This window comes from Lutjanus erythropterus, chromosome 22 (assembly GCF_056507025.1).
Source record: "Lutjanus erythropterus isolate fLutEry1 chromosome 22, fLutEry1.hap2, whole genome shotgun sequence".
NCBI lineage: Eukaryota > Metazoa > Chordata > Actinopteri > Lutjaniformes > Lutjanidae > Lutjanus > Lutjanus erythropterus.
Genome location: NC_139338.1, coordinates 16419501 through 16552647, shown reverse-complemented (window position 1 = coordinate 16552647; position 133147 = coordinate 16419501). Strand labels below are relative to the sequence as shown.

At 37.9% G+C, this 133147-nt stretch overlaps 3 protein-coding genes across 4 annotated transcripts; 1 reads left to right on the top strand and 2 right to left on the bottom strand.

The window, feature by feature from the left end:
- Positions 1-22483: 22483 nt before the first annotated feature.
- On the bottom strand, positions 22484-53313 carry LOC146306790 (protein PHTF2). 2 transcript variants are annotated; one of them, XM_084711124.1, is made up of 19 exons: positions 53185-53313; positions 40926-40982; positions 35394-35463; positions 34650-34808; positions 33174-33339; positions 30809-30970; positions 29356-29584; positions 29064-29210; positions 28531-28687; positions 28291-28361; positions 27300-27428; positions 27115-27200; positions 26827-27019; positions 26575-26706; positions 26220-26306; positions 25687-25842; positions 25509-25604; positions 25257-25382; positions 22484-23081 (listed from the first exon to the last, which is right to left on the bottom strand). In XM_084711124.1, exons 1-19 carry the CDS (start codon positions 53227-53229, stop codon positions 23061-23063), a joined length of 2289 nt encoding a protein of 762 aa, XP_084567250.1. In that variant the 5' UTR covers positions 53230-53313; the 3' UTR covers positions 22484-23060. The 2 variants fall into 2 exon arrangements, with proteins under 2 accessions (XP_084567250.1, XP_084567252.1); XM_084711126.1 differs by lacking the exon at positions 30809-30970.
- A 19599-nt stretch (positions 53314-72912) lies between these two features.
- LOC146306789 (transmembrane protein 60-like) lies at positions 72913-75679 on the top strand. Its single transcript, XM_084710872.1, has 3 exons — positions 72913-73076; positions 73393-73522; positions 73946-75679. The coding sequence occupies exons 2-3, from the start codon at positions 73439-73441 to the stop codon at positions 74261-74263; spliced, it is 402 nt and encodes a 133-aa protein (XP_084566998.1). The 5' UTR covers positions 72913-73076; positions 73393-73438; the 3' UTR covers positions 74264-75679.
- A 6440-nt stretch (positions 75680-82119) lies between these two features.
- Positions 82120-125796, bottom strand: LOC146306788 (uncharacterized). Its single transcript, XM_084710755.1, has 9 exons — positions 125055-125796; positions 115778-115930; positions 107813-108357; positions 107424-107582; positions 94443-94580; positions 91507-91649; positions 85244-85414; positions 85031-85139; positions 82120-83880 (listed from the first exon to the last, which is right to left on the bottom strand). The coding sequence occupies exons 1-9, from the start codon at positions 125716-125718 to the stop codon at positions 82282-82284; spliced, it is 3681 nt and encodes a 1226-aa protein (XP_084566881.1). The 5' UTR covers positions 125719-125796; the 3' UTR covers positions 82120-82281.
- Positions 125797-133147: the final 7351 nt, after the last annotated feature.

Sequence of the window (133147 nt, the reverse complement as noted above, 5' to 3'; positions counted from 1 at the left end):
TGCATGTATGTATGTCTGGTCATATGTATGTATGTATGTATGTATGCATGGTCATATGTATGTATGCTCATATGTATGTATGCTCATATGTATGTATGCTCATATGTATGTATGCATGGTCATATGTATGTATGTATGTATGTATGTATGCATGGTCATATGTATGTATGCTCATATGTATACTCATATGTATGTATGCATGGTCATATGTATGTATGTATGTATGTATGTATGCATGGTCATATGTATGTATGTATGTATGTATGCATGGTCATATGTATGTATGTATGTATGCATGCCTGGTCATATGTATGTATGCATGGTTGTATGTATGTATGCATGGTCGTATGTATGTATGCATGGTCATATGTATGTATGTATGCATGGTCATATGTATGTATGTATGCATGGTCGTATGTATGTATGCATGCTCATATGTATGTATGTATGGTCATATGTATGTATGTATGGTCATATGTATGTATGCATGGTCATATGTATGTATGGTCATATGTATGTATGTATGCATGGTCATATTTATGTATGGTCATATGTATATATGTATGTATGGTCATATGTATGTATGTATGTATGCATGGTCATATGTATGCATGGTCATATGTATGTATGCATGGTCATATATATGGTCATATGTATGTATGTATGTATGTATGCATGCCTGGTCAGATGGATGTATGTACATATGTATGCTCATATGTATGTATGTTCATATGTATGTATGTATGTATGTATGTATGTATGTATGGTCATATGTATGTATGTATGGTCGTATGTATGTATGCATGGTCATATGTATGTATGTATGTATGTATGCTCATATGTATGTATGTATGTATGTATGTATGTATGGTCAAATGTATGCATGTATGTATGTCTGGTCATATGTATGTATGTATGTATGTATGCATGGTCATATGTATGTATGCTCATATGTATGTATGCTCATATGTATGTATGCTCATATGTATGTATGCATGGTCATATGTATGTATGTATGTATGTATGTATGCATGGTCATATGTATGTATGCTCATATGTATACTCATATGTATGTATGCATGGTCATATGTATGTATGTATGTATGTATGTATGCATGGTCATATGTATGTATGTATGTATGTATGCATGGTCATATGTATGTATGTATGTATGCATGCCTGGTCATATGTATGTATGCATGGTTGTATGTATGTATGTATGGTCAAATGTATGCATATATGTATGTATGGTCATATGTATGTATGTATGCATGGTCATATGTATGTATGTATGCATGGTCATATGTATGTATGCTCATATGTATGTATGCATGGTCATATGTATGTATGTATGGTCATATGTATGTATGTATGGTCTTATGTATGTATGGTCATATGTATGTATGTATGTATGTATGTATGGTCATATGTATGTATGTATGTATGCATGGTCATATGTATGTATAGTCACATGTATGTATGTATGTATGTATGTATGTATGTATGTATGCCTGGTCAGATGTATGTATGTATGTATATATGTATGCTCATATGTATGTATGTATGTATGTATGCCTGGTCAGATGTATGTATGTATATATGTATGCTCATATGTATGTATGTTCATATGTATGTATGTATGGTCATATGTATGTATGGTCGTATGTATGTATGTATGCATGGTCATATGTATGCATGGTCATATGTATGTATGTATGTATGTTCATATGTATGTATGTATGTATGCTCATATGTATGTATGTATGCATGGTCGTATGTATGTATGTATGTATGCATGGTCATATATATGTATGTATGTATAAATGGTCATATGTATGTATGCATTGTAATATGTATGTATGTATGTATGTATGTATGCATGGTTGTTTGTATGTATGCATGGTCATATGTATGTATGTATGCATGGTCATATGTATGTATGTATGTTTATATGTATGCATGGTCAGATGTATGTATGCTCGTATGTATGCATGGTCAGATGTATGTATGTATGCATGGTCATATGTATGTATGCTCATATGTTTGCTCATATGTATGTATGCATGGTCATATGTATGTATGTATGTATGTATGCATGGTCATATGTATGTATGTAGTGTAATATGTATGTATGTATGCATGGTTGTATGTATGTATGCATGGTCATATGTATGTATGTATGTATGTATGTTTTTATGTATGCATGGTCATATGTATGTATGCTCGTATGTATGTATGCATGGTCATATGTATGTATGTATGCATGGTCATATGTATGTATGTATGCATGGTCATATGTATGTATGTATGTATGCATGGTCATATGTATGTATGTATGCATGGTCATATGTATGTATGTATTGTCATATGTATGTATGTATGTATGCATGGCCGTATATATGTATGTATGTATGTATATATGTATGCTCATATGTATGTATGTATGTATGTATGTATGGTCAAATGTATGCATGTATGTATGTCTGGTCATATGTATGTATGTATGTATGTATGCATGGTCATATGTATGTATGGTCATATGTATGTATGCTCATATGTATGTATGTATGGTCATATGTATGTATGTATGGTCATATGTATGTATGGTCATATGTATGTATGTATGTATGTATGGTCATATGTATGTATGTATGCATGGTCATATGTATGTATAGTCACATGTATGTATGTATGTATGCTCATATGTATGTATGTATGTATGTATGCCTGGTCAGATGTATGTATGTATATATGTATGCTCATATGTATGTATGTTCATATGTATGTATGTATGGTCATATGTATGTATGGTCGTATGTATGTATGTATGCATGGTCATATGTATGCATGGTCATATGTATGTATGTATGTATGTATGTTCATATGTATGTATGTATGCTCATATGTATGTATGTATGCATGGTCGTATGTATGTATGTATGTATGCATGGTCATATATATGTATGTATGTATAAATGGTCATATGTATGTATGTATTGTAATATGTATGTATGTATGTATGCATGGTTGTTTGTATGTATGCATGGTCATATGTATGTATGTATGTATGCATGGTCATATGTATGTATGTATGTATGTTTATATGTATGCATGGTCAGATGTATGTATGCTCGTATGTATGCATGGTCAGATGTATGTATGTATGCATGGTCATATGTATGTATGCTCATATGTATGCTCATATGTATGTATGCATGGTTATATGTATGTATGTATGTATGCATGGTCATATGTATGTATGTAGTGTAATATGTATGTATGTATGCATGGTTGTATGTATGTATGCATGGTCATATGTATGTATGTATGTATGTATGTTTTCATGTATGCATGGTCATATGTATGTATGCTCGTATGTATGTATGCATGGTCATATGTATGTATGTATGCATGGTCATATGTATGTATGTATGTATGCATGGTCATATGTATGTATGTATGTATGCATGGTCATATGTATGTATGTATGCATGGTCATATGTATGTATGTATGCATGGTCATATGTATGTATGTATTGTCATATGTATGTATGTATGTATGCATGGCCGTATATATGTATGTATGTATGTATGTATGCTCATATGTATGTATGTATGTATGTATGTATGTATGGTCAAATGTATGCATGTATGTATGTCTGGTCATATGTATGTATGTATGTATGTATGCATGGTCATATGTATGTATGCTCATATGTATGTATGCTCATATGTATGTATGCATGGTCATATGTATGTATGTATGTATGTATGCATGATCATATGTATGTATGTATGTATGTATGCATGGTCATATGTATGTATGTATGTATGTATGCATGCCTGGTCATATGTATGTATGCATGGTCGTATGTATGTATGGTCAAATGTATGCATGTATGTATGTATGGTCATATGTATGTATGTATGCATGGTCATATGTATGAATGTATGCATGGTCATATGTATGTATGCTCATATGTATGTATGCATGGTCATATGTATGTATGTATGGTCATATGTATGTATGTATGGTCATATGTATGTATGTATGTATGCATGGCCATATGTATGTATGTATGTATGGTCATATGTATGTATGTATGTATGCATGGTCATATGTATGTATAGTCACATGTATGTATGTATGTATGTATGTATGTATGTATGTATGCCTGGTCAGATGTATGTATGTATGTATATATGTATGCTTATATGTATGTATGTATGTATGTATGCCTGGTCAGATGTATGTATGTATATATGTATGCTCATATGTATGTATGTTCATATGTATGTATGTATGGTCATATGTATGTATGGTCGTATGTATGTATGTATGCATGGTCATATGTATGTATGTATGTATGTATGTTCATATGTATGTATGCTCATATGTATGTATGCATGGTCATATGTATGTGTGGTCATATGTATGTATGTATGCATGGTCATATGTATGCATGGTCATATGTATGTATGTATGTATGCTCATATGTATGTATGCATGGTCATATGTATGTATGGTCATATGTATGTATGTATGTATGTATGTATGTATGGTCATATGTATGTATGGTCATATGTATGCATGGTCATATGTATGTATGGTCATATGTATGTATGTATGTATGTTCATATGTATGTATGTATGTATGCATGGTCATATGTATGTATGGTCATATGTATGTATGTATGCATGGTCATATGTATGTATGGTCATATGTATATATGTATGTATGTATGCATGGTCAGATGTCTGTATGTACATATGTATGGTTATATGTATGCTCATATGTATGCTCATATGTACATATGCTCATATGTATGTATGTATGTATGGTCAAATGTATGTATGTATGCTCATATGTATGCTCATATGTATGTATGTATGTATGGTCATATGTATGTATGTATGTATGGTCATATGTATGTATGTATGTATGGTCATATGTATGTATGCTGATATATATGTATGCTCATATTTATGCTCATATATATGTATGCTCATATGTATGCTCATATGTACATATACTTATATGTATGTATGTATGAATGGTCATATGTATGTATGTATGTATGTATGAATGGTCATATGTATGTATGTATGCATGGTCATATGTATGTATGGTCATATGTATGCACGGTCATATGTATGTATGGTCATATGTATGTATGTATGGTCATATATATGTATGTATGGTCATATGTATGTATGTATTTATGGTCATATGTATGTATGTATATATGGTCATATGTATGTATGTATATATGGTCATATGTATGTATGGTCGTATGTATGTATGCATGGTCATATGTATGTATGGTCATATGTATGTATGTATGTATGTATGTACGCATGGTCATATGTATGTATGTATTGTCATATGTATGTATGTATGTATGTATGTATGCATGGTCATATGTATGGTCATATGTATGTATGTATGTATGTATGCATGGTCATATATATGTATGCTCATATGTATGTATGTATGTATGTATGCATGGTCATATGTATGGTCATATGTATGTATGTATGTATTCATGGTCATATATATGTATGCTCATATGTATGTATGTATGTATGTATGGCCATATGTACGTATGTATGCATGGTCATATGTATGTATGGTCATATGTATGTATGGTCATATGTATGTATGTATGCATGGTCATGTATGTATGGTCATATGTATATATGTATGTATGAATGGTCAGATGTATGTATGTATATATGTCTGCTCATATGTATGCTCATATATATGTATGCTCATATGTATGCTCATATGTACATATGCTCATATGTATGTATGTATGCATGGTCATATGTATGTATGGTCATATGTATGTATGCATGGTCATATGTATGGTCATATGTATGTATGTATGCATGGTCATATGTATGCATGCTCATATGTATGTATGTATGTATGTATGTATGCTCATATGTATGGTCATATGTATGTATATATGGTCATATGTATGTATGTATGTATGTATGTATGTATGTATGCATGGTCATATGTATGTATGTATGTATGTAAGTAAGTATGCATGGTCATATGTATGTATGTATGTATGTAAGTAAGTATGCATGGTCATATGTATGTATGTATGCATGGTCATATGTATGTATGTATGTATGTAAGTATGCATGGTCATATGTATGTATGTATGCATGGTCATATGTATGTATGTATGTATGAATGGTCATATGTATGTATGTATGCATGGTCATATGTATCTATGGTCATATGTATGTATGCATGGTCATATGTATGGTCATATGTATGTATGTATGCATAGTCATATGTATGTATGCTCATATGTATGTATCTATGTATGTATGCTCATATGTATGTATGTATGTATGGTCATATGTATGTATGTAAGTAAGTAAGTAAATATGCATGGTCATATGTATGTATGTATGTAAGTAAGTATGCATGGTAATATGTATGTATGTATGCATGGTCATATGTATGCATGTATGTAAGTAAGTATGCATGGTCATATGTATGTATGTATGCATGGTCATATGTATGTATGCATGGTCAGATGTAGGCTCATATATATGTATGGTCATATGTATGCTCATATATATGTATGGTCATATGTATGCTCATATGTACATATTCTCATATGTATGTATGTATGTATGTATGAATGGTCATATGTATGTATGTATGCATGGTCATATATATGTATGTATGTATGTATGTATGTATGTAAGTAAGTATGCATGGTCATATGTATGTATGTATGCATGGTCATATGTATGCTCATATATATGTATGGTCATATGTATGCTCATATATATGTATGGTCATATGTATGCTCATATGTACATATGCTCATATGTATGTATGTATGTATGTATGAATGGTCATATGTATGTATGTATGCATGGTCATATGTATGTATGTATGTATGTATGTGAGTAAGTATGCATGGTCATATGTATGTATGTATGCATGGTCATATGTATGCTCATATATATGTATGGTCATATGTATGCTCATATGTACATATGCTCATATGTATGTATGTATGTATGAATGGTCGTATGTATTTATGTATGTATGCATGGTCAGATGTATATATGTATATATGTATGTATGCATGGTCAGATGTATATATGTATATATGTATGCTCATATGTATGCTCATATATATGTATGCTCATATGTATGCTCATATGTACATATGCTCATATGTATGTATGTATGTATTAATGGTCATATGTATGTATGTATGCATGGTGAGATGTATGTATGTATATATGTATGCTCATATGTATGTATGTATGTATGTATGCATGGTTGTATGTATGTATGTATGGTCGTATGTATGTATGTATGCATGGTCATATGTATGTATGTATGCATGGTCATATGTATGTATGTATGTATGTATGGTCATATGTATGTATGTATGCATGGTCATATGTATGTATGTATTGTCATATGTATGTATGGTCATATATATGTATGTATGTATGTATGTATGTATGCATGGTCATATGTTTGTATGTATGTATGTATGTATGTGTGTATGTATGCATGGTCATATGTATGTATGCTCATATGTATGTATGTATGTATGTATGCTCATATGTATGTATGTATGTATGTATGCTCATATGTATGTATGTAAGTAAGTAAGTATGCATGGTCATATGTATGTATGTATGCATGGTCATATGTATGTATGCATGGTCATATGTATGCTCATATATATGTATGGTCATATGTATGCTCATATATATCTATGGTCATATGTATGCTCATATGTACATATGCTCATATGTATGTATGTATGTATGAATGGTCATATGTATGTATGTATGCATGGTCATATGTATGTATGTATGTAAGTAAGTATGCATGGTCATATGTATGTATGTATGCATGGTCACATGTATGTATGCATGGTCATATGTATGCTCATATATATGTATGGTCATATGTATGCTCATATGTACATATGCTCATATGTATGTATGTATGAATGGTCATATGTATGTATGTATGTATGTATGTATGTATGCATGGTCAGATGTATATATGTATATATGTATGCTCATATGTATGCTCATATATATGTATGCTCATATGTATGCTCATATGTACATATGCTCATATGTATGTATGTATGAATGGTCATATGTATGTATGTATGTATGTATGTATGCATGGTCATATGTATGTATGTATGTATGTATGTATGTATGCATGGTCAGATGTATGTATGTATATATGTATGCTCATATGTATGTATGCTCATATGTATGTATGTATGTATGTATGTATGTATATATGCATGGTTGTATGTATGTATGTATGGTCATATGTATGTATGTATGTATGGTCGTATGTATGTATGTAAGCATGGTCATATGTATGTATGCATGGTCATATGTATGTATGTATGCATGGTCATATGTATGTATGTATGTATGGTCATATGTATGTATGTATGCATGGTCATATGTATGTATGTATTGTCATATGTATGTATGGTCATATATATGTATGTATGTATGTATGTATGCATGGTCATATGTATGTATGTATGTATGTATGCATGGTCATATGTATGTATGTATTGTCATATGTATGTATGGTCGTATGTATGTATGTATGTATGGTCATATGTATGTATGCATGGTCATATGTATGGTTATATGTATGTATGTATGTATGCATGGTCATATGTATGTATGCTCATATGTATGCATGTATGTATGCTCATATGTATGTATGTATGTATGTATGTATGTATGTATGTATGTATGTATGTATGTATGTATGTATGTATGTAAGTAAGTATGCATGGTCATATGTATGTATGTATATAAGTAAATATGCATGGACATATGTATGTATGTATGCATGGTCATATGTATGTATGTATGTATGGTCATATGTATGTATGTATTGTCATATGTATGTATCGTCATATATATGTATGTATGTATGTATGTATGCATGGTCATATGTATGTATGGTCATATGTATGCTCATATATATGTATGGTCATATGTATGCTCATATATATGTATGGTCATATGTATGCTCATATGTACATATGCTCATATGTATGTATGTATGTATGCATGGTCATATGTATGTATGCTCATATGTATGTATGTATGGTCATATGTATGTATGTATGTATGCTCATATGTATGTATGTATATAAGTAAATAAGTATGCATGGTCATATGTATGTATGTATGTAAGTAAGTATGCATGGTCATATGTATGTATGTATGTATGTATGTATGTAAGTAAGTATGCATGGTCATATGTATGTATGTATGCATGGTCATATGTATGTATGCATGGTCATATGTATGCTCATATATGTGTATGGTCATATGTATGCTCATATATATGTATGGTCATATGTATGCTCATATGTACATATGCTCATATGTATGTATGTATGAATGGTCATATGTATGTATGTAAGCATGGTCATATGTATGTATGTATGTATGTAAGTAAGTATGCATGGTCATATGTATGTATGAATGCATGGTCATATGTATGTATGCATGGTCATATGTATGCTCATATATATGTATGGTCATATGTATGCTCATATGTACATATGCTCATATGTATGTATGTATGTATGAATGGTCATATGTATGTATGTATGGATGTATGTATGTATGCATGGTCATATGTATGTATGTATGTATGCATGGTCAGATGTATGTATGTATATATGTATGCTCATATGTATGCTCATATGTATGTATGTATGTATGTATGTATGTATGCATGGTTCTATGTATGTATGTATGGTCGTATGTATGTATGTATGCATGGTCATATGTATGTATTTATGGTCATATGTATGTATATATGCATGGTCATATGTATGTATGTATTGTCATATGTATGTATGGTCATATATATGTATGTATGTATGTATGCATGTATATATGTATGTATGTATGTATGCATGGTCATATGTATGTATGTATTGTCATATGTATGTATGGTCGTATGTATGTATGTATGGTCATATGTATGTATGCATGGTCATATGTATGGTTATATGTATGTATGTATGTATGCATGGTCATATGTATGTATGCTCATATGTATGTATGTATGTTCATATGTATGTATGTATGTATGCTCATATGTATGTATGTATGTATGTAAGTATGGTCATATGTATGTATGTAAGTAAGTATGCATGGTCATATGTATGTATGTATGCATGGTCATATGTATGCTCATATATATGTATGGTCATATGTATGCTCATATATATGTATGGTCATATGTATGCTCATATGTACATATGCTCATATGTATGTATGTATGTATGTATGTATGAATGGTCTTATGTATGTATGTATGCATGGTCATATGTATGTATGTATGTATGTATGTATGTATGTAAGTAAGTATGCATGGTCATATGTATGTATGTATGCATGGTCATATGTATGCTCATATATATGTATGGTCATATGTATGCTCATATGTACATATGCTCATATGTATGTATGTATGTATGTATGTATGTATGTATGAATGGTCGTATGTATGTATGTATGTATGTATGTATGCATGGTCAGATGTATATATGTATATATGTATGTATGCATGGTCAGATGTATATATGTATATATGTATGCTCATATGTATGCTCATATATATGTATGCTCATATGTATGCTCATATATATGTATGCTCATATGTATGCTCATATGTACATATGCTCATATGTATGTATGTATGTATGTATTAATGGTCATATGTATGTATGTATGCATGGTGAGATGTATGTATGTATATATGTATGCTCATATGTATGTATGTATGTATGTATGCATGGTTGTATGTATGTATGTATGGTCGTATGTATGTATGTATGCATGGTCATATGTATGTATGTATGCATGGTCATATGTATGTATGTATGTATGTATGTATGTATGCATGGTCATATGTATGTATGTATGTATGTATGTATGTATGTGTGTATGTATGCATGGTCATATGTATGTATGCTCATATGTATGTATGTATGTATGCTCATATGTATGTATGTATGTATGTATGTATGCTCATATGTATGTATGTAAGTAAGTAAGTATGCATGGTCATATGTATGTATGTATGTAAGTAAGTATGCATGGTCATATGTATGTATGTATGCATGGTCATATGTATGTATGTCTGTATGTAAGTAAGTATGCATGGTCATATGTATGTATGTATGCATGGTCATATGTATGCTCATATATATCTATGGTCATATGTATGCTCATATATATCTATGGTCATATGTATGCTCATATGTATGTATGTATGTATGCATGGTCATATGTATGTATGTATGTAAGTAAGTATGCATGGTCATATGTATGTATGTATGCATGGTCACATGTATGTATGCATGGTCATATGTATGCTCATATATATGTATGGTCATATGTATGCTCATATGTACATATGCTCATATGTATGTATGTATGAATGGTCATATGTATGTATGTATGTATGTATGCATGGTCAGATGTATATATGTATATATGTATGCTCATATGTATGCTCATATATATGTATGCTCATATGTATGCTCATATGTACATATGCTCATATGTATGTATGTATGTATGAATGGTCATATGTATGTATGTATGTATGTATGTATGCATGGTCATATGTATGTATGTATGTATGTATGTATGTATGTATGCATGGTCAGATGTATGTATGTATATATGTATGCTCATATGTATGTATGCTCATATGTATGTATGTATGTATGTATATATGCATGGTTGTATGTATGTATGTATGGTCATATGTATGTATGTATGTATGTATGGTCGTATGTATGTATGTATGCATGGTCATATGTATGTATGTATGTATGCATGGTCATATGTATGTATGTATGTATGTATGGTCATATGTATGTATGTATGCATGGTCATATGTATGTATGTATTGTCATATGTATGTATGGTCATATATATGTATGTATGTATGTATGTATGTATGCATGGTCATATGTATGTATGTATGTATGCATGGTCATATGTATGTATGTATTGTCATATGTATGTATGGTCGTATGTATGTATGTATGTATGGTCATATGTATGTATGCATGGTCATATGTATGGTTATATGTATGTATGTATGTATGTATGCATGGTCATATGTATGTATGCTCATATGTATGCATGTATGTATGCTCATACGTATGTATGTATGTATGTATGTAAGTAAGTATGCATGGTCATATGTATGTATGTATGTAAGTAAGTATGGATGGACATATGTATGTATGTATGCATGGTCATATGTATGTATGTATGTATGGTCATATGTATGTATGTATTGTCATATGTATGTATGGTCATATATATGTATGTATGTATGTATGTATGCATGGTCATATGTATGTATGGTCATATGTATGCTCATATATATGTATGGTCATATGTATGCTCATATATATGTATGGTCATATGTATGCTCATATGTACATATGCTCATATGTATGTATGTATGTATGTATGCATGGTCATATGTATGTATGCTCATATGTATGTATGTATGGTCATATGTATGTATGTATGTATGCTCATATGTATGTATGTATGTAAGTAAATAAGTATGCATGGTCATATGTATGTATGTATGTAAGTAAGTATGCATGGTCATATGTATGTATGTATGCATGGTCATATGTATGTATGTATGTATGTATGTATGTAAGTATGCATGGTCATATGTATGTATGTATGTACGTATGTATGCAAGTAAGTATGCATGGTCATATGTATGTATGTATGCATGGTCATATGTATGTATGCATGGTCATATGTATGCTCATATATATGTATGGTCATATGTATGCTCATATATATGTATGGTCATATGTATGCTCATATGTACATATGCTCATATGTATGTATGTATGAATGGTCATATGTATGTATGTAAGCATGGTCATATGTACGTATGTATGTAAGTAAGTATGCATGGTCATATGTTTGTATGAATGCATGGTCATATGTATGTATGCATGGTCATATGTATGCTCATATATATGTATGGTCATATGTATGCTCATATGTACATATGCTCATATGTATGTATGTATGTATGAATGGTCATATGTATGTATGTATGTATGTATGCATGGTCATATGTATGTATGTATGTATGTATGCATGGTCAGATGTATGTATGTATATATGTATGCTCATATGTATGCTCATATGTATGTATGTATGTATGTATGTATGCATGGTTGTATGTATGTATGTATGGTCGTATGTATGTATGTATGCATGGTCATATGTATGTATTTATGGTCATATGTATGTATATATGCATGGTCATATGTATGTATGTATATATGCATGGTCATATGTATGTATGTATTGTCATATGTATGTATGGTCATATATATGCATGTATGTATGTATGCATGTATATATGTATGTATGTATGTATGCATGGTCATATGTATGTATGTATTGTCATATGTATGTATGGTCCTATGTATGTATGTATGGTCATATGTATGTATGCATGGTCATATGTATGGTTATATGTATGTATGTATGTATGCATGGTCATATGTACGTATGTATGTAAGTAAGTATGCATGGTCATATGTATGTATGTATGTATGCATTGTCATATGTATGTATGTATGTATGGTCATATGTATGTATGTATGTATGTATGTATGTATGGTCATATGTATGTATGTATGCATGGTCATATGTATGTATGTATGTATGTATGTATGGTCATATGTATGTATGTATGTATGTATGTTCATATGTATGTATGTATGTATGTATGTATGCTCATATGTACGTATGTATGTAAGTAAGTATGCATGGTCATATGTATGTATGTATGTATGCATTGTCATATGTATGTATGTATGTATGGTCATATGTATGTATGTATGTATGTATGTATGGTCATATGTATGTATGTATGCATGGTCATATGTATGTATGTATGTATGTATGGTCATATGTATGTATGTATGCATGGTCATATGTATGTATGTATGCATGGTCATATATATGCTCATATGTATGTTCATATATATGTATGCTCATATGTACATATGCTCATATGTATGTATGTATGAATGGTCATATGTATGTATGTATGCATGGTCATATGTATCTATGGTCATATGTATGTATGCATGGTCATATGTATGGTCATATGTATGTATGTATGCATGGTCATATGTATGTATGCTCATATGTATGTATCTATGTATGTATGCTCATATGTATGTATGTGTGTATGTATGGTCATATGTATGTATGTAAGTAAGTAAGTAAATATGCATGGTCATATGTATGTATGTATGTAAGTAAGTATGCATGGTAATATGTATGTATGTATGCATGGTCATATGTATGCATGTATGTAAGTAAGTATGCATGGTCATATGTATGTATGTATGCATGGTCATATGTAGGCTCATATATATGTATGGTCATATGTATGCTCATATATATGTATGGTCATATGTATGCTCATATGTACATATGCTCATATGTATGTATGTATGTATGTATGAATGGTCATATGTATGTATGTATGCATGGTCATATGTATGTATGTATGTATGTAAGTAAGTATGCATGGTCATATGTATGTATGTATGCATGTTCATATGTATGCTCTTATATATGTATGGTCATATGTATGCTCATATATATGTATGGTCATATGTATGCTCATATGTACATATGCTCATATGTATGTATGTATGTATGTATGAATGGTCATATGTATGTATGTATGCATGGTCATATGTATGTATGTATGTAATGTATGTATGTAAGTAAGTATGCATGGTCATATGTATGTATGTATGCATGGTCATATGTATGCTCATATATATGTATGGTCATATGTATGCTCATATGTACATATGCTCATATGTATGTATGTATGTATGTATGTATGTATGAATGGTCGTATGTATGTATGTATGTATGTATGTATGTATGCATGGTCAGATGTATATATGTATATATGTATGCTCATATGTATGGTCATATATATGTATGCTCATATGTATGCTCATATGTACATATTCTCATATGTATGTATGTATGTATGAATGGTCAGATGTATATATGTATATATTTATGTATGCATGGTCAGATGTATATATGTATATATGTATGCTCATATGTATGCTCATATATATGTATGCTCATATGTATGCTCATATGTACATATGCTCATATGTATGTATGTATGTATGCATGGTCATATGTATGTATGGACATATGTATGTATGTATGCATGCATGGTCATATGTATGTATGCATGGTCATATGTATGTATGGTCATATGTATGTATGTATTGTCATATGTATGTATGTATGTATATATGTATGTATGTATGCATGGTCAGATGTATATATGTATATATGTATGCTCATATGTATGCATGTATGCATGGTCATATGTATGTATGTATGTATGCATGGTCATATGTATGTATGTATGTATGTATGTATGTATGTATGCATGGTCATATGTATGTATGCATGGTCATATGTATGCTCATATATATGTATGGTCATATGTATGCTCATATATATCTATGGTCATATGTATGCTCATATGTACATATGCTCATATGTATGTATGTATGTATGTATGAATGGTCATATGTATGTATGTATGCATGGTCATATGTATGTATGTATGTAAGTAAGTATGCATGGTCATATGTATGTATGTATGCATGGTCATATGTATGTATGCATGGTCATATGTATGCTCATATATATGTATGGTCATATGTATGCTCATATGTACATATGCTCATATGTATGTATGTATGAATGGTCATATGTATGTATGTATGTATGTATGTATGCATGGTCAGATGTATATATGTATATATGTATGCTCATATGTATGCTCATATATATGTATGCTCATATGTATGCTCATATGTACATATGCTCATATGTATATATGTATGTATGAATGGTCATATGTATGTATGTATGTATGTATGTATGTATGCATGGTCATATGTATGTATGTATGTATGTATGCATGGTCAGATGTATGTATGTATATATGTATGCTCATATGTATGTATGCTCATATGTATGTATGTATGTATGTATATATGCATGGTTGTATGTATGTATGCATGGTCATATGTATGTATGTATGGTCGTATGTATGTATGTATGCATGGTCATATGTATGTATGTATGTATGCATGGTCATATGTATGTATGTATGCATGGTCATATGTATGTATGTATGTATGGTCATATGTATGTATGTATGCATGGTCATATGTATGTATGTATTGTCATATGTATGTATGGTCATATATATGTATGTATGTATGTATGTATGTATGCATGGTCATATGTATGTATGTATGTATGCATGGTCATATGTATGCATGTATGTATGCTCATATGTATGTATGTATGTATGTATGTATGTAAGTAAGTATGCATGGTCATATGTATGTATGTATGTAAGTAAGTATGCATGGACATATGTATGTATGTATGCATGGTCATATGTATGTATGTATGTATGGTCATATGTATGTATGTATTGTCATATGTATGTATGGTCATATATATGTATGTATGTATGTATGTATGTATGCATGGTCATATGTATGTATGGTCATATGTATGCTCATATATATGTATGGTCATGTGTATGCTCATATGTACATATGCTCATATGTATGTATGTATGTATGTATGTATGCATGGTCATATGTATGTATGCTCATATGTATGTATGTATGTATGGTCATATGTATGTATGTATGTATGCTCATATGTATGTATGTATGTAGGAAATAAGTATGCATGGTCATATGTATGTATGTATGTAAGTAAGTATGCATGGTCATATGTATGTATGTATGCATGGTCATATGTATGTATGTATGTATGTATGCATGGTCAGATGTATATATGTATATATGTATGCTCATATGTATGGTCATATATATGTATGCTCATATGTATGCTCATATGTACATATGCTCATATGTATGTATGTATGTATGAATGGTCAGATGTATATATGTATATATTTATGTATGCATGGTCAGATGTATATATGTATATATGTATGCTCATATGTATGCTCATATATATGTATGCTCATATGTATGCTCATATGTACATATGCTCATATGTATGTATGTATGTATGCATGGTCATATGTATGTATGTATGTATGCATGGTCATATGTATGTATGTATGTATGTATGTATGTATGCATGGTCATATGTATGTATGCATGGTCATATGTATGCTCATATATATGTATGGTCATATGTATGCTCATATATATGTATGATCATATGTATGCTCATATGTACATATGCTCATGTGTATGTATGTATGTATGAATGGTCATATGTATGTATGTAAGCATGGTCATATGTATGTATGTATATATGTAAGTAAGTATGCATGGTCATATGTATGTATGAATGCATGGTCATATGTATGTATGCATGGTCATATGTATGCTCATATATATGTATGGTCATATGTATGCTCATATGTACATATGCTCATATGTATGTATGTATGTATGAATGGTCATATGTATGTATGTATGTATGCATGGTCATATGTATGTATGTATGTATGCATGGTCAGATGTATGTATGTATATATGTATGCTCATATGTATGCTCATATGTATGTATGTATGTATGTATGAATGGTCAGATGTATGTATGTATATATGTATGCTCATATGTATGTATGCTCATATATATGTATGTATGGTCGTATGTATGTATGTATGGTCGTATGTATGTATGCATGGTCATATGTATGTATGTATTGTCATATGTATGTATGTATGTATGCATGGTCATATGTATGTATGTATTGTCATATGTATGTATGTATGTATGCATGGTCATATGTATGGTCATATGTATGTATGTATGCATGGTCATATGTATGTATGCTCATATGTATATATGTATGAATGTATGTATGGTCATATGTATGTATGTATGTATGTATGTATGTATGTATGCATGGTTGTATGTATGTATGTATGGTCGTATGTATGTATGTATGTATGGTCATATGTATGTATTTATGGTCATATGTATGTATATATGCATGGTCATATGTATGTATGGTCATATATATGTATGTATGTATGTATGCATGTATATATGTATGTATGTATGTATGCATGGTCATATGTATGTATGTATGTATTGTCATATGTATGTATGGTCGTATGTATGTATGTATGGACATATGTATGTATGCATGGTCATATGTATGGTTATATGTATGTATGTATGTATGTATGCATGGTCATATGTATGTATGCTCATATGTATGTATGTATGTTCATATGTATGTATGTATGTATGCTCATATGTATGTATGTATGTATGTATGTATGTATGGTCATATGTATGTATGTATGTATGTAAGTAAGTATGCATGGTCATATGTATGTATGTATGTATGTATGCATTGTCATATGTATGTATGTATGTATGTATGTATGGTCATATGTATGTATGTATGCATGGTCATATGTATGTATGGACATATGTATGTATGTATGCATGCATGGTCATATGTATGTATGCATGGTCATATGTATGTATGCTCATATGTATGTATGTATGTATGTATGCTCATATGTATGTATGTATGTATGTATGTAAGTAAGTAAGTATGCATGGTCATATGTATGTATGTATGTATGTATGTATGTATGGTCGTATGTATGTATGTATGTATGTATGGTTGTATGCATGGTCATATGTATGTATGTATGTATGGTCATATGTATGTATGTATGCTCATATGTATGTATGTATGTATGCATGGTCATATGTATGTATGTATGTATGGTCATATGTATGTATGTATGTATGTATGTATGTATGGTCATATGTATGTATGTATGCATGGTCATATGTATGTATGTATGTACGTGTGGATGCATGGTCATATGTATGCTCATATGTATGTTCATATTTATGTATGCTCATATGTACATATGTATATATGTATGCTCATATGTATGCTCATATATATGTATGTATGTATGTATGTATGGTCGTATGTATGTATGTATGCATGGTCATATGTATGGTCATATGTATGTATGTATGTATGTATATATGTATGTATGTATGCATGGTCATATGTATGTATGGTCATATGTATGTATGTATTGTCATATGTATGTATGTATGTATATATGTATGTATGTATGCACGGTCATATGTATGTATGTATGTATGTATGTATGTATGTATGGTCAGATGTATGTATGTATGTATGTATGCATGGTCATATGTATGTATGTATGTATGGTCGTATGTATGTATGTATGTATGTATGCATGGTCATATGTATGTATGTAAATATGTATCGATGGTTCGACCTGCTCTGTGCCAATTGATGCGCCATCCGTCAAAAATAGAATCGCTGTGTATTCTCTGCAGAGCGCCGAGCCGCTTCTGGGACGCTGCTGAGATGTGCCGCAGCGCTTCTGGTGTAAATTACAGCATTGACACGCCTGGTGTGAAAGTATAGTGTTACAATACTCAGTTATGAGTAAAAGTCCTGCATTGATGTTGAAGTATGTTTAGCAAAGTGAAAATACCTCAAATGCACTCTCCACCACTGCTGATGACAATAACAAATATATAAAATATCAGCCAATTATGACAAACTAATTGACACTGCAGTAGTCAGTATGTAGGACCATGCGTATGGGTTATGTGTTTGGACAAAAAGGTCAGTGTATCTTGTAGTGATTGGATTTTCCTTTCAAACAAGTGGTCACTTTTTGTGAAGATATCTTTTAGTTAAAATATTCACCTGTAGCGTCTTGCCTTAAATTGTTACCCGTCCGTATATTGAGTTTTCTCTAATACTGAAAGACAACAAAAAGAATCAGTGAGTCAACATCCATTTCTTTTTATTTTCTTATAAAAATGTAGACCTTGTGGACAGACCAGTTCACAAAAAAATTCTAAATCTAAATTTTCAGACTCTTTGAAAACAGAACCACAACATACAGTAGAGTCCTTTTACCTAGATTCATTTTCATACATACATTATTTCAAACTTCTTTGTTCCTTAAAAACAGTAAAACGTGGCTCGCTTTTCGAACGAGCGTGAGAAAAAAAACTTTACAAATGAACGATGAAAGAGCAAAAAAAAAAAACAAAAACAAAAATATTAAGTATTTCCAAAGGGAAACAAATAGATCTTAAAGCATAATGCTGTAAATACATTCTTTTTCCAGCAGAGACAAACAAAAACAAACAGTAAAATAAGCACTTTGGTCTTCCTCCTCAAACACACTGACGATGATTATGCTAGCAGTTTCATAAATGAAATTAGTTTCAAATGCTAACTCATGAACTGAGACAACGTGTAAGATGTTTTCTGTGGCCAAGATGAAATCACGTACCATGTAGGATTTACTTCAGAGAGTGATCTGAATTGTCGATGCACTTATTTGAAATATTCGCTTGAACAGCAAACACACACTGTCGAGCAGGTGAGGTACAAAAGAAAAGAAACAAGATGTAACTTATTTTCTTCAATTTCAAATCTGTCTAAAGTGCAACTCTTCATTCACATTCAGACACTGCGTGTGTTTAGAAACCAATGACAGGCTGAGGTCAAAGGTCTTAGTAGCTCTGGAAGTCTGATATCAATTTTTAATTAAAACACAAACTGTGGCAACGTATTGCTGCCATGCCAAAAAATAAAAAGAATCGTTATCTTGTTATAACGTGAAGGATTTCTTATAACTCTGTGTTTTAAGAAGATATCACATTATAACATGACAGCTTGTATTATTATCATGTGATAATTGGTTTGTCATGGTATTACAATTTGCGTTATCACGTCATGACAGGAAACATTTTGTTACAAGATAAATTCAAAAAAATGTTATGACGTGATAAGTTTGTATGTCGTAAGAACATGAAAATGTTTTAATGTAACAATATCTTCAAATATTTTGGTATGACCAGAAAAACATCTTGCAAGAGCATGAAAATTTAATTAGAACGAGAAATTTCTTGCTATAATTTGTAAAGTATCTTGTTAAAACATTTTTCACATTATAAAGTAATACGGATCTGTTTTTCTTCCTCTGGCGTGGCAGTAACACACTGCTGTAACAAACTGACCAATCAGACTCTCCAAAACATTTTCAGGAGGTAAACTCTTCATGCTGTTATGTTGTGCAGGATATAGACCCTGTTTTAAGTGCGACAATTTACATTTGAAGAACTAAACTGCCACAATGTGAAAATTCCTCCTAAATTTCTTTTGTTCTTTTTGTCAGAACAACTCCGAAAAGCGATATAGTGAGTGGAACAATTTAACAGAGGCCACCTCTAGATTCAATCAGTGTCTGAAAGCACTATTTTCCGTATATTAGACACTCAATGATCATATATAGTGAGCTGTAAATTTATTTTCCATCACTTATGAAACGTGATGAAATATGATGTTGCATTGTGGGATTGTAAACAGGAAATAGTGGACAACTTTCTGTAGAAACGGATCTTCTGTTGTTGAATTTAGGAAGTATTTTCACATGCAGGGAGTCGGACAATGTCCTAATCTGCACTTAACAAAAAAAAAGTCTTGAAGTAACATTGCTGATGTCTGAACAGAAGTGATTTAAACCAAATTTCTTTCATTTCCTGCACATTTTAACGGATATTGTATGAAGACATCCTGAACCAGTGAGAAAATGTTACTACCTACACATATTGCTGAAAATACTGTCAAACCCACTGCTGTGGGTAAAAAAACAAAAGAATAAGAAAATGCTGGCTGGCCTAATAAGACTGCACTTGTATTTTTACATACAAGTTCATGTCCGTATCGATTATGATCCACATTGAGCTTTTTACGCACCTGTTCTGTTATTTTTAGTAATTGTGTGATTGTTTCTTTGCAGTGCTGATGTCATGTGACAGTTCACCGCTCCCTGCCCTGTGAGGACAATTTTCTCAGGATAGTCGGCAAACCTGACCTACAGAAAGTTACTGTTAACATCCATTAACAGGTATGTAAATGTAATTATTATATCTAGGAGCTGGTATGAAGAGGGACGATCTTTACATTCTTATTTGTCAAACACCAGGAATTACATGTCTTTAATTTTAGTGGAATATTTTATGAACCAAACCAGCCAGATTTGTATAGAAGCCCATTTCTGCCCATGTGATGATGAAAAAATGGTTTAGTTTTTCAGTATTTTGATGAAATTGGTCATTTTCAAACACTCGTTATTTTAAGAAGGTTTGTCATTATAATGCAGGATCTTTTTGTCATCACATTGACAGAGACGGGCTTTCACAGATTTGAGAATACCGTATCTTTAACTGTGTTTGAAGTTTTAACATATATTACAACTTCAAGCTAGAAGTCGAGACAATTTCTTTGTTCTCTGAAGAAAACCACCAGACTGACTCATTTTTAAAAATGGGTTTTAAGGTCGTAAGAGTTTGAAGTTTACTCAACATATAAATAATAATAGCTTTCAGTTTTAAGCAAAAAAAAAACAAAACACAAAAATGACAACAGAATGGTTTTTGCTGCATCAGCATCTCAATACTTTGCCTTCAAATTTGTGATTGAAAACTGAACTGTTGCAAATGCAGCTGAGAACCTAAAACCGTCACGTTAAACATAATTTATGCTTATAATAATAATAATACTAACACTTGTTGTAGACAGGTCAAATATAGCATTGCTTTGTGTCGTAGAACACAAAAATGAAACAAACTACAATTCAAATAAACGCTAAGTAAAAACACTGAGTGGGTAAATAAATAGTTGTGTGAATTGCACAAAGTGGGAACGTTGAAGGTCAAAGCACTCCGATATGTCAAGACCGACGTTCAGTCTTTTCAGTTCGTCGACCGTTAAAACGATCAGTCAGTCGGTGAGAGCAAAGGTCGATGCCGTTCACTGTCACGATTTGATCTTCCACAGCTGTGAACAGCAAGAAAGAGATGGCAGAATTAACACAAACCTCCTGCACTGATCGTGAATCTTTTCACTTACGCAGCGTTAAAGTTTTATGTGTAGTAATAAATTATATACTTTATAATTATATATATAATACGTGAAATTGGTCAAGTGTTGAGCACGAATGCTGCAGCTCATTCGCCACAAAATGGGCTACAACGTAAATTTTGTTCTGTCAAAGTGCGTCCTCTTAAAGTTTTTGCCCCTGCCAGTCTCAGATTGCTATTCTGACAACATTATGGAAAGGATCACTACAGAGAAAGATTTTTTATTTATGTAAAAACAGCTGTTTTGTGACCACTAGAGTCAATTTACAGAAACACTAATTTTATCATTGTAAAACACACTTCATTCAAACACATTTTCTTGAATAAAGTCTGTTACAGATGATAAAATTACTCTTTCTGTAAATGGTCTGGTGGATTTCTTGATTAATAGATTAATTATTTGGTCCAGAAAATGTTGATCAGGGTTTCAGAAATCCCAAGGTGACGTCCTCAAACATTGTGTTCTGAGCCTGTCACTGGCAAAAAACAAGCACTTCTAGTGGACTTAACTGGATGGTTCACATTACAGACTGTTCCATTGCTGCTGGCTGCAGATGTCGTGCTCAATACTGGACCAATTCCAAAAGTTGCACAGCAAAGTTCATTTAGTCTGTGTGAAATATACTGGGCTAGAAGCTTGGTGATGTTGCTCTCACTGATGAGACACCAATGTTGAACTTAAAGTGTAACTTGCAGGTTAAATGTCCTAATGAGATTCATGCATAATCTTGTGTAAAATGACATTTTTAAAACTTTATGTAAAAAAAAAAATCTTAAATTAAGACCAACAATTATAGGAAATTTTGGTCTGTTGGAGCAAGGCTCTTAAAAAATGCTTTTTTTTCCCAATGTCACGTCTGACGTAAGAAGAGGTACTCGCTGTGCCAGAGTCTGCCTCTGACCTACGGGCAGAAGTAGTTTGTCTTGAATCTGAGCGGTTATCTTTCACTGGGTTGGTGTTTTTTAGCTAGTTTTATGGTGTATTTCACTTCCGGTGACCATGCTGAATCATTATGTAGCTACAGGGACACAAACTCCTGCCTCTCGCTCCTCAGTGTGTATCGTGCAGCTGAAGAGGCGGGACTTCACTGCTGCCTCCATAACTAAAACGGTGGTCTGACTGCCTGCTGACCACACAAACAGAAAAAAAGTTTATCAGGGAACTGTTTTTCGTCTCTCCTCTTCTTCAGTAGGTGTTTGTGTGGTCAGCAGGCACCATTTTAGTTATGGAGGCAGCAGTGAAGTCCCGCCTCTTCAGCTGCACGATACACACTGAGGAGCGAGAGGCAGCACCCGCTCCTCTCCTGTCAGGAAAACCGTGGACTCGATTTCCTGACAGGCAGGAGTTTGTGTCCCTGTAGCTACATAATGATTCAGCATGGTCACCGGAAGTGAAATACACCGTAAAACTAGCTAAAAAACACCAACCCATTGAAAGATAACCGCTCGGACTCAAGACAAACTACTTCTGCCTGTAGGTCAGAGGCAGACTCTGGCACACCATGTACCTCTTCTTATGTCATCGACGTGACATTGAAAAAAAGAAAAAGCATTTTTTTTAAGAGCCTTGCTCCAACAGACCAATTTTTCCTATAATTGTTGGTCTTTATGTAAAAAAAATCTTAAGTTTTAAAGTTTTAAAAATGTAATTTTACACAAGATTATGCATAAATCTAATTAGGACATTTAACCTGCAAGTTACACTTTAATGCAAAGGATTCATGCAGTTTACTTCTCCAGCTACGAGCTCATCTTCCTGTGATAAGATTTATTTTTCCTGCAACATTTAGCTGTTTGAAGCAGCATTTATTACAACAAAACTTTCACAAAAAAGAAAGAAGAAGGTATCATACATAAAATTGGTGTGATATATTTTCTGAGTCCCCTTTGCTGCAGACGATCGTAATACAGAAGTGGATGGAAAATATCTTATCACTGCAGTTCATCACCAAGCTTCTTGTACCAGCCATTTATGCAGACAAGCACAGGCATCTTTGCTGTGCCACTTTCTGGGTCTGACCTCGCTTAAACTATTTTGTGGAAGAGCAGCAAAATAAACCCTCATAAATGTCTCTGTCACACACAAACGTACCTTCAGGTTAAATCCTAATAGGTCAGATATGACTCCGGATACAGCGGACAGGATGACCACCTGGGTGATGTTGTAGAGCAGAGGGTTCATCGTCAAACCATACAACCTGAAAGGAGTGTCCAACTCCTGCAGACAGAGAGGAGGGGAGACACAGTACTTTAGATTATGAGCCATATTTAAAAGTTCACCATTGATGCTGGTATTAGAATAAAAAAGGAGCGTAAGGAATCCTGGGAACTGAGTTGAAAGTACCTTGAGTAGTTTGGTAGCCAGTTTTAAGACATTGTTGACCAGTGTCAGCTCCTCTTTCTTGTTTGGCTTCTTCTCCATCTTCAGATACAAGTTGATCTGTGAAACAGTAATCAGTGTCAGTGTTTCAGGACATGTGTGCACTTATGCATATATTTTCTGTTTCTGTTTGTGTGTGCACCTGTTCAGTGAGCAGTATGGAGGTGTTGCTGTACTTCTTGCTCGTCTCTGAGCCCAGAGTGACGAACCTGAGCAGGAACAGAGACAGACTGGAGCACCAGATCACCAGCTCCCAGTTATAGTGACACTCCAGGAACGTTTCATGGACGTGCAGCAACTGTAAGTACATCAATCAATGAATTTGTAATGTTTATCTCAGTATGAGGTGTTTTTATTCAATAGTCAGCATCAAGTGTTTACTTTCAACATAAAGCCCTGATGTGTAGAATTTGAAAATGTTTGATTCTGTCACCTCCATGTGGTCGAATCAGAAAAAGACACTGAAGCACTGCAGCAGTTCTCCAGTTTTATTAGATTCCACCAAACATCAAGAGGCTTAATGTTTACCTAGAAACACTTTTTACTGGTTTTTATTTTGGTAACTGAAGGATATTAATTATTATGTCGTCATTACCAAACTACAGAATTGCTCAAGTATTACAATGTTATTCCTGAGATGTAATAACCCCCTTTTTTTATTCATGACGTAGTTACCTGGGCACAGCAGATGAAGACCACAGACAGCGTGAGCAGGAAGGCAGACGACACAATCACATCCACTGAACGCTGAGGACCCCGTCTCTGCACATGCAACACAATTTTAATGAGTTTGTATCTTTACATTTCATTTATTACAGTTGTGATTGTGTCCAACTCCGAAATTAACACATAAATTGATAAATATAATTAATGAAAGTATTTAACATGAATGGTAATTTTTCCAGTTAACTGCCATTCATGTTACTTACAATTTATTACAAAATTAAAAGTCAAAATATACTGTAGCTGTAGCTTTAAGTACAGCTACAGTATATTTTTGTAAAGAGTGTGAACATCATCAGTGAGGTACCTTGAGGTAGGAGCGTAGCGACAGCCACATCTTGATGTTCTGAACTTTCTTCAGTCTAAAATGAGGAACTTCAGACTTCCTGGCTCTGCGGGCTGAAGTCAGGTGACCAAACAGTTTGGCAAACAGTAGCCTCTGAAACACACATATGAACTTAAGTTAAATACTGCAGAGATGCAGACTGTTAATAAATTTAAAAAAACCTCTGCTGCAGATTCACCATTAAAAATAATAATTTAGATTTCACTGTCTCACCTGTTTGTAGGTCCTCTCTGCTACACTGAGCAGGAAGAAGAAGAGCCATATAAGGCAAACGCGCACCAGAAAGCTGAGTGTCACCATGGTGATGACCAAGGCATCTGATCCAGATCCGCCTCCCAACGCCACAGACAGCAGCTCATTGGCTGAAAGTGTGGTCAGCTGATCCAGGTCACAGTACTGAGCCAGCCTGCAGAGGGTAAAACAGCCAACATTTTTGTACCCCACTTAAAAAAAAAGCCTTGAATTATCCCTTTAAGTGGAGTTATGTTATGCCAGCAGTACCTGTACGCAAAAGGTGTGAGGCCGAGCGTCACTGAAACTAAGTTCCCGAAGACCTGGTAACCAATACCAGGAGTGTAGAGATTCACCTGTACAGGGAGGCACAGAAAAACATCATTAGTTTTTTAATCATTTTCTGACATGTTTCCAGGTAAAAACAGAAAATAAATATTCCTTTAGTAACTCACTCTGTTCATGATCATGCCACTGATCTCCAGGACGGACATGTCAGCCTTCTTGCACTCGTTTCCTTCCCACACAATGGCGCTCACTCTCTCCAGACCGGGGTTGGAGCTGTGCAGCCAGGGAACGTGACCCTGAGAGGATAAAATATACACAACATCCACATTATTACTGCCTGTCTATTTACTGCAGATACTTCTAGGTTGCATATAACTATTGTTTGTACCATTTAAATGACTATTCAGTTTGTAGTTATGACCAGTTTTGGGCAACTTAGTCAATTCTGTAAAAAGTTATTTAATTACTATACCAAATGCTGCATATAGCTTTATCATTTTAGTTTCAAATTTTCTATCTAACATTGTACTCCTCATCACTGAAAGGAGTTATTAATACACCTGACCACCAGAGGGGAGCAATGATTAGTGTTCCTGTAAACTACAAGAAAAACTCCAATAAGAAATCAAAAGTTTAGTGATTTACAGGTCAGGAGATGTCTGGGTTGAAATTTCTTTATAGAGGTTTCAACAGCATCTCTCTTTCAGTAACATGTAATTAATTACTTTTCCAATTAAGTAACAATTACTGAAATTTCAACGTGCTCATTAGTTTTGACTTGTGTGAAAATAGCAGACAAACGCAGCCTATTCTAGGCTATGAAAGTGTAGTTTACAGGAACACAATCATTGCTCCCCTCTGGTGTATTAATAATTCCTTTCAGTGATGAGGAGTACAATGTTAGATAAAAATTTGAAACTAAAATGATAAAGCTATATGCACCATTTGGTATAGTAATTAAATTACTTTTTACGGAATTGACTGTAACTAATTGACTGTAGTCATTTAAATGCTACAAACAATAGTTATATGTAACCTAGATGACTAGTTTTTTAATCAAATTCCCAGTTTTCATTTAGACTCCTATAAATATTTGCAAGAGCAAAAACTTAACCTGAGAGGATCACTGCAAATTGTTATGTAAGAGGGTTTACAGACCTGATGAAAAGGGTCGTCTCTGTATTCCTTTTTAGCAGGAGGACAGACAGGTGTCCCTCCTCCTTCTCCCTCTGAGAGGAAAAAGAGTCACAGTATTAGTTTCAGTACAAACACCTAGCTAGAACAGATCATCTATAAACATTACAGCACATCAGAACTACAAAGGCATTTAAACTAGTTAAGTATTTTTTTTTTAGCTGTAAACATTCGTATGTCTGTGTTCTAATCCTTTCCTCTGACCTGTTTCAGAGGTGCAGGATGATCTGCACTCGGCACAGTGCAGGAAGTCTTCCCACATCAGGTCCTCTGTCTCGGACTCGTGTCGAGTGCTTTCTGAGTCCTGAGTTCTCAGACTGGAACATCTGGAGCTGCAGCTGGTGCCAGACTTGGGGACATCCTGACAGACAGAGGGCAGGATTGTTAGGTTTGTTAGGTTATTTAAAACAACAACAACAGAAAAAAACTGTCCTGTTTGCATTTTTTTCTGAAATAAATCGACAAAACTGCTTTGAAAAGTTCCCGTGTCACCTGTGTGTATTTCAGAGCCAATTTCAATGACTAAAATTACAGTTTGGAAATTTTACATACATTTTTAAATAATACATTACACTTAAACTTAACTTTAAACCTGATTTTAGTGAACTAAATCTATCAGATTTTTAGCCAATTAATGGCTGAAAATCAACTACAACAACTCCATGGCATGGATTTTAGTACAGACTGACAAAAACAGAATCAAAATTTGCAGTAAATATTAATACTGAGGTGTTTACCTCTACAGCATAGTGTTTCTTGTAGTGATGTGTATTCTTGCGGTTTCTGAGGGTACAGTCACTATTCATTCTTTCTACTCCCCTGCGGAGGGCGCTGTAGGACGCTTCAGGGTCCTCTTCGCTGGACGCTTCATCTGAAGCTGGCTCCTAAAAGATACAAAACACCAGTCAGACAAATCCTGGAGTGACAAACATTTTGTGGGCCCATCTACTGCTGAAATGATTCATCAGTTAATCTGGCAGCGGAGAAATAATCAACAATCACTGTGGCGTCTGTCTGTGGTTTGATCACCTTATTGCCACCTGCCAGCATCAGTCCTGTGCTGCGGGGTGTGTGCGTGTGTGTCGGCTTGACGTGAGAGTTCCAGCACACCTCGTCAGCCCTGTTCAGCGAATCACACCGCTGCTCATGGAGCTGGAGCCCCTCCTCGCTGCTGCGATTGGTCACACGGCCGTCCAGTGACACGTAGCCGTTGTCTGTCTCTGTCGACTTGTCGATGGACAGTTTGGACTTCTTAGACCTGAAGAAGGAAGAAAAGGAGGGAAGGAACAGCGAGAAGGGAGAACAGGAGAGATCGACAGAAAGAGATGGACATGTACAGATAGAGACAAACAGATATTTAGATAAAAACAAAGCAGTGCGGTAAATTCACCAGTGATGAAGGTCAGTCTCAAAAGCAGAAGACATGCGGTGAGATGAATTACAATAACAGGATGCATTCAGCACAACACTGTGGAACATTCATCAAAAAGAACACTGAATTAAGTTGATAAATTAATTGATTAGGGATAAAAGCATCAGCATAGTATAATTCATACTCTAATCCATTTTTAGCATGAAAAGAAATTTCCTCATAAAGAATTCTAAATACAGTTAAAAAGGCAAACAGTAAATCAGAGCATTAATGAATGAATCCCCAAGAAAAATGATCTGACAGTGGTGGAGGTGTCTTGCACCGAGTGTGGCAGATAATCAATAGATGAAGTAACCAAATCAAGTGTTAATGAGTGCTCAGAACTGTTCCACACTGTTGCAGTCTGCTGAAAGCTGCTCAAAGTAGAAGCTTGGGGAGAAGCAGCGGTCTGAGTTATGATAGAATTCAAATTACAGGCATTTAATAGTTTTGGGTTGATTTATCTTTCTCTAGACGAGAACTTTACCCCATGCTTCTATGGAACACAGCTTGGTCACTAAGTCATGTGCATCAAAATCAGCTGCAAAATCCCTCCGATCCACATTAAAAACAGCAGCAGACCAAAGACTGCTTTTGTTGCTACATGCCAACTGAACTAAATGCTAATAATAAAAGCTTTAGAAATTAACTAACAGGTCAGAACAGTGTTTTTCCAATTAGAACCATTCTTGTATAACAACAACAAATGTTAGAAATCAAAATATGAGAAACTGATTTCCTGAACCATTTTCTGAGAAGATTAAAGTTAACAGGAGAGGAAGTGATGTTGCAGCTGAAGAAGCCCAGGTTAGCTCAGAGGCGAGACTGGGATTCAGTTCAAAATTTAATTTCATGACAACCAGTCTGTTTATTTACTGATTAGACACACAATTTCTTAATGTGATTAAATTCAAGACTGGGAATTTATTGTTTTCACCATAAAAAATAATTTAATCCAATTTAAATTGGCAACAAACTCTAACTTTAACCAGGATCATTTTGAGAACTGAAGCCCAGCGCTGTCTCTGCACATCATCTTGTTTTAGGAAGACGGGAAACGAAAATACACACCCAGCTTTACAGATATCATGCCAGAAATCTTGGAAGAGAGCGCCCAGGCTGTATGTGGTGCTGGTTGAGTGGGAGTGTGGCGCCCCCTCCTGTGTGTTATCGGTAGTGCTAGACCCGTCGCCTTCCCTATGCACCTCCATCTGAGATGCCTTCCTCAACTTCCTTCAGTTTGGAAAGAATAAAGGGGTGGAGAGAGACTTAGAGTGGACCTGGAGACTAAAAAAGACCTGGAACTACTGCAGTGTGTCCACCGGGAACCTGGAGATATTTTATCATCAAAATACTGGCACCCACTGGACACAGAGACTGATACAGTAAAAAGACAAATTCTACAAAAATCCTCTTTTAGGTTGTTATTCTGCAAAAGTATATATTTTCATAAAACAAATTAAAAACTTTTAGTTATATGCAATAGCTTTCCAATAGAGAAAATTTATTCTGAGAACGTAATCAGAGGTAACTAAAAGAGAACATTGTCCTGTATACTGTGGATTGTAGAAAAAAAAAATAACTAAGCCCATTTTTATAAAGGACTTTTAAAACAAAATCTGAAAGAAAAAAATGTGCCAGATTTTTAACATACCGCCTTTTTTGTGAATTTTATTTCAATGACTGCTTTTGCAGGATATTAACATAAAAGTTAGATTTTGCAGAAATGTTCCTAAAAGATTTTGTTATTAATAAAGGACACTGAGGAGAGGTGAAGGACAGGACTCTTGTCTTTTAGTTTTCAAATTAAAAGTCAAGAAAAAAAAGGATGTTCATAAAAGTTTTATCTATCACTGGTAAAAAATAAAACCACAATATTTGCAGATTACGCATCATGAAATTGAAATATTGCATGTAATTTACTGCTACACTTACAACTAAATTTGGTTTATGACCTTAACAACAACATTTTCCTTCAAAATAAACAAAGAAGCACTGCTGACACATGGAAAATGTCCTGTGACAAGACTGATTTCTCTTTTTGTCTACAGCCCTCTTTGCACAGGACTAGTATAACCTGGGGATCTCTGGTAATTTGTCGAGGTTGTCTGCGATCTTAATCCCGTGTGAATCTACTGCAATTTACAAAATAAAAATTCCATCGCAAATTACCAACCGCATTTCATCAAACACCAACTGTGATAATATTAATCCCTGTGTGAATCTGCATCTCATTGATTTGGGGTCGTAATTTTTGTTTTCTATTGTCAGACTAAACAAGTATAAAACTTTGTGCTGTGAGACTGGCTTTTTGATTAAATGAGTGATGACAGGGAAGGTTAAGAACAAATGTATGTTTATGCTTGCAATGACTGTATTTTACTGAATTTACTGACATTATCAGACTTTGCTTATCCCATGGGAATGCACTACACAAAACACACTTGTGGCAGGTAATTTTTGTATCGCACGAGGTGCCCTGGTAATACTAGTCCCATGCAAATAGCGTTTTAAAGATAAAATATCTATAAAAGAAACATAGAAAGCCAGATAGAGAGATATGTACAGAGAAACAGAATCAATTTTGTCTAAAAATGGTCGCACCCTTTTCATGTTTTTCTCCTTGAATGACCTTGAAGTGAAAACCCTGGTTGATTCAGTGAAGGAAATACCCTGATCTTGCTGCTCTGATCATAAAACCTCCCCAAATCCCTTTCCAAAACTGTGGCATGTTCCAATTTTCTTCCCAAGAGTCTGAAAATTGTCTTTTACATCATTCTGAACCAGAAACAGCAGCCACACACTGACAAGCTCGAGAGAAAATCACAAACTGCAAGTCTAAAAACTACAAAAACACACCAAGTAAAGCAAACTACTTTCTACTTTCACACACAGTGATTTGTCTTTAACCAGTGACATTAGATTTATCATGGAGAGAGTTTCTTAAAACACGCCCATATAGGGAACTCTATCTGTACCTGTCAAAAATGACACACAATTAGAAAGATTAACATACTAACTGAAGTCTGAGAGGTTTCTGCTGTGTGTGATGCTGACAGAGACTTGTGGAAACTCCATGATAAACATGCTTCTGTTCAGTTTGACTTTTAGTGAAAGAAGCTGAAACTTGGCAGAGAGCAAACAGTGAGGACAAATGCAATCCAGCAACAAAAGACTTATTCATTCATTTGTTTCCACAACTTTATTCCTTCCCTCCTTCTGTGTCTTGTGCTTGTTATCTCTATTTTCCCTCTTCTTATCTCTTCCTGAGGGACTTTCTGGGTGCAGCATCCTGATATTTGAATGGTTTCTTTCATCTACTCCTGCTTCTCTTCTTCTGTCCTTTGCTTGATCTCTCCTCCCTTCTTTACGTCTCTCCCTGAACATGTTTCACATTTTCAGACATACATTCCTCTTTTCTTTCCCCTGTCCTTACCTGCGTCTCTTCCCCCCGCTGCTGGAGGCAGGTTTCGGCGTCCTGGTGGACACAATCTGACAGTGGACGGTACCCAGCAGCAACATGAGCCAGATGGCTCCGAACACCTCGGTGGCCGGTATCCCATGAGGCTGAGGGATGGTCACGTACAGGACTGCTGCTGCCACTGCAGGAGGCAGAGAATTAAGGATTCAGTACAAGATTATAAACAGAGAAATTAACTGGCTGTGTAAAGGTTATTGTTTCAGCCTGCATGGAGAATTAACATCAAACTCTGCAGCTTCATTAAGTCAAAATGACCTCTTCTTTTTCATACGACAAAAATCAAGACAAACAAATACGCAGTTTGGAGTCTGTGTGGAGGCCTGACTCTTTCATTAGCTTTTAAAGTATTTCATTAGAAATCTGATGTAACCGCCCTCACATTAATATATAAAACAAATGGAAATTTTACATTTTCTACATTGTTTTTCACCATGTGAGGTTCACCACTCTTTTTTTTCCTCCAGTCAGAATACCATTATACCATTGCAAAACTTCATGCTCAAAAGAACTTGTGCTTCTTATTGTGTAATCTTGTTGTGCCCTCCTCTTCTGCAGTAGTATACTGGATTTCAGCAGTAGAATTTGCACAACTTACTGTTTATCTTGATAAACCAACTCCTAATAATTGCATAAGGGTAGTGGATAGGGACAAAGATTCATTTGCACCTACATGTGATATGCATTTAAGTATGATCCTTTTATGACGAAGAAAGTCAAATTTCTGGCTGCTAAAACTGGCTAAAAGTTGAGTGAATATTGGACTTAAAGGTGTATGTGTGAGTGTGTTGATGCGGTATGTGAAGGAAGTGAACAGGAAGGGTGGAGGGTTGGAGAAAGAGAGATGAAAATAGTCTGTTTTTGTCAGGGCTGAAAAGGGCATCGTGATGCAGGTGGTGGAAAACAGTGTTCAGTGGTCTTGAAAGTGTTTGTGCAGCTCTGTGTGTGTAACCTGGGAGTATTCCAGACGCACAGGAGCAGCTGTTGAACATGTGGATTTAAACACCTACTGAGGATCAGTTTAGCTCAGGTACCAGATCAATCAGTAAATGTTTAGATTATGCTATAACGACAAAGGCCAAAATGTGGGCAATGTGCAACAGACTTGGTAAGCCTTGTTTGTAGCCTAACAGCTGTTGATGGCTTCAGCCTCAATCGGCCAGACAGGAGGAGTCAGCACTTGGTATAAAACAGTGCAGTCAGTAAAGTATGTTTTTCAAAAATTATGAATTGCTGGAACCATCAGAAGTCATTGTGCATACATTCATAAATGTGCACAAAAATTATTGAATTAAAATCATTGTTACATTATGCCTATACTGCATTACACCTGGCAGAGATAATGGAGCACAATTTTGCAACTGCATGACTTATCTGTCTTTGGTGCACAGTTCCGAAGAAATTTGATATTTCCTCTACAACACTCACACGTACCTTGCAGCAGATAGAGAGCCAGCAGCAGGAGGAAGATGGCTCTGGAGGTGACCTGGATCCACCATCGATAAAAGAAGGGGAAGAAGACGACTCTGACAATACCCTTCCTGGTCAGTGACGTCCATGGACTCTCTGGTTTGGCCTTGGCAAACGCCGAACCTGCAGAGGGGACGGAGAGTAAACACACTCTCACACACTCAGTTTAACGAGGGGAGCACCTCATTAAGCCAAATGACTTTGCGGCGAGCAGAAAGGCTCATCACTTGATACATTCTAGAGTCACATTAGAGCAGCGTGTTTATCTTTTATCTTCCTTCTTCCTCCCCCTTCTGACTCTTTTAGTCTTTCATCACTGCAGAGCTTTCTCTATGTCCCTCCATCTGTCCTCCTCCTCCATTTCTTTCTTGAGTATCCCTCCGTCTTCCTGTGCGGTGACATTAACAGTAAGGATAGATTTGACTGATCTGATGAATAATTGAAAATGTGATGAATATGAGACAGATACGATGAGATGAGAATGCAGATAAGAGAGATGGAGGCAGAAGGAGCGAGGATTAACGGTGACAGGAGGTTGGCGCGGTGACTCTGGCATCTCAGGTTCATGTGTGTGTGTTTTATGTCGATGCCACTAAGGAGACTGTGTGTATCTGATGGTTTAAGCTTTAGCAGGGAGCCTACCTGTCTGCTATCTAATCTAATTATCTTGATGGAAGGGAAGTTTGCACACACACACTTTCTTCTCACCTCTAACCAAGTCCACGTCGATAAGGTCTGGTTTGACATGTCCTGTCTTCTTTGGCTTGTTCCTCAAGCCCTGCAGGGGGAGACAGGGAGACAAAGAGTCAGTGTTGGACAAAGACACAGAGAGAAATTAATAATGTAAACATGTTCACACACAAGTCTACAGCAACTGAACTACGAGGCTTTATCGTGCACTCTATGCCTGCATAAACACACACACATCCAGTGTTTGAGGAGGCACACCGTGCATTCAGGCTCACACAGCTGCTGGATCAATTCTACTCACATCGACATTTTCAGCCCAATATGGAAAATGAATTCTGCACTCTGATGCAACAAAAGTTGGTCAAAATATCAGATAAAGAATTCCAAAAAATCCCTAAAGACCGTTCAGTCCTTTAAAGCAGCTGCGTCATTAGATAATACTGTGTTACATCCGTAATTTGTCCCTGTGAGGGTTACTGTTAGAGCTTTGCAGTTGGTGACTTGTGCAGTTTATGAGCCTGGGAATAACACTCCCCTGTGGCATGCTTGCTTCCTGTACCGTCCAGTCACTTCCTCCTGTGATGCATGCATCTGTGTGTGTGCGTGAGCTCTGTCAGCTGTGATGACTGACTGTAGTGAAACTATGAGTGACTGTAAGTCATGAAATTCAGATGAAAGTCTTGCATGACTGCCCTTCTGTGAGTGTCAAATACAGTAAATACAAATTAAAATGTATAGAGGTGTGTATGTGTTTGTGGTTAAGTACAGGACAACGATGTCTATAGTGAGCAGCCTGACAATAGTACATTAGTTTGTTATTAATGACGTTTCACATTAATGACTTTGGGAAAAGAAACATGACCACAATGCTGTGTGCACGTGTGAGCAGCTACACACACACACACACACGAACACACATCTTCCATACCACGAGCCTTGCTACTGCTACATTTCTCCCTTAATACTTGGGTGATTGTGTAGTTTTTGTCACGTCAAGCTGTACTTCGAAAGTATTCAAATGTTTCATTTGTATAATCTATCTAAACTATTTTGATCTGGGATGGCAAATCTAGCTCTGCAGGCCACAAGTTTCTAATCCAGCCCATTGCATGACTTTGCAAAATGTAAGACGTTGCAGAGAAGTCATTAATTCAAGACCAGAATACAGATCTCTGAGAAAACAATGAAGATTTATTGTGGTCATATTTGAAGCTACTGAACAAAACATTGTCAATTAGCAGCTTCAGTACAAAATAACCTGCATCAGACATTTCTTAAAAGAACACTGGTGGAACCCTGTTGCTAAGGGACTGCCAAAACTTTCGACTGGTAAATGGTTTTTAAGGCAGCGGATAACTTCAAATGTCTGGAAGATTAAAGGAATTTCTGGATCTCAACAAGTTGTTAGAATCCTAAAAAAGTAAACTACTGTATTGTAAGTAATTTTCAGAAAAATAAATGTTTTGTGCATTTGTAGATCTACTATAATCTGTAAATTGTAATGCACATGTTATGACAGTAGATTCACTGAAATGTGGAAAAACTAAGACATTATTGAATTTACACTTATTTTCTTATGACATCTCAGGCTGTTCATCATCTGTACTGTAAATGCATGATTTATTCATTATGAACCTTTTCAAAATGTGTTTGTACTTCTTCTTATCACCAAAATACTTAGAGGTGCTAACATTTATAAATTATTATGCAATGGTTTTACTAGTCCAGCCCACAAAATTGGGCTGTATGTGGCCCAGGAATGGGAATGAGTTTGACACCCCTGATTTAGTGATTTAGATTTTTTATCATATATCCAACAGGTCATATATTGTAAGTGTTGCTGTATATTATAGTTCAATGTCTTTACTTTGATGTCAAGTGACTTTTTTATTTCCACCCCCAAACTGTTTTGGGAGCTTTAATTCATTCCATTGTGCAGATATCCATTTGTTCTGTCTTTTGTCAAGCTCTTACTGATGCCAAATTAACTGTGGACAATCCTCAGTGTCCTTGAATAAATGTAAGGGGAACAGGTTTGTCTGCTGTTTTTAGTTATTATTGTGAGACTGTGTATTGTGGCAGAATTTGACATTTTTAGATTACATTATTTAGGCAAAATTTCTCAACCAAGGCTTGTCTTGTGTTTAAACATTTAACATTTGAGATCTCTGGCTTCTTTAGTTGAATAAAAAAGACATTTAAACATAAAATGTTTATATTTTTCAAAGTATCTAAAAAGTATGATTTTTGTATCAGCACACAAAATTATGTATTGTATCATGCACTCTTATCAAAACATTTCAAACAATACTCTGCCATACTTGAAGGATTTTTTTCTTATCAGTACACGAGAGAAGAGTAAATAAGTCCCTTCAAGTCTTTACAATACTTGCTGCACATTTTAAGCATGCGAGTCATATTCAACACAACAGTGCTGTCTACTTGAATCTGATTGGCTCATGCTAATATTTACATACAGACCAATCAAGTTCTGTGTTATCTATCACAGGTCTGATAGAGAGACTTGATGCAGGCCCTTATCTTTGAATAGCACAATAACGACCTAACCTAATACACTGTGTGTGTGTGTGTGTGTGTGTGTGTGTGTGTGTGTGTGTGTGTGTGTGTGTGTGTGTGTGTGTGTGTGTGCATGTGACAGAGGGAGGGAGGGCAGGGAAAATGTAAGTGAGTAGACGGTACTGTGTGTATGTGTGTGTGTGTCTATGCAGGGCTAAAAGGAGCCGATCAATAGCTTCCTCTTGGCAGTAGATTCACCGCAGCAGTAAAGTCCTTCACTAACTTCTCGCCTGGTCACGGCCCTCTTATCTCTGAGCTATTTATAGTCCCTTATCTTTATAAACTAGTTTCTCCTCCACTTACAAGTTATGATGTTGCCTTAGTGACTCATGAAAAACAACTATGTATAAATTCCAGACATTCATTTGACTGATAGGTAAAATTCTGAAGGGAAAACATTACATTGCTTATTAAAGGTGTTGTGTTGCTTTTCATTTATGCTTATTCTTCTGTTGCAATATTTGCTATATATAACCTCTTATAAATATAAAAGAAGCCAGAAAAATCAAGATTTTGTCAATTTGGGTTCCTTATTACACTTAGAAAACAACAGAATTTATAATACAAGTGCTAGAATTAAAATAAAACTGTTAAGATATAACATTTCTTGTCTTTTTTGTTTTTGCAAAGTCAAAGAGATCAGATGGGAAACAAAAGAAAAAAATAGGCAAGATCTATTTCAGGTCCGGATCCTGCCGATCTCCTACTGGGCTGACTGGTCCTCAAACTATTCAATATTCAACTATGCTTTCGGAAATTAGCATTCTGCGTCTATTGTTAGAAATTAAAGACCTCAATCTACAGAGTATATAAAGGAGCAGCTGTATCTTCTCTTAATGACTATTTTAGCATCTGTGCTTTGTTTTATAGAAGTAGTTGCTGCTACATTTAACTGCTAAATACAGGACATTTTCTGTACATTTTACAGACATCAGGGTTTCTCTAGATTTATGAGAACAATTTAGCATTTTTTTTATGAGGCCATAAACAGTATAATTAACACTTTGCAGGGTTGATGGGGTCTTGGGCTCGTACCATGCCAACATAAACTCTGCTGCACTGTCTGCAGCAGCTACAAACTCTGGGAAAGCAATTACTTGACAGACAACGAGCCAAGGTCGCAGCACTGTGTTTGTGTGTGAGTGTGAGTGGACTTTGAGCTCATTAAAGAGAGTGAGTCTCACCCACCTCTCTGTTTACAGGACAAGAGGTACAGTAGGAGGGAAGAGGGGAGGTATCATTGACTTAAAACAAATAAGGTAAATTAAAACTAAATATAATCCTGTATTAAAAACACTTCAGGTCCCTCAGCTGCACCATGGGAACGCTGGATATCAGAAAATCTCTCATTAAATCTGAGAAGAGTGGGATGAAGTTGTCCTCTTTAAGGGTCAAAGGTGAGAGGTCAGAGCAGACAGGTGAAGAGGCTCTTATTACCACAGCTCTGGACTAAGAGGGAGTAGCCTGAAGGCATGCACTCACACACAAATATTGTTCCATTAACCTCTACTTTGAACCCACAAAGTGATCTTGTGAAGCAGTGCAAAAGAGGTCTATAACTATAATGTATTCTGCTCAACAATCTGCATACTAAAGAGCCAAACAATTATCACCCCATACTTTGGTGTAAGGAGGAACCGTGCTGATTTCACACATCAAAGTCTATTTACTGGCCTTGAAAAAAAGTTGTTAAAAGCCATTTGTGGCTCCAGAGACAACAGATACCGCGAATGGTGTCACTTCAGTCAGCATCAGTTGAGGCTGAAGACCTCAGGTTTAAAAATAAAAAAATGAAGTAACCAGACCTCTTTCGCCCACTCCTCTTCTCTGCTTGCAGCTACATCAGCTGCTACTATAATGGCACGCCTGAATCTCTGACTGACCCATCGATTTTCAGATTGCATTGTGGGTTAGGTAGGTGTCAGAGGTTGACAAGAAGGAAAGCGTAAAACAAAAAAACAAAAACAAACTATATCTTATTTTTTTCAGTCTGTCAGTGTTATAGTCAGGGCACACAATTAGCACCAGCTACCAGGCAAAAGCTCATAATAAATGGAAGAAAAGGCTGTTGGTTTGGAGCTGAATAAGTGTTATAGCAGGAAGGACTGAGGAACATGTACATATTTTTGCTGTTAACTAAAGACTGGGAATGTACTTACTGGTCACATAAATGCAGCTATGACACATTTTTCACTTTAAAGAGTGTTCTTTTTTTTCTGTGTCTTTGATCTAAACCGAACAATAAGTGTGCATCACTTAAAAAAATTATTCAATCATTAACAGTTAAAGAAGACTAAAGTTTCAGCCACATGCTGCCTGGTGTCACCCTGATCACACGACTCATGCTAATCCAGCTGTGCGCTCGGGTCACAGCTGCTCAGTTCCCTCGTTTGTCTATGAGGAAATGTTAGGAAACAACTTCTTCCTGCAGCCAATCATGAAGCAGTGTTGCTACAATGTAAACGCAGAGTGGGGTTAATAAACACTCCGGGAATTCAACATGGCAACTGAGCTGAACGATCAAACCAATCAATCCTAGTCTAGCAGTCTACAGCGTGGGTGAGCGGACGTGCACTGTGGGACAACAAGAGGGACATCCTCCCCGCTGAGTACTCACCAGAGAAATAAACTGAAAAAGACGAATGGAGACGAAAGGATGGAGATGGAGATGAAGAGAGGAGAGACAGGCAGGTGACACCCAGCCAGGAGGGCAGAGAGGAAAGAGTTAAAAGAAAAAAAACACTGGAAAAGAACTGGTAGCATGGTGAGAGAAAACCCAATAAAATGAAGAAGAGAGGAAGATGCAGGAGTCAAAGTCAGAAAGAGGACAAAGAAATACTTGACAAAAGGGAAACAAAATAAAGGATAAGGAGAGACATTTAGAACAAGCAGAGCACAGAAAGAAAACACAAACAAGTGGGAAAAAACAGAAACATGGAGGTATGCAGCAAACAAACAATGAACCAAACACACCTTTATTTCTCGCTGTTCCACTGATTTCTCCCATATCTGTTGGTCATAGGCGCCAATCTGGAAAAACAAAGACAGACAGGATTAATGAAACAGAGCAGATATAAGGTTTTCGTGTCAGGACAGGCTGCACGTATCATCTTCTTAAGAAGGAAGAGGAAAAATTATTCAAACCACAATAAAGTTTTTCTTAGATGCACAAAGAAGCTTCAGTTCCTCTTACTAACATTCATAAGGCTAAGCAACAGCTGTATTGTACAGAGTAATGTTTTTCTCTGGATGGATCTTTCATATCTTCTAAAAATGTAAAAATAAAGATAATTTCACAGTTTTCTCTCTTTGAAATCAAAGTGAACTGCCAACACGCCTTAATTTTCTTAGCTGCATCATTATTATTTACAGCCAGATTATATCCTCATAACAAGCAATTTAAAGATTGTGAAGAGTCTGCAAAAACAGATCATTATGGTTAGTAAGTGTTTTGTTTTCTGTGGGCGTTCAGGATTTTAAAGCTCTTGCTTCACAATTGGAGCTGTCAGGGTGTCATAAAATAAGATTTTACAACTGCGATCTGGGTTAAATCTGAACGTGGGTCGTTAAATGCGTGGTGATAAAGTTGTCGCAGTAAATTAGGATTTTAAAAGTCTAAAGCTGAAAGTTTTTAGCCCCATTTCTAAAACAAAACAAAATGGAGAGAGATTCAACAATCAACTATCTTCTCTATCTCAACCTATAATTGGCCAAAGTCTCTCTCTCAAAGTTTCTTAAGACTGAAAATAGAGCCAAGAGGAGGAGCAGAAGTCTAGTTTCTCTGACACCACTAGAATTACATTTTGCTTTTAGGTTATTATGGAACTATTGCCAAATGACACCAAAATAAACCACTTAACCCAGCTCTAAAGCCAGTTTTCCACTTGAATATACACTACCGGTCAAAAGTTTTAGAACACCCCAATTTTTCCAGTTTTCAAGTCCAATGAATAGCTTGAAATGGTACAAACGTAAGTGGTGAACTGCCAGAGGTTAAAAAAAGGAAAGGCTACCCAAAACCTGAAAAAATAAAAAGTACATTTCAGAATTATACAAAAAAACCTTTTTCAGGGAACAAGAAATGGGTTAACAACTAAAGGTGTTCAGGAGGCTGATCAAGCCTTGAAAGTTGGTGCTACCAATTCCTACAGGTGTCCCAACCTTTCTTGATTCTTTACAACCAGAAGAAAATCAAGGTGTCAGTGAGTACAGTTTCATTCACCATCAAAAGGCACTCAGAAACAGAAACTGGGGGAAACTCTGACAGGAAGAGGTCTGGCAGACCCAAACCCACAACAGAATCAGAAGACAAGTTTCTGAGAGTCAACAGCTTGCGTGATGGGCGGCTCACAGGACAACAGCTTCAAGCACAGCTTAATAGTGGTAGTAGTAAGCAAGTCTCAGTTTCAACTGAAGAGAAGACTTCGAGTTGCAGGTTTGACAGGTTGAGTTGCAGCAAGAAAGCCATTGTTAAGATGTCAGAATAAGAAAAAGAGGCTGCCTGGGCCATGAAACACTGCCAACTACTGAAGACTGGAAGAAGGTGTTATGAATCAAATGAAATGTTCTTACTGTGTGTTAAGCATTACTATATCATAAACATTTTACATTTTTGGCATTTTGAACACTTTGGGTTCTTGTCTAGATTTCACAATAAATTGATTTAAACAATAAGGATGCACCAGTTGTGCAATTCTGGGCCAATGCTCATGCTTTTGTGGTTGTTTGTTTTGTTTTTGTTGTTATTTATTCTGCTCTTGTGCCAGGGAAACAAAGAAATTGTTACAAAAAACAAGGCATCCGTTGCCATTTGCCACTAGCTAAACACGACTTGGTATGACAACAAACAGCAGCAAATAACCAGCACAAACTTAAGTGAGGGCAATATTGATACGACACAGCAGATATTGGCCATCTGTGAACGTCATCTTATTTTAACAGAATGAATATTGGCTGTTAGTGTTGTTCAGCCAAATAATCTGTATATCCCTGTTAAACAAAGCTTGACTGCACAGCATGAGTTTGTGAAATAGAAAAGGTTTACATCCTTTAGCACCAAACCAAACATGCTGAGCAGAACACAAACAAGAAACACAGCATGGCATCTATAATTTGTGCCTTGCTTTTCTCTCCAATTTATTTTCAACCTCTCTGTCTTTACCTTTCCTTTCTTGTCTTTAAAGGGTAGTTAAGAACCTGTGAAACTGGTCAAAAAAGGCCAAGTTCAACTGGAGTGCACTTTACAAGAGACCTCTCAGACAGTATGATCTTGTACTACAGCCAGTATTTATCAATGTCACACTCACGCACACACACGATGAAGGGGGGAGGGTTTGACTCTGGGGAAATGCACGCAGCACAACCGGTCACTGTCACAGAGATCAATAGGGCTGCAGACTGTGAAGAAAGCGTATGTATGAGTGTGTGCATGAGGCCAGTGGAGGGATTAATGCACGCTTATGTAGATCTGTGACAGATGCTCACATCTGCAGTGTGTCAGTACTGGCATAGCATGACAGAGAGATGTTAGAGAGACAGAAAGAAAAACACACAAACAGTGATCTGTGGGAACGAGATAGATTTGTACCCTGTTTATACATCTGAACTGAGAACACATGTACAAAAGCACGAAACAAACACCCCCCAAGGTCAAACTGTACTGTCACCCTGCCAGAGCTGCCAGCTTCTTATTTCCCCTCCTTTTATATCCACAGAGTCACAACTAGCAGATAATACTCAGCTTTGACTGTTAAAAGCGAAGGAGAAACAAAGGACGCTGGGAGGCTAAAATCCTATAATTTGGCTGCTTTTCATATAGTGTGTGTGCGTTTCAGAGACTTAAAGAAGATCAGCTGATTATCTGACCTCAGCAGATCAGTGTGTTCATGTGAGTGTGTGAGACTGGGTCACCCCGCGAGCTCGCCAGTGGAAACTCTGCATCTTTAATGAGACTTCATTAAACATGGATAGAAAGATGGGAGGAGAGAGGTCAAAGACAAGGAAAGAACAACATGAAGAGAGACCAAAACGGCAAATTGGTTAGAGTTACTCTATAGATCTCCGTCTTTCTCTCAATCCATGTTTTTCCTCGCAACAGCAAATATGGATACTTGGCATGTCTCAATGTTTTCTTTCTAAATGTCTGTAAAAGTGAATAAAAATGCATCTCTATAATAATAAATACTGAATAAAGACTTCTAGATAGTTAAAACCAAAAACCCTACAACTCTCAGAGGAAAACTGAGGATTTGTGCTTTTATCATGGTGTACAATCCAGCTCGGATGACTTGTGATAGCCTCGTGTTAACCACCAGATACCAGCACGAGATGTGGGTCAGCCAGTGCGTCACATTGTGCTCGGCCCAGATTTTATACCCATGTCTGACCCTGATACCAAGATGGGACGCCCTCCTGTCCAACTTTTAGCTTTTTGACTTCAACCTGTCTGAGAGAGTGAAAGCATTAACAGTTAAAGGGGGATACTTTTAAAACTGAACTCAGATTCAATTTCAAAGGCAACACTGACAATAAGGAGAAGTCCTTAAAGTGCTCAGAAACACCTTTTTCCACCCTCTTTTTCTTTTCCACCCTGCCCCATTTTCCACATCATGGAGACAACATTAGCAAAATCACCACTTTTTAAAAATCAACTATACACAGGCTTATTTAATTTTGCTTTTGTGTTTGTTTTTAGCCATTTTGTATCACATTGCGACTCTTAGTTATCAAAGATGAAAAAAAAAGTTCTATTGTCTCAGTGATTTTTGTTGAAATTTTATACTTTAGATTATGCCTATGTTCATTTAGCAAAATAAACTATAACCCTTAAAACAAGACATAATGATAGGGCTCTGACTTATTGACAAATGTGGCTCCTGAGGCTCCACCAGTTGAGAACAAATGGCCTATTCTCAACACCAGATAGCACTTAATCTGATGTCTGACTGACTGATTTAACTGTGTGACATTTGGGCTGACAGCTAATTTTCCACATCACTCAACCTATTAAAAATACACACACAGATTGGAGAGGATGTTGGTGTGTATATGGAGGACAGCCAGAGGGCAAACATGACCAGACTACACAGCAGCACAAAGATAAAGAAGGAGAGAGGGTGTAGATAAGCAGTGGGGGCAGATATGGAAAGAGGAGTAAATTTCACTCACTCACTCACTCACTCACTCACTCACACACAAACAAACACACACACACACGTACACACACCCCTCGTTACATCATGGAGTAATGAGGTAACTGAGATCTGACAGAGTGGGATTAACTGCATTGGAAATCCTCTTATCCGTACACACACACACACACACACACACACACACACACACACACACACACACACACACACACTCATCTTTACATCACTATCTGTATACCTGATCACTGCCTCTCAAAACAAATTAATTCTTACATTCAGTGTTATACAGTCTCTCTGTCACCTCGCCTCTTAATTGACATTTTTATTCTCTCTCTAAACGCCAAAAATTCAAAATCAAACTAAAGATTGCTCTAGTAATTGCCAGGGGTGAAAATATTCTTGGTCTTGGTCAAATGGCACACGAATCTACGCTGCTCTCAGTGAGAGAAATCACAGACTCCATCGATTTGACAAGCAAATCAAGTGCTGCTGAGAGAGCACCAGAAGGGAAGATGACAAGGCCAAGTGTGCCGCTGTGGCAGTGCTGGGGTCACCATGGCGACGGATGGAGGGACGATCCAGGAGAGGAAGAGAGGGGGATTATGTCGGCGAAGCAACAGAGTTATATAACAACTGCCTCTGCAATTGAGGGGGTGTTACACAGACACACACACAGAGATGCTGGTGTGACGAGGTATGGGGTGGCAGGTTTGTCCTTAAGTGTGTCTACAGCAGACAGACATTCAAAAGGTTTAACACATGAACACCCGGATCAGGTTCATTGTTCAGCAGTGCTAATTACTACCGTTCAGCTGCTATCTGTTATTATAGACTAGCTGGGGTTCAAATTTGTGGCGCTAGGTCACGACAAATCTGATTATCAGATACAGGACAAGCATTTTGTCTGGACAGAGAAATATTATCCAGCTCTGCATGTCAGCATCTTTCAGCTGACTGTTTTGCTCTTACAGCTCATAAGATTACTGTTTTGGTTCACTCTGACCGCTCTCTACAAACCTATTATACACAGTCTGCACAGCACCTTGGCTCACAAGTCAGTCTCTAAAAGCTTCACTCAACAGAGACTGAGTGCAGTCTCCCAGCTTTCATTGCTAAAAGTGGGTATAATCAATTAGTAAAATTTAAGAAAAAAAAAGTCTGTAGGGTGGCCCTTTATATTAGGGCAGTGACATCATATGCTTACCACTAAGGAGAACGGTCTCCATTGTCTGGTATCACAAGATTACTCAGCCCCAAACAGCTGACAGACAAAATTAGCAACTAGCTGGAACATAAAGGAGCATTTAGCCGCTGTGTTTCCCTCAGGGATCAGTGGTGACAAAAATGGAACTGAAAGTAGACTGAATGTTGGACTTGCATTCATCAGGTGGACAGAAACATGACTCCTGATATTGCTAATGTTGCTCCCTGGCAGGTGCATATGTAAATAAACTAAACTAACTAAAAGGTTTGCCACATAAACCTTATAAGGCGATAATATGTTAGTGTTGTGTTTACAGCTAGTTTCTACAGCTGTAAAGTAGCCAACACAGGTTTAAATAGACACTTTTAGGATTTGTTCAGATTGTAGAAAGTCTGGACAGTAAAAAAAAAAACAGCTCACATGAAAAGCAATTTTTGCAAATCAGAGCCAAGACAATTTTGAAAGTGATTTGAAATGCGATTCCAATCAGATTTCTACAGATGAATCTCAGTCTGGATGCTCTGGATGCCCTGGATGCCAAAATCGGATTTTAAAGTGTCTTTTGCATCACACACAACAGGGATGGACAATGTTAAAAAAAATATATATTATCATTATTACTTGTTTTGACTGATTCTGTGTTTGCAATGAGTCTCCTTCAAGTGAAAGTGCATCAGAGTGGCTGGACAACAACGCAGAGAACAACAGTGACTTAGAAGCACCGTGACTTGACAGTGCGATTGTTCTGAGGGCAAGATTGATTGATCTCCATTTCTCATTCTTCCGTGTTGGAAAACTGCTTGATCAGGATACATAGTTACTGACGCCTATGTCACCACAGCAACCCATGTAGTCAGGTTGGTGATGTCTGGATACACAAATCCAATCTCAAGACTTGCAAATAACTGTGGACACTCTGTCTTGAAGATCTGATTGGAGAAACAAATTTGTTTGTCTGAAGTCTGAACAAAACTTTAGTGCTGAAATTATTAATTCATTGGTCAGTTTTGACAAACTTTTTTCATCTTCTGATCAAGCAAAATGCCAAGAATTTGCTGGTCTGAGCTTCACATAATTCATTAGGATTTGCTTCTTTTTTCTCTGTGTTGCATCTTTGAAAACCGACTATCTTTTCATTTAGACTTCAAAAGCATCACCTCGAGCTCTGGGAACTTAAAATGGGCATTTTGGTCCTGCATCTTATGCACTAGAAGTGTTTATTGTTTAACAGAAATAATAAACAGATTGAAACATAATGAAAATATTCTTACAGCCCTATAGTCTTATGATCTTTAGAGATTAAATTTGTATTTGTACATTAAAATTATATGAAGCTACTGGTTATATAACACTGTCAAGTCCTTCCCTTCTGAATGACTGAGGCCAAGTTCAACAAATAAGATTGCAGCTAAACAAATACTGAACATTCTGGTAAATCTAATTTATGCCTCTATAAACTATTTGTCGAGCATTACCCACTTCCTTCCAGAAACCCTCAGTGCTCTTCACTGTGAACCAGGCTGTGATGGAAAATTGCTCACCTATTTGTGGGAATCACCTATTTACATAAGTCTGTCTGTCTAGGTGTGGTCAGCTTTTACACACTGATTAACCGCAAATGGAAACTCAAAGAGACGCTGCTGCTGCTGTGTACAATGATGCTTTCACTTTAGAAAGGTATGTGCTGTGCGTGTTAAGCAACGAATGAAAAAACAAATCAAGTGTTACATTACACAATCCAAAACAGGTCATAATCCAATGCTTTATCTAAATTAGGGCTGCAACTAATGATTATTTTCATTATGCATCCATTTAACTGATAATTGTGCCCTAAAAAAAACAACTGTGCTAACTTCAATTTAATATGATCATTTGTCATTTTTTAAAATCAAATCAAATTTTAATCAAAAATTGAGTCATTAAATAAGTGATTTACAGCACGAACAGCAGAAAAAAGAACCAGTAACAATGTGAATGAACACAAACGCCTAAAAAAGACTCAATGACTGAATGATCAAGTGACAGAACAATTAAATGAATTCGGGTCAGACTGCTGGTTGTGGCAGCGGATTAACCCCTCGGCTGTGTTTTCTGGTGTGACCATGGCAACACACACACTGAGGTGTAGCTGGAGAGCGAGTGCAAGGTCTATTTTCAGTTGTGTGTGTGTGTGTGTGTGTGTGACAGATGGGATACAGGACATTTACCAAGTGAGTGGAGTGATTTACTTCATCTGACAGCTAAAGGAAAGTTTTCTGTGAGTTAACAGTGTGGGTTCAGAAATGAAAGAGATGATAAGTTTAGGGCTGCAAGTAATCATCATTTTCACTAATAAATAATCTGCAAATTATTTTCTCAATTAAAATAAATTTGTTGTTTAGTCTATGAGAAATGTCAGAAAACAGCAACAATCCTAATTTCTGAGAACCCAGCGCGACATATCTAAATGTATTTGGTTTGATATTCAGTTTACTATCACATAAAACAAAGAAACAGACAGAACCATTATGCCTTCTTGCAGTACTTGAAGGCTGAAGTGGCGATCCTATTTGATGACAATACCACCAGTGGGTCAAGATGACAATGTTTTTTCCATTTTAAGTTAATTATCAAATAAACAAAAGCAGTAAATTGTCATATTTAAGAAGGTTGAATAAGAACATATGTTTTCACTTGAAAAGTGATGATTACCTTATTAGTGTATCAAACTACTTACAATTGTTCTAATATTAGCAGTAATATTATGATCATTTATAACTGGAAGGCTAGAGTTAAAGAATGTGAATAACCGTCAATGTTATATACCTGTCATTTTATGGACATCTGTCAGAAAGAAAACTCTAGAAGCAGAAAATACTAAATGGTGAGTGGTCATTATCCAGATTGACAAACATATTTTCGAGTGAAAAAAGGGACACTGCTTCGAGAGAGGAGGAAGAGACCGATGGGATTTTTTTGTTGTTGAGGGGAAGTGTTTGTTTTTGCCTGGTGCGATTTCTCATGCTGATAGAAAGGAAAATGCACATAAAACAAACAAATGCACCACTTGTGTGTGTCCTTAAACTTTAACCCAAGGCCAAAAAAACATGTACAACTAATAACATCAATATGATATATAAAAACATATAAAGCTACATGATGATTTCTGTCCCTACTAGTCTAAATATAGCCATGTTCCTCATATAGAAACATACTGATCCTGTAAAGTCATTAAGATCCACAGATCCCATCCACATACTAAGGTCTTTGCCACTCATGTCTTAAAATAGGCGTTTAAGCCACAACACAAATAAGCTATAAGCTGATTTATTACTGTGCAACTTTTTAAGCTCAAATATATCACCAACATGCCACAGGAGGCTGGCAACTGGCTTCCTACTTGGCAATTGCAAGCTTGATGTGTCAGACGTTCAAAAAAGAAAACAAGGAAGTCTGTCTGGCGCTGTAACAGATATAGACCACACACGGCTGCACGCGTCTTCACGGTGATATGGGCTCAACATGGCACAGAGCTGAGAAAAAAGGGCAGTTTTCAAACAAACATAACACTCAGTCTATTTGCAGCCAGACACAGCACAGTCAGAAATAAACTATGTGTCATGCTGGCTGCTGCCTGAGACCTGGCGAAGCTGGAGAGTCGTGGGTGTGACAAGTCTGGACCCTGCCCTCAAACCACACACCTGTCATTTATACTAGTTAACAGGACCTTATGTCTATGCACTTGTTGTCTTGTTATGGCTCTTTGACTTTCTGACCGACAACACAAATAAATCTTTCCGAGATTTCAGAGCTGACCCTTCATTTTCCATCATTCTTTTAGTTTCGTACATTTCAATTAGGACTGTCATGATAATTATGTTATCGACTTATCGAGGTCGGCTAAATTTATCGTGGTCATATTCTCCAACAAAAATAGCTGGGACATTGTTTCTGAAAAGCACCACAGCTGTTGACTTTTTTTTGAATGTGCCATTTACTGTGAACACTCCAGGGGAAATGACATCACAACCATTATAATGAGCTGGATATCTAAAACCCTAGAGCAGTAAAACCAAAACTAATTGCATAGCTAGATACCACTGAATGTGTTTGATGAAAACTGTGCCCAAAATTTCTAATTTTCAGACAAGCATAAGGATCGAGTGTCTCTCAGAGAGTATCAACAATATAACCTGAGCTGTGTCCTGATCAGAAATACTTGACCACTGATAAAAACCAAGGCTACAAACACAACAGATTTTTTCCACCATGTGAGACTTGTCAGGAGTCACTGCGATTTAAAAATACGCACTCTTAAATACTCTCTTGAGGGCAGCATTTGTTTGTTTGGCAGCATTTCAGGTGTTTGTTTAATGCCAAACCACAGACCATGTCTTGTTCTGTCTTGTATTTTTAGCAAAGCCAGTGCTAACATTGACAGAAATGCGATAAATAGGTACAATGAACCCATCTTTGCCCTTCAAGACTCCTCTATCTGCTGTGTTACTGATCAGTTTGTGAATCATAGGACCAATTGATGATGATATGATGCCTGAGAATCACAATGTTTGTTTAATCTGCTCGACTTCCAGGTCAGAGGAAGCAAAAAACACTTAACTTGTCTAGAAAGGAACGTCAGAAATAAACAAGCCCTGAGGAGAGTCAGACAGGTGTGATCTGCTACTTAAAAAGGGCTTTATCCATTCATGACTCAGCGGTTGTCGTCACTGGTGTGCCTCTGCCCAGACAAGCTCAGCTTGTCACACACACACACACAACACACGGATGTATGGCGACTGTATACTCTTGAGACAGCTATCAAGCTAATATTAAAGAAAACACTGATTTTCTGTTTTTACTCCAGTCTCATAGCCAAATCTCTTGGATCTGTAGATTTGAAAAGGGCTAATTCAAGACTTCAAGACCGTAATGTTATGTGCAATTTAATTTAAACCAATTTAATGACCAAAATAAATCAACAAGCCTGGAAAAACCTGCTATTTTCAATTGACAATAGCTGTTTGTCTCATGCAGACAGTAGTGTTTAAAGCTGTGACCTCTCATTAAAGTTAGTGACTTCTCATATGAGTCATCTTCAGTGTGATCTGTTTCCAGTGAAAGCTGATGTTGACGTCTTCATCTGCCAGGTGCAGGTAGAAGATCAGAGACAGGCAGAAAAACTGATAGATGAAAGACAAAAAAATGAAAGCAGACAAACAGATATGGAGACAGAGAGGTCGTGGAAAAATAATAGTAGACGGAAGCGGCCTAAGAAGACACAGACAGAGTCAGAATGACAGACAGACAGGTTTGCGAGGACAGACAGCCCCGAGAGGCAGATGGGTGTGTAAGCTGAGAGCTGCAGGGGGAGCGGCACTGGAGTCCAGCAGAGGATCTGATATCTGAGACCATGGAACAAGAAGATACACAACACCGGGCTGGTTTCACACTGTGCCGAACGAACGGACCGACTCTATGGAGGTCACTGCCAACATACTGTGCATCAAAAACAGTTTGCACATTTTAATATCTGAACTGTGAGGTTTCAGAGCTAGACCAATAAATCAATATCAAAAAAATCAGTTAATTACAGGTAGATCAATATCTGTATATACATGCCAAGCCATAAGTAACATGAAGGTGCTGCATTTAAATGGCAAAAATATCTTTGGGGCAATTTGGAAGTTTTAACACAGTCCTGACAACTGTGTTTGCAGTGGGGATGACAATGGTCAAATTAGATCAACCACATAAAATTTAATCAATCTACTATCAAATAAAGATTTTAAATATATAGGATATTATGTATGATTAATACTACTATTAATCTATTAAGCTAAGTGCTTACAATTTGCAAGTTGCAATCTTAATTTTCAATATTAAATGGTCTGCTTAGTAAAAATTGTGGTTGCACGCACACACTCATGTCAGCAATCCTTATCAAAAAATCTGTGTGTATGTTATGTGTTTATGTAACATACTGGTGTGTGCAATAACAGGAACTGGAGAAACTGAATAAAATTCATCCTGATTGTGCAAACTCTTTTGAAACTTGTTGCATCATTTATACATATCCAGCTTTCTTTTTTCTTTAATGAGTGAGGTTTTTGTCGTCTGCTTCGAAATATTACCTGAGCCTTAATTTATTCAGTTAGTAGCTCCAAAACAGACTCTGTCAGCATCAGTATAAAATGTCATATAATGGTGAAAATGTCAATCTGTGTTTTTCAAAGCCCAGGACGACATCCTTAAATATCTTGGTTTGTCCGCAACCCACAGACATATTTAGTTCACCGGCTTACAGTAGTAAAGAAGCCATCCAAATATTCACATACATTCACATACTGGAATCAGAGAATTTTGACTTCTCTACTTAAAAATGTGTGCATACTTATTCATTGATTATCAAAGTAGTTGCCTATTACTTACTAATACTAGTTGACAATTAATCGAGTAATCAAAAAATAATTTCTATGTATTTTAGCTCCATTCTTGAGCTATGTGTGCTACATTATTATGTCATTTAAAGGAATCTTTGGTGAACCTAGAGACAGTTTGTTTTGTCTTAGGAGTCCCTCGTCATTAGGTATTTTGTATATCAATGCACAGCCATATATGTGTAGACACACTAGTACACAACAAAGTTCAACAATATTTACGGGCCTTAACAATTTTTCAGCTGGCACAGACTACTTATTGCATTTAAAAATAACAAAATGCACCATCCAACTTCATGTAAGGCTCTCTAGAGTGACTCCCTATTTCTCTTGAGTTTGATTTTCTTTAGAGAAAATGTGATCCAAAAATACAAATCAACAGCTGTTTTAATTTTTTTTTTTCTTATTCTGTGACATGCAAAACCCAAGCCAGCAAATACATGAAATGTATAGCATCTTACCTTTTTCTGGTACCACACCACAGCATCTTTTACTTTGGAAGCCATTTACATTTCCCTTCTCCCGGCCTAGGGCATCTTAGACTGAAAACACACACCAACAGAGACAGAGAGAGCTGTGTGAGTGACGGAGTAATGAGGAGAGAGAGAGGACAACTGAGGTCTATATACCAGGTAGGAAGGTGTGTCATAACCATTGACGAAGAAGAGAGGGAGGAGAAGACATGCACAGACACACAAACACACACACACACACACACACACACACACACACACACACACACACACACACACACACACACGTGTGATTATGCAGATTTGAGTGAAGGCGTTCACTCCTACATAAAAACACAGACAAAAACACATGATTTGTGTCTCCTCTTCTGATCTTTAGTTACTGAATCACACACACATGCACACACACACACAAGTAATAAGATCAGTTACTTTTGCAGGTCGTCTCCCTTGACACTGATCTAACAACATAAACAAACACTATCTTTCCATAAGCCGGACTGGGAACCATCATTACTCTATTAGTGGTGGTTTAGAGCTGAATCACTGAATCACGCTCTGACACACACTCAAGCATAGACACACAAACACACACACATGCCTTTTCCAGGAAAAGTTTGGGATAGGCTGTTGGATCCCCTGCACTGATTTGGGCGTGTGTGGCTTAGAAAGAAAGACTCAAACACACATGCACCAAGACACACAGTTCAAATTAACAAGTGCAATGACAAGACATGGCGGTGCTTAACAAACACATACTGATCCACAACAACAAAGTGACAGAGTGCATTAAGGTGAATGTATGTGACCTCAATGCAGTACCAAGCTAGCAGCTGGTTAGCTTAGCATAAAGACTGGAAACAGGGGGAAACAGCTAGCCTACCTCTGACCAATGATAACAAAATCCTCCTACAAGCACATCTAAAAACCTCAGATTAATATAGTTAAAAGTTTCAGTTATAGTTATCTCTTCTTTAATCTGTACACAAACAAACAGTAAAAACAACAGGCTGCAGTTTTACAGAGATTTTTTTCCAAAATGTCAAACTTTGCAAAGACTACAAACTGGATGTCTGTGGTTGTCAATGATGATTCACAACTATTTACTAAGACATACTGATTAAAATGCTGTGTGCAAATGGAAGTGGGAAGAAATCATTAATTTATACCCTGGTATCACCAAAATTTAGTTGGTCCGTTTTCAAGCAGAAATTAAATTACAGATGCAGCGTGCTTCTGAAAACTTTTGAGGTGAGAAATACACAATGTAGTAACAGTATTTGGTCAGTACTGCCTATTTTGTCAGCTTGATCTGAGTTTAGTGAGCCTGTTGTGCTTCACTCGAAATGTGTCAGTCATCATATCAAAACTACCCCATACTAATGTGAATTGTCTGGTTGCTAGGCTAACAATAAAATTGCTAAAATAAACTACAAACTTTTACACTGCACTACCTTTTCCCTCCACATCCACTGAAGAAAACAGGGAAATGCGGTTGAAAGATGCCAAAAAAAAAAAAAAAAAAAAAAAAAATTAAATTAAATTAAATTAAAAAAAAGCAAGCAAGTCCACCTTGAGTAGGGGTGGGAATCTTTGGGCACCTGCCGATTCGACTGCGATTACGATTCAGGGGCTATGATTCGATTATAAAACGATTATTGATGCATCTTTAATTTATGTATATTGATGCACTTTTTCACAACACACATTTCTTTTTGTCTCACTGAATAAGCATTCATCACTTGCAATTTTTTAAAAACAGTGCATTTACATGGCTTCTCATGTTTGTTGTGTTGCCAAAGTATTTTATTTTAACACGACACAGCTTACATGTAACGTGGCTCTTGTCCAGTTCGCTTCCGCCGTCGACGTTGTAGAAGCCGAAGTGTTTCCACACGTCTGCTTTTAAATTAGAAGGAGCTGTTCGGATCTGACGGCGAGGCGGCTGGCGGTCAGCCATGTTTGTTTTTGTCTGTGCGCGTGTCGGCGTGTCCGCTCCAGGTGCGCGTCCCAAAGTGTCCCGGAGATTACGCCTACCGCGCTTCTTAGTTCCGCATTATTTAGAACCTTATTTATTACTTTAATTAACAGATTTAAATAATCGAAATTTGTACGTTTGTGAATCGATTCAGATTCGTCCATGTCCGAATCGCCATGCATCTAAGAATCTGAAATTTCCCCCACCCCTTCTTTTGTCCAACCAACAGTCCAAAACCCACAAAGTGTTTGCTTACGTTCATAAATTACAACGAAAAGGGGCAAAGCCTTGCATTTAAAAAGCTGGAACCAGCAAATGTTTGACAATTTTGGTTGAAAATGAATTGCCAATTAATGTTGTTTTGATCAACTAATTGATTAATCGTTACAGCTCTAAAATGAACAACAACACAGCAATACCTGTAAATCCATTTTTAATAACAGACCATAGGTTATTTTAATGTCATGTCAATATATGACTGTTAATGACATCCGTAACCAAAATAAACCTTGTGTTGTATTACTGATTACCAATATCTGGGTCACTGATGGGAAGTTCACTCTGACTGTATCCAAAGTGTGTATTAGACCCTGCAGTGTGTCAGTGTTACAGCCAGTGTGTTATTACAGTAAAGTTGTGTTTGAAACAGGATCTCCTGGTGATGGAGGTGATGTGAGCTTCTTTTTTGTGGTTAAAAAAACTGATGAGAGCAGAGCAGTTTTACTGGACACACTTCAATAACCCTGAGCTTCAAAGTTGACACAGACCATCAATAAAGGAGTTCTTCCCTCATTTAAATCAGCTAAATGTGAAGGTCTGAAAAGAAATGTTTTAAAAACATGTTAATATGAAGGCTATTAACTACTCTGATTGCTGATGTAGGTTAATACATTAAAAGCTGAAGCCTCTTTCAAAGAAGATGCGGTTTATAAGAAGCTGAAAAACTGGAAAACATGGACGCCTCATGGTTAGCCACTCTCCCTCTTCTCTCTCAGTCTATCTCTGCCTCTCTTTTTTTCCCCTATGTCTTTCAGTTTCTTTGCGTTTCTTTTCTATTTTTTGTGTTACGTAAGTGCAGCGTTGTCCTGCTGTGTGAGTAGGACGGATGGGGGAGCAGAAAGTGATGGAGGGCAGCGGCTGCAGGCCAGGCTGACTAAGGGGGAAGCAGGAGCTTTCTCTTTGACTTCATTGGGTGTCAGGAAATATTACTAAATCCAATTAAATATTTTTTGAGGGGGAGTACTAATGGAGTTTGTCATTTCCCCTTAGCTCTTCAAATATTTGACATTTTTTCTCCATTTTCTGCTTCTACTTGCAAGCATTCCACTCAAGTTTGAACCTTTAATTTGACGCAGCAGATTTAAGACACCCTGCTTCGCATGTGAAGGCTTGTCTGCTGCCAGCCTCTGCAGGAGTTCTGTATCATCTTTTCCAGTCAAATTCTGAATAAACATTTTTGTACGTAGACACTTGAAGCACTCTTACTTTTTGAGAAAGCCATATGATGAGTCAACTGATGGCAGTTTGCCTTGAAAGAAATGCGCAGAGGATCATACTGCATGACTGTTCGTTTCACAGCTAATCTGCCAGCAACCAAGCCACAACACTTTATATGTGCGATAAGTCACCACCTCAAACACACAGAGGAGTGAGTGAGTGAGTGAGTGAGTGAGTGAGTGAGTGAGTGAGTGAGTGAGTGAGTGAGTGTGTGAGTGTGTGAGTGTGTGTGTCTGTGTGCGTGCGTCTGTGTCAAAGTCCTCATGTTCAGAGCTGTGGTGGAGCGAGTCCAAGCTCAGTGTGAAGCTCAAGAATGTGAGAAGTTCAAAAGCAGGAAGGGGAAAATTTTCTACTCTGAGCCAAGTGTGAACAGCTTCTGCATCAGGCACGGACGTCTGCTAGTAGTATTAACTGAACAAACACATACACTCTCTCAGAGACATGGCAAACCACCAGCTGACTCATGCACAAAACTGCAAACCTACTTCCCATAACCATAAATACTGCATGCATGGGGTTGGGCTGTGAAATGATCTCAATACAGTATTATAATAAAAGTCATGTTGATAATTATGATAAACTGTGGATATTTTTTACTTGATATGAATAAATCCTACAGCCAGTCACACAGCAGGAATAAAAACAGCAACAGCTGGTCAGGCACACGCCCACTTCCTACTGCAAAGCAATGTTTGAGCAACCAGTAATGAGAGTGGTGGATCTGAAAGTGGACAGGGTTGGACAGTTGTAGCATCCATCATTAATGGCTGACAATCATCGACCACTGAGCCCTCTTTAATTGAACATCATGATTTAAACAGCCTGTCTATTTGAGGTAGTGTGTCCCCTCAGAGATGCCATAAGGCAGGGGATGCTGGCAAAGGTTTGCACAGACATACGGACTGAAAATAAAAATTGCACTAATGTTGCATCTCTGTGTCCTGTTAATTATTTTCATATTGAACCCACCTAGTTAAGTGAACCCAAGATGTGTGTGCCAGTATGTTTCTTTCAACTGTAACCCTATTATGTGTGCTTTTGTTTTCTTAGCTTAGCTTCCTCAGTGTGGGTAGCTGGCCAACTTTGACACCACCCAACCCTAAAAGTGGATGTCTTGGAGAAGTGGAGTGGAAGAGTGGAGCTGAGGGGCACCGAAGCAACCATGAAGTTAACTCCCATCATCTTTCAAGCTGAGCAAATCCCTGACAAAAAAGCTAAAAAGATGTCAGTTATTTGGAAGTGGCTGGACAGATTAGCATCGGTCAGTGCTAACCAAGATGGGAAACACAACAACTCTTTTCCATCATGTGAAAATAGGTACCATCCCAGTGACCACAGAGAGTATAACCCCTTTGTTAGGGCAGATGTTAATGGACTATATTCTAAAGTTTAACTAATGAATTTATATGCTGTGACGATACAGAACAATGTATGAAAAATTAGATTGATCACATTTTTTGCTGTATTGTCCAGCCCTATGCATGCATGCTGCTCATGAAGTTTCAGAAGTGTGGTGTGCACATTTGGTGTCTTTGTTGTGTGAATGTGTGTGCGTATGTACTTTTGCCCCAGAAGGCCAACGACATTTTTAGCAACAGGAAGAAAGTCTCTTGCTTGCTGTTGTCTACAATTACAATCACTCCTCCCTCCATCTTTCACATCTGAACCTCACAATTCCTGTCATATAAACCACATAATACAATTGCATTTTGCTATTAAGCATATGTGCAAATAAAGCATGTCTGAACTTGAAAGACAGATATAAGGAGACAGAAAGACTTATCATGGACTATGCTGGTTTGTCCTTTTTGTGCAGTGGTAACAAGTTAATGAGTTTACAGTGTCAATAAACGCCTTCATATTCTAACTTAAGTGGAGAGACAAAGATAGAGGCGGTGAAAGAATGGAGTAACAACTGGGTGTATGTAAAGAGCAAACACCATGGAGCCTCAGAAAGCAAGAAAAGTATACTCTGCCCTTTTTCCTCTGTTAACATAAACACAGAGACAGAGGAAGAGTTTATACATTTCAGTCACACATGAGTTTAACACACCCATCCTAACTCACATTCACACACGTTTCTTGTGCTAGAACAGAGACTCAAACTAGTTCACTCTGCAATGAGAAGAATAAGGAGTTCTGATAATTGAGAACACTCTCCTCACCAACGCTTTCCAGCTCCCCCACCTCAGCTGGCTCCTTTCGACCCAAAGGAGGAGCGGTTCTACTATAAGCTTCCTCTGGATGTCCAAGGCCCAACACTTCCCGATAGTCTTTAGACTTAAAAACAACAAAAAGCTGCCATACCTGCAAGCTGACTTACATACCGGTGAAAAGATTGGCTGTTTGGTGTCACATGCAGCACCTCCGGATATGATAGGCTGTTTGTGAGCTGGGGCAGGAGCACACAGGGTTTGTCTGTTCAATGAATCACTTGTAGTTTGCTCCATTATCAAGGGCAGGCTATTTATTAGTTATGTGCTTTGATGACATTCTGCATTTAAGTGAAACTACTGAACATTTACTAAACTACTTTCTTAAATCTACTGATGAAGTGTCTGTCACCAATAGATATTGGTATCTTTTTATCACCCAGGTCTAGCATCTAGTGGTGAACTTGCAGACCGCAAACATGTCATCTCAATCTCTCTTTCCAAGCATGCATGAGAATCTATAGTGGCTGTGAAACTTGTGCAAAATGTAAAAGGCTGTGTTTACAGCCAGTGCTTGGTTTATCTGTTCTGGACCACTGTAGAACACATAGTAGTTCAACTGGGGTTGTGCCATTACTGCCTAAAATGCAGCATTGCACGTCAGCTAGTACGTACATCTATGCACTGATCCAATACCACATAAGGTATTCTGTCTGAAATAGGTCCCTGCTACTTCCCTGCATCGTCCCATATGCCAAATTTTACATAGTCAGTGGGAGAGAGAAACACCAGCTTTACATCACCTCACAGTGCAAAGTCTAATTTTTTTGTGGGGAAGACCAAGTGGACTCCTTACTGAGTGGATTCAGCTCCGTATTAGGAGGAAAACAAAAATGGTATTGGAACATCTCTAGGTTCAACATAGCAGACTACGTGGAAGAGGGCACACTGCCCATGCACATGTGAATGGCTCTCTCATAAGTAATGAAAACATAAAGTGATTATACATTAATAAAAACATATATAGGAATATTATTTCCAGGGCTTTATTAGCAGAATATGGCAATAATGAATATCTTAAACTCTAGACATTTAAAAAAATATATCTGTATATGACCATGAGCAGCCAAAGAGCTGATCAGGCACACAAAAACTAGAATAACACATTTTATTCATGAGGGGTTTCAGCAATTTGGACCTGACGTTACGTAATATAAAATATTTTGAGACCAGGGCAACATCATTGTTAAGAGCACAACAAAAATGGTTTGGTGTGCAAATACTGCAGAGCAACAACTGCAAACAACTCCTGCTGTGAACAAATTGTCAGATTGCGCAACCACTGAACAACAATGGTAAGCATGACGCAGAGAAAATAAAAACAGACATTCATTGAGACAGACAAAGCTATGGCAACGACACCCCATCATTAGCAGGGCTGAATCATAAACAGCAGTGTTTTCTGTTTTTAACTCTCAGACTCTCTGACACTGTTAAGACTTCAAATCCTCCCCATCCAGTAACGGAGATAAGAAAAACAGGCAGATCCTCCCTGTTTTAAGCCTCAAAAATCCCTCCATCATAGCTCAGTGTTGCCAGCACTGATTCACGCACATTATCAGACAAAAACACACAGAGACATACTATTGCCTAATTCGGCTTCATAGACAGGATTAGCTGTAAACAGCTGGGTTATTATATATGCTGGAAAACATAACAAGAGAGAGAGAGATGGGAGTTATTTCCTAACATACTTTTTCCAAAACCACACACTCACAGTGTTCCCAAAATACACTGTGGTTTTCTAAAGGTTATTTAGGGAACAGAGCCTAGACAACACACACACACACACACACACACACACACACACACACACACACACACACACACACACACACACACACACACACACACACAGAGGAAATGTATATTCTGGTCACAGAATTCACAGACACTGAAGAGAAAACAGCTGAGGCAGAGTGTTTTCCAATGAACCTCCAAGATTTGAGACTACATTTCTAGCAGAACATCATATATTTTAAAAGTTGTAATGTGTTTGTCCCCAGTTGTTTTCAGTAATGTTTCTCCATTTTCATATTCATACCAGTAACTCTGGTTACAACAAACTCATGCCAACAAGAAAGCTCCATTCACAAACGCGCCCCATTACAAAGCTCTCAAAGAATTTAACAACTTCGATAACAACCACACACACACTTGCCAAGTCTGTCTGACCACTGGTCTGTCTGAACTGACCCATTTACAAAAAGAGAGGGAGAGTGGTCAAGTAAGACAGTGTGTATTATGTAGGCCACAGTTTATAAGAGGGCTCTTTTGTGTGTGTGTGTGTGTGTGTGTGTGTGTGTGTGTGTGTGTGTGTGTGTGTGTGTGTGTGAGAGCAGGAAATGGTTGAATGTAATTGGCGATATGTCTCCTGCAGCTACTGTATGATTGTTAATGTGAATTAAGAAGGTAGACTTTTGACGGCAGTATTTGGGTATGTGTGTTTGTGTACTCCACTACAAGTAAAAGTATTCATGTAGAAAAATGGTTAGTATTTTACTATTATATCTTACATTTTTGAATTAATATTACCACTGCATACATGTGCAGGTTGCATTTTACTGCTGAAGATGTTTGAATTTGTGCTCATTTTAACTATAGTCCTTCATATTATATAAGATCACCAAATAATAATTATCATGGTGCCCAAATGAGTTTTACAACCATGGGTAGAGAGCGAATTTTACCTTGTCCTGTGTCAGTGTGACTGATCCAGTACTGGGTGCTACGACTGACAACAGTAGCACTGACTATCACACAGTCTAGTGAAGGAATCCGTCAAGACATTTGGAAATTGAAAGAAAAGTCATTGAAGAATCCAGTGTTGTTTGACATTTTACCGTGAATGTGTGTCTGTGTTCTTGTATACAAGACGAAAAAAATAACCATCATAAACTCTTGGTCCATTTGCACTTTACAGTGGAGGGTGTGAGGCGGGTGTTGTTAATAATGGTTCTCATAACTTTTAATGTAATTGGTTATGCAACCTGCCACCCCTCTGACTTTTTAATCTGACACTTTATAGCGCTTCTCTTTGCTCTCTCTCTCTTTCCAGTCTTAATGTCTCACATTATGGCAAATGACGAGGGTTGGTTTCCAATAACGGGGTACATTCTGCTCCCACTTCCAAGTTGTTAAAGTATCTCATTTGTGAAGCTCTGACTCTAATGAATCTCTTGTGAAATCTTTTATGCCCTCTCTTCTTTATTAGAAAAGGGCAATTTACTAAATTTTCAGGCGGTCACTGAGCTAATCTAACTAATAATCTAACTGACAAAGCCTGAAGTAAGTAAGTATGTAAGTTCTTAAAAATCCCGTTTTCTATACAGAGTTTGGCACATGGAAAAAGCTCCCATTTGAAGGATGTTTTTTATCTGCTGTTTGACGTTTGCAGTGTTCCTCAGACTGCTTCAGTCCTTCGTCCTTCAAACAGGGGGTATTTAGTGTGCAGATCGCTCTCTCTCTCAACTCTGACAGGTACTTCAGGGATCCAGCACCCATCCAGTTTCCCACAGTACTTTAAAGTGGAAACAGTCTGTATCAACTGAAATAATTCTCATAAGGTATTACATTTTTATGAAATACAATATTATGCTTATTCATCTTCAGGAAAAACAAACGGTGGTTCTACAGCATACAGCAAAAGGCCACATATTTAGAAGGGACAGTTCACTCCAAAAAATTAAAAATCACCAAAGGATGCATGTGTTTACTCATGGTTACTGCTCAGCCAAGGAGGATGCCATCAATCTTTAAATCCCATTCTATAATGAACATGAGCCTCTCGCCAATGGTGCTCAGTAGAAAGAAAACAGTTCCTACATGAATCTTTTCACAACAGGATCTGTGGATTATCTTCAGTAACCAGGTCATGATTTCTGGAAAGAGACACTGGTGTTGAGGTCCGTTATAAGAAAGCAAAGGCAGACAACTCTATGGCCGACATTTCCAAAACTCATACCAAAACAATCTCGACAGGTAAATGGCACTACAGGCCAGAGGAAAGAGGGGTAAACTGTTCCTTTCATGACTGAAGTGACTGTTTAGATGCGCCTTATTCAGCTCAGAAGGCGACTGATTGATCACACTATACACTGACTTCACGATGATTAATCTGAGCAGGACATGGCAACGTTGTGAAAAAAATAAGGGGTGTCGAGATTAACCAACACCAGGGATGTTAATGAATAATCATTCATCAATTAATTGTGGGTAAGAATTTAACAGATTGTAAATGTATTAACCCGTTATGTATGTTTTGTGTACCATTTCTCCAGAGCTCAAAGGTTTTCTTACAGTTTGGTTTGGTCTGCCTTGTTAATATAGAAATGGCAGTAACTGTGCCCCATTCGACATTGATTTCTTTGGCGGCGCCATTTGTTGAATTAAGTCACGCAGACAAATGTTATTAATATGCACTGTCCCTGTCAAAAGAAGTAATAAACTAAACTAAACAAGAGCAGCTGTCTCGCCTGATTGTTTCGTTATTCTGTTTGTTTAAAGCATTTGTGCTGCAAGAATTAATGTTTAATATGACTAAACATGCTGCTATAATTGTTCAAATATAACATACTGTGAAAAAAAACATGTTTGTATTTTATTAACTTAATCTGTGTTAATATTAACTATCAGTTTAGAAAACTGCACAACGTTTGTAAACCCTGTATGACACCCTTTCTAAAGAAGTAACTTAAGTTTAGCATTAAAGTCAGTCGGAGCAGTGTATGTTTCCTAAACCTTGTGATGTGCAACTGTATATGCAGTATTAGAGGTTTTACAAGATGGATAAACTTTGAAATGAATCATGTCAAGTTTAAATTTAGGGCAGTGGGAGGCCTCGTGTGACAGGCTTCATTTGCTCTCAATTTGGAAACCACGATCAGCTGAAAGCCTCCACGCAAAGTTCACAGGTGGGCGACTTTAGAAAAGCCACAACTAACAGAAAATCATCACTGACAGCCACAACAAAGCAGAAAGATAGAAGGCTTTTTAAACAAATCCAATTCATCCATGGAATGTGAAAACCAAGATGGTAATTATGGCCTGAAAAGACAGAAAGCAGCAGTCAGACAAGTTTAGACTGAAGCAATACTGCAGCAAACTCCTCTAGCACTGATCTCTATCAGAGCTGACCACAAGCTGTTTTTTTAGATAGACAAACTACAGAATAGAAGAGGAACAGAGGAGAATAGATGGCAGAACAGAAGGGATTTAATTGAGGGAGGACTGCTTGTTTTTTCTCAGTGTAATGTTTCTCTGGGCATAAGCAGAGACCTCCTTCATGAGTCTGGTAACTCGTGATGTGTAACACTAGCTGCTCCCGCGCTCTCTGGGTGCTCTATATTTCATGATGGGCGCAGGTTACATCTCTGAGCTGGACTGAGGGGGGCACGTGTGTGTGTGTGTGTGTTTAAGTAAGTGTGTGTGTGCGTTTGCATGCATGCATACGGGAAACATGACACCCCGGAATCAACGATGAAGGGTCGAAGGTGTCAGGGAGATTCTGAGAGTGAGTGAGTGACACAGAGGGGTGGTGGGAGACGGGGATCATGTTTTCTCTCATGTAGGGTGAATCCCTGACGATCTCAAGTAACGCCAAATGACATGAGACTTGACCTATACAAGGCTTGATCATATAGTGACACACACACTACAGTTAGTTCATTATTTATTTACTAGGTCATGCACATGTAAGCGCCCAGCCCCCATGGACTCATTAGACAACAAAAATTCTGTTGTAATGGTAATTGTTGGACGAGAACATAACTTTATTAACACTGTAAGGATCAATTGATCAGCTACGAAAATGAACACTGATCCTCCAATTGCTTTTGTCAACAACAAGTCCATTACAGTGTATTCAAACAAGCTGACTAGGTCCTTAAACCAACAAACAGAGAAAGGCAGTGATACTTTGGGCAAGAAAAGAAATAAGAAGATAAGAAGAAAAAAAAAAGAATATGGAGTTGCAGATGGCTGGAAGATTCAGACAGTATGGTGTCTGTTCTGCAGACACAGCACAATCTCAGTCAAGGCCAACATGTAAAATACTACTTCAATATTAAAACAAACTCAATACAGTTTATAACAAATCTTTTAACAGTGGTTATGTGGGAAAACGTACTGTGGACCTCCTCAAACAACAAGACATTTCTGACATGCCAAAAATCCATCCAATCAGCCAGATTGTTCAGGCAATTAATTAGGTGTTGTGGAGACGCAGGGGATGAGAACATACTCAAACGCTAAGCCAAATGCTAATTTAACATGCCTGAATAAAATAACAACACTCCTTCCAGTTCTGTGGACAGCACTATTTGGACAGACGGGTCAATTAATGTCATTCTTGCAAGTCACTGTTTAATTCAGCTCCATGCTTGGTATGCAGCAAGCTTCAATACTGAATAGAAAAGAATGAGTGATTATATAACAATTAGCAGTATGTAATTAACATTTAATTGTGAAAATTGGTCAGAATTGGCACACGATCAGGGGACCCACAAGTTGAGTATCACTGACTTAGAGAAATGAAATGAAGGCATTTTACTAAAAACTATAGACCTATGATCATCAGATGATAAAGAATAAAACATGAAATGGACTTTGACTTAAATCTCATGGCAATAAAATTACTACAACATCTTCTACGTTCCTTCTATAGTTAACACAGAGGCCTCTGAGTTTTGGTTAAACTCCATCTTTCCTTATACATGAGAAACAATACATGCTGAGCATCACACTCAGACTGTTACCTGTTTTTAAAAAACCTAAGCCAGCCTGTTCAGGCTTAGTCACAAGTCTGTTTCAAAGTTGAATCATCTTATATGTGTGTCTAACTTTAGGTGGTTTTGTCAAATGTGTGAAACTACATTACAATATATTTCTGGGCAAAATGGCAACATGTAGTAGAACATGGAGCACCTCTGCATGTGTGTTTTTGTTGTATAGGAAACCAGTAACCACAGATAACACAAACACTCGCACGGTCCTGCTGATTGTAGGCTGGCTTCACTTCAGTACACACACACACACACACACACACACACACACACACACACACACACACACACACACACACACACACACACACACACACACACACACACACACACACACACACACACACACACACACTCTAACTAAAAAAGCCCTGCATGGTCGCCTCAGAAGGGAAGTATGTTTTTTCACATTCTCCTATTTTTCCATCTGTCTTTCTCATTCAGACATAATGACCACTACTCATAAACCACTGCTGCTGTCTGAGCATGGTCACTGGTGTGTGTGTGCATGTGTGTGTGTACAGACAGCTGACACCCTCACAGCAACAGAACAGTGGTTGTTGAAGCATGCAGTGTTCAAACAAAAACACACTATGTGGACAGTTGGGGAAGAGGGGGGTGGGAAAATAGTAAACACACAATGACCGCACACGCGCACACACACACACTAGACTCACCTCTGTTCAGGCCGTGTAGCTGACTGGTGTTTCGTCCTCACAGCCAAATTAGGACAGGAGCTGTACATTTGTAAAACAAAGAGAGAGACAGCGAGACGGTCAAGAATTTCTGTCCTGGTACAATCACATTTGAGATTCAAAGTAACAACAAGAGTGTGTTAGTGTGTGTGTCTTACACGCACAGGTCCCCTCTAGACACAGTATGAACTCTCAGAGACAATAATGACTAACATCAGGCAGCAAAGGATCTGAACAGTCAGCTTTCTCTAACAATGCAGTTTTTGTGGAAAGTCAGAAGACAGATTGCCGACTGATGCTGGTGATCATCACTCTTCTCATCTTCATCTATCATCATCATAGTCATCCCCCAACATGTCTCCTTTATCACCAATAATTATCCTTCAGAATTCCTGAAAATGACAGGCTGAGGCAGCTAACCAGTAAGTCAAACTGTAGGTCTTCTGAAGATAATCAGCTCAGCATGACCCTCAATCACATCAATGATTAACATGTGGAGGACTTCACAGAGTTAACAAAAGAAAAGGACATCTTCATATAAATGTATCTTTGCACAGGTGTAAAATCATCCTTTAGTGAGAGATGCAGGAGTAAATTACACTTCTGAATGATAAAATTTGCAGCAAACAAAGCACAAGCACATGAAGCATGTGCATTTCTTTACAGTTGGAAACTCTTCATCGAATGAAAGAGACGGTTGGCAGATAAACCTGTCAAACAGACTGAATCCAATGCCATTAGTCAAGTTTGAGGATGACAAGTATTGCAACCACAAGGATTCATGCTATGACCTCCTTCAGTGAATGGAACAGGGCGTATGCTGATCAAAACAAAACTGAGGCCAAGGGCTTGTGATTCCAGATGTGAGTTTTACAAAGATTGTTTGTTGTCACTCAGCTTCAGTGAATTCGACATTGCCCCTGACAAAAGCTACACTAACAGAGATAAGGGGTCAAACAATATGTTAAATAGATATGTAAAAATGAAAATCTAATGCCTTTAAGCATATGTTCAATCAAAATAAAGCTTTTTAACATTCAACCAATCAGATCGTGATGTGGGCAGGACATTGAATGAGACTGCATCGGCGCAGGGAAAGTATGATGAGTATTTTTTGACATTGTATAGACTAAATGATTAACTGTGAAAATAATAATGAAAATAATAGTTGCAGCCTGATCGGCTCCAAGGTCAAAATGCACCTGGTGTAGATTTCCCATCCTGTGTCTAACACTTGCTTTCATAGACTTAACCTGGGCAGCAATGGCTGATCCTTTCATAACACCCTCCATGTTATCATTAACACAACCTGTCATTCTACTGCAGTACAGCTGAGCTTGTAATTTGGCACTTTTCCAAAGCCACTTAACCTTTTCTCTGTGACCTTTCTGCTTGCGCTCAATGCTGCAGTGGCAATATTGCTATGAATTATATGAGTGCCCTGCAGGCCACTTTGCAGCTCTAACATAAAGATGATATGGCAGTCTAGTGTGTGATGTAACTGTATTGCAGCTGATGATGTAACCAGCTCTGCAGGCAGATTCAAGCTGCACAATACACACAGCAGCATCATCTGAGAGCTCCTCAATGAGACGGACAGAGAGAGCCAGCAAAAAAAAAAAAAAGAAAAACAGAGAGAACAATGATACAAAGATGTACAAAGGAATACACTGGTTAGACAATAGACAGCAGTCTGGGTGTGTGGATGCTACAATTACAAACATTTGAGACACTAAATCAGGCAGTCACTCAACCACTGCAATTCACTTTGTGGAAATACATGTATGTGCAAATAAAAATACCCACTGCGTGCACACACACACACACACACACATGCAGGCATGCACACATACACACTCAGAGCACTGATTGACCTCTGGTTCAAGTACACTGCGGAAGTGCTGCACAGCTACCTTGACTGGCAAGTACTACTGGCCTAACTGACAATCAATCAATCAATGTCTCAAATGGCATGCACACTGTGTGGTCGCATCTACACTACTTCCCAAGGGAAGCCAGCTAAATGTAACACAACGCTGATTTTGTCAACACACAGGACGCAGCAACAGTTATTTAATCACTCATCTTCCATCTGTCAACAAGCAAACACAATACCTGTTTGCAAACCTTTGCTGAATGCTCTTGCAACCTCAGCTTCCTGCCATTTGCTGCTGCACTACATTAAAGTGCCTTGCTCAAGGTCACCAAATGCTTCTCATACCTGACTGAAAATCATGTCTACTCTCACTGACAACATTTCTTTTTTGTAAGTGATACAGATGTACACTACTGTGGTGCCACGTGTTATAAGTCTTTGTGAATTAAAGCATCACAAAGGTGTGAAACTGTGAACATGACGTGAATGGATTCTTGAAGAGATCAAACAAATCAAATGAGAGGTTTACTTCATTGTTATGCAACAGCAATATTCTACTGGGGCTGCAACTAGCAATCTTTTCATTATCGATTAATCTGCTAATAATTTTCGAGATCGGAGTCAGCAACCTTTACTATCAAAGGGGAAAAAAAATCTGCCTGGGGCTTCTACTATTACATTTTCTACTTTTCACAGAAACTTTAATTGTTTTAGATTTTGCATCCACAGCTAGCATAGACAGACCCAAGACTAGCCACCAGATTTTGTTTTTTTTAGGAAATGGCATATTGTAGGCTTTGATGCACATTTTAGTTGTCAAAATGTTTTTTTTATTCTGTGTACAGGCTACAGATTTTTACTGGACAATGTAAAAATCAGGCCAGAACAATGATAAATAAAATTTAAATGTTGAAAAAATTTCATTGGAATATTAATTTCCATACACTATTTTTCTCAAAGCCACAAGGTGCCACTGGAGAGAGGCAAAAAAAAGCCGCAGATTGCCAATCCCAATTCTAGATTAATCCTTTGATCATTTGGTCTCTAAAATGTAGAACATTGGGAATAACGTTGATCCCAGTTTATAAAATATTTTGATATTCTTGCATTAAAAACTGCTTTGATGATTAATCAACAATGAACATAGCTGGCAAGTTTTCTTTTCTGTCAATAAATTAAAAGATTAGTTGACTAACTGTTGCAGCTGTACATTCTACATGTTGGATTTTTAGAAATACGAAAGTACCTCTTGAAATAGTCAAATCTAGAATCCCACATTATGCAGTGCTGCCACACATGTCTGACTGCATACCTGACTGCCTGCATGTGAAACACACGGTAAATTACTGGCTGCAGTCCAAACACAGTCACGTCTAACAGCAGATGATACTGCAGTGGGTCGTTTCTGCTGGTGTGTCATGGTTTTATATAACAAGATTTATTGGGCAACACAAATATAATCTAGTCTGTTCCGCTTCCTCAGCCATATATTTTGATTTACAATAAAATTATATTTAAATGAAAGGTTGACAAAAAAAAAAGTCTAACAATGTTACGCTCTACAGGTTTATTTAACTGGCCTGGCTGTATATTAACATTATGGATTTGCACAGGCTACAGTGAGGAGGAAGGTTAATTTAGGGGTCACATTATGATTGCAATGGAAAATCTGGTTAAGTGATGACAGCGCTGATCAGACACTGGGACAGACAGACTGTCTGGACGGCAAACCATGTTGAATAATCAAGACGGCCTGCCAAATTGTGAGCCTGACCGCCTGCTGAAGCCTTTGACAGTTTCTACTCCAGGGATATACGAGATAGGTGGAGAAAACCAACACTGGTTATACAACAGAATACAATAGAATGAGAGACAATGTATACTCAGAGAGTGTAGTGAAGACTACAGTAAGAGTGACGAGTGCAACATGAAAAATTTAATACAATAGAGTTGAGTAGAGGAGAATTTTGACCTGAAACTATTAGTTGATTTTATTTAAAAAATAACCACTAACTACTTCAATAACAGGTATGTTTATGCCAAAAAAAACAAAACATAATTTCACTGCTTCCAGACTCTCAAATGTCAAGATTTGTTGGTTTTCTAAGTCTTACATGATTCTAGACTTTAGACTTAGGAGTGTGGATGCACAAAACAAGCAATTTAAAGACATTACTTTCAGCTTTCTGACATTTTACAAATTAAACAAATAATCAACAGGCAGATTAATCAGAACTGCAGGCTCTCTGAGGGAAGACAAGCAAACACACTGGCAAAAGAATTCTTCCAGTAAGGTTGTTACAAATATCTAAGCACCAGTAACTTTTTCACTTCTTCATTCATGTACACGTTCAAGACCTCAGTTCAGTTCAGTCTTTACTGTCCTGCCTGAAATTTGCCTTGCAGCACAGCCAAACCAGGCAGCTATCAGCAACTTCTTCGCTATCTGCACTGTGTACAGGTTGTTAAAAAAACAAAAAATAATTGTCCTAGTTTGTGTGCCCAGGAATTGTTTTCTTTTTTGGTAGCAAAAGAGACATCAAGTATTGTTACTTTATAAACTACTAGTGTTGTATTGAAGTTTAAAATTCTGGCAAATTCTGTATCGACAACTCCAAGTGGTGGTGTAAGAAAATATCGATACACTTGGGTGTCACGATAATGTTTTGTGATACTGTACCATTCTCATAAATCAATCATTTTATTGTGATACATGCAAAGATTTGCGGCACCCTGCTTACAGGATCACACTATATTGCACGAATTGTATCACCAGATTCTTGGCAATCCACAGCCCTATTTTCCAGACATGCAATGCTTTCCATGATTTGTGGATAGCCTCTAGATGAAATCTAGGAAATAGTTTTAGCCTACATCTTGTTCCATGATCAGTTTAGGTAGTATGTGACAGGCTGAAAAAAAAAAAACTGAAACAACACCTCAACCACCTCACCTCTCTTTTACATTAAGATTTATGTTCTAAATTGCAGGGTTGCAACAAACTATTTTTTATTGTCAGTGACTCTGTTGATTATTTTCTCTATTAACTGATTAGTTGTTTGCTCTATAAAATGTTGAAAAATGTTGATCACTGTTTCCCAAAGTGAAACACTCAAAGATCTTTTGTCCACAACCCAAAGCTATTCAGTGTACTGTCACAAAGGATTAAAGAAACCAGAAAATATTAATTTAAGAAACTGAAATGAGAAAAATTTAACTTTTTAGCGCAATCGTTTTCCATACAATTGGTGATTATTTGCAGCTCTAGCTTACATCTTGCTTTTTTTTTTTTTGCTTCCTTCATTCTTATTGATGATTCTCCCTATTTTGCCATCCACATTTCTATTGCAATGCTGCAAATCTCTCTATTGTGAGAATAATTAAGGATTATTTTATCTCATAATGTTTGGATCAAAATGAGAGAGTAAAATTAAAAAATATAGAGTATGCTAAAACAGGGTGAAATACAGTGGTTACAAGTAAATTAGTGTTAAGGGAGTCGATCAGTAACGGTTACTTTACAGTCGCTAAGTAACGTATATAACTGTTAGTAGCTAAACGTTACTGTATGTGTTTTCGCTCCATAAAAGGACAAGACCTGTGCAGCCCTACAAATCAACTTAAAGGCAGCTAATCTTGTAGCTAGCCTCCATATAGATGCAGCCACGGTGTTTTCAGACAGTGTTCATGGTTCAGTTCACACAGCAGTCCGTCCTCCTCCTGCTCCTGCTAGCTCCTATCATGCTACATAGTTAGCTAAGCTACCGGCGGCAGGCACAAAGAGCCTACACAGCTGACCCTAATAACACAAATCATGATAACCGCTGTCCAAACATGCCATTCAGCCACTCACTCTTACCTCCTTCACAGTGACGGCTACTCCGAGTCCCCGCACAGACCCAAACCGTGCTCTAAAAACGTGATTTGCGCTGCACTAAGCTAGCCAATCTTGTCCACTGTCTAGAAGAGATGCTGAGTGTCTGCTCACCGATATTTGAAGCAGTGGCTGCCTTTTCCCTTTCTGTCTCTCTCACTGTAAAAATACAACTTCAGCCCCTACCCGTAAACCACCGGGTACATGCGCCATCACATTTTAAGCCAATAAACCTCGCCGACGGTGGGTGAATGAATTGAGAAAAATTAGCGCGGGTCCACACGAACACACGATGAACAGATGAGCCGAAAGCTAAAAAATAAGCCAACACAATGTCGCTGTTTTATTTAATGGTGCGGTAAATTACTTATGAACACGATCATCGGGAGACATAGAAAGAGCTTTACTTACCTCTAGTGGACGTTAAAACTCAGTACAGGAAAGGCTGACAGTGGGTTTGCGCTTTTGCAAAAACTTTACGGTTAAACCCGAGCGTGCTGTGTCGTGTCTAGAAAGGAATCTTTGATTTGCAAAACTCTCGCGAGATTTGTTTCCGTTATTTCTTCTTTGCACGGTATAAATGTCGTATAAACTAATTATATTTTATAATGTGACAGACAGTGTTTAGGAACAGAAATAACTCAGCTAAAATTGCGAAACTGTCATGGTTTTGGTTAAAATAAGCACACTCGCGAGATCTTTCGCGGGTCTGGCGTTCCCTTCTAGGCACGACCAGCGTGGGAGTTAAATAAACGTGACGTAGAAACAATTTGACCCAATTGGCTTCCAGGAAGGGCGGGGCAAACAGAGATAACGGACCTGAAATCCTTCCGTCTGGTGTGTTATCGTTAACGGATACGTCTGTTGGTAATTATGTGAAGTATTATTAAAACACGCGTTAGAGTCTCAGTGTACGCCACAAGGGGAGACGAATATGCTTGCCATTGACGTAGAGATACCGTAAAGTAAGTCGGACTGTCTACAGTAAAGCAGTAACCGGTTAGCTAAATGCTACTGGGCTGTGAAAGCTAACTGTCATTGTAACGTGAGCAAAGCTAAATAACGATGAAAGAAAACAAATAATTTTAAGGTAGACCCAAGTAGTATAGTTTCAGTGAAATGTTGTTTGATGTGGTTAACAGCACCACGTGTTAAATAGCGAGTAGTGGCTATTACAACGTTGCTGTTGGTTCTTTTGTAGGTTTTCTTGCTAAATTTTTCCATAAATCATACATTCACAATAATTATGCATGTCTGACTGTTTCTGTCTCTTCTGTCCAGCTTCTGTGTGTCTGTCTCCTCCTGTGATCGGTCTCCAGTCAGTAAGATGTCTCTGGCTCAGAGGGTTTTGTTGACCTGGGTCTTCACCCTAGTCTTCCTCATCATGCTGGTACTCAAACTGGACGGGAAGGTAGTTTGTTTTTTTCTCTCTTATTATTTTTCAGTCTGATCCTGTAAATCTCCCCTTTCTTTCAGCTCTTGTGTGTGCAGAATCTTATCAGTTACACTGTCAGCCAAATGTATTTTCTAACCCTATATATTATTATATTTTAGTAGTTTCAAGTCAGCCAAGATAACCCAATAGTCAGTTTTTTATTACGCAAAATAAAAATCAGAAATAATTCCCCTCAGATATATTAAAAGTAAAGTAATGAGGAGAAATGTGAGTAGTAGAAAGCACAGGTATGTGTCTAAAAATGTAGGGAATAACAGTTGAAAGTTGCCAAAATACAACTTTATTACTTCCCATCTCTGGAAAATGACCCATCACACTGACAGAAAGTGTTGATAAAAGCATTCAGCATATAACTGATCTAATCTTTTCCCTTTGCAGGTGCAGTGGAACTGGTTCCTCATCTTCCTACCGGTCTGGGTCTTTGACGGCATCCTCATCCTCATGCTTGCCATCAAGATGGCGGGCCGTTGCAAGCCTGGCTACGACCCGCGCAACGGCTCCCCAGACCTGCGTCTGCGTGCCTGGTACCTGACGGCCATGCTGCTCAAGCTGGGCTTCTGCCTGACTCTGTGTGCCAAGCTGGAGAAACTGGCGGACGTAAAGCTGACATTTGTGTGCATCCCACTGTGGACCATGTTGCTGGGAGCGCTGGTGGAGCTGGGGCTGAATATCTTCCCTGAGAGGAGAGAGGCCTAAAACCTTAACATGAATCATTCCACCATAATTGTTGAGGACAGATTTGTGTTTGTATGACCGTGACTTTGTGAAATTGGAGCTTTTGATTATGTTTCCAGAGAGGATCAAATCATCCTCTCAGACAGTGGTATTCATCTTAAGAAAAAGAGACTGTGTAAAAATGAAAATCATAGTGTGGTCAGACCTCAGTGGAGTACGCTGTAAGGGCTTCAACCGAAGAGCTGCTATTAAATCTGTCACAATCCATTCATTTAAAATGATCAATATAGCTCAGAAATGGCAGTATTTTCTTAACAAAGACAAAAAAAACTACCATATGGGTCAACTGTACGTATGAATGAGACTACTGTGAAGCCGACACTGGAAGAAATGTTAACATCCTCAGATGTTTGTTTTTGTTTTGAACTCCAGACGTTCAGTATTGTTTCTGGTGTTTGTTTTCCACTGTATATAAGCTAGCACATATGCTCTTGTAAATAACTGGAGAAACTAGGGCTGCAACTACTGATTATTTTCATTATTCATTAATTTGTCAATAATTGTCTTGATTAATCGATTAGTTGTTTGGTTGGAAAATGTTGATCATTGTTTCCAAAAGCCCAAGGTGATGTACTCAAATGTCTTGTTTTGTCATAATAGACAAAAAAAAACCCAGATAATATTCACATTTGAGAAACCGAAATCACTGAATTTGATTTGATTTGATCCGATTCTAAACTGTGGGTGTTAGGGTGTGATTGCACAAAACAAGCAATTTAAAGATGTCACCTTCTGCATTTTTCACAATTTCATAACATTTTACGGATCAAACAAATAATGGAGAAAATAATTGTCCAGTGGATTGATTACTTTCAAGAAGCAAATGTACGACAAATAATTGATTAGCAAAATATCTGGCAACTAATTTTCTTTTGCTCAACTATTCAATTAATTGACTAGTTGTTGCAGCTCTAGGAGAAACCAAATGATATTTGGTGAATTTTGACTCGACCTTCTTTATTTAAGCTGCGTAGCATTAATGGTCACTCTCGGTACCAGAATCATGGAGTGTAAATTCTCTTACATATGCTTTAGACATCGCTTGACACTTTTTCTTTTCATTCCTGAGCTGTGGAGGAGAGTAGCTGGCCAAATATTATTTCACAAGTTACAAATTAATTTTAGAGGTGTTCATGACAGTAGCTCGGTTTGGGCTGCAAGCACAGAAGAAGTCGACAATTTAAGAAATTGTTAAGGACATGAAAGCATTTTGGAACAACTTGTGATTTCCCCACAGGCTTCCTCCGCTCCTCTGTACAAGGTCTCTTTTGTACCATTTAAATCATCATGTGCCCCATGAAAATCAGTACACAGTCATCAGGTTCAACTAAAGGTTCGACTAAAGTTACTAAAAACACTTTACATGTATCAAACTTGGTGACAGAAATGGAAAATCTAAATGAAGTTTTAATATTAGGATGTAAACTTGAGACGGAGCTCATCAGAATACTTTATACTTCATGGTACAGCTGACTGACACTGACATTCGTTTTGTGCCATTTGATTGTTTTCTCATTCTTTGCGTTATTTTGCACCATGTAGAAATGAGGAGTACGTGTTTTGACATCACAAGTATTTGATAATTAATGCATGTCTTGTAAAAAAAAAAAAGAAATAAATGGTTTCAGTACATTAAACTGTGGGTGTTTGTCTGAAACAGTCTTGCTGAAGTGTTTCCATGCTCAGACGGATCACATTGGTTACAGATTATGCAAAACAAAGGAGGGAGGGTGGTGGTCAGGGAGGGAAATCATGCCGGGATGTGACCTGAAATGAACTGTGAAGCAACCACAGAGCCAACAGCAGTGTGTGTGTCGTGTGTGTGTGTGTGTGTGCGCGCTCACGTGCCCTTTTAGGGATGTACAGACATTGAGGTCTTTGTCGTCTCCAGTCTGTTTAGTCTTGAAATATTGTATTTGTTTTATGATTTTGCATAATTCTAATATCCAAAAATTTCCAGGGTGTCTACGTGTATCAGTAAGTTAAATGCAAGACTTTTTATTGACACTTTTTAATTAAATTTAAGGACAAGTTTGCTATAAAACTGAACATGAAAATTTAGGCATACTCTTCTGAATAAATGGTTGAGTTCAACTTTTGCACTTGGAGTTAATTTTAGACTACCACCGGAACATTTGATTAATAAATATTTACAAACAGAATTGATTACTTTTTAAGGTGTCGTGACAGTAAATGTGAGTGACTTTTTAAGGCCCTGTAGCCGCCCTGTATGAGATCAATGTTTCCAGTTTGCAAAATTTATGTCCACAGAGCCCCAGTTGTCCAGACTCTGTCCTCATTAAAGGAACTGAAAGAAAAAAAGGAAATGATTTACAAAAGCGCAGTAGTGGACACACTTCCAGGAGGTTTCAAGTTTAGGCCGAAGCCAGTTTTTTCCACCGTGGAAACAGTTTTGAGTCAGACTCCACACCTTTAACACCGGCCATGATCAGAGAGACAGAATGATGACTGCAAGTGCAGAGTTGGATATGTTGGTTGCGCTGCACAAAAAGTCGAAAGAAATGAAAAAAAAAGCATGTCTGTGTTTAAAGAACAATGTGGAGTAACAGCATGTTTAACATACAACGGCTAGTTGAGCTTGTAATCATTACAAGCATGTAATTCTTTAACACCTGCTAGCTGCTATTGCTGTAAAGTTAGCCTGCACTCTATGAAAGACAAAAAATGACAAAAGCATAAATAAATGAATGAATAAATGAAGAAAGGATCGGAATACTGCCTCTGCACCCAGTAATATGACATAAAATATAATATGAAGTCACTGGTGCGCGCTGCTCAGTCTCACGCAGTTTAAATGAGGTTTTTCCGAGTATTCCCTCCAAAAAACTCTGTCTTTGTCTCCGCTCCAACTTCCTGCCTCGCGCCCACTCACTGCAAAGGTCAGCCGAGCTCCTCTGGGATTCCTGCCGTGTGTGAGAGTGCATGAAAGGATGGAAACAAGAGGCCAAAAGGCTGCTGTGAGGTGTATTTGACCTGACAAACACCAGCCGTGAATTACGCGGCTGCTGCATTGTGGTGTGTATGAGTTGTCTGCTCAAATCTGGCCTGCTAAAAAAACTGCTGAGCTCATTGCTGCAGACTGCAGTGAGTGGGAGGCTTGCATAAGAGCGATACACAGCGAGAAAACAAAGGCAGGTACAGTATCTACATGACAGCTGGAGGTACAGCTTCTTTGACCTTTAACCAAACACATTTACAAACACGAAGGGTCAGTTTTGAAGTATTCTGAGGTGCTTCTGAGGTTCTACTTCTAGTGTTGACATGCCATAAATCTTATACCTTAAAGCAGCTATAATAAATACTTTACATTATCAACAGATAAAATGACTGCTTATATGTCAAAGGGCTTCCTTGAGGTCATGAACCCACAGAGAATTGTCACTTACTCTGAGGGCTGCATCATACTACATCTCATTTTTGATATTTATAAGCAATTACCTCATTTCAAAAATGTAGAATTTATAAGCTGTTATAATACATTAGAACAGTTCTCTATGTGTCTTTATAATTGGCTAAAGTCATGGTAGTAATAATGTGCTGTCTAAATCTAAGTCTAAGTCTAAAACACTTCGAGGTATAAAACATTATGAACGCTTAACTTATAACACATTATGTCCACCACTTACACTTATAAGTTATCACACATGATTATAAACATTTATTAAGAGTTTTATAAAGCCTTATAGATGCATTATAATATTTAGTCATGCATGATTATTAACATTTATAGAGGTTTATAGTCCTTATAGATACATCATGCTTTTTAATGCACGATTATAAATGAGTATTTATAAAGACTTATAGATGCTTTATAATGTCTTATGAGTGTGCTTATAATGCATTATGGACAAGACTTTCATAGAAATGGTTACCCAAATTTTTAACTACCACATCAGGAAACACGAAGTCTTACTCCAACATTTTTCATACATTGAACCTTTTATTAGCTAGGCTCATATTTAAAGTAGAAACCACACTACAAGTTTTTTTCCTCTTTACAAAACTTCTTATGTACACTACAGTGCTGACAGTTAAAAATCACAGAAAAACAAAATAGAAAAAAAAACCCAAAACAAAACAAAACCAAAAACTTGAGATAAATAAACTCTGTGAAAACAATGCTAGCCCCTGAAGACTTGTTTTGCTTTCAACCATAATTTTGTCACATTTGTACAAAAAATATATAAGTTCCTGTCAGTTTTCTTTTTGTAACATCTGAAACCCAAAAGCATAAAAAGAGCTGCAGAGCGCCTTACAACTGGCATCAAGTGCTTAATTATCACCTCACTCCTTCCCAAAGCCACAAAGAGAAGAGTTCTGTCACTGAAATGAAGTCCTGAAGAGAGCTGAAAGTTGAATTTTCAAGGATTTTCCACAAATGTCCTTTTAGGGAAATCATCCCAGATTACACCACAAATATTTGGAGGGTTTTCAGATACCAATTTGAGGCTTTGCTCTCATTTTCCAGTAAAAATCTAAAACCAGGGCTCAAAAAATTCCCATGAAAGGACGCAACTCCTTCTCTGTGTGGCTCTGGACCATTTAGTAGTTCACAGTTAAGGACAGGCACTGGGGAAACGTGGTGGGCTACATTAGCAAGTGGGCTGTCACTCCAATATCGATATTAAAATGAAGACATCATCAATTTTCTCAACATCAAAGTTCCACAAACTGTGGGACGAGCACTGAGACAGAGGAGTTTGACTCTAACAATCAGATATTCACCGTCTGGAGAAACATATACTCTTCATAGTTAATAATTTATTGTACTTTTAAAACACAAGAAGTCACTCCAGTCCCTGGTTGATAAATAAAACATTTGAATAAAACACGCTGCAGAGAAACTGGACTTCAGGTAAATAGATAAATAGTGCTTTGGGAATGAACTCTCGACAGTGTACCTTCTGTTTGTCAATAAAGAATAAAAAACACTGTATCATAGAAGTGCTGAGGCCTGAATGACTAATGGAATAGTCTTGGAAGAACCTGAAATTGTTGACGATCTGGGATTCATGAAATATTTTCAATCATGGTTGATATATCCATGTCACAAAGTGCTGTGATGAGTCACGTTTGGGAAGTTTTGACCTACTGCATCTGTATGATATTGCTCTGCTCACTGTTATTCTCATCCAGATGCTGTGAGATCTAAAGTTAATTCGTGGCGAGCTCTTAATGTAGCTGCCAGACCGAAGAATATTGAAAACCCCGAACAAGTCTAAAAGTTGACTAAGATTCTTTTTTTTTTTGTTTAGGAGACCAATCATGGATGTGTCCTGAATGTTTTTTTTTTTTCCTGAGACTCTGAAGGCCCGTCTGTGTAGCAGCCTTGTCTCGGTCAAATTCCTCCTTGACCGACCAGCAGGTGCTCGGTTTCCAAAATTAGGAGACCCTGGTACACATCCAACAGACGCTGAGAAACAGCTAAATGACACTAAGAGCTCTGCCACTGGTGCTGAGGGCGACAGATACAAGATAATAGCAAAGCTCAAGAGGAACAGTTTGACATTTTGCAAAAATATGCTTGTTAAGGCTGCAGCTTTTCCTCAATCGATCGTTTTAAAATGCTAACATCTGATTCACTGATAATCAATAGTAATTACTAAGATATAAAACACACATTTTTGCTCATTTTTTCCTCTTTTTTCAATTGTGAGTTACCATTCTGAGTCTGTGAAGTAAATATGAAGCCATAAGCAGCAGCAGGTTAGTTTAATTCAACACAAAGACTGGAAACAGGAAACAGCCAGCCTGGAAAGAAATGCCTACCAGGTTACAGGTTTGAATTTTCAATTAGTTTTTCTTGTGTATTTGCTAGTTTTAGTTTTTATATATTTAGTTTTACAGTAGTTTTAGTTAAATTTGCTAAATACGTGTTTATGTGGCTAAATATATGTACAAAATACTTCTACAAAATGCAATCTAAATGTTTCTAATTGAAATATTTGAATACATGTGAAGCATGAAGGGGCTAATTAATTTGTTGTTTCTGAAAGGGTGTTGTTTTTATTTAGTTTCTGTTTGCTAGTATTTTTTTTGCACAAAAACTAGTTTGCACCAGGCTGTGCTGGACTATTTCTTGGCCAGCAGCAGCATTCTTGGAGTCTACTCCAGTTTCTTGGCTGCTCACACAGAGAACTCCCCAGTGTTTCCACTCTTTCCGCTAAGCTAAGATAACCATCAGCTGGCTGTAGCTTTATATTTACTGAACGGACATGACAGGGGTATTGATCCTCTCGTCTAACTCTTGGCAAGGCCACAAATAGACCTTATTTCCGAAAATGTCAAACTATTCCTTTAAATTGTGACTGTCTTTACTTTTATTTTACTGTATAGTGTAGCTTACAATACAGATTTATAACTGACACAGGGTTTCCTTTTTATTAGTGGCACATTAAAAACTGGACTAATGTTCTTCCTGGACAATAAAAAACTGGAACAAAAATAAAAATCAGTTAAGATACCTGTTAATTATACTGAAGCACTCCTCAGTGAAAATGATTCAACAGGACGTTACTTTTTATCCATAGCTTTGAAATCAGAGTAAAAATACTGATACTTGTTGCCACCATATCAATAATGGAGAAATTAATTTAAATTCAGCAGATTATTGCAGAGCATTATTGCTCATAATACAATATTAGGGAAAAGTACTGCGATATACTGTATTGATTAAGAAGTATCGATACAATATAGTAGAGGAAATGTAACAATATTACGCCAATACAGTAGTGTGTATTGTATAATATCACGATTTGACCCATCATTATTCCAGAAACAGTCTTGGGCACAAAGAATACACTAGAAAAAGCCACAAAAATGGAAGCATTAGCTGCAAGTTTCACAAAAAGGTCGTCATCAAGACCTTTTCTATATAAATATGTGACACAAAGTCTGCAGAAACCGTTTCATTTCCTTCCTACCTCTGATGGCTCACGGATACTCTGATATTTGAGGGTTATGCTCACTTCAAAAAAACAGAACCAGACAGCAGTTTTCTCAGACCAGGGAACCTAGAGCCTGAATAAAATCTTCTTTAAAGGGAGACTTTCGAAAAATTTGAAGAGGGGCTGTGTGAGGTACTTACTGACACCTAATTTTAAAAATCTATATCAGTTTATTTGCACACTATATTTAGAATATTTGCACAGCTTTACCTTGCTGTCAGACATTTTTTCTGATGAGAAACCACTGTCATATAAGCAAAATATTGCTCTCTTAAAAGCAAACAAATGCTACTGACAAAGAGTCACTTTACCTCACAGGACACAGGAGTTGCTGGTCTACTGCTGCCTTGTTCAGTTAGTTTGTCTGTGTTCTTCAGTGAATCCAAACTAGCCTATTAAAACACACAATAACACAAACAAACTAACGGATCGAGGCAGCAGTAGACCTGCAAGTCCTGTGTTCTGTGAGGTAAAATGATTAAGATTTCACCTACGGAGATTGGTTATGTAAGAGAGGATAATACTTGCTGTATGCTGTATACTTAAACTGATACTGTTTTGACCTTTTTTGGACCTTTTTTTAGTGGCTAAAATACGTTTTGTTGCAGACCCTGTCCACAACACGTCATTGCTTAGTTTCTGTGCTGGCACTCTTCTCTACCATCTACTGTAGCTGATACACTGACTATGGATAGGTACCTCATGCAACCCCACTTCAAATAATCCCAACTCTCCCTTTAAAGTCAAAATTACCAATAAATGCAATCAATTCTCAATATTTTCGAACCCAAGCACAACCAAAAGCATCAGTACAATCTAAACCACTCGGTCAAGAGGTCTGGGGGTAAATAAAGTCCAACTTTAGCTTTATAAACTACTGTGTTCAAACCGACACACTCCATCTTCCTCATCTTCCTCCTTATTTCCAATTTTACATCGTTTTACAACAACACAGCCAAAATAAAACCTATACAGTCGTTTAAAAACAGCATCCTGTATGTACAAAAACTACTATAAAATCTGTTTCTGCTCCTCTTCATGCTTTGGGGGAGGAGGAGGTGGTAAGGAAGGAGGAGGAGGAGGCGGCGAGGAGGAAGGAGGAGGCGGGGGATGAGGGAAAGGCGGTGGCGCCGAGGTTTGGTATTGCGGTTGTAGCGGGTAAGAGCCGGGGGGTGGCTGAGAGAGGAAAGACTGAGGCGGGAGGAAGGGGTGAGAGGGGAAGTGTGAGTGCTGAGGGGGGAAGAAGGGTTTGTATTGGTGATGGTGGGACAGGTGAGGAGGAGGAGGAGGAGGGAGGGACTGGGAGCTGGTGAGGGGAGCGTTTAGTGGAGGCTGGTAGTACGGTTGGGACTGCGTGGTGATGTTTGGATGCAGGTGGAGCGAATTCTGACCAAGGAAGGAGTTCAGAGTTTGAGGCTGCGCGGGCAGCGAAGGATTCGGGGGGAGGAGCGGAGGCCTGTGAGGAAGGTGGGAGTGCGGCAGGAGAGGTGGGAAAGACGGGGGGAGCATGTGAGGGAGGTGAGGAGGAGGTGGGAGGTGCTGGGGTGTGTATTGCTGCATGTATCCCATCCCTTGCCTCCCGACGTCTGGTGGCAGATGTTTCTGATCAGAAGACGTCCCGCGAGTCCATTTTTCTTCAAGTGTCCGTGAGTCTGACGGCGTTCGAGCAACCGTGTGAGTCCGTGTGTCGGCTTGTGAGCTCGCAGAGGTTTGTACGTCTGATGCCCGAACATCCGATTGCGCCAGTGATTGAGCATCTGAGGGGACGTCTGGCTTGAGGCGAGGTGAGTCTTTGTCCTTTGAGGGAGAAGGCAGCTGGGACGTCGAAGACACGGCGGGAGGATGCTTGGGACTAGTCAGGGAGGTTGAGACAGACGAAGATGTAGATGGAGACGAGGTAGAGGATGGATGAAGCGACAAAGGCGACAAAGAGGAGGAAGACTTCGAGATGGGTGATTTAGGAGCTGAAGAAGAGGACAAACTGGAAGACGTCGTTCTGCTGTCCGAGTGATGGTGATGGTGGTGGTGGTGATGAAGGTGCTTCGATGACGCCGCTTTGGGTTTTGTGTCCTGATGAGGAGGATGAGAGGGTGGAGGGAGAGGTGAAGGTGATTTATTCTTGCAGAGAGGAGATGCTGGATGTTCTGCTTTCACCTTCGCAGGAGGTGAAACCTGCTGTCTTGGTTTGACCCTCTCTGTCTCCTCCTCTTTGTCCGCTGAGGGAGCAGGCGGAGATGAGAGAGGGGGGCGTTCTTCCTCCTTTTTGACAGCCGGTAACGTCCTGTCTCCCTCCTCCTTTATCCTCTCCTTCACTTCTTTCTTTTCCTCTTTTTCCTCCACTGTTTCCTCCTTCTTCAACTCCACCTCCTCCTTCTCTTCCTTCACCTCCTCCTTCTCCGCCTCTTCCTCCTCTTCTTCTCCTTCTCCTTGATGGTACTGTGTTAAGCGGACGTGCCACGCCAGACTGCAGACACACGACACCGTCTTGAACTGGTGGACCACATTGCGAGGAATGAAGTATACGTCGTCGTGGCAGAGGCGGATGCGAGCATAGCGGATGCCCTCGCGGCGCAGCTGGTTTAGTTTGGCGTCGTCCACCCACTGCACACACTGTAATGAGGGAGGAGGGGAGGAGGATTTAGACAGAGGACTGAGGAGGTGCACTTAAAAATTAAACCACCTGACATCAATTATGAAAACTAGAAAAAAATTGTTTCACTACCATTACTCTTATAAATTACTTGTCATCCTTTATTGTAATGTTATTATAAAGTGGTACCAAGTTTTCTCCCTCTTTGCTAGGGATGAAACAAGTAATGGTTTTGTGATAAAACAACATAAAATTCCAGATGATTAGTATTATCATTACAAATTTTAATTATTATTAAAACCATGTTTGATTACCACAATATAAAAACTTAGTCAATACTGTACTATACTAATACTATATAAACAAGAGAACAGTTTACTGTGCTACTTTTGGTCCCTATAATCATGATATTAAATGATCTTACAGTTTCATCTCAATTTTTTGCTGATAACAACTTTTAGAGAGAGAAGTTGGAATGCTAGACAGAACTTTTTACATTTTTTTTTATAAAAGATAATGTTTTGTAATCTGAAGGTCCCCGGAAATTCCTTTTGATCTTTTCCAGGGCAGGCAGAGCTGCTCTGTGGCTATTTTTGTGCTGGTACAGTCTTCACATAAAAAGAGTTTCTTTATCTTTATCAGCTTAAACACATCACATCAAGATGATTTAAAGAATGAGATCTGTATATCTGTATTACCTAATAAGAGTTACCATTTCTTTTTGCCACCAATAAAAAGATATAAGCAAGTAAGCCTCTCTCTCCATCAGCACAATGGGTCTAGTGGTAAATATCAGTAATCAGTATTTGCCAATTTCATGTTTAAATTGTTGTATTGTCCTTATTGAGGTTAAATTAAGTAAACTAAACAAAAACATATTTATTTTATATGTAATACATTCAAAGTCTTTGCTCCAGAGAATTTCTATAAGATGGTGCAGTTCAGCTTTTCTGCACCAGGTGGCACCATCCAACATCACATGATCTTAACTCAACACGTCACCCAGTGTAAACTAGTAGGAGTTATATTGAGGTATAGCTCAGGAATAAGTAATGTCTAATTTGGGACATAATGAGGATGACCTCACTGAGATGAATAATGCTTGAGCCATGCCCTCTGTGTTTGTGTGTGTGTGTCTGTGTGTGTGTGTGTGTGTGTGTAATGTAAAACCTGAGAGAGCGGAGGTTCATGTAGATCCAGCTGCAGCCTCTGAACTACGTGAGGGAAATCACCGGCGTGGAAACACACGACGTCTTTGGTTACGCGAGGAGGCTCTGAGCTGAAAACGAGGGAGGACAGAGTGAGGAGGATTGCTGCTGATATCTGTTAGTACACGTGTGTTGCTTCTGGACACATCATATCACATGCTGCTTCGCTGCCTACCTGTCTCCGGCCTGTACAGCCTTCAGCACCCCTACTGCTGCTGTGGTCTGACGTTCAAAGCCCTGGCCAATGTGATCAGCATGGGCCCGGGTCCTATCCTCAAACAGCATCTCTCTGGGCTCGCTGGTCCTGGGCAGCGACTGCAGCAGGTTCTTCACCTCATTAGTGGAGCTATGATAGGACACAAATAAAGATGAGATCAAATAAACAGTACAGTGACACAAAATATGTTCACACAGCTCTACAAAGAGATTCCTCCCCGCTCTCTGCTTCCCTGCTGTCTAAATTAAGCAGAAAATGACTAAAGGTGAGTGAACATCTTTGTATACTGCTTTGTTTCCTGTCTACTGTGGCAAAATAAAAGCAACAGACAGGCTTTATCAGCTGGTGTTGTTATCCCCATTGACACTGATGTAATCCAGACGCCACAGCGCAACATGAGTAGAAAGGATGTAAGAGCTGCTGATGAATATAAATAAATATCAATAAAAAAATGAGGCCTAAGATGGCATTTGCTAAAGTCTTCTTTTGTCCAATTAACACCCAAAATCTCAAAGATATTCACATCAGTAATTATAAGCAGGAACAACAGATTTTTAGAACTATTTTACCTAAAAATGGATTATAAACAATTAACAAACTATCAAGTAGTAGCTTCACAGCGTACTATGGCTGAAATGATTAATTAACTGACTAGTCCACTGTTAAGAAATTGACGACTATTTTGACAGTTTTAATTAATTAAATGTAATTTAACAGGCTGAAATGTCATTTGTTGTTTCCACTTCCTTAAATGTGAGAATTTGCTACTTTTCTTTGATTGGTATTATTAAAGTGAACAAAACACGTAAAACAAAATGCAAGTAACTTAATATCTTTGGGTGGTGGACAAAACAAGACATTTGAGAACACCACCTTGGGCTTCGGGAGGCACTGATCAACATTTTTTCACAATTTTGTGACATTTTATGGACCAAACAACTGATCAATTAATTGAAAATAATTGTTAGTTGCCGCCCTAGTATTCATATGTACACACTTGGCTCATTTTTATGCATTTAGTCCTCAGCCTCTCAGTCTGTGTGCATGAAGCTCTGTTGCCAAACAATGGAAGTACTGCAGTCAGCTCACCACTGGATCAGTGACTCACACACTGGAGCTGCAGTCAGATTCAAACAAGAGTATAAACACACACGCACTGAGTCTGTGAGCGATTCCTTCGAGAGCGTAGCACACACACACAGACACGCAGAAGAGCAGCGAGCCTAGCTGTGCTCAACACTTAATTGTGCATTCATTCATTCAGAGATAAGAACAGAGAGGCAGGAGCTGGTGGAAGAGGAAGAAAGAAGCAGAGGAAAATAGTACAGAGAGTAGGGGGGAAATAACCACACACACATACACACACACATACACTGACACACACACAGCTCAGTGTGTGTGAGCTGACTGCAGGCTGACAGTAATGAATGTAAAACCAGGAAAGCTGGTAAGTGAAACACTGAAAAGAAGAAAGTGTAAAGGGAGGAGTGCTGAACGTGCACATCCACATTGATATCTGAAGTCTTTAACTATATGTGAGGTCCTGTTGTATGTCAGTGTGCATTGTGTTAGTGTGTGAGTGCTGCACCAAGTCATCAGGATGGATTCCTGTGCATTTATGGGCAAATGAAGTGGGAGGGAAAGGACGAGAGGAAAGGGAGAGGAGGAGAGGAGGGGGAGAGGAGAGAGGAGAGATAAAGGAGGGAAACAGGAGAGGAGGGAAGCAGAGGGATAAGGCAGTAATAAAAAGAAGTGTAAAGACGAGGGAGAAAAACGAAACAGAGGGAAACACGATTTATGACGACAAACTCTGTCAATATACATCTTAAAGCTGCAGCACACACTCCATCACATTTACCTTTCAAACACTGAGATAATGCATGATTATTATTGATTAATCTTCCAGTTTTCTCTGTTAATTGGTTATTTATTCAGTCTACAAGATGTCAGGAAAAAAAATCCATCAGTTTCCCACTGCTCAAGGTGACATCTTTAAACATCCCCTCCAGACATGTTTTAACACAAACAGAAGACTTTGACTTTAAGAATAATTTGTGTCTTAAATCATTTTTTCACAACTAGAGTTACCGCCTCGCAGTTACCAGTTTACATCCATGTCTGTTGAGACTCATATAACAGGCTATATATAGTGAAGACTTTGAGGGAATTTAATAAAAGTGCATTTTTGGCAAAACGGAAGTTAGAGTACTGAGGAATTAGAAAGAGCTTTGTCTGATGATGCAACGACAATCACCTGAAGCTCGATGCTTCATATATGGTTGTTGCTGCAAATATGCTACAAATTGCAAAATGTGGATTCTTCACACACATCCTCAAACCGGCAGCACTGAAAATTTTCACAGTCACCACAGTCACAAACCACAGGTGGGCAGTGCACCCAGGATTAATCGCAATTCATTGAAACTGAAATATGGTCACAATCTCCCCTTCTATTCCTGACTTACGGCGTTGAATAATGGCCGGAAAAGTGTTTCTGCAGAACATTACAATGTCATAATATATATAAAACGTCATCATTTTATCCTATGTGTCTTTTGTTTGAAATAGTCATAATTAGCGTATGAATTCTTGTGTTGTGGCAAAATATGTGTTTTGTGAAGTCACAGTGTCCTTTGACCACCAAAGTCTAAGCAGTTCACCCTTAAGTCCAAGTGGTCATTCATGCAAATTTAAAGAAATTCCTCCAAGGAATTCCTGAGATATTCTGTTCACGAGGACGGGATGGACAGACAACCCAAAGACAGGCCTTGGGCCACGGCAGTCGCCGACACGGCATAAAAATTCCATCACCATTTCTCACAGCCCAAGGATGACATCTTTAAACACCCCCCTCCAGATATATAAAATACTCTGCTTTGAATAATAATTTGTGTATGGTGTGTGTTTTTCTTCAAAAAAAGTTCCATTACCTCGTTGAAAATTCTCAGTGCATGTTCACTGGAGTTCAAGTTTCAACATCACACTTGTGAAAGTTGCAAACTAGACAACAAGTGGCTTCCAAACTAGTTGTGATTAAAGTGATCACAAAATCATACTCACACTATTTTAAACACAGATTTAAAGTGACCACAGAGAATCTTTCCCTCTTCGGGACAGGTGGCTATCAAATTCTGCACATGTACAATGAGAACAACACATCTTTGAATGAAGGGGGAATTCGAATGTCTTTTTTTGTCCAACCAACAATCCAAAACCCAAAGATGCTTAATTTACAACTGCATAAAACAGAGAAAAGCAGCATATTCTAACAATGGAGAACCAGGTACTAAAAATGTTTGGACTTTTTGCTCAAGAAGCAAATTGAGTATTGAAACAGTTGGTCATTAAGTTGTTAATTGACTAATCAACTCATTATTTCAATTCTACTTGAAACTAAGCAGGCTAACAGCCATGTGGTTCCCAATGGACATGGCTGTCATCCGTCATGCAATTTGTCTCTAAACAGGAACAGCATAATCTGTGTCAGGCTTGTGTCCTGTTTGCGGCCAAAGCTGCTGCTGTTACTATGCAATTATTGTAAATCTCTGGGAGCTGAAAGCTGAAATATTTTGGTTTATTTTCATCGTCTGACCACTATAATCAAGCTGAATTCTCAGACTGAGAGTCTCAGTGCTGTCAGAAATGCATAACAGTTTGACCTTTTTCCCTGAAACCACAGAGAAAAAGAAGCTGACCGCTGTGAAGAGATGTTCCCCGCTCTTCCTTCAACACAACACAGGGTCAAGCTGCAGACATGCAAGGTCTCACTGCAAATAAGATCACGTCCTTCTCTCTTTCTCTCACACTGTTTTTATGCCTTTTTCTTTATACACAGAGACAGACATAAACAAAAACCCTCGCACTGCTGTGGCATATTTAATATATGTGCTTTCTCTAAACACTTTCAGAGTTCCTGAAAATAACAGCACAGTAACACTGCAATAAATCAAGTTAAAGCGGAAAGGGAGGTCAAGAGGAGGAAACACATGACAGATTGTAAGAGAAATTGAGAAAGAAAGACAGGGCAGATATTATGAGGTAGCGGGAGGACAAGGACAGAGAAATGAGGCAGAAGTGGGAGGAGAGGAAAAAAGAAAAGGAAGTCTGAAGAAGGAGGAGGGGAATGAGAGATGGAGAGGAGAGATGTGGGAGGCAAAAGAGGGGGAGGTATGAGTAGAGTACACCTTGATTTGTAGACGTCACTTTGTTTCGCATGGTAATTTATGATCAAGTGATGGGATGAGACTGGACACGAATGAAAGACGAGAAGAGAACAGTTTAACCAGCTCTCTCTGTCTCAATCTACCCATCCATCTGTGTCTCTATAAGAACAGATTCTTTCAGCCCCAGCTGTTACACGAGTGTTTCTGACAGCACGCACACACACACACAAATGTTCACACACTTTCCTGAGAGCTATTCTCTTCAATATACTGCCTCAACATCCTCCACCAGCTGATGCGTAACATGTTTATGCAACAAAACATATGTATTTACAGGTTGAATTTGAGTGTAGACACTAATGATAAAGGGATTATACTTCCTCTATTACTTCTCCTCTTATTCAGCTACTAAAGTCTGACTAAATAAATCTAGGGCTCGAACAGCTTTTTAAGAGTAAAACTCAAGCACTTTTCAAGCACTGTTAAGTTATTTGAACTGAGAAAACTGAGCGATGAAGCAAAACACTTCAGCCAGTTCTCAAGTGAGCTGGTGTCATTGTTGCATGCTAACTAACCCAAATGAGGACACCAACTGCAAAAGGATTTGTACTGTGTAACCGTGTAATAAGCAGGATATGTACAGTGAGCAGGTCATTCATGTGAAATAAACCCCTGAAGGATAATTAAAGACCGCTCTGCATCCTGCATCGCCCTGTTTAGGTTTATTTCACATTAACGACCTGATCATTGTTCATCATCCCTTAAGTCTTACTTGAATTCCTTAAGATTTTTTTCCTTGCATGCCAATGCCTCCATGAGAATGTAGCATGAATCCTAAACACACTATTCAGACTTGTTGAAGGTGATAGCACTCTATTTTTTAAATAACAAAACTATATGAAAATTTCAGTTTAAAAATGTAATCACTTCTGGCAGAAAGCACTGAAGACAAACTAGTACAACAAACCTGTGGTTAAAAACTCATACGCACGGCTCAAACTATACAATCACACAAGCTTTTATATAGTCTAGACTACGTTGTCACCTGGTGGAGATCATAATACACTACAATGCAGTCAAACTGACTGATAATGTGATAATGAAATCATCTGATATGACTCATAAATGCTCGACAGCTGGCGCTGTTGGCACAACAGTGTGACTGGGGCATCTCTAATTTAGAGGAAAAAAACAAACCTTAAGTGCAAGTAATATTTTTCCATTAATTATTTAGTTTATAAAATCTGAGAAAATATTTTTAAAAAAATCCCTCATTTCAATTTGCTAACACCAACAGTCCAAACTCCCAAGATATTTAGTTATAATAATATAAAAGAGCAGCAAGTCCTGATAATTTAGAAGTGGGAACCAGCCAGTGGTTGGTATTTTTACTTTAAAAATTACTTCACTTGATTAACAAAACAGCTGTAGATGATTTTATGTAGATCCAAAAGCCAGTTTTTTGTTTTTTTTTTTAAATCTTACTATTGAGACAAGAGAGAATAAATATCTGCTGCATGGTGGGAATGTGTGTTTGGCTGGCTGCCATGTGAAGTAGCGTCTGATGTCGACTCTATTAACATAACGATGATCTCATCTGAGTGGTGAGCCACATACCACTCACAAACACACACACACATTCTCTCTCATGGTTTCCCTCGCAGAAATCATGTGTGTGTGTGTGTGTGTGTGAGACAGAGCTTATGTGTAAGCAACAATGACACTGTGACAGAGACAAACAGAGAGGGTGTAATTGCCTCATCCAGTGCTGCTCGCCTACAACAAAGCTGTGTGCTGCTACCATGGCTGCTGCTTCAAATGTGTGAGTGTGTTTTGGTGCTGTTGAGCCATAATCGGTCCTCCTGGGCCGTACAGCTGGCTCGATAAGGTTGGTGCACACACTAACACACACACACCACCGAGACTGGTAGCCAGTGCAAACAACATTCATAGAGACCAAAATCCCTGCTAATTCTGTCTCTGTCTCATTGCGGGATCCATAATATCGTCTGGCGTCATTTGTGTGTGAATTTTTGTCCTGTTTGCAGCTAGACTCACCGTTTTCTTTTAAAAGGGGACTTTGGTATATCAGCTACAGGTATCATCTGTTCTCCTGGTCTGACCCACATTATAGGACCGTCGTCGCTCTCTGTGGGATTCATCAGCCTCAGACTGGAGAACGTTCCCCATGGAAGTGTCCGCTGCAGCCAGACATACAGACAGGAGTCAGAACATGAGGGAAAATAATCAAAGCTGTTAACCAATTCATCACGTATTTCATTTATTCCCCAAAAAGAAATCTCATGTGCAAGAAATTGCCCCCCGTCGCAAAACTTGTCATTGGCTCCCCGAGATGCTTCATTCGGAGGCTGCAGAATCAGAGCCAAAGCCCTCGACAGATAGGAAGCACCAGAGGATGTGCGTCTTTTGATATTCAGTGTACGACGCCGTCACTCCTCCACACTGGCGTGCAGGAGATTTGAAGTGTCAACACAGAATAGCAAATAGAAGAAAAGCTTGTCACTCCTGCATTTCAGGGACAGCAGTAAACACAGTGTTTTGGTGGTCTGTTCCCATGCAGACATTTTAAAAAGAGAGAACCAGCATGAACTGAACTGAAGCTGGAAGCTGCAACTAATCCCTCCGACACGCCACTTAGCGCCTTTTCTTTGCCAGCAGCCGCCACTGTGGATATTAGGTGTGTTGTTAATGTTTGTGTCTCGTACTGTCTCTCCATCTGTTCAGATTGTGACATTTCCAAACAATCAGTGGTGTAAATGCATCAAAGTATTTGGGGAAATGTAGTTTATAGCTCAGTTACCAGACATTTAGAATAAATACATCATTTATGAGGTACAAGCAAGTAAATTAAAGCCTACTTTATATTTCAGTTAGAATGTGTTGTGTGACACAATGTCAGCTAACTGAATACTGTCATGTAACATCTAGTTTATGTTGCGACAGAGTACGATGTTACTTTAACAATCAGAGAGTGAGCCCAACTGAGCTTTCATTAGAGTCCTTGAATCAAGTGTTTGGAGGACACAATGAAACTGAATGTTTTGGAATAAGTAGACATGCATGTTCAACTTTGCTGGGAGACCAAAGCAAGGAGCAGGTGGTCAGTATATCTTCCTCAAACTGAATTTCCAGACAGATGAGGAACACTGGCAAGATAATAAATAAATGCAGGGCTCCATACTGTTACCATTTTGTTGCATTTTGCTTGAAGCGACTAATGTTATAACTAACTTTTATAGCTTCGCGACTTGCAAATATGCTCCCAATTCTTTTCTTTTGTTTGTAAAAATAATGGGACATTATGCACTCACTGAGTAATATTTGTGTTGGTCATCAATGGTATTTTAGTATGGTTAAATCATTTTAGTGATTGTATTTATGTGGTCTGTCAAAAAAACAAAAAAGGCTCTCTGTGTTGATGTAATTATTAAGAGAAGAGCAGGTAATATAAGATTTACCTTCCTCCTGCTCCTTTTTCAATCATGGAAAGTGTACCATCTGTTCTGTGAAATTGGATGGACTTATTACCAGGCAGCAGAGCCAAAGCTCAGTGTTTTACCATTTTCTACATTTTATATTTTCAACAGTTTCTTGTTAATGATAATTTTCACAATTATCTGTTTGTACCTCATTCTGCTCCATACAGGTCTGTATAGGACAGATGGAGTAAACTGTTTTAAAGGAGGATGGACTGCAGTGGGAGTACTACAACCAGAGTGTCTGTGGGGCAGTAGCAAATGGTTTACAAGGTTTGCTCCGCAGGTAGGAGAGCCACTTTGAAGAATTTTGCATGTCAGTTTTAGTGGTGCTCCTCAATTTTGTGCTGCTTTGCCAAAAAATTTTCAGTAGGGAGCATTAGTGCTACTAGTGGCAACATAATCCCCAAATTACAATTACAGCTGTCTAACAAACATGAAAGCGTCAAATTTACAAAGAAAGTAAAGATTAATAAAACCAAGACAATCAAATGATGCCAAACTTACCGGGGTTCACACAAATTTTCATGGCTAAAATTTCAAAACTTTTCCATGACTAAAATTTTGTCATTCTCTTGTTCTTGTGTCAATCATTAGAGAGTCATGAAATATTAAATGAACACTTGCACTGAATCATTCAAGCATATTAGCCATCATTTCAACGTTTACTAATTCCACGCCTTTTCAAAGGCCTGGAAAACAAAATTCTGAGATTCTATGATTGTATAAATTTAGGTGGCAAGTCCTGCAATGTTCTATATTTTTATTATCGTAAACAAATATCATCAAAAGATCAAAACAACAGTGACATTCCCCATTAAAAAGTATTGTCTGTGTATCCAAAGCCTGATGTAGCGTATTTCTCTGCACCTTAGAGCTCCATTGTTGTCCAAAAGCACAACAATAAGCCACACCGTTGAACTTGCTGACTTGTTTCTCCATTACCATGAACATGATTACTGTAATTTATTTTGAGTCAATCCCACAGAAACCTTCCTGCTGTCTATGATATTCACTATACCACAATGGGTACAAACCTCATGCTGAAAAAGTATAACAAATGCAGCAGTTACTCCTGTTTGATAAACATTTGAAAAAAAAAAAGTGCAGAACAAGTCTTGTGTTTTCAGTAGAAACAAATGGGCTTGAGGCTGAGGGCCACATAAATCAAAATATCAATCTTGGCCTTTTCACAGGATCTGTTGACAATAACAGAAAATGTCCTTTAAGTTCAAATGCAACAACTTTCAAGTTCTGCTGTTGCACATTTAAGTCCACCACAAAATGACTTAAGCTTTGACCTCACAGCACAGTAGAATGTTATAAATCGCAGCCTCCTGATTTATTCCCATTGTAGATTATCTTGTTCTTCCATCCGCTGCGAGGATGTGATCTGAGCCTATCTGAATACCCCCGTCATTTTCCAATTCACCATCCATCCACCCATTCTGTTGCTGATTAGCATTACTGCCATTCACGCGGCCCTGACTCACTAACCTTCAGGAAGGGTGACTCTTCCAGCATGCCGAGGAATTCTGGGAAATAATTCCCGACCTCCTCATCCACGGCTCCCACCAGGCTGATCTGTCTCATGGCCCCGGCCCTGTACGTACCGTTGCTGTACGTCTTCTTCACCTGCAGGGACCACAGAGAAACACAACATTAGACGATGATGTTATGATCCTATTTTAACCCCACAACAGGTAGGTGAAATTGGCTGCTCTGCTTATTTATTAACAAAAATCTAATTCTATTCAGTTCCCTCAGTGTTTTGTTGATAGCAGTACAGTACTGAACTCCCTCTGCCTAAATTATTGTTACACTACGGCTTAGATATTGTGAGAAACACAACAACCACAGGAGAAATCATAACATTGAACAATGTTTATGTGAAAGCTGTGGGAAATATGTGATGCTCAGGTGAAATTTCATAGTTGTCGATTCTCTTTACCCAAGAAATGTGCCCTGAGTCTTCAAAACATTAGGGATATTATCCTGTAATTGAGTTGCAGCGCTTTCATCAGGCTCATTATGGAGCCAAATGCACTCATTGTTGTTAGAGGGGGAGCACATCCCTGTTTAATTGCCCTCCTATGGTCCTGAATTCCTCTAGGACATCCAGTTGGTCACACTTCATATTTTTGTCAGTGGTCTTTCAGGGCAGTGGGTTTCAAGCTAGAGTCTGGGGACCAACAGGGGTCCTTGAGTGGGTTGTAGAGAGTCCCCATCAAAAGGAAGAACAGAATATTTGACCTTTTATCACATATATTGTAAGATAGAAAAACAGAAATAAGCTTGGCAGTTTTGCATGATTGTAATTTTAAATTATCCTAGTTGGATCCTAAATTGACTCTGACAACTGTATTATCTTCAAACCTAAAAAGTTTAAAAAAATAAAATAAAATATTCAGAGGAGATTCCCCAAAACAAAATCCAATTTTCCCAGTCTAGTTTTTCCTCAAAAAATAATCCCACATCCAATTGTATAAAATGTTCATTATAGGACATCTAATACTTGCAAAGTGTGAGATGTTTTCTTTCTAATGAAATTTACTTTAGTCAGAGGCAAGGTTGTCCTTTTTACTCTCTTTAAATTTCTCTCAGGAGGCATTTTTTAATCTTTAGTAGGACTACTGGTTATTACTATTGGACTTTTCTTCTTTGATTCACATGCACCTGTATTTTAGCAGGAAATTTATAAGTATTGCTAACATTTTGTACTAAAACGTTTATCAAAAAATTTGGTTACATTAGGATTTTAGATATGTTACCTTTACAGGCTTGACCAACAGGTTGCACTGTAAATGTTTACGATAAACTATAGATGCATTTCATATTGTTTGATTGCAAAACAATAGAGAAGACAGGGGAACACTAAACTAGACACTGACATGGAAGCTATTAATCACTACAGGGTGTCAAAACACACACGTTCGTCTGTGTTGGTGGTTTCACTTGATGTTTCTGCTCCACCGGTGTGACTCAACAGACTGTTTACTGCTCCTCACTTGGCTGACAGAGCATAGTGTGTGTGTCTAACCCGTCTCCCGTACCCTTGGCCCTCAACAGCGTCTTTGTGTGCGAGTGTGTGTGTGCAGTACGTGCAGCATGTGGCCTGCATGCTGTACTCTTGGCTGATCAGGGTGTGTGAGTGAGTGCATGTATGTGTGTGTGTGTGTGTGTGTGTGTGTGTGTGTGTGTGTGTGTGTGTGTGTGTGTGTGTTGGCCAGATCCTTGGCTGCTCGCCTCCAGTGAGTCACCACTTGACAACAAGGCAGAGATAAAGAGAGAGGGGAGCAGAGGGAGGAGAGAGCAACGATTCACAGGAGAGAAAGAACGAGAGGAAGAAAGACAGATGGAGAGAAGTGGTGAGAGGAAGACGAGAGAGAGAAAGTTTAGGAAGACAAGCTGTGAAGGAGAAAAAATAAATGTAGGAGGACAGAGAAGACAGAAAGAGAGAAAGATGAAGAGGAGGATGGAAGTAACTCAAAGGGGAGGAGGGTGAGCAGGTGAAAATGAAGATAACGTGATTTTTTGGGGAAGGTAAAGGACAGAAAAAGAGGCGGAGAGAAGAGGACTATAGACTAAGAGACAGCAGATAAGATTAAGTTAAAGGCAAAGATGTTAAAAGACAAAAAAGGAGGGAGGCGCAGTGTGACAAAGAGAGGTTAGTGAGGATAAGAGGACGGAAGTGAAGTAATGAGGATGGAAACAATGAAGTGGAAAAAGACTGAATGTGCTCTGCAGCTCCCAGGGTGTCCTTGAGCAAGGCACTAAATCCTCAAAACAGCGGCCAATCACAAAAGACAGTAGATAACAGTAACCCTCACGTATGTGTGTGTGTTGGTGTGTGGCAGACATTTCCGGCAGTGTGAACCTTTGCATAAGTTGTTGGTCCGGTTGGTCATTTATGCAGGCTGGATAATTAGTGGAGACCGCCCACGAGAACTGGATTATGGGGGTCAGCAACAGTGACAAACTGATATCAAAATAACAACTCATTACAACAGACAGGATGAAGTGACACAGCTAATTACAGGTCTTCATATTCAACTTCGGTCACTGTAATGTTTAGCAAACATTAAAAAAATTTAACATCTGTTGAGACAATAACTTGACTATGACTGGAATTGTAACTTTTAATTTTTAGATACTGGGCGAGACATTTTAAAGCAGGCTTATTTAGCTGGCAAATCCTGGCCTTTAACAATCCCTAAATAACCCGCTAACATCCTAAATTATCGGGTGTTCACATTGTTTATTCAACAATCATAATTTTATTAGAAGGCTAAGCATCCTATGTATTCATTTATGTCAAACTGAATGAAAAAGGTGCTTATTTTAACAACAAGCTACTTCTAATCTAGGATTACATTGTTTTTTGTGCACGTTTGAACGTTTCTTTTCCTGTTGTGAAAACTAATAAAGTGGATTTTTTTTTTAAAAAAAAGTTAATGTTTTGCACATTTAAATTCCTAATTTCACAGGTCCAATAAAAGACATGTCCCCAAAGAAAAACTTTGGTGACCTCACCTAATGAGTTCTAAATCTATACATCTCACTTGAATCATTATTTTTGCAGCAAAACAGGAATGTCAAGCAGATAGACTGAACAGCACTGTGGTAAAAACCAACCAATCCCGCTGACTGTGACCTCAGCTGACCTCACCAGAAAAAAACTCAGCAGCATGACTGAAAAAAAAAGCCACTTTTTATTATATTAGTACAAAGAAGTTTAATGAAGATGTGTTTTTTTGAGTCTGTAGAATCTGATGTGGAGGACAGGACATCTCTGCCTCACAACATCCATTAATGCAAGGTTTTTGACACATTTTGCCTGTAACAAATATTGCACCTCTTGTGATTGAATTTAGATTCATTTTGCAGCCTAAGATAATGCCACACAAAACTATGCTGTATCTTTTGTCCCCTCACCTCTAATCAACAGATCAGCTGTCCTGTCCAAACAACAGTCTAAAACCCAAAGATATTAAATCTACAGTGATATGAAACAAATAAAAGCGGCAAATCCACACATCTGAAAAGCTTGACATGGCAATTGTTGAGTATTTTTGTTTGATAAAAGACTTTAAAGATGGATATATTATCACTTGCTGATTAATTTCATGTCACTCAGCGTGTTGTCGTCATCAGTCGTGTTCTGTTTAAAAAAAAAAACCCTTGAGCAAGCTCCTGAGCCATTACACGTTCAACTGCAAATTGGTCTAATTACACACATCAAATAACTATTGGAGTTTACTTAATCTATGATAAATTAACTAAATAAATCAGTTAATCATGCATGGACGAGCCAAGCCACGTGGCTGTGTTTGTTTGCTCGATTCATTTCACTGCATCTGTGCCCTGACACTGTGTGATATCCTCCTAAGACGATGATGACTAAAAGCTTGAAATACTCACTCACTCACACACACGTAAACACTTCACAACTTTAAATAGTCTCACTGAGTCAATGACCTAGATACTGAGAGGAAAGTACACAAATGCTTGTAAGCATGAAGCCATTTGAATCCATGTGTGCACAGAACATTCCTAAGCCAGTGTGTGTGTGTGTGTGTGCATTCATCTACATACTTGTGATTGTGTATCTATTTTCTCTTCTTGTGTGTGTGTGTGTGTGTGATTGTGTGTTTACCCAACGCATAATTTAACAGCAGAATAACCCCCATGTTGTCAACAAAGAGAACAGTCTCTCACTATCACAGGAGGAGTATTATGAAGCACTTCCTCTGGCTCAAATAAACGGATAAATTTAACAGTCAGTGATTCACACACGCACTCAAAAACACAGATGCACACACACACTGCTCGTCTATAATAAGTGAAGGCAAACAGAAGGAAGCAGGAAATGTGACAGACTTCCTCTGAGCAGTACTGTTCAAGATGCTACAGTCCTTGCTTGCCTCAGTGTACGTGCATGTTAACTCACTCAATGGATAAAAATGACCAGCAACATATTTAGGGTACTTGTTCCTTATTTCAGAGGCTGTAGCAGGCTCAGTTTTAGATGTAGAGTGAAGATAGAGGTATCATATGAAATTTCAAGATCTAGGAATTCCATTGGTGTCATTAATAACACTCTAAAGTAAGGCTGAATTTTAGCGAGGGAAAAACTGGCATGGCTACTTTTTAAGGTGTCCATTAACCTCAAACACAATTGCTTTTTGATTTATTACGGCAGCTGGTACAGTATTCAGAATTCAGCTTGATATTACATATAAAACTGGGCTGGTAATACCAGATTTTACCACTAGGTGTCACAGGCTTCTTGGATGAATTAAAGTGGAGTTGAAAGTCAGTGAGTTTTCACGACACGTTCCTGCAAATGTTTCACAATTAAAGCTTTGCCAAGAAATGAAGGGTTTCTGTCCAGTGAAATGCCAGAGAGCTTTTAATTTGAAATTGATACAGGAAGTGTTGAGTTTGTATTAATAGTGCGGTAACTTTAACAAGGCAAACGGTAGCTCTGCAACTGACAAACTAAGGGGCTAACTACCTCGCTAACAGACCGAACATTAAAGAATGACTGAAATTACATAACTATTTGTATTTTATAGGGATTTCTGACTATTCTCAAATGGTCACAACTGGTTAAATTTGACACCAGATGTGTCCAATGAATGGTATCAACCCAAGAAAATGCTGCAACAGCTTATTAGACATGCTAGAGAATGGGCCATCATATATGGCCATCATACACTTCAATCATAATGCTCTAAGCCAGGGACACTCAACTTGCTTTGCCCAGGGGCCACTTTTGCAAAATGACAGGAGGCCAGGGGCCAGTTAATAAACAAACATTAATAATATTAATAAGGCAAAATGAAAAAAAAATCATTTTCATGTGAAGAAGAAAATCAATGGAGGGCTCAGCACCTTATTGGGTGCCAGATTTGGCCCACAGGCCACAAGTTGAGTACTACTGTTCTAAGCCTTTATACACTCTAATCATTCAAAATCTAAATAGATGCCTAAAGATAAAAAAATGCTTATTACAGATTTATGTCTAGAAAATCTTAACATAGAGTTCTGAGCTGTATTTCAAATTAATCTTCAGTTCCCCAGCTTTCAGATGATGTATATCACTTCTATGTGGCATGTACTGTTGACCTGCTATCTCCTCCAAAACATCTCCTACACCCCCTGAAAATGACAGAAGTGGGTCTATGGTAGGGAGGCTAAAAATGTAGATACTGCTGCACAAAAGCACAAGGTTATAAATAAATACAAACAAGCCAAACAATAAAAATTCTGGACACAAAAGAATAAACCAGACAAATAATTTGTCTCTCCTCCCCAGAACATTATCTACATTTACTGCATCTCATTTGGTATTCCAGGTCCACAAATTCACCAGATTAAAAAGTCGACATTATTACATATAATTATCATCACTGTCATCTCTCCACTGCCATCACTTTCTTTGGCTAAAAGCTGCAGAGTATCTTTAAGTCTAACAGATCATCTCTACTTTCCTCTTGCTGTTTTACTCAGATGATCTATTTTGCTCTCATCTCCGTCAGCCTCTCCGTCTCCTCCTCTGCCTCTTCCTCACATTAATACCCATGTCCCCTGTGGGAAGTCTATTAGATCAAGCCTCTTGCTCTTTCCTGGTGTCTTTTCTGTCTCTGCCTCAACCGCTGTAACCACTTGTTAATTCTATAACAACTTTCCCTCCTCTCCTCAGCACATCCTTCACTCTGTCTGGCTGGAGTTCATGACATGACATCATCTCGCTACTTCATCTGACCTCTCCCCAGCCTCTGTAAGCCCGTCCTCCCCTCTTTCCACAGCTCTCTGTGTCACTCTTTCTAAATCATTATGTCCAGCCAGTCTACAGAGGACTAAGTCTATTAGTCTATTACTGTGCCTGCGTCACAACAGAGCTTCTGGCTGCTGACTGGTGCCTCACACACAATCGCTTTTCAAAACTTTTCTTACATAACCTCTCTCTCGGCACACAAAACAGGCAAGTGAATGAACAATCACACTTTGAATTAATATAATCCAAGTCCAAGTTTAAGTTAAATTTATTTATTTATTGCCATATGCACAGTTTAAAACAAGCTTCCCTGAACAATTTCTGACTTTTTCTGAATGATAAATGTTGAACATATATAAAAAGTGAAGAAAACAAAAACACAAGAAACATGGGAAGATATCAGGAGAGATAATGAGAAAAGAGCATAAATAAAGTAACTGAGGAACAATGTGCAGCCTACAATTATATACAATATTAAATATACAATCTAAAGTATCAAATATCTGTGCAAAAGTTGACACCAGGACTTTGTCAAAGCTTAAACATGGTTTTAAACACTGCAGTGTGAGATGCCAAGGTGCAACAGCAAAGTCTTGGCTTGTTTTGTAAACACTGTGTTTAGAGGCTACAGATCTGCCTCCAGGATAAAGTGTATGAAAAGTGTAGGAGGAGAATACCAACAATGGTAGAAGCTGGAGTCAGCTAAGCTGAAGGTGGCTGTGTAATGTTAAAACCCGAAACTGCGAAGTTTCAAACTGCTGTACAAATGAAACTTGTGTTTTAGACAAATGCGGAGCACCAGAAATGCAAGAGGGGGTTTCCCACAGACACAAAGAGCTAGCTTTAGTCTTGCTTCTTTCTTATCACAGCCTGACACGGCCATGCTTAATGAAATGAGCATGCTACATGGTATTTTGCAAGTAGATTTGTTCATCTGAGGCTTTACCCATTAAAATCCACATTTTTTTCCTTCATGTATACTCCAGCTTTAACATATGCTCATATGCTTTAATGTTCTGTCATTCACACAGGTGTTATTATGCAAGATTACATGGATGAATGTTTTCCAGTGTTTTAAAGCTTACTTCTTTGTCTGTAGGCGGAACTGGATAAGATAAATATTGCTTTCCTACTTTAAATATATTTTCCTTTCAGCTGTCTAGGATAATACACTGTGGATAATTCATTTATCAGTGAACTGTTTGATACCCACTCAAAGTTCTGATACAGTACAAAAATACATTAAAACCTTATTGAATCTAAAGCTGCAACAATTAGTAGATTACTTGATTAGTCGATCAAAACAAAATTATTTAATTATTTTACTATTTTGATAATTAGTCAAACATTTACTTATGTAATTTAATTCTTGATTTAAAGGGAATGGGAATTACCTCTTTAACTAACGGAACAGTCGAGATTAAATTTACCACAGAACTCTCCATATTGTGATAACTTTTCGAATTTGTCCATCGAATGAGTTGCAGACCAAATTCCTTTGTCCAGTCATGCTCCTAAACAGGCTAGCTAGTTTAAACGTGGGGCTTTGTTGTGAATGCTCTTACACAGCTTTAAGCATGAGAACAATGTGAGCTCAGACTAATATATCATTAAAAAGCAGCACTCTGTTCTTTTGCTTTGTATTAATCTTCTGATATTATTGCACTCAGTGGCTCGACAGGAAGGACCAAATTACCTCACCGTCGAAGCACCTCGCGTATTGACTGTCGGGCTGTACTTGCCCTGAGAAAATGGAGTGCTGTAATCTTCTATAATCCTTAGCACCACTGAAAATGCCTTCAGTCAGGTACTGAATACAAAATACTCACACACACAGCCAGCCTGAGCAGCAGCAAAGCAACTTTGATACCTGCAGTCAAATTCTGAACATCACGCCACACACACACGCACCATATACACACACACACACACACACAGAGCTCATTTTCAATTATAATATATGTAAGTTAGTTATAGAAAAGTGCGTGGGTGATTGTCTGTCACACTCCAAAGAGAATCTACACACACGTCAAACACAAACACCAAAAAAACATCGCAAGCTGTTGCAAATTTCTAAATTCTTGCCGTCTTTTTTTCCTCAAACACACACTACAAAAAGCAGCCATCCAGTCATTTGCAACTGGAACCAAACCACAGAGCAGAAACATAAAGAGTGGACAGATGAAAGAGGGAGAAAGACAGACTCGCACAGAGGGAGGGAAGCGCAAAAAAAGCGGATAGCGAGCTGAACAGAAAGAAAGGCAGAGGAAAAAAACGTGTAAAGAGAATCATTAATCTGTGTTTGTGTGTGCGTGTACACCTGTGCTGTTTATATATCAGTGTGCATGCTCACATCTGTGTGTGTGGACTGTATGTCTACTTCCCAAGGTCACTGCTGAAAGCTAGGGAGGGAGGGAAAAAAATTAACAAGACCAGTGGACAATGACGTTAGCCCTGCAAGGAACACTACTCTTAAAGGGACAGCTCAAATTGGGACACAGGTTTTTGCGGGGAAAACTCAATTTAGACAATAGACAATTTAGATGTTTAATTAATTCATAATCTGGATTGAATTTATTCATAAAAATGCAGAGATGAAGGATGTGTTTGTTGAAGTAGAACTGACCAAAAGTGAAACTAACACACTGAATAACACTATGAATATTTCATAAGAAGAAAAAATAGCCAGGAGGAGAGCAATAGAGAGTATAAACTGTTCTACCCCCTGTAGTACCACACACGCACACTCAGAGAGTGTGGTAGCTGGTGCTGCCTGCACTCACATTGAAAAAGAGCAGGCAGTATCTCTATACAAAGCCACTCAGGAGGTTTGAGGCAACAAAAGGCTTTTCATTAGTGAACTATAGACATGGGACAACTGTAAATGAAGAGGTCTGGCTGTGTCGCTGTGCTCAGAGGATCCAGACAGACACCACCAGAAATACACACACGTGCACGCACACACGCACACGCACACACACGCACAGAGTTGTTCTCAAAAGGTTGTGTCCAACTACAGCTGCAACCATACTTTTGCTTTTGAGCAGAAAAGAAGATAAACACATTTTTCAAGCCTTCCTGACAGCACCAATCATCTATCAGTCTATAATTTTACTCCCTGCTTCATTCTCTGTCACATTCCTATTCCTAAATTAATCTCTTCTTCTGATCTTTTTGATTTTTTTTTCTTATTTAGCCCTTTTGATTTCTCACCCAGGGTTTTCCACAAGGATGTGGACTAGTAAGCCCCTGGACCAATATATTTTGTCCATAAAAGGTCAAATTTGCTGGTCTCTAGCACATTCTAATGCCACTACACTGATCTATATTATTTCATATTTTAATGAGTTTGCCTACTAATTTGTAAACATGTAGTGAAATATTGTAATTGGGCTTCTTGTGCATTTTAGCCCAAACCTGTTTAAGATAGAACATTCACTTTGTTACACACAAAGCAGGAGAAAATTACTTATTGACTGGATAACCAAAGATATAAATCATGGATAAAATGTATTAGTAGTAATAGCAGGAGGTGCTATTACGTCACATTTTATTTTCAAAACTGATTTGGGGCATCTGATGTTAGTTTGCATAATTGGTCAATGGCAAAAACTACAAAAGCATTCTGCAATATTTTAAACTGTAAAACTACGGACATGACATAGGTCTTTTACTAGGACAAGATGGGCTGGACGTTGTCTACCAAATTGGCATACAGCGACGTCCACAGAGAAACACTGTGATGGAAACTTTCTTTTATACTTTTTATATCTATGCATGCTGGATATTAATTACAAATTGGCCAGTACTTCGTGCTGTTCTCCCTTCGGTAAATCAGGTGCAAGCTGCTATTATAATACATCCATCCTTCATTTTTGCACTCTCTGGCTGACTCTCCTTAAAATACACATTTATCAGTTTTAAGGCACGTTTAAATCACAATGTTACAATGGTAGAGGGCTCAATGGACAATGACTGTCAAGCATTGTGATGGATGATGGCAACATTTAGTGAGTTTGCACTAGGGCTTAAAAATTAATTAAAATATTATCAAAATCCCAATATGGCCCAAGACAACATCCAAATCTCAAGAACTGCAATTTTTTGATGACACATGTCACAACATATATTATAAATCAGAGGTCTTCAAAAGTGGGTCCTGGACCCCTAAAAAGGTCTTCAGAGTTACAACAGCAGACCCTCAAATTAGTGTTTGAAAGTTATTGGGTTTTTTCAGAAAGAAAAAGAGTGACAGCGCTGAATATGTGAAAATGAGGTGGATTAGATCATTTTGTCTCTGATCTAAGTTGAGGCTCCAGAACGGCACACAGGTCTTGAAGAATTTGTCACGGCAACCTAATCATCTTTAAATGTAAACATTTAATATATTAAATTAATAACCAGTTGTATAACATTTTTCTTCTGTATTTTCATAAGGTAAATGATGTTTTCTTCATAATTATTACTATGTCACAGCACAAAACACAGATTGAATTTTGTGCATATTGGCTTCTGTGTGGTCTGGAGCGCTCGTAAATTTAGATTACCTAAAAACAAACAGGAAGTATTAAAGTACTGATGATTGCCACAAATATTCTTAAATTGTTTGCACACGCAATTTAAGATCAAATCTGTTTGTACGAACAATTCATGCAAGAGGCCCAATGTTTTGACCCAGAAGATCATGGTTGTCAGATGCACAGCACAGTGAATCAAAACTTTTTAATCAAACCTATTAGAACCAAAAGTTATTTTATTAGCCCAATAAAGTCAATGGCTGGTCTTAAATGAATTGTCGCCTGTTAAGCCGGCAACCGACACTTATGGAAAACTCTGCCCACCACCTTTAACGTTTTGTTGTCACACATTGTACTATCTCGCTGCTAACTTTCCTCTTCTTGTCATTCTTTAAATATGCCATACCCACTTTTGCATCACACACAACTCTGCCATCATTGTTAATGTTGTCATTTAGTCAGAGAAATCAGACATTGGTATAAATGCCAAAAGCTGTTTAATGCTTTTAACCAACAGATGGAGGCAGATGCTTCAACCAGATGGTGAATACTTCAACAATACAACTTCTTCACCTGCACACACAGTAGTCATCCAGTCTTCTTCTTGAATCGATCTCTCTCCTTCCCCCAGCATCCCTTCATCCCCTCCCTAAACTTGTGCTATATCTAAATCTTATCTTCCCTCCATCCACCCATCTCTCCATTCATCTCCTGTGTTTCTTATCTTCTCCTTTCCCTTTCTTATCAGCCTTCCCTTTTCATCAGTCTTTGTTTTCAAGGATAAAAAGTGCTGTTTACTAGGGTGGAATATGAGAATATATATGCACAAATGATAACCGACAAGCCTCTCTTTACATTAGATCTGCAAGGTTTAATTGATACATCATTATTAATCCATAATTAAATTAATAGCCAACTATTCTGACTAATCGGTTTGAGTAATTTTTAAAGAAAAAAATAAAAAAGTCCTCTGCTTGCAGCTTTTTAAATGTTAATATTTTGTAGATTCTTTACTCCTTCATGACAGTAAACTAAATATCTGGGTTGTGGGCAAAACAAGACATTTGAGGAAGTCATCCTGACCTTCAGGAAACGCTGTTTGACATTTTTCACCATTTTGTGATATTTTATAGACCAGACAACTAGTTGATTAATCCAGAAAATAATCAACACATCAATCGACAATGAAAATAATCATTAGTCCATCTGAGGCCTATTTTACATATATATTCTCACCCTGTTATGTATGTATATAAATGCAGTGTACATGTGCCATAAAAAAGATACAACTATGTGACATTCACTGTAGTCATCTAATATTTTTCTTGAATGTTCCTCATGTCATGGCATTCATAAACATAATGCTATTTCTGTTCACATACTGTATAACAACAGAAAATCACAAACCAGCAAAACATCTTTTCCGCAAATCTTTGTGAAAACACAGTATTTACACAAAAGTCACCCACGCAGGTGCACCATTACTAAGCTGAATTTGTAAAAACCACCAAAGCACACACAGATGCAGAGCGACAGAGTCCGGAGCCAAACTGCACCACACTGGAGCCAGCAACATGACTCATTTTAAACAGAAACTCTATGTGTCTGCACAACAGAAAATGACATAAGATTTAGTGGCTTTTGGTCAACGGCCATCTTTTCCCGTGTGTGTGTGCCTGTATGTGTGAGAAAGTTTGAAAAGTGCTGCGTTTTCATCGTCTTTTCCTGTTGCACTCCACCTACAATGCGTGCCCTCCATCATATCACCTCAGATAACGCTCACTGCATCACATGACTTCATTGAAACAAGACAAAGTTTTAGAACTTTCTCATCGACTGCCTCCTGAATCACATTACAGGTCAACAAATCCTGTGTTCATGGACAGTTGTGATTCTCAGCCTGATATTCAGCCAAATAGATTATACACAGAGGACAGAAAATAAGAGGCTTGGAAGCTCTTGGCCCTTTCTATTTTGGACTTCAGACTTTTCATGTCTGAACGCTCACCATCTGCTCTGTACTGTCTGTGTCTACAGCTCCAGAGCTGAATAGACAAAACTGTGTAAATCTGTTTTTCAGACGAGTGATGTGCCAGTTCAGTTGCAGCACAACCAATAATCTCCTTTGAATTGATGTTTCCATATGTGTGTGTGTGTGTGTGATTGTGTCTGACTGACCTGAGAGTAGAAATTAGCCATAGTGGTGGTTTCTATGTCCTTCTTTCCCAGTATTTCCATTTTGACTGGAGCAGAGGGGAACTTGGTTGAGAAATAATCCAAAAAGTCAGGCAGGTAGCTGGCTTCTCCGTGGATGATTCCCATGACGTAGTGAGCTGCCTGGAAAACATGGTAAGTTGCACAATTTAAATAAATTATAATACTAGAATTCACAATAACACTTTACAATACAGTAAGTAAATATGTGATAGTTACTAAGGAATGAGTAATGAATGAAAAAGTAAAATCATTATTACCTGTTTCATTCCTCACTTATTTATTAATAACTATCACATTTTTGTGTGTAGTGTTACATCTATGGATCAATCTGATCAATATCTATGCTGTACCTGGGAAGAGTCCTCACTGAAAGCCAAGGTGACAAACTCCTGGGCGAATCTCTGCCTCTGCCCCATGGACAGAGAGGAGAGCTGGGATGTGTAGGCGTGGGCCACCAGGGCTCCTCCATTAGGCTGGTTCTCTATGTGGATGTACGGGGCAAACTCCAAGCCCGCCATGCCGGGGTAGGTGCACTGTGGCTGGTGTTTGACTGGGTAGGGCTGTGGCATCTTGACAGAGGACGATGGAGAGTTGTGGGGAGAAGAATTAAAGAGAGATTTGGTGGCGAGGAGGTGTGCAGTTTTGTTGTTAGATGGAGGATAAACTGGTAGAGGGGACTTGAATGGAGACAGAGAGGAGTTGTGTGTGGGATTGGAGGATGGAGGAGAAGAGGATGAGGGGAGGAGAAGGAGGCCTGCACAAATGGTTTGGCAGGAGCGGTGGTACATCTTCACTCGCTTGTGCTTCTCCCCCTCTTTATGTTTCTTCTTCTTTTTCTTCTTCACTTTTTTGATTTGCAGCTCCTCTGAGTTGATCTTAGCTTTCTCTTTTTCATCTGGACAGAGTCACAAAGACAGAGAGACAGAGGAAAGCGTCCCATTACTGAGAGGGAAAAAACTTTTCATCGGAGAGGACACGCTTAAAAGATCGACACAAAAATATGAAAAAAAAAATCTAATTTTGAGGCTTGAAGGGAGTAGGGAGACACATCATTCATGCACGCTTTGTGGGAAAAAAAAATCTATTGAACTCCGCTGTCTGATGTGTGATGGATCAACAAACCAATCCTCGGCCTTTTTCATTTCTTGGCTGTAAGAAGACACTTTTCACTGTACTTTACAGTGAATCAGCTCCTCTTCTGATGACGAAAGTTCAGAAAAAGCTTCCAGTGATATAAAGTGAAGAAAATAAAATGAAAAACTGTAAATAAGGAGAAAAAAAGACTGAAAAAAGAGATGACTGGTTCTCTTTATGCTCATGTAGATGACAACAGCAGTAGCTCTTGAAAAAATGGGGGAAAAACTGCATTAACAGAAGGCAATCCAGACACTCCAAAAACAAGTGGTAATAAGTGGAGGAAGGAGAAATAAGGTGCAGACTTCATGTTTTCTTGTAATAATTTGTTATTTTTCTTTATATAGGCCTCCCTTTTCCACAGCCTATGCTCAAAACTTATGTATGGGTATTTAGCTGTCTCACTTGTTTCACCTGTCATGTTTATCTAGGCCATGTAATTGTCTCCCATTGCCTGGTGCTACTTTACAGGTGAAGTTACACTGTTTGTCTGTTCAAAGCCCTGATGAAGACCTACTGTGTGCTCTTAGAAATAAGGGTTCAAAAGGGTTTGTCAAGGGTTCTTTTTAAGGCTCCATTAAGAAACCTTTTCATCCAAAGAACCCGTTTTGGGAAAGAAAAAGTTCTTCAAGGATTGTTGAAAGCCTTGAAAAACTCTTTCTTCAAGGGTTCTTTGTACAAAAAATAAAAGTTGTAATATAAGAGGTTTCTCGGTAGAATCCCCTAGGTGAATTCTAGATAAACCCATTGGATTATAAGAGGATTCTCTGTAAAATCCCCTAGGTGGGTTTCATTGGCACCCTTAGAAGGTTGAGGGGTTCTGGATAGAACCCCCAGGGTTCCAGGGTGGAACTATAGCACCATCGAAGGGTTGTCCTTCTCTGTCCACCTCTCATAGGTGGTTTTGGGTGTTCCAAGTTGAACCTTATAAAAGGTTCTACCAGGAACCAAAATAGGGAAGCCGAAGAACTCTTTATGGTTCTGGTTAGCACCTTAATTTTTTTGACTGTGGTCGAAACATGTTGACATTTTAAATGATTTAACCACAACAATAAAGGCTTTTTAATATTTCCTTCCTCATTGTTACCCCCTATTTTTGGAGTGCCTGGATTGTCTTCCTGTTAAAACAGTAAAAAAAAGGTGTTGAATATGCTCTAGAGTGTCAAAATGCATAAAATATAACAATCTCACCCAGATTGTTGTCTCATTCATTTTAACTGTTTTTTAATAATGAAAACAAACTGACACCTGAAGAATTCCCTATTTAAAAAACAATAACACTGAAAATAATGAGTCCTAACTATTTTAAGTAAGTGTCGCCAGATGACTCATAGCTTCTCCCAGATGGTGTGCATCTCCCAGGGTGCATACATAAAATAAATTGAAGAGGCCTGAATTGGAATCCCTAGAGAAAAGCAGATATGACTAAGCCAGGAAACAAGCTTTGGAGTAGCATATCTGAACAGAGATAATACTGTACATGCTAGACTGTCTCTTGAACGCCTGCGGCGGGACAAAGTGGAACATGCAAATTTATGCACAGTGCTACTGTATGTATTTGTGTCTCTGAGTGTGTGTGTGTGTGTGTGTGTGTGTGTGTGTGTGTGTGTGTGTGTGTCAGAGCAGTTTACATCTGTTTGCAAACATGTTGTGGGCTGCTTCATTCTTGTCTCAGTGGCTGTTGTGTAAACAAGTGGACATGTATACATTTTCTCTACATGCATGTGTGTGTGTGTGGGAACATGTGAGTAGCTTTGACAGAGACACTGCTGCCTCAGCAAAATTCAAATATCAGCTAACATCTCATTCACACACACATACACAGAAACACACACACCGTCAGTCTATTTTGTACCCTGCACACGTTCAACACCAGATAAGGCAGGAATGAAAAACAGCAGAGAGAGAGAGAGTAACATAATGTGTGTGCATGTGTGTGTTTGTGTGCGTGTGTGTCCAATAAAGAGAGCAACAGCAAGAAGGTATTTGCAGTACAATACCCAAGCTACTAATCCAAAAGCTCTTTAACCCACAAGTCACCCCTCCCCCAATTCTCTCTACACACACACACACACACACAGGCACACGTTTACCCACAGACCTTAACCCTCATCAATCCACAGAAGAACAGCGCAATATAGAGAAAATATATGAGGTGTGATACATTGGTTGGATATTGCGACGGTGATGTGAAATGTAATAAACACATCTAAGTATCCAATTTCACTCTCTTGTGCTTGGGCAAACTTCAAGTATAGATAGTGAAAATAAATCTGTTTTTCAGCAATAAAAGATTATTTGAAACTTATTTTCTGATTGCAGTGATAAAAATATCCAACTAATCCTATATTCTGTTCTGATCCAAGTACAAAAAGTACTACTAATGTACAAATATAGATTCAGACAAACTATAAAGCAACTACTTAGCGTCTTGACTATGCCAAATATTTGTCAGTGTGCTGTGTCTCTGCAGCTGCTTCATAATAAAAGCCTTCCTGCAACAGCTCCTCTCCTCGTGGTTTATTGTGGGCAGATTCCAGACTTTTAACTGTGAAGCATGTATGATACACACAGCATGTACATGCATGCTCTGAGATATGTTTTATGTATTTTATTATGTTTTATGTTCAAGTCTGCCTGGGTTCTGTGCTTCACTTGACTACATGACAAATTTCCCCTTGGGGATAGTAAAGTTAAGCTGAAGTTAAACATACTTGCAAGTGTTTGAATCCTAAATTCTCAAACTATGGTACGTGTACCACTGTTAATGTATAAGCTCCTTGCAGTGGTACATGGAGGAATGTCCTAAAATGTTAAAAATGAAATAAATCAATTACAAAATCCAAAATATTATTACATTTCACATGAAAATACTTCAAATTTTACACTGCTGAAATGCAATTTAAAATAAGCTACATTTCGTCTTTTCTGTATTACTCATTCACTCACTGTTAGCTGCTCTAAAAAACCTGTCAGTTTATGACCCAAGACTTAACATAGGTAACACTTGCTCTATTAAGGTTCTACATATTGAAAAACTGTCCACAATTATGGATTTTTATTTCACATTTTAAATAGCAGCACACACACTGTCATATGAGAGCTGGCTAGTTGGTTAGATGGTCACAGTCAGTTTAAGGTCAAATAAGTTCCCAGTATAAACACACACACACACACACACAGCAGGAGACACAAACAAATAGCCTCCGTGGTAGTAAAACAGCCTTACTGTCAGAATAGCTGTTTGCTGTGTATTGATTTCCTATACATGTTTCCTCTGGCTGCCTCTCTCTCTGTTGGCCTTTTCAATTGTAAACTTAACACTCTCTCCCACTGATTAAATTTCTAACTTCCCCTCCCTGACTCTGTGTCACTCCCAACATTTGCAAACTTAACACTCTCTGATTAAATAGTGTGACTGAAAAGCTACTCTCTGGTGGGGAGAGCCTCCTTATTTCTCTCTTGACTCAGATTCAGTATCCCACCCTGTATCCCAGCGTGTCTCTATTATCGCAAACACATGATAAAATACTCTCTAGCAGGATGACTGCAGACTTAAGACACACCGACTCTTTCTATCAGCCTCTACTGCTTTCAATTCACCTTTACAATCCTTAATCATAGTGCGAAGATGAACCAACATTACAAGGGCGCCTGTCCATTCCACACAGACAGTACAAAGATTGAAAGGGTGAGCTGAATTATCCATCTGTGATTTTCATCTGCAGCCGCTGGCGGTGGTATGTGTGGCCAAAGCCTCGCTAAGTCCTTCAAATGTCACGGTGTGGTCATGGCATACCAGCACGGAGACACTGTGGGTCTGAATGGAGCTTTAGGACAAATCGAATCAATCGGAATAAAAGTCTGCCTAAAAAAGGTCGAGTCAAGTGCACACACACAGAGAGACGGACGTTACGTCACAGCTACTGCAAATAATTCACTACTGCCAAAAGGTTAACAATGAAACTCGCCTCCGCATTCATAAAGTGTACACACAACAGAGCCCGGCTGATACACCTGTGGGCTGACAGCAGCTTCTCACATTTCTATTTGTATCGCTGTACAAGTTGGCAGGTCTGCAGACAGAAATAAGAGTACACAAACATTTTATAGGCTACATTTTATGCAATCCTGACCTGTGATTCAAGGTTTGAAATCCCTTTTGCATTTGTTATTATCTGATTTAACGTACAATGGAGTTTACGCTTCAACATGTACCATTATCTTGTACAATACTGTTTAGTGAAGTGAACAGTAACATATCCTGTCTCAGTACTATGTTTATCATGATTTTTAAACACAATAGCTTATAAAGTTCTTTCCAAAATTATCCGATATGTTATGTAAAGTCATTTAGTATGAGAGGAAAAGATTAAGACAGCGACTGGGCAAGTGGCAACCTCCAGGGCTGAAAAATAAAGTCAACACTGAAGTGCCACAACCTGAAGTTCTTTGAATGGTCACTGGCTCTAATAGCAGGTCAGTCCCCAGTGGCTCCCATATTCATATTTAATCATTTTGGTCTCTTTAGCTAATTTTCCCCTTCATGACAACTGTACAGATGGTCAATTTTTATACAGTTCACTTGTTTAAATTATGTTGAGGCTTGAGGTTATGCATAATTAAGGGCGTGCCTGCTTTGAGTGACAAGTGGGTACTGTCACAGGTGGCTGGCCACTAGGTAGCCACCTCATTTGGCCGTCTCAGCTACACCCACGCTCCACCTCTTTGCCCATTTTTGGATTAGCCAGGAGTCAGCCGAGTCAGGCACTGCCAATATGGCAACGGTCAGAGCCACCACACTGTGAGCCTCTGTCCACTATTTATTATACAGTCTATGGTTTAGGATTGTAACTAGGAGGTTGTTTTCATAAAGTATTGTTAATTTTCAGGACTTTTATTATTATTAAAAATGTCAGACAATAGTGAAAAAAGCCCATCACAATAACAGAGCCAAAGGTGACGTCTTCAAATTGTTTTTGTGCAAAACAAACAAAAAAACATTCAAATTGCAATTATATAAAAATGAAAAAATGCTAAGTCTCACATTTGTAAACCTGGGATCAGCACATGTTTTTTAACAAATAACTTAAAACTTATTCTGTCTATCAACTAATCAATTAACTGATTCATCATTTCAGCGCCAACTCTACCGTCCTCTTATTTTATTCTTGCCTAATGCTATTGTGACGGCCACAGGTCTTAAGTCTGCACTGTTTTTCCTGTGTTCCTGCCTCTGCTTTTTCCTTGCAGATTCTCTCCCTGATTGCTTGCCCCTCCCTCCTCATTTGGGGGATTGCCTCCACCTGCTCCTATTCACACATTTATTTTGGTAAGAATCACATTATAAACACTTTCCTGAACTAAAGTGAGAAGAAGAGGAGAGAGACAAATAAAAGGACAAGAGGGAGAGAAAAGCAGAGGACAGAAAGACATGAGGAAAAACGGCAAAACAGAGAGGAGGATAGAGTGAGATACAGAGAAAGGGTGGAACTGGACATATGCGTACTTGGCTGCTTTACCCCGGCTCGTCTCTGGGCTTCTCCCGTTACAATCCCGGCTAACTCAGGTCAGACTAAATAAACCCTAAGAACAAATTCTTCATGTGAGGGGCAGCACAGTGCAAAGGTCAACCTAATGTCAGAGATCACATTCTCAAAGGAAAAATAAAATAGTTGCAGCCACTGTCACAGTGTGCTATATTGGGCCTTTTGCGACGACCCCACAGCGTTAGCATTTTTTCAGTGCCTACTGAGTTGCAGTTGTGTCTCCTGCTTATATGTTACAACCATAATGATGATATACTGTACAGCCCCCGGTGAAAGTGGGCCAATGCCAAATGCTGGTATACTGCCAGTGTTTGGTGTGTGCTAATATCTGCTTTCCGAGAGATCTGACTCAAGTTTCATTCTACTCAAGACATTTTAATTTTAATCTTCAACATTATCATCAGAGAGTTTCCTTTTTTTTACTGCATACCATGGAAATTAACAGAAAACACAGATATAACAAGTAGCCTGTGGGGTGTGTAGTTAGCCCACTGAGTTAACAGAACATAGTAACACATCTGATTTCATTCTCACTTTCACACCAAAAAATAACATGTTGACAAGGAAAATTATGTCAGCTTCTTTTTGCTAACAAATTAAGAAATCAAAAACCCATGAAACATAATCTAACGCAGATGATAGTCGTAATATTACCATGCATATCAAGTTTTATGTAAGCAGTTGTTTTCAATTGTATATACCAGGGTTTCTAAAGGGCTTTGCTGAGTGAAATGGAAATTTAATACCTGTTTCTCAATCACACCAGCCAAAATAGGAGTATGGATGGTGGTCTATGATCATCTATTATTATATCACATTTTTAGTATTTCCTAGCAGCATACGACAGTAATTCCTAAAGAGATAACTACTTAAATTAATGAGCTGTGGATCCAGATAAAGAAAGAAAGAGTGGATAGAAGGATGAGTTTTGCTAAAACACATTTTTGCACTGTGAGTATATGAGCATCTGAGTTACTACAGCTAGCAGTAAAGTGACAGTGCTTGCTACAGATCTGATGTGCCAACTGAACACAAATACGGGATTTAACACCCTCCTACATAAACAACTGTCACACTGTCACAACAATCCCACTTTAACTTTATAGGTATGTAACGTGACCAACATCAAGCAGTTGGATACAAAAATATTTTATAACTAATGTTACTGGTTAGGACAACAAAAAGAAAATATTTAAGAGTTTTTAATCTTCTTCTAAGGCATTTATTTGAGGGGACTGAATTAAATGCTTTTCAAGGCCTTTCAAGGAGTCAATTTACAGAAAATACATCAACAACAATTTTGATGCCCCAAAACAACAGAATAAACTGACATCCATGAATATATGCCTGGATGACAACCTGTTATTACATGACCTAAATTCCAAACTTAACTAAACCATCACTAGAAAAACACAAGTATTTCCATTTGTTGAGGAAAACAACTAATATTCACTGGTTCCAGCTTTTCAAATGTAAGAAACAGCTTTTTTTCCATTTTTATATCACTGTGAATTGAATACTATTTGGTTTTGGACAGTTTGTTGAACAAAAAAGGAATCTGAAGTAATAACTTTAAATTAAAAAACATTCAACCCCACATAAATCACTTTGTATGTATGTGAGTGTTTCTACCTTTAATGGGCTGCTTGACTTCTCCGTTCTCCCTCTTGATCTCGTTCACCACTTTGTGCTTCTTCTTCTCCTTTTCTCTCTCTCTGTCTTTGACCTTCTTCTTCTCTCTCTCCTCTCTGTCTCTCTCTTTCGCCTTGTCCTTGTTGGAGTGCTCTGTGGAAGTGGAGAGGAAGGTTTCAGGTCTCGACAATAGAAACACATTAGCATACTTGCTCACAAACACACACATTACACTCCACTGATTTTTTTTTTTTGCAACACCTTAACCGAACTCTTGTCAGGTGCTTAACCCTGGCCGTCACCCTTTAACTTTTCCTTTATCTTGTTGGTCTTCCTCCTACAAAAGTGTTTGGCTTTTCCCTCGCAACAAATTCACCTCTCCACCAAGCCTCTCTACTCTTATCTCTCATGTTTCCTCAGCACGGTAATTACCTCCCAATTCCCTTTAAGACTGCAGCAGCCACTCTGCAACTTCGATCATAACCTTAAAGCTTCATCTCATTGGGATATAACTCACGTTTCTTCCCCCAAACTGCCCCATGTTCTGCCTCCTCAATATATTTTCTGCTCTTTAAAAGTCTTAAAATCCCTGGTTGCTTTTGGACTCATTTTATTTCCTCTTCCAGCGCTTCTTCTCCGTCTGACAGAATCATTTTGGTGTTGAGGGAATATTGCAGATCGAGGAATTGGAGTGCACTCATTGTAAATCGCTGTGGATGAGAGGATCAGTTTAAAATGTAAATATACCATTACACACACCTCTTCAGCTACTGGAGTGTCTTCCCAAAGGCAAACTGTGCGCTCTTAGAATCAAAGGTACTGACTAGAACCATAAAGGATTCTTCAGCTTGTCTCCATAAGAGGATCCTTTTTGGTTCCTGGTAGAACCTTTTAAAACAACTAAACCCCCGCTCATAGACAGCCTGTCATAGTCCTTAATAACAGAGCGAGCTACAAGTGACACATGAATAGGCAATCATTTAACAGACAAGCCCCACGTGTGCTTCCTCCCTAGCTTACAAACAGCCTATCATATCCCTAGGTGCTGGTGTGGCCTGCAAACACTTCACAGATGTGTTTTTCAGTTGCCCCATCAACATGAGAAACAGCGTGGAGTTACACGTGAGACAACAAACAGTGTGAGTGACACATGAGATGAACAACAAAAGCGACAAAATGAGTGCAGATAAACAACAACTCACTGGTGTGGCAGTCTGTTATTGTTTTGTTTTTTTTAAGTCGGACAACCACTACCAGGGGGAGGCTCGTTCATACAGAGGGAGCTCGGAAGGAGAACCGCTGGTCCTTCATGTTGAAAGGAGCGGGCTGAGGTGGACAAGCAGGAAAGCGTTGAGAAGGAGAAGGGTCTCATGCTCTGACACTCTCTGACATGCTCGGATACTGTCACCACGACTCAACCGCTGAGAAATGGAAGAAACTGAACGGATGGATGGACCAAAATCAATTCAACACAGCAAACTTATTTTCTAACCTCAGCTACTTCCACAGTACACAAAATGTCATCAATCACAGGCAACATGATCAAAAATTATCGATAACCACCGATATGAAACTTCACAATTATGATAGGCTTTTTAGCAATATCGCCCAGGCCTAATGTTTTCCCAGAACCCACCCAGGAGTTTCTACCAAGTTCCCTTTTATATTTCGAGGGTTTTTACCTAGAACCCACCCAGAGGCTTCTACCGAGCACCCTTTTACACTCCATTTCTGCCTAGAAATCAGCGAGGGCGTTCTACCAAGACACTGTTTATATTGCAAGGGATTTACTTAGAAATCCACCCAGGGGGGGTTCTAGCAGGAACCCTTTTAAATTATGGTAAAAAGAACCCAGGATGAAAGGGCTTCTTTGGATGAAAAGGGTTCTTAATGGAACCCTTAGTCTTACAAAGAACGCTTGACGAACGGTTTCTTCAAAAAAAGGGTTCATCAGAAGCAAATGGCTCTGGGTAGAGCCTTCAGCCCTTCAGGAGTCTGAGTGTGAATAGGTGTAAATCAGCATCTCTCACCTCAGAAACCCTCACCTTTCTTAAAATAACTTTCATTTTGTCAAATCTTTAATACGTCAGTTTCTTTGATTCTTTGTCTCCCTTTCATTTCCTCATAAAGACATTTTTTTAAATTCCTTTATTTTTCTTTTCCTGATTCTTTCTTTCTTTCCTTTGCAATGAAGTTTCTTCTTTGAACTCAGCCAGATCCGTCTTTAAAAGGAAGCCGTGTTTTCAGACTGTTCACTCTCCTGTGGACGTGTGGAGTGGGAACATGAACGCAGTGGGGTTGGACGCGCTGTTTGTGGGATCAAAAGAGAAAATGCTTTGAAAGAAAAAAGGCTTAAAGGAGCAGTAGGAGAATTAGAGGTACATCGATACACTCTTTTTAATGATTGTGTTTAAATAAATACCTTGGTATATTGATGTTTAGTGGGTCGTTTTTTTTCTTTGTCACTTAACATGCAGGCAGTCATGCCCCCTCACACCCTCTGGTTAATAGGAAGAATGCCAAGAATGTTAACAAACCATTTTAAGAAAATAAATGCTGTGAAATTACCTGACACTGTACAGTAAGCTGCCTGGAGGAAAAAGAAACACAGCACGTTTGGAAAACATCAATTTAGCACCACAGGAAGCTGCCTACAAAGGAGCACTCACTCAGATCTACTGCCAGATTTATAAAAACATGTCAGACCATGCCAGAGAGGTAACATAAACTTTAAATTTAGAGGCAATGGGAGATAAATTAGCCCAGGTGGCTGACCGGGCCTTAAATACACTGATTTATCACAGCTTGAGAGGGGGGTCTTTACTCTCAAATGAAGAGGAAACCATCCAAAGGCTTGAGGGTCATTGAGTTCAAACTGGCGAGTAAATGTAAAAGAGTGTCTCTCAGGGCAACACAGCACAAAATCTTGAGATGTAATTGATTCCGAAATGAATGGGACCCATGAAACTGATATGTTTTTTTCTCATTTTGTTTTCTGACTTTCATGCAGGAGAGGGTTTTGAAGGGGAACACAGCAGGTGGTTTTCACTGTTTGGATGATCACAGGAGAGAAAGCACCTTGAAAGGTAGAAGGCCAGAGGCAGGCAGTTTGTAACAACTGCTACACCAGTATGCACACATATCTAACTTTTTAGAGTCAAACAGCATCATTATTAATTCAGAAAGTCAAAGGGGTATCCACACTTTGATGTTTGTTTTTTTTTGTTTTTACCTTCAATCACCTGTCCTTAAAATTAACTTTAAGTATATCATTTAACTCAAATAACCTGCAGCACAGTGTTTAAAACTGTAGTCCAGCCAGTTTTGAATGTCTGTCAGCAATGTGATAAAGACTGGCGACCTGCCCAGGATGACCTGAACAAAAAATAGATGACCTCATTCTATCAAACTTACAAACCTTGATATTAAAGGGCAAAATCTCCACTTTTTTATGCGGATGTCCAGACACTGTAGATGGTAAAGGTTAGTGATGCAAGAATACAATGAATATCGCAATAAAAAAATTAACACCATACTGGACTGTGACGATATCTAATGTGATATTACATAGTTATTATTTCATTTTTGTTTTTCTTATATTGTTTCATAAAAGGCCTGCTTCTGACTGCTGCATTGATACTGTCTTGCAATTGTACATGTATAATTCATGCATTCACTACCAAAGCCAATTCATGCGAATTTCTTGCACTTTCTAAGGTCATGGCTGGCTACTTTTAGTTTATTTTATTAAAGAAGGAATGCAGAAGCGCTTTTGAGTCCAAAAATGTGCACAAAAATACTGTGTACATCAGAGATTTTTTTTTATAAAGGACATTTTTTTTTTTTATTTTAGTAAATGTGGTCAATTGAAACAATAAATTCCTCAGTGTGTGCTACACTGATCAAGACAGCTGAGTTCTCCTGCTCACGGAGCCATGCTGGCACTGCCTACATATACCAGGATGCATTGCTGACAAGCTTCTGACGCCCACGCTTATGTTGCCATGTATCACCAGTGCGGCATATTGCTATTACTTTGTTGGAAAAAAGACGTAGCATTACGTAACACAAATACTGATCTAGCACAGCCTCTGGATACCAAGAGACTAGAAATCCAAGTTGAAATAGCCTGTAGTTCTTCTTTACAGCCAGTGACATCACTAGATGCAGGAAGAAAAACAGATTCTGCAGCAGGAGAACTCAGCTATCTCTGTCAACCTAGCAAGCAATGACGAATTTATTGCCTCAACTGGCAACATTTACTAATGACATCGACTGGACACCCACATGAAAAGTGACAAATCTTGCCTTTCATCATATCAGGGTTTCAATACCCTTATTATTTACATAACTTATATTTAGCATTCATTTCTACCTTCTGAGAATTTGATGGTATTACTGACTTTTTCCTTTCAATCTCTGGACATCTTTCCATTAGATATTCTTGGACTGAATCATGCAAATTCCCATTTACTTTGTGGAGAAATCTCAGGGCTCCAAACATTATGGTGAGCTTACCACTGTGAATACCATGAAGCCCATGTAAACAAAATGCCGTAGACTAACAAGCAAATAATTTCTAAAGTAAATTGCCTCACTGCAGCATGCAAGAATGAAAAAAAAACAAAACAAATAAATTCCACCAAGGCCTACGATGTGTGTGTGAATATTTAAGGATGTATAAGGCGTAAATGGCTAAAATTATACAGACATACTGTAGTAAAACATATATCACCTCTATTAGTCTGTCATCAGCAGCTCAGCAAACATTAAACTAGAGCTAATAGGGAAGGAAAGATTAAGCTGGCCAGCCAGTCTGAGGACAACCAAAGTACAAGACATTTTCTTTCTGGATCAGTGCAGTCGGACCCTAAAACTCCAGGTAAATGTGCCCTCCAGGAAAATCCTGCTCCTCCAGATGGTTGATCCACCCCTGCTGGTGTGGCAAGCCCACGCTTCACCATTCAAGCTCATCTCAAAATAATTTAGCAGTGAGGTTCATACAGTCTTTGCCATTCTATTGAACTGCTATTGCACACGCACAGTTAAGTGTCTTGTAATTTTTGGGACTGAACAAATGACCCGCCCGACAGTAACTTAATTGGGTGCTGATTGCAGCTAAGCTTCATCTTCTCTCCCTGACCCCCTCCTCGCTGTACACAGCCACACACGGGCAGTCCCAGACAGTCAGCATGTTGCATTTACATGCACACAAAAAATCTAATTACCGCAAATTCAGACATTTACATGATTCACAACATCTTGAATTCCCCAGTAACATAAGTCTACATGACTTCTTTATGGACCATTGAGAAGCTGAATAATCAGGAAATAGATGGATTTCCTTGGTGCTCACTGTTTAGCATGCATTTAAGTACTGGTAATACAAGTTAACACAGAAGGATTAAAAGCTGCAACCCAAACCCAACCTACTACCAAAAATCACTCTTTTTATAACAAGCTGCTTTGCATCAGGCACAATCTGTGACTGTATTTCAGCTTTTTTTTTTAATTCAGTTATGATTTGTCTGAATTCAACCTAAATGTGAGAATAATCAGATTAGGAGAACTGCATTTGGTCAGAGTGTGTGTAAATATGCTGGGTGTCAACAACAGGTCACACAGCTGAGCTGAATACTACAGCTGGTCTCAGTGTGGATTAACTGACCTTTGAGTTAAACAACAATTTCTTTCACACTACATCAGCCTGCCCAACGCAGCAATGTCGCCTCGTCTTGGCCCACTTGTCTGGGGTACTTTGTCAGACTCATGTCTCTTATTTCAATACCAAATGTAACCAGGAGTCACTGCTCCCTGGCAGTCGCCTTCAGTTCTTACTCCAACATCAAACACGCCACTAATAATATTGCTATGATGGTGCGATACTCTTTTGAACCCTGCAGGAAATTCTGTCCCTTCCAGGAAGGTCAGAGCACAATTGGCGATCCCAAAGCCGGCAGGACTCACTCTCTGGCTCAAGGGCTCAAACCCAAGTCTTCCTGTTGAACAGCAGTCTGTCTCACCACTGGACTGGCTTGCCACTCAACACATTTAAGAAAAACACTTTCTTCTTTCAGCGACACCTTAAGACCGTGTCGGCTGCAGCAACTGTGTCACAGAGTCAAGGGAGAAGAAGACTGACATACTATTACCAGTTTTTACAGGAAGGTGCAGCTCAGACTGGAGCATTTTAATCCCTGAAACATTTTGCTCAGGATTAATGTTTTCCAGCAACACTCTGCTCCACTTTCATGTACTTCCTCATCTACACATTTGAAGCTACTCAAAATAATTACAATCTCCTACTGCTGGCCAGTGAGCAGCTCACTGTGGCAATCAGAGGAGAAGTGCTTTGCTCAAGAGCACCTCAGTGGAACCGTTGAAGGACAGCTATTTGTTGTTGCTTATGGTTGTGTTAGAATTTTCCCAGTTGGGTCCAGAAATGAAAATGTTTTATTTATTACTTTATTGACACCAATGCTATCAATTCTGCTTATCGTTCCAATTCTTTATCAATTACCATATTGATTCCTGACCAGTCTTAGTTGAGCTGGATGTAGCCTGAGTCTCTCATCATCTGTGGTTGAAATGAGAGAATATTTGTACAGCATTTGTTTTTAGTCAGATTTTTTAGTCAAAGAAAACAGCTGCTAAGCCTGTCTGTGTTTAGCGCTAATGTTATAACATACTGCTGCTCTGTTGGCAGTCGCACTTGTGCACTGAGTATCAAGTATACAGCATTTAGAAAATTGACGGTAATAATGCATAGAAATGTGTTTCTGTATATTGATGGCGCTATTACTTATCTACCAGCACTACTGTCATCTTTCTTTTAAAATGATGAAAAATGCTTTGGACTGTTTCTTCCTCTCAGCCACAACTTCTACTCGTTTCCAAGTTTCCAGCTACGCAGCATAGGACTCGGCGATTAGATTAATATATGGGCTATCTGTGAGTCCATCACCAGTTGGTTTTTTGGGGCGATTTTTGTCATTTTATTTTGCTAATTTAATGGTCTGAATGAGTGAGTGCTGCAAATATGACGGCAACTGTCAGTTGTTGGTTACAGTCCTCGATTCCCATCCCTAAAAATATTGCAGCCTAAAAAGCAAAGCAAAAGTGTTTTAAAAATATTCTTAACATCGTTGCAAACAGCATCAACAGTTTTAAAATTAACATAATATACAAATCAAAATGTACTTCTTACCCCACTAACGAAACTACACTATTTGATCTATTCATATTTTTAAATCCTGATTCTGTGTTTTAACACCAGCCTACATCTGTTCTGAAACCCATATAAAGTAAGAGAGCACATCCACCACAGACTGTTGTTTACAAGGCTGTGTTTCTGTTAGGGCTACTGGCCAACAACGCGTCTCGTCGTGGTGTTCACGCTGACTGCAGTGACTGTTCAGAGCATGTCATGACCTCTTAAACTACCCAACTGGAAAAGGGTGACATCATGCACTTACACACTCACTTGCATGTGTCCACTCGGTATTCCCAGTAGTGTCTAACCAGTAACACTCACACACAAATAACATTTACACACACTGGCATACATAAATGCATACATAAAGATATGTTTTGGTACGACAATGAAAAACAACCACCAAAAAAGGACAGGGAACAAAAAAGCTAAATACAAGATACCACTGATCAATACAATACTCGTATTAATACTTCTATCCATAAGTTGGTACAAAAATGCAAAGAAATGAAAAGATTCAACTGTTATTTTATTGTTACTGTTGCTGAAATAATTGTAATTTTATTGTTTCATGAGTTATTGCATTTAGCTGCATTTTCATTAAACTGAGTAAAATAAGCCCACAATTTTGAATGTTTAAAAATTTGAATAGTATCTATTTTCTTTAGTTCTCTATGACAATAAACTAAATATCTTTGGGCTGGGGACAACACAAGATTTGAGGACATCATCTTGGGCTTTGGGAAACATTGACACTTTTTGCCATTTTCTGAACCAGACAACTAATAGAGAAAATTATTAACTGATTAAATGACAATAAAAATAATCTTTAGTTGCATCCCTAAAATATAATACCAAATGAAGTTTTAGATTAGATAATGTACAATCTGGAATTGTGGATATTCTAATGTTGTTGTTTTTTATTAAGTCATTAATAAATAGTTATTGTTCAATATTTTGATAATAAAGGTTGTCCTGTAGGCCTACAGCAACATGACAATAATTATTCATAATTTATTTAACCGATCTGCTCTTCTACCTGAGTGAAATTATTCGTTTTTTTCCTCTCACCCATCCAAGTGGCATATAAGTGGTCATACTCAGACCAAAACTAAATGCGATACAACTGATTATTTATTATTACTTATTTACTTGCTTCCACGTGTGCAGCATTACTTAAGTGTAATTATAAAGGTTTCAGTGGTAAAATAAGTTAATGGAGGAGTAGGGGAATGAACACAACACGCTGCGCTTACACAACTGTGGAACATGGAGTAACAACAAGCTGTGGAGCTCTGAGTCTGTTTCCCATACAGCCTGAGGTTACAGAGGGGGGCGTGGTGCTCTACCAAAACAACACTTACCCTATAATGGCGGGCGGCTGTCATATTGTTATGACAGCAGCATGTAGTTTTAATACAAACGCCACTCCAAAGAAAATAAAATACATATATATGTTATTTATGTTACAAAATTACTAACAATTTAGATTAATATTTACATAGGCACGAGAGCGATTATAGCTTGTTTATGCCGTTTATAACATCTTAGTTCGACTCTATAACATTATTGGTAAACGCGTATTGAATAAAACACGTTATATTTCGACGTAACTACGTAGGAATTCCACAGCTAGTTACAATGTAACAACCAGGTCGCGCGTGTGCTGCCCTGGAACGTTGGAACGTTGCTGTAGAGCTCGAGGGTTCACGAACTGGTGAACAAGAAGCGACGAAAGCTGGCAGCCATAGCCCGCAGAAACATCGACTAAACTGGGCTTTATATCCACTCAACTCGATGTAAACATCTTTTGTAACGTTAATTTATAAATAAGAGTAACTCCCGAGTGGTATATTGGTTCCTTTTAAAACGTTTAGGAGCGCCTTTTCAGCGATAGCTAGTCCGAAAACGGGACTGTCCAGACAAATTAGGAGGCAGACAACTGCACACTCAGTCCGGGCCACATGTACACATAGCCCACTATAAAAGGACATAACTCTAGCCTACTTATAACACAGAACTCAAACTTTAAGTAAAATCTAACCAAAGAAAATAATGGCCTACCTTTGGGTGGCAAAATGACCTCTCCATTTTCCCTCTTCACCGCAGAAGAGTTATTTAATCTGCTGATATCGTTGTTGTTGTTGTTACTAACGTTACTCCCCGAGGTCACCAACAGTTTGTGTTTCTTTTTCTCTTCTCCGCCTCCTTTCCCCTTCTCTCCCCTCTCTTTCTCCCGCTGTTTATCTTTATTCGGTTTCTTGGGTTTGGAGGAGGAGGAAGGCGCTTTGTGGAGGAAGAAATCGCTCTGTTTGAAGACTTTATGTATGTTTGTTGTCGGTGGTTGGGATCCACCGGCAGCAGGCACAACAGGAGGGTTGGTGCTGCTCGTCTTGACCGGGCTGAAGCTCCACAAACCCGCGCTGCTGCCGCTGCCATAACTCTGCTGCTGCTGCTGGAGTTTGCCGCTGCTACCGTTGCCTCCCACTCCACCTTCCCTGCTGAGTTTCTTGGGTTTAACGCTCCGCTCCTCGGCTCGGACCTTCTTGGGCGGCGGCGGGTTGAAATCCCGGGAAGACTGAGAGCGGTTGTCCGGGGCTCCCTTCGCTTCGCTCGGCTTGACGAGCGGGGTTTTCGCGGAGGCGACCGCCGGGGCTACCGCAGTAGCAGCAGCCGCAGCAGCAGCGGCGGCTCCGGTGAGGTGAGCGGAGCCCAGCGAGTCAGCCATCTTGAGGCTTCTCTCTCTATTTACTCTCTTTCTCCAACGGCCGCCGCTGCTGTTTTTTGCGCGACGTGCAAGCAGGCAGTGAAGGGGCGGGGCAGAGGTTTGATTGACATGCAGGCAGGAAGGGGGCGGGACTAAAGCTTGACTGACAGACAGAGAGGGAAAAACTAGAGGCGGGGCTTAGCAGCTGTTTATGTAGGCCTGCTGTTAATAAATTTTGTAAAATGAGCAAAACTAAAAGAAAAGTCACAGAATAGTTTAAACATTATAGATTATAGGTTCAATATACAATTATATATATATATATACACAATTTTACTTACACTGATGCTGATATCTTTTTTCACTGGGTGTGTAATTTTTCAAAAAAATTGGGTTTTTTTTAGAAGAAAAATTCAGAATATCACATGATACATACATAGAAATGTGGTGGCTGTATATTGACACAAACATACAAAAATACTGAAAATATTAGGATGTGATGCAGCCACCAACATTTTGTATTTATATCATGTTATTATCAATGTTTTCTTAAAGGAATCAATACCAAATGAGAAACTTGTGAGAACAGGTAACAACAGGTGAAAAAGCTTTTGCCATGATAATCGTTCTAAGTTCCTTATTTTTTCCTACCTGGTATGTATTTGTTGTTGTGATACTCATTTCAGCCACATGAGGCCAAAGTGCACCATTAACCCATGTTCCAAGTTATGTCATGTTTGTGTTATGTTTTTCTCGTGGCCAGTAATTTATTTAAAATGTTTACGGCAGAATGGTGATGATTAAAATAACTTGCACAAATAATCAATTTAGATCAGACTTATATGTCACTAGATTTTTTTTCTCACTTTTTTTTCTCACAAGCCCTCATCAGGACTTCCATAGACTCTGCCTTAAGAGGCTGTACAACTAAATATTATTTTTTCTGATCAATTAATCAAATTTCTTGTTTGGACAACAGATTAATTAATTAATAATAATTGTTAGTTGCAGCCCTAATTGCAGCCCTCTAGTTTAAGTAACCAAGCCCCAATCCATAATTTTTATTGAAAATAAAAATCTTGAGATAAAACCTAAATTAAACACTTAATTAAGAATTTTGAGTTATATATAACAAGTCAGTATATTGTGTTTAACCACCTATCATTAATCAAAATGTAAACCAGTTTTATTCCCAAACTGATAGTAGTTTCTTTCTTATTACAAAATAGTTTAAAAGACATCAAAATATTGAGACTTGACACCCACACTGTGCAGTCAGAAGAGGACCCGCAGTGCTCCAGTGAAGGCGGCAAATGATCTTGAAGCACATTAACTCCACATGGTGAGAGATGTGGTGGTGTATAGGGGGGACTTCACACATTAGTTCTTGTTTCCTCCAGGGTGTCCGGTCTAAAGGGACATCCACTTCCACCCGTTTCTTTAATCTTCTGTGGCATTTCCTCTCTGCTGTCCACAGCTGATGGACAGAACATGTAGGGAAGTGAGGCGGTGTGTATATGTGTGTTTGTTAAAATGTAAATCTTCTCATCAAAGGGATAAACTTGCCCTCTTTCATCTAATCTCCACGACTGGATGAGTTTATCACACACAGAACACATCATTATACAGTGCCATGAATCCTCCGGCGCTGTTTACACTTTGATTTATTGAGATGAAAACATTTTCTTCACTCTCAGACTGATTGGTGGAGCTCTCACTACGAGGCTGTCAGTGTGTGACAGCTGAGCGTGAATACTAAACATGATTAGCGGCTGCATGAGGCGGCTTGTAAAGTTACAACTGGCCATAAACATTGTGACAAGATTATTGTGTGATGCAAGGCAGAAGTGCAAATTTGATGTCTATGTGTGTGTATCATAACAGCCCAGAAGAACACCATGAAGTAATTCAACGACTGGGTTGCACTAACAAATATTAATTTTTAAACCCTATTGAATCATGGTTTAACTTTAAATTATGTTGCACCAATTTTTTTTAAACTACCTTAAAATTTATAAAGATCCAAATTTTAAACCAGTGTTAAGTTTAAACTTAGACTAGAGGGTTAAGTTAAAAACAAGTTAAGCAATAAACAAATATAATTAATAAATTAATATATAATAATAAATAACTTTTTTTTACTTTTAAGGTAGCTGGCAGATGAAATTATGTTTTTATTTACTTTTTTAGCTAGCAAGCTAGCTAACTGTATAACTTTTTAGCTAACAAGTCAACAATGTAATAACTGTTTTTAACTAGCTAGCAAACAATATTTTTGACAAAATCTTTTTTAGCAAGCTAGCTAACTGTATAACTTTTTAGCTAACTAATAAATTATATGTTTTTTAAATTTTTAACTAGTGAGCAAACAATACATTTTTTAAAAAAAACTTCTTAGCTAGCTAGCAAACAAGATCTTTTTTGTTTTGTTTTTGTATTCTCTAGTTAGCTAATACACAATGTAACATTAACTTTTTAGCTAGATAGCAAAGAATGGAATATTTTGAAATACAGAGCAGCCAAAAGTTAAACGTTTCCTCCCTCTGTTGTAGTAGCTAGGTCTCGACAGCATTCAAATTTATTTATTTATTTTCATTTGAGCAAGCAAGCATCTCCGTCTTGTTTAATTTCAGTTTAATTTCTAAACTTGGATTTACTAAACTGAGATTAGTTTTTGTGCAACAGATCTGCTTAATGTTAAATCTAGATTCACTCATTTAGAACCTAGTTTTGGTAAACTGATTAGAACTAATTAAATTATTCTTTGTTGGTGCACCCAAGTGTAAGTGTGTAACTCTAAGTTCCTCCAGCATCTACTGTCTGTATGTGACTAATACACCTAAAAATAATTAGGTTGAATACATTACACTGTATATTCTCGGCTTAAAAACAGAGCTGACACAGTTTTCACTTTCTTCAGATGGCAGCCTGCTGCTGCTGCTCACATACACTCAACACTGATTGGCTATATTTATAAGCCATTACATAACATGTTAAACTGCTCCATGGGAAAACTGAGGTGACCCAGTTAAGATAGCAACCTGGCTTAATTTATACAACACACACGCAGAGGGTGTGCGTGTTTGAAACACACCGTGTATTCATATTTTGTACTACACTGGGGAAACACTGGATTGATTATCCGGTGTGTAAGTCAGAAAAAGTAAGAAGCAAAATAAAGGGGATGAACTGTGCAGGAGGAGTGGTGAGAGGCCGGTGTATGACTGTACTGGATGATGCTTATAATGCAGTATGTATTTTAAGTGACTGTAATTTATAGCCATTCGCTCACTTATATGAATGTTATAAAGCCGTCCGAGAGAGTGTTTAGTTTTTCTTGATTGAAAACATGCTGGAAAAGTTAATTCTGATTATTTCCCTGCATGCATTTTTTTCCAGGGGATCCTGAGTGAAAAGTGGAATTATTTATTTTTAATGTAATTCCATCAATAAGTAACACAATGACAGAATGCATACACTATTCTGGCTAGAAATGTAATGGAGTTCATACACATTCTGTAGGCTTAATAAAATCTGAAACAAGGCCTATTTATTATTTATTCTCTATTTTTGTAATAAAACACCTAAAAGCAAAAATCCATGGTCCGTGGTCTAAGTTCTATCAGTTTTGGGGTTCCTCTCTCGAGGCTGGGGTAAATGGTTATTGTGAAATGATAATAATAATAATTTCAAAATAGGTAGCATTAGGTTAAAAGAGAGTTTAGAGGATGAAACTTCTTTTTTAACTTCCTAAAAAATGAAAGAGATTTCAATTACAGCTAAAAACCCGTGAATCATGTCATGAAAGAGTGTCTACTCCAGTAATCCTGAAATTAGTAAGACCTACTTGCTGGCAATTTACAGCCCTTTTTCTTAAAAAGTTAAGTGTATTATTAGTATTCCATTTAGGCTTCAAGCAACATCTCCTATTCTTAAAACAAACTAATAATGCAGGTAAAACAGGTTTAAAGATCCTGTTGGTGTGACAAGTGCTTACATCAGTGACTGACATGACACCAAAGACAAACTTGCCTTAACCACCTCTGCTGCGACAGTTTTATTTTAATCTTCTGTATAATTAATCTGAAACGAGCACTGGCTACATGTGAGTAGAAGCAAATAATCACAGTATGTCTTCCCACCTGCTGTGCCTCTGTGTGTGTGTGTGTGTGTGTGTGTGTGTGTGTACGGTGAATACCAATGTGAAACCCTCAAGGTCTCTGTGTAAGACAGTAAGCGACTGTGTTTATACCACCTGCCGTGATTAATTAATCGCCATATTAGTATGAGTGTGTGCGTACATTCGTCTCGGCAGATCTTCCAGGTGTAAGAGGGGATCTCCTGCTGTGACTCCCTGCATGCACACACACACACACACACACACACACACACACACACACACACACACACACACACACACACACAGATTGACATTATCGGATTATATGTGCAGCAGAGCTGTTAACCAGTTGGAGACACAATTAAATTATTTTATTTCTGGAGACAAGTCACAGTGATTTATTAACCACTTAACTGCTTTATATAGTAAATTAAAGCTGCTCGTATGCACACACTCTCACACACACACAACCTGCAAACATACTTTTTTGTTACATCATCTTAAAAGGATGGTACGGATTATTTGAAATGGGGTTGTATAAGGTACTTACCCATAGTCAAAGTGTAACCTACAGTAGATGGAGGTGGGGACACCCCCAGTTTTGAGAAGCAGTATGAGTACTGGTGCAGTGTACAGCTGTGGAGATGGCCAGCAACAAGATCTATTTCAAACACCTAGAAAAAGTCCACCTAAAAAAAAAAATCAGTATGCTAAATTTACCTTGCTGTCAAACCAAGCCAAATACAATGCATAAGCCAAATATCACTCTTTCCAAAATACCCAAATTCCTTTGATAAAATGAGTCATTCTACCTTGCAGAACATGGGAGTTGCTAGCCTACCATTGCCTTGATCTATTAGTTTGTGTCATTTTGTGACACTGGCGTTTTAAAAGGTTAGTTGAAAATCAGTCACACAATAATGCAAACAAACTAACTGATCGAGTAGAGGTAGACCAGTAACTCTTGTGTTCTGTGAGGTAAAATTACTGCCAATGGACTCCGGTTGAGCAAGAGAGCAATATTTGACTCACATAACGGCGGTTTCGCAAGGTAAAGTAATGAAAACATTCTAAATATAGGATACACAGGCATTGTTTTTTTTTCAGCATGCCCTCTATAATCAAATATCTCTCATTCCAAAACAAACTAATGTTCTGCAAGGTAACACGACTGATTTTGTCAGTGGAGTTTGGTTTGAAGAGAATGATATTTAGCATATATAACTGTGGTTTCCAACTGGAAAAGGCTGTGTCACAGCAAGGTTAAGTGGTGAAAATATTCTAAATATATAATATATTTAAACTAACATTGACCTTTTTCAGGTGGACCTTTTTTTAAGGGCCTAAAATGCATTTTGTTGCTGCATTTTGTTGCTGCATTTTGTTAGCTTCCGTGGTGGTACTCGTCTCCGCTTCTCCAAACTGGGGCTGTCCTGATTACCATTTACTGTAGTTAAGTACGTCATACAGCCTCACTTCAAAAACTACATACTATCCCTTCACAAAATAAAAACAATGAGGCGTGGGTTTACTTAAGGTTCATTTTTACTGATTGATTTCTGCAACATACAAACATTTTGGGGTGTGTGTTTTTGTGTGTGTGTATGTCTGTGTGAGGGGGGGGGGGGGCAGGCGCTGAAGGAGAGTCCCACAGGAGGCAATGAGCAAGCAGCAGCGAATCACATCGCTCACGCTCACGCCGCTAATGATGATTGGAGGAGAAAGGAGGGGGTAAAACGGGGGGGGCGGGCTCTCACTTAAAGGCACAGGTGGGCTCTTTTCTGAGATCGAGGCTTGTGTGCATGTGAAGGGGTCAGATAGGTAGATGGTGCTGGACAAATGGAAAGAAATGGAAAAAACATCAGAGAAAAAGTTTTAAAAGACTGTTTCTCAACACGTCTGTTGGTGAATTTTGTTACTCTGAACTACCAACAAGTTAGAGATGCTTTGCTAAAGTGAACAGATCTACTGCTGGCACACAGACGTGTTGAAAATGACAGCCTTGTAAAAATGAAAAAGGCAGAGACGAGGGTGGGAGGGAGGGGGATAAAAGAGAGCAAAACAGCAGGGGAAGTTTGAAGGAAGTGAAAGAAGACAAAAATAATGAGATGCTCCTTGTCCAGAGCAGGAGATCCATCTCTGCTGCATGTTTTTACATTAAAGATCAAGCTGAGAGATGGAAAAAGTGTAAAAGAAATGGGTGAAAGATTAAAAAAAAAAAACGGAGAACAGGAGAGAGACGTGGGATTTTTGGGTGGGGGAGCAGTGGACTTGTGATGCAACAAACAACCGCTTATACAAAAATAACTTTTAAAATACCATTTACAAAAAACGACCATTATTATTATTATTATCATCATTAATATTATTATTACAATCTTATTTGAAGCCCGTTGTCGCTATCTGAAAGAGGGGAGGGGCTTTGCTCAATGCTTTTCCTCTGCCGACCAATTAAAACAAAAAATCTTTTTAAGCATATAATTCAAACATAAAAATAAAAACCCTGAAATATTTGCCAGAAGCAAAAACAAAAGGGCAGCAGAATAATTTACAGTTTGAAGGGAAACATTGTGGAGGGGAGGAATCATCATCATCATCATCATTATCATGCACTGACTTTCTTACATCTTCTGTTAATAATAAGAATATTTAAGAGATAAGAAAACAAAAATCTGAAATATTATATACCTAAACTGCCCTGTACAGTTCTTTATCTTTATAAAACAATGCATATACTGTATAGTTATGGTAGCTAATGAAGGACAAGTTAGCAGAGAGCAATAAAAATCAGGAGAAAACAGTAGTCCTGCATGGGTCCCCAGCTGCTGTGGTCTTATTGGATGTTTGTCTTACACATACAGAAGCAGGTACAGTTTGATTTTTAAACCTGGCCGTCAGATGAGAAACCACACAAGTCAGATTTTTAGAGACGGGGTTGTTTTGGAGAGCCAGACGTTATATTAATCTGTCAAGAGCTTCAGATGATGTTTAACGTTTCTGCTTCCAAACACTGTGAGTAAACTGGCTGCTAAAATAAAAAATAAAAAAGACTTGTATGGTTGTTCATCACAAGGCCTCAGGAGGAGGAGAAGGAGGATGTGAGCAGAAAAGCAAAGGTACAATAACAGGAAAAAGAAAAGAAGAAAAATAGAAGTAAACAGCAAATTTGAGTCCCAAGTAAAGATCGAGAGAAGCCAAAAACACACAAAGAAAGAAATGAAGTGAAGAGAAAAGCCAAATTAAGGAGGACTGTCTGTCATTGGCTGTCTTCTCTGAGAGGCAGACTAAGGCAGGCTCATGGTCCCAGCAGTGAGAGCCAGAGTCACAGAG

What these genes read in the sequence shown, in the direction of transcription:
- LOC146306790 (XM_084711124.1), bottom strand. Translation starts at nt 53,229, where the DNA reads ATGGCTTCCAAAGTAAAAGATGCTGTGGTGTGGTACCAGAAAAAG. An exon ending in CGACGTGGACTTGGTTAGAG is followed by an intron (nt 34,809 to 35,393) that starts GTGAGAAGAAAG and finishes TCCCCTCTGCAG; the next exon opens with GTTCGGCGTTTGCCAAGGCC. An exon ending in TATTAGGATTTAACCTGAAG is followed by an intron (nt 23,082 to 25,256) that starts GTACGTTTGTGT and finishes TGCTGTTCACAG; the next exon opens with CTGTGGAAGATCAAATCGTG.
- LOC146306789 (XM_084710872.1), top strand. Translation starts at nt 73,439, where the DNA reads ATGTCTCTGGCTCAGAGGGTTTTGTTGACCTGGGTCTTCACCCTAGTC. An exon ending in TACTCAAACTGGACGGGAAG is followed by an intron (nt 73,523 to 73,945) that starts GTAGTTTGTTTT and finishes TTCCCTTTGCAG; the next exon opens with GTGCAGTGGAACTGGTTCCT.
- LOC146306788 (XM_084710755.1), bottom strand. Translation starts at nt 125,718, where the DNA reads ATGGCTGACTCGCTGGGCTCCGCTCACCTCACCGGAGCCGCCGCTGCT. An exon ending in TGGCTAATTTCTACTCTCAG is followed by an intron (nt 94,581 to 107,423) that starts GTCAGTCAGACA and finishes TGGTCCCTGCAG; the next exon opens with GTGAAGAAGACGTACAGCAA. An exon ending in TCCCCTTTTAAAAGAAAACG is followed by an intron (nt 85,415 to 91,506) that starts GTGAGTCTAGCT and finishes GTCCTATCATAG; the next exon opens with CTCCACTAATGAGGTGAAGA.